Genomic DNA, 142,172 nt, shown 5'->3' with positions numbered 1-142,172 from the left:
AAAATGTCAAAATTTAAAAGAAGTAAAAGTGTGCTAAGTTCGGCCGGGCCGAATCTTGGGAACCCACCACTATGGATTCTGCTAAAAATGTATACAAACTAAATTCGGTTGAAGAGCATAATTTTATGCTACATACCAAACTTCCGTCAAACCAGCAAAAATTAAAGCTTCTAGGAACAGAACAAGGATGTTCAAGAGATCGGTTTACATGGGAGCTATATCAGGTACTAGACCGATTCGGACCGTACTAAACACAGTTATTGGAGGTCATGACAGAACACTACATGCAAAATTTTAGCCTTATCGGGCAAAAATTGTGTCTCATAGGGGCTCAAAAAGTTAAATCGCGAGATCGGGTTCTAGACTGATTTGAACCGTATTTGCCACAGTTCTAGGTAGTCGTAACAAAACACAAAAATTGCGGCTTGTAAGGATTCAAGAAGTCAAATCGGGAGATCATTTTACATGGGTGCTATAGAATATAGTATATAGACCGATTTGAACCTTACTCGGCACAGTAGTTTAAAGTCGTAATAGAACACCATATGCAAAATTTCAGCTAATTCTGACAAAAGTGAGGCTTGTAAAGGCTCAAGAAGTCAAATCGGGAGATCGGTTTATATGGGAGCTATATCAGGTTGTAGACTGATTTGGACCGTATTTGGCACAGTGGTAGGAAGTCATAATAGAACACCGCAAGCAAAATTTCAGCCTAATCGGGCAAAAATTGTGGCTCATAGAGGCTCAAGAAGTCAAATCGCGAGATCGGTTTATATGGGAGCTATATCAGGTTATAGACCGATTTGGAACGTACTTCACACAGTTGTTGGAAGTCATAACGGAACACTATGTGCGTAATTTGAGCCAAATCAGACACAAATTGCGACTTGTAAGGGCTCAAGAAGTCAAATCGGGAGATCGGTTTATTTGGGAGCTATATCAGGTTATGGACCAATTTGGAGCGTACTTGGCACAGTGGTTGAAAGTTATAACAGAACACTACATGCAAAATTTCAGCCAAATCGGGCAAAAACTGCGGCTTCTAAGGGCTCAAGAAGTCAAATCGGGAGGTCGGTTTATATAGGAGCTATATCAGGTTATAGACCGATTCTGACCGTACTTGGCACAGTGGTTGAAAGTCATAACGGAACACTATGTGCGAAATTTGAGCCAAATCAGACACAAATTGCGACTTATAAGGGCTCAAGAAGTCAAATCGGGCGATCGGTTTATATGGGAGCTATATCAGGTTTTTGACCGATTTAAACCGTACTTGGCACAGTTGTAGGAAGTCATAACAAAACACCGCAAGCAAAATTTCAGCCTAATCGGGCAAAAATTGTGGCTCATAGGGGCTCAAGAAGTCAAATCGCGAGATCGGTTTATATGGGAGCTATATCAGGTTATAGACCGATTTGGACCGTACTTCACACAGTTGTTGGAAGTCATAACGAAACACTATGTGCGAAATTTGAGCCAAATCAGACACAAATTGCGACTTATAAGGGCTCAAGAAGTCAAATCGGGCGATCGGTTTATATGGGAGCTATATCAGGTTGTAGACTGATTTGGACCGTATTTGGCACAGTGGTAGGAAGTCGTAATAGAACACCGCATGCAAAATTTCAGCCTAATCGGGCAAAAATTGTGGCTCATAGGGGCTCAAGAAGTCAAATCGGGAGATCGGTTTATATGGGAGCTATATCAGTTTATGGACCAATATGGAGCGTACTTGGCACAGTGGTTGAAAGTTATAACAGAACATTACATGCAAAATTTCAGCCAAATCGGACAAAAACTGCGGCTTCTAAGGGCTCAAGAAGTCAAATCGGGAGGTCGGTTTATATAGGAGCTATATCAGGTTATAGACCGATTCTGACCGTACTTGGCACAGTGGTTGAAAGTTATAACAAAACACTATATGCACAGTTTAAGCCAAATCGGATAAAAATTGCGGCTTGTATGGGCTCAAGAAGTCAAATCGGGAGATGGATTTATAGGGGAGTTATATCAGGTTATAGACCGATTTGGACCGTACTTGGCACGGTTATTGAAAGTCATAGCAGAACACCACATGCAAAATTTTAGCCAAATCGGATACAAATTACGGCTTGTAAGAGCTCAAGAAGTCAAATCGGGAGGTCGGTTTACATAGGAGCTGTACCAGGTTATAGACCGATTTGGACGGTACTAGGCACAGTCGTTGGAAGTCATAACAGAACATTACATGCAAAATTTCAGCCAAATCGGACAAAAATTGCGGCTTCTAAGGGCTCAAGAAGTCAAATCGGAAGATCGGTTTATATAGGAGCTATACCAGGTTATAGACCGATTTGGACCGTTCTTCACACAGTTGTTGGAAGTCATAACAGAACACAACATGTGATATTTCAGCCAAATCGGACACAATTTGCGGCTAGTAAGAGGTCAAGAAGTCAAATCGTGAGATCGGTTTATATGGGAGCAATATCCGGTTATAGACCGACCGATCGGCCGATTTGACATCTTGAGCCTCTAAAATATCTTGAGCCTTATCCGATTTGGCTGAAATTTTGCACAATGACTTCGGCTTTGACCTCCAACATCCATTCGAAGTGTGGTCTCATTCGATATAGCCTCATATAGCTCCCATATAAACCGATCTCCTGATTTTAATTCTTGAATCCTTGAGTCCTTAGAGGTGGCAGTTTTTATATGATTTGGAATTTTTCACAAAGACTTCTGCTATTACTTCTAACATAGTATGATGTGGGTCGGCTCTTAGTCTAATGTGGCCGTCATAATAACCAATCTCCCGATTTTCCTTTTTGGGCCTTCAGAGGTCGTAGTCTTATCCGATTTGGCTAAAGTTTTTCAGAAAGACCTAAAAAAAATGGATGCATAACGAGTTATATAGCTCTTATATAAACCTATCTCTTGATTTGAATTCTTGAGTACCTACACAAGGCAATGCTTCAAATGTCATGCAAATCGGTTAAAAATTACTTCCTCTAGATGCTCATGAAGTAAAATCGGGCAATCGATTTATATGGGAGCTAAATCACATTATGGACCATACTTGACACGGCTAGGGGAAGTCATAGTAAAACTTTTCGTGCAAAACTTCAGCCAAGTCGGCTGGTAATTGTGTCTTCTAGTGGCCCAAGAAGTCAAATCGGGCGATCGGTTTATATAGGAGCTACATCAGGTAATGGACCGATTTGGACCGTTCTTTGCACAGTTGTTAGAAAAAACAAAATACAAAACAAAACCAATCCCAAGGCAGCCGATTGTAAGTACCGGATTGACCCGATGCAGTCCTTCATCGGCAAAGGCTGCTGCCTCAGTGTACAACACACTGCTACAACAACAACAACAAAACACCGTATGCAATATTGCAGGCAAATCGGATAAGAACTGCACCCTCTTGAAGCTTAAGAAGCCAAGATCCAAGATTGGTTTTTATGACAGCCATATCAAAACATGGACCGATGTGGCCCATTTAAAACTCCAACCAATTTACATCAATAGGAGATATAGCTAGCTTTGCTCCTTTGCTTTCGACAGACAGACGGACACGTCTGCAATATATGTATACTTTGTTGGGTCTCAGAACCGGAGGCCACCGTTGCGCAGCGGTCATCATGTCCGCCCATGAGGCTGAACGCCTGGTTTTGAATCCTGGCGAGAATATCCGAAAAAATTTTTCAGCGATGATTATCTCCTGCTAAAGTTGGCGACTTATGTGAGATACTAGGCCACATAAAAACTTCCCCCCAAAAAGGGGATAACCCTGCGCCATGGAATCGGCTATAACAGAAGGTCCTTTATCTTGTGACCTTAAACTTGATTAGGACAGCTCTCATTGATATGAGAGAAGTTTGGCCCTGTTCCTTACAGAAATGTTCATGGACAAATTTTCATTTGTGAAATATCATCACCAATGGTCAAAGAAATGGGGCAAATTTTTTATATCCTTGATTTTTATTTTTTTTAAACAGTGCCTTATTCAATGTTCCACGATACTCGCTGTTGGTTTTTTTTTTTTGAAAGAGTGAAGTATATATGAAGTTAAGTAAATAATTTGATTATACTAAAGGTGCGGGGTTAACTGGTTGTGGCACGCTGGGTGGTGCCACAGTAGGTGTCCAATACCATAGTGCCGAAGGCACACAAGCTCTTGCTGGCTGCAAAAATCTTTGAGCCGGAGGACATACTTCCAATGTGGCAGCTACTCCCAAAACGGAACATCTCCAAAAGGCCGATCTAAGGCGAAAATGTGGATAAACACCAACTGTTATTTCATTCTCCGTCAAGCATCCTGGTTGTCCAGCATACGCTGGGCCGCTAAAGCCTTGAGCTTGACATGCCACAGCAAGGGCAAACAGAAGGAAGCAAACGGCATATAACTTCATGGTGTTTTCAAGAGGGGTTTTTTTTCGGTTTGAGAACTTTTGTGCTTGCAAATTGTAACTGATCTCTGGTCAAAATTGAAGCCACTTATATACGCGTAAGGGCCTGTTGTGATATTCTGTTGATGACCTTATGTTGTGCAATGTTTGTATTACGAAAGTAAATATCCTCCTACACTTGTTTATATCATAAATTCTAGAAGCTAATAATAAAATTTTATATGCATCAGTTATGGTAAAAGAGTGCGTAAATAAAGTTGTTAGAGCAAAGACTTCCCCATTGCCTGTCCACTTAGTTTGCATTTGAGTATAAAGATAATCGTTAGATTTGTTGCAATATTCATAAAGTCTGAACCATATGACAAGTTAGATAGGCTTGGAAGATCATCAAACTTTAAAATTATCTCCCATGTAATGTAAATATTAAAATTATACTCAAGACGGAGTATAAAGCATTAATGTAGTCAATATTAGTTTTAACAAGTAAAAGCGTCTAAGTTCGGCCGAACTGAATCTTATATACCCTCCACCATGGAACGCATTTCTCAAGTTCTTTAAATCACATTTTCAAATAGAAAAACACCAATCATAGAAAAACACTACCTTCAAAATTTCAGGCAAAACGAGTAATAAATGCCCTCTCCAAAGGCTCAAAAAGTCAAACTGGGAAGCCGCTTTATATGGCAGCTATATCAGGCTATATACCGATTTAGACCATACTTGGAAAAGTTGTTGGAAGTCATGCCAAAACGACATATGCAAAATTTCAACCATATTGGATAAGAATTGGGCCCTCTAGAAGCCAATGAAGTCTAATCGGGAGATCGGTTTATATGGCGGCTATATCAGGATATCTACTGATTTAGACCATACTTGACAAAGTTATTGGAAATCAAACTAAAACACCTCATGCAAAATTTCGGCCAAATCGGATGAGAATTGCGCCCTCTAGAAGCTGAAGAAGTCATGGCAGTCGGTTGTACGTACCGGATTGACCCGATGGAGTTATTCATCGGCAACGGCTGCTCTCTCAGTGTACAACACACTGCTACAACAACAATCAAACCCAACACCAAACAATTTTTGCGGTGTAACCTACACCCCCGGTCTTTTTAACAACCATCAGCTATGAAATATAATTAGCAACAATAACATAAGCTTTGCTTACAAACCAAACTCAACACTTAACACAATATTCACAAATACTTAGGCGCGAATAGAAAAACAACAACTAAACAAGGTGGTCTATCAAATAAAATGTAAAGGAAACAAAAACAACGACTTCAATGAGATGTGTATGTAATGCAACAACAAAGAGAGCATTGAGCATAAGAATAGGAGAACACAAGACAGACATTGAACAACAGAAAGAAACAACAACACTTGCACAATACTCTCTTAGCACAGGCCACCACCTACCAGACTTTGACAACGTAAAAATATAAGATAAAGAGCGGAAAGAGATAAAAAGACATGATAGAGAGCTTACGTATACAACAAAACATTGGACGAACGATGAACCACTACTAAGCCACTGACAATAGATGTGTTCGCGAACTCAAAAATGTGTGCAAATTTGTAAAAATTTTCACTGGAAGTCGTTCTTATTTGCCAGCAGAAGAGAGCGCGAGAGATAGCAAATTTTTGACAGAAAATAGAGAACCTGCAAATTTCTACTGAGAATTTTTTAGCCAGCCGACATTTGCAACTTTGAACAGATGTTTTGTATAGGTCAGCTGTTTTCTGAAAAGCAGCCGTTACATGAAAATACAAAAGCTAACGCTAAAATGGATCAAAAAGGAAGAGGTAAGTAAAAAATTAAAATATTGTTTATTGGTAATTATTAAATTTGTTTCATTTTTATTTACTTTTAACGAGGATTCATAGCAGGAGCCAGAGTTGAGCTACAGATAACTCAACAAATTAAGTTGTAATTTTACCTCAAGTCGGTTGTTCTATATTAGAAGGTAAGTGCAAAATTTGCAGAATTAATTGGAATATCTTGAAAAATTCTAACATTGTATCCTTCCAGACACCAAGAAAAGAGTAATTATCGGTTTCTTAAGTGTTTGGATGGAATTGCCCTCATCGGGAAGCTAAGATGAAACCAACACCGTTCCTTTGAATTTGTTAAGAAGGAAAGATTAAGCGGATCTAGCTGGTGGGATTAGAAAAAATTGGCGCAAATTAGTCTGCCAATTGTGAACGGATACAGATATCTTCAATGATAATAAAGTGTCCGTATCCACCACATGACCATATAGAAAGCTCCCTTAGCCTCACATCAGTGATTGTAGCAATTTGTCTAGCCACAATATCCAGAAGCATTAGATGATTAGTCCAAGGTTTCTTTGTCAGCACAACAAGTGTACTTTTGTATATGGTGATGGAATGTAAAACAGTTGTAGTCCTATGCAGCCTTCAAACTGCATGCTGATGCTCGACGAGTGGAAATTGTTCAACGAGAGGAGAAGAGTAGTCCCTCATGCATCTTGGCTACTGATGAGAGAAGGGAGATCGGTCTGTACGACTCCCTTTTGCCCGTGTCTTTTCCAGGTTTCAGCATCATCAGAGGATCAGACTGCCCATCTTCCAAACATCGGGTACTATAATAGTGTTCGGATAGGCTGAGGACAGTTGTAAGGTACTCGACTCCAGGCAGATCCAGATTCTTCAGCATCAGTGTAGAGATTCTGTCTAGGACCAGGGACTTGGCGCCATGGATGACTTTCGTAGCTTCGTGCACGGTTGTTGTAGTTGTTGTAGCAGTGTGTTGTACACTGAGGCGGTAGCCCTTGCCGATGAGCGGGCCAATGCGGTACTTACAACCTGCTGCCATGGAATTGCACGCTAATTTGTGATGGCTGTCCAGCGGCACGGAAATCACAGATACAAAGAATGGCTCCCCCTTCTTGCCTTTTCACTCTCGGGTCAATAAATTGACGTTAATCTAAGCAAAATACCTCAAAAGTATCGCCAGCATTTTTTTATTTAAAAAAATGTTTTCCAAGCTAGCAAATAAAAAACCAACCAAAACAAAAATCAGCTGTGTTTGTGCAAATTTTCACTGGAAGTCGTACCGAATCTTGGGAATCCACCACCAGGGATTCTGCTACAAATGTATACAAAAAAAAATTTAGTTGAGGGGCATTATTTTATTCTACATATCAAACTTCTGTCAAATCAGCAAAAAATAAAGCTTTTACGAAGCGAACAAGGATCATTGAAAGACCAGTTTACATGAGAGCTATATCATGTTTTAGACTGATTTGGACCGTATTTTGCACAGTTTTTGAAAGTCGCATGCTCAATTTTAGCCAAATCGGACAAAAATTGCGGCTTGTTAGGACTCAAGAAGTCAAATCGGAAGATCGGTTTATGTGGGAGCTATATCAGGTTATAGACCGATTTGGACCGTACTTGGCACAATTTTATTTTATAACGGAACACCGCGTGCAAAATCTCAGCCAAATCGGCTTGTAAGGGCTAAATAAGTCAAATCAGGAGATCGGTTTATATGGGAGCTATATCAAGTTATAGACCGATTTGGACCGTACAAGGCACAGATGTTAGAAGCCATAACAGAACACTATCTGCCAAATCTGAGCCAATTCGGAAAACAATTTCTGCTTCCAGGGGCTCAAGAAGTCAAATCGGGACATTGGTTTATATGGGAGCTATATCTAAATCTGTACCGATATGGCCCATTTGCAATCCCCAACGATCTACTTCAATATTAAGTATCTGTGCACAATTTCAAGCGGCTAGCTTTACGCGTTTGACCGCTATCATGATATCGACAGGCGGACGGACGGACGCACATGGCTAGATCGAATCAGAACGTCGAGATGATCAAGAATATATATACTTTATAGGGTCTTAGACGAATATTTCCAGGTGTTACATATTCTCTCTCCATAGTTTCAAAAGCCATAATTTGAAGAATTTAGCTGGACTCTATACAAAGAAAATTTCAAACATAACTTCTCGGTTATTTTAGATTAGAGTGGCAGCCTATTTTCTGAACAGACTCACTTAGACAATTTAAGTCCATTATGACACTACAATACCATATAATGATAATCGAACCCACTACCCCCGTTCGTACTGGCCTCATAACAAGTCAATCATAAATGGAGCAGCAGACATTTTCAGCGAAAAAAAAACCTCAACAGGCCGACTGCTGTTCCAAAATGGAAAGCATTTTGCTATAATAGCAAGACTATTGCTTAAATATTGGGTTGCCCAAAAAGTAATTGCGGATTTTTTAAAAGAAAGTAAATGCATTTTTAATAAAACTTAGAATAAACTTTAATCAAATATACTTTTTTACACTTTTTTTCTAAAGCAAACTAAAAGTAACAGCTGATAATTGACAGAAGAAAGAATGCAATTACAGACTCACAAGCTGTGAAAAAATATGTCAACGCCGACTATATGAAAAATCTGCAATTACTTTTTGGGCAAGCAATAGTATCAACGTTAACTATGAACGTCAGCAAATAGTTTTTTTAATCAGCATATGTTTTCTCTTATGTCTAGCAATTGTCTTAAAACAAACTAAATGTCATCTTCACTCACCTTTCACGAACGTTAGCTGTGAAAGCTTCTAATTTGATTTGATTTCACGTCTCCCAGTCCCAGCAAATTTACATTTGTCCCTTTGAAAATTAATTTCCACCACCGGATAAGATAAATTTTTAAATGCTCTTTTAATCTCTGGCAAAATAACTACCAAACCCACATTAATTACCTTAAATATGTCCGTTGCTCGTTTATCGTCACTTTTACTGTTAATGCATATATCTCAACATAATTAAAGTCTACCTTTAACAGCTCTCTCTCTCTCTCTCTCTCTCTCTCTCCCTCCTCTGCTCAGCTCTCTACTTAGCTCACAATCCCGGTGTGTCATTTGTTATGGCTGTTAATAATGTAAAGTGGCCTAATTACTGCTACTACGTTTCACACACACACACAAACTCATAGGTAGGGGACATATGTACATACAATAGCACAAGGCTAAACTAACCATTCCCATCCATTGGAGAGTACATAGTTGAGTTTGTTTTATATCTTATTTGCATAGATTTTAATCTCTCCATAAACTTCAAATATGTTTTGCCATCAACTTCATCACAGATAAGGGAAGTGACAGCAACAGTGACTAATGTCTTTCTCTCTAACCGTAAAATATCAAGTACATATATGAAGTAGCAAATACAAGTAATGGAAATGTCTTGTTTATGAGAACAAATACATGGAAGGACAATTAAATAGCAGCATATTTATACCCATCATCAAAGGATGGGGGGTATACTAATCCAGTCATTCTGTTTGTAGCTCATCAAAATAATGGTCTAAGACCCATATATAAACGCGTGATTGATAGACTGACTGATGACTGGCTCACAACTACCCAGCCCAAGTAGCTAATGCTAGAATCAAGAAATTTTGCACGAATGTTGTTCTTGGGTCGTAGGCACGAGATAAGATGGGAATTTGTGATATTCTTACGGTGGGGTAATAAAAAGTACGAAATGGTGAATGTTTGACCAGCGTTTCGTAAAAATAAGTTTTGGTGAAAAACATTTTCCAAAATAGTACCGGTAGTCAGAGAAATAGTACGTTTAGTGCCGCAATTGGTACTATTTGGTACTTTTTTTGAAATTGAGCTAGAGCTTTGTATTTTGGTTCTAAGGTACACTATAGCAACCAAAATTGAACGAGTAAATGAGTTTTTGAGCTTTTGGACATTTGGGTACTAAAAAGGACCAAAAAAGGTACGAAATAGGTAAACTTGTCACAGGGCGAACGGGTAAAGCTAGAACTTCTAAATCTTGGGGCTAGAAAGAAAATCTTTAAAAAATAGTCCCCGAAACCTGAGAAACCGAACATTTAATACCGAAATTGGTACCATTTCGTACTTTCTTTACGGATTAAGCTACTTAAAACAAAATTTCCCATGAACATTCCATTAAGGAACAGGGGACACTTCTCTCATATCAATGAGTACAATCCGATTAATGTTTCAGCTCAATGATAAGGGGCCTTCTTTTTATTGCCGATCCCGAAAGGCGTGCAGCATGGCGAGAGAGAAGTTTTAATATGGCAGGATACCTCACAAATGTAGTCAGCATTTGTAAGTGGAAAACCACCACTGAAAAATTTTCTGATGTTCACTCCGGGATTTGAACCCAGCCGTTTGGCCTCATAGGCGGACATGCTAACCTCTGCGCTAGTGTATATCGGATTGAGCTAGAGTTTTGAAATTTGGCATGTAGGTACAACAAGTAAATACATGATGGGTGACTAAATTATTTTTTCACAAATCGTACATTTTGGTACCAAAAAGTATCAAATGGTACGAAATAGCTTATATTCGCCTACAGCGAACAGCGACAGCAAGAAATAAACATTTTGGTAAAAATGATCGTAGTCTTGAAAAAAAAGAACAGTTGACGAAATTTTGCAATTGTACCAGAATTGATAGAAAACGTAATTATAGAGCTGTTGTTGGTACCATTTTGGTACTTTTCGTTACATATTGCGCTAAGACTCTGAAATTTAGGATAATGGTACACCTTGATAACATATATTGGGCGACAAGAAGATTTTTTTAAAATTCGTACATTTTGGTACTAAAACGTACTTTCTTTACCGATTGAGCTAAAGCGCTCAAAGTTGGAATACGGGTACAACTTGGCAGTATATAAAGGGTGATTTTTTTGAGGTTAGGATTTTCATGCATTAGTATTTGACAGATCACGTGGGATTTCAGACATGGTGTCAAAGAGAAAGATGCTCAGTATGCTTTGACATTTCATCATGAATAGACTTACTAACGAGCAACGCTTGCAAATCATTTTCAGTGAATGGGCCCTAGAAAAGTTGGCAGAAAATCCGCTTTTTTATCGACAAATTTTGTTCAGCGATGAGGCTCATTTCTGGTTGAATGGCTACGTAAATAAGCAAAATTGCCGCATTTGGAGTGAAGAGCAACCAGAAGCCGTTCAAGAACTGCCCATGCATCCCGAAAAATGCACTGTTTGGTGTGGTTTGTACGCTGGTGGAATCATTGGACCGTATTTTTTCAAAGATGCTGTTGGACGCAACGTTACGGTGAATGAACACATTTCGAACCGAACACTGATTTTGGTAATAAAATTCAATGATTTGCAAGCGTTGCTCGTTAGTAAGTCTATTCATGATGAAATGTCAAAGCATACTGAGCATCTTTCTCTTTGACACCATGTCTGAAATCCCACGTGATCTGTCAAATACTAATGCATGAAAATCCTAACCTCAAAAAAATCACCCTTTATAAGGCGAAGACTTTTTTTAATTCGTACATTTTGGTACTCACACATACAATGGGGTATCTTCCTTACGTATTGAGCAATTGCTTTGGAATTTGGGATACATTGGGTAGTTATACCAATCAAAAAGATGCATTTTTTGAAGTTCGTACACGAAGGCACTAAAACGTGCAAAACAGAATTTTCTATACAGATTGAGCTACAGCTCTCAAAACTGGTATACATTTACCCCTTTATGGTATATATCGGACGACTGAAAGATTATTTTGAATATCTTACATTAAGGTACTGAAGACGTGCAAAATTTTACTTCATTTATAGATTGAGCTACAGCTCTCAAAATTGCAATACAGTTACACCTTGACATTGGGTGTAGCATCGGGGGTAGCGAAGCGAACCGGAGGTTTGCAAGTACACATATATTCTTGATCCTCCTGACATTCCAAGTCATTCCGTCTTTCGAAAGACGATAGCTTTTTGAAGGAGTAAAGCTAGGAGCTTAAAATTTTGCTCCAACACTTCCTATTAGAGTGGGTCCGTTGGAATTGTAAATGGGCTATATGGGCTCACCTATTAATATAGCTCACATATACATCCATCGCCCGATTATATTTCTTGAGCCTCTAGAGGGCGCAATTCAGCTCCGACTGGCCTGAAATTTTGCACGTGGTGTTTTGATATGACTTCCAACAACTGTGGCAAGTACAGATCAAATCGGTCAATAACCTGATATAGCTCCCACCTAAACCGGTCTCCCGATTTGACTTCTTTTCAACTCCTAGAAATCGCTATTGCAATGCGATTGAGCTGAAATTTTGCACTCAGTGTATTGTTATGCCTTCCAACAACTGTGTCAAGTAAGATGCAAATCGGTCAATACCCTGATATAGCCTCCATATAAAACGATCTCGGATCTTGACTTCTTGAGCTGCTAGAGGACTTTTTGAGCTCCTAGAAATCGCAATTATTATGATTTATGATTTCCAACAACTGAGCCAAGTACGCACCAAATCGGTCTATAACCATATATAGCTCCCATAAAAAAGAATCTCCCGATTTTACTCCTTGAGCCCCTAGAAACCGAAATTGTTATGACTTCCAACTACAGGTCAAATCGGTATAACCTGATATAGCTTCCATATAAACCGATCTCGGATCTCGACTTCTTGAGCCTCTAGAAACCGAAATTGTAATCCGATTGAGCTGAAATTTTGCACTTAGTGTATTGTTATGACTTCCAACTACTGTGGTATGTATGGGCCAAATCGGCCAATAACCTGATTTAGCTTCCATATAAACCGGTCTCGGATTTTGACTTCTTGAGCCGCAAGAAGACGTAATTGTTACCCGATTGAGCTGGAATTTTGCACGTAGTCTTTTGTTATGACTTCCAACAACTGTGGTAAGTATGATGGAAATCGGTTCATAATCTGATATAGCTCCCATATATACCGATCGCAGATTTTGACTTCTTGACCCGCTAGAGGACGCAATTATTATCCGATTTTGCGGAAATTTTGCATGAAGTGTTCTATTTTAACTTTCAACAACTATGGCAATTTTAATACCAATCGGTTCATAACCTGATATAGCTCCCATATATACCGATCGCAGATTTTGACTTCTTGACCTGCTAGAGGACGCAATTATTATCCGATTTAGCGGAAATTTTGCATGAAGTGTTCTATTTTAACTTTCAACAACTATGGCAATTTTAGTACCAATCGGTTCATAACCTGATATAGCTCCCATATATACCGATCGCAGATTTTGACTTCTTGACCCACTAGAGGATGCAATTATTATCCGATTTAGCCGAAATTTTGCATGAAGTATTCTATTTTGACTTTCAACATATATGGCAATTTTGGTCCCAATCGGTTCATAACCTGATATAGCTCCCATATAAACCGATCTCCCGATTACACTTCTTGAGCCTCTAGAGTGCACAATTCTTATTTGATTTGAGTGAAGTTTTGTAGAACGACTTCTTTTGTGGCCTTTAACGTACGTGCCATATATGGCCTGAATCGGTCCATAACCTGATATAGCTCCCAGATACACCGATCTCCCTATTTTACTTCTTGGGCCCCTATAGGGCGCAATTTTTTCCGATGAAATCTTGCACAATGACTTCCCATTATGATCTCCAACATCCAATCCAAGTATGTCTACAACCTGATATATCTCCAATGGCATATACCTTTCTACAAAAATTAACTTAAAGTATAGAGGAACATATAAGTCCTGCCTTATATGCGTTTGGAATATTCAAAAGGCGAAATATTCAAACATTAAAGCCCTAAAATAGATAACAAATTTTCATCAGTTTAACCCAATTTTTTTTTAGAAATGTGATACAGTTCTTTTTTCGTATATTCTTGCTTGACATCCTTTGCCACAACTTAACCCATTTGCATATTCTTCTTCCATTATATGCTACAGAATGCAATTACTTTTATTTTTAATCTTTTCAAATATTTTCAACTCATGAAATGTTATTAGGCGAAAATGGCACTTGGAGTTAAAGGAGAGCTGCAGCAGCATCATCACCACACAGCATCTAAACTTTCAAATTGGGTATGCATTCCGCTTCAAAATCAGGACAACTTGGTGGCATTTTCTGTGTCTCCCATTGCCATGAGGCGAACGATACACATGAGCCCAATTGCGGTTGGAAGCCATAACCGTTGGGACAACGAATGGGTATGGCATCAACGCCAACAGCAAGACACCGCCAATAACGTGTCGAATCAAAGAAATTGGCATAGACTTGACCAACTTCTGTCTGTGTCTTGCAGCCAGGACGTCCATTAAAGCTGGTGCTTTCAATATTTCCTGTATCAGCCAATGCGAGTAGTTGGCAGTCAGCAAGGACGAGGACAAACAGAATGGCAACTGCAACAGCAGGAAAGTGAAATATTATTTGTGCTAAAGCGACAAAACCATCTACGCCGACAGTGCATAGCAAAGAGACTTACATAAATATTTCATGATGTCTTGTTGTGGTTGTTGTTGTTGTTAGAGTTTGAGTTGGTGCAGTTGCCCGATGTTTGGTTAGAACTTGATTGGTTTTTTAAATGAATCTACCATGGCTTTATATACCATTGGCGATTTCATTTAATACTCGTCCTCATATGTCGATATCGATATCATTCAATGGCCAAGATAAGATGCTTTGCATTTACTTTTCTCTGTTTATCGTGCAGAGCAAAATTCTTGGGAATCCCACAAAATACACATACATCGATTTATGATAAATCTTTAATAAGAGTATTTGCAATATCTTCAAGCTATGGATTTTGATAAGCAATATGAGCATGAGACTGTGAGTGCGACTATAGTCCATAAGTATTTATGTTGCTGCACAAACATTTGAGTTTTATATAATTTATTACTGACTTCTAGGGGATATGTTTAGTCAACTATGAATGATAGACAAGCTTATGGGATATCAAATTTAATAAAAAAAAAAATAAAATCGTACATTTATTAATATTTTATATGTCATTTATAATGAAAATAAAATACAGTTGAACCTCGATTATCCGGCTCACTCGGCACCGAGCTTACCACGGAAAATCGATAAACACGGTTATTAGAGTTTTTTTAATGTCATTAGTTATGTATTTATATTGATTTCTTTCAATAACATACATAGTTCAATCATTTGCAAGCGTGTTTCGTTTCTAAAACGACACTACTTTCTATCGGGTCATGAGTCGCTCCCTGCACTATCTCTAACTTCCCGCGGAAACTTTTCTTTTCTTCTCCGTACCAGATCAGACACCTATATACGATATGAATCTTGTCAGCCTTAACTACGTTCTGCTGGCTCATGAGTCTATCCCTACACCTACTCTACTTTTCTGCAAAGACTTTCTCTTTCCAGTGTCTCATGTCAGGCATGACATTCATAGATGGGAACCTACTCAGCCCTAACTCCTTTTCATCGAGTTACGTTAGGTGGAGAGCTAATTTAATCCCTTCACCACGCTCTCTCGAATGTCCTTATCTAATTTACCTGCAACAACGTTTTCCCATATACGACTAAACTTCATTGATTGGAGACCACCGTAGCGCAAAGGTTAACATGTCCGCCCATGAGGCCCGCTCCGCTGCGCCTGCTTCAACTCTCTAATATCTTTTTAGGGTGGGGACACTTCGCCCTGAATCCGGATATCGAATTCGTGCCATTGAAGCCTATGACGCTTAAAGCGTTCGAATCCTTGCGAGAACATCGGACAAAGCGGTGTTTATCCCCTCCTAACGTTGGCGAAATTTGCGAGGTGCAATGCCATGCATGGTCATTTAAAAAAAATTTTCCCAAAGAGTTGTCGCACGACTATAAAAAAAGGTTCCTTATCATTGAGTTGAAACATGAATCGGAAAGCACACATTGATGTGTGAGAATTTGCCTCTTCTCGATTCCTGGTGGTAATGTTCTCATTAGGGGAGGAATGGCACCTCAGACATATGGACTCAAATATGGATATCATATTCGTGCTGCACTTCCAAATCCCTTTAATTTGAGCCCCATATTGCCATGGCCGGTAAATATGAACAGTTTGGAGAGTGTTTTGGGGTTGGGGCGGCCACCGGCACTTTGCACTGAAAAAAGATATCAAATATTTCTTTATTCCCAACGGAAATGAAATTTAGTTTAGGGGGTGCTTTAGGACGCACCCCAAAACCCTTGGCCCCAAAATTTGATATCAAATTCGTTTTCTACTCTCAAACACCTTTCATTTGAGTCCCATATTGTTATAATGGGTCGAATAAACCATTTGACGTATCTTTAGGAGGAAATGCGCCACCCAGACTTGAACGCAAATTTTAATGTCATATTCGTAATCTACTCCTAAATACCTTTCATTTGAGTCTCATATAGCCATGGTCGGCTAATAGGGCCATTTGGGGTTATTTAGGGATGGGGCGACCTCCCATTACTTGGACCTAATGTTTTATGTCATATTTGTAATCTACTGCCTAATAATTTTCATTTGAGTCCCATATTGACATGAACTTCGAATATATCTGTTTAGAGGAGTTTTGGGGTTGGGGGGCCCGCTGGGTATTTGGACCCAAATTTGAATACCATATTCGTGTTCTGGTCTCCAATACCTTTCATTTGATACCCTTATTGAGCCCATCGTACCACTTTCAGATATGGGTGGCGTTTTGGGGTAAGGGGGAGGGTCCGCCTCCACCCGATATCTAAAACTTATCTAGCCTATGTTTCCTTCCAACCAAACGTACACAATCTATGAAAATTTTAAGAAAATCTGTTCAGTCAAGTATCATATAGTCATAATGGGTCTAATGGCGCAACCTCCTATACTTTGATCTGATTTTGTATGCCAGATTCAAAATCTACTCCCGAATACCTTTCATTTGAGCCCCATATTGAAATGAGCACCCAATATGTCTGTTTGGGAGAGTTTTGGGGTTGGGGCGTCCCGATGGTTACTTAGACTCAAATTTTAATACCATATTCGTATTCTACTCTCCAATACCTTTCATTTGATACCTATATTGTACCGATCGGTCCACTTTTGATTTTGGGTGGTGTTTTCGACATAAGGGGAGGGTCCCTCCCCCTATGCATATGCCTAGCCTATGTTTCCTTCCAGACCAACCGACACAATATGCGAAAATTTCGAGATAATCGGTTCAGCCGTTTTTCAGTCTATACGGAACAAACAAACCGAGTCCCATATATCCGTGATTGGCTAATGTGCCCATTTTGGGCGTTTTTTTATTTTTGGGGTAACGGTGGAGGGTCCGACCCCGTTTGTTATCAATAAATTATTAAGCCTAATCCTACTTCCTGATCATATTCGTAATCTACTCTCGAATACCTTTCATTCGAGTCCCATATTGTCATGATCGTCAAAAAAAACCTTCATTAAGGGGTTTTGGGGCTGGGGCCGCACCCCAGTTACTTGGACCCAACTTTTATTATGAAATTCGACTTTACTCTAGAATACCTTTCATTTGAATGAGCGCATTGTCCCGATTGGTCCACTTATATTTTTGGGTAGTACTTTTGGGATAAGGGGGAGGGTCCGCGCCCCTACCGATATCAATAAATTATAAATCCTATTGCTCCTTCCGGAACATTCCCCACAATCTGTGAAAATTTTAAAGAAATCGGTTCAGTCGTTTTTGAGTCTATACGGAACAAACTAATTTACAAACCCACAAACAAACAAACACAAATTAATTTTTATATATATAGATATCAGATTATGGACCGATTGGTTCAAATCGGCTAAGCACATCTATTAAATGTCATAGAAAATGTCATAGTACAAAATTTTAGCCAAATCGGATAAGAATTACGGCCTCTAGAGGCTGAAGAAGTCAATACGCAAGATCGGATTATATGGCAGCTTCATCTATGACTTTCAATATACCTTCCAAATATGGTCTGAATCGGACTATAACCTAATAAAGTTCCCATATAAACCAATCTCGCGATATATAAGATTTGGCCCGGCCGACCTTAGTTATTCCTACCCATTCCCAACTGGCTGATTTTTTACTATTTTTTTCCGATTTGGCTGAAATTTTGCATTTGATGTTCCGTTATGACTTCCAACAACTGTACTTAGTACGGTCCAAATCGGGAAGGATATAGCTCCCATGTAAACCGATCTCCCGATTTGACTTCTTGAGCCTCCGAAAACCGAAAATTTAGTCCGAATTGGCTAAAATTTTACACATGGTGTTCTGTTTTGACTTCCAACAACTGTGCCAAGTACGGTCCAAATGGGTTTTAACTTGATATAGCTCCCATATAAACCGATCCCCCGATTTGATTTCTCGAGCCCCTGGAAACTGCAATTTTTGTCCGATTTGGCTAAAATTTTGCATATGGGGTTCTGTTATGACTTCCAACAACTGTGATAGGTACGGTCCAAATCGGTCAAGAACTTGGTATAGCTCCCATATAAACCGATCTCCCGATTTGACTTCTCGAGCCCCTGGAAACTGCAAATTTTGTCCGATTTGGCTAAAATTTTGCACATGGTGTTCTGTTTGGACTTCCAACAACTGTGCCAAGTAAGGTCCAAATGGGTCTATAACTTGATATAGCTCCCATATAAACCGATCGCCCGATTTGAGTTATTGGGCCGCAATTTTTGTCCGTTTTTATACCCTATATAATATTATATATACCCTATATAATTTCGTCATTCTGTTTGTAACTACTCGAAATATTCGTCGGAGACCCCATAAAGTATATATATTCTTGATCGTCGCGACATTTTATGTCGATCTAGCCATGTCCGTCCGTCCGTCTGTCGAAAGCACGCTAACTTCCGAAGGAGTAAAGCCAGCCGCTTGAAATTTTGCACAAATACTTCTTATTAGTGTAGGTCGGTTGGTATTGTAAATGGGCCATATCGGTCCATGTTTTGATATAGCTGCCATATAAACCGATCTTGGGTCTTGACTTCTTGACCCTCTAGAGTGCGCAATTCTTATCCGATTGGAATGAAATTTTGAACGACGTGTTTTGCTATGATATCCAACAACTGTGCCAAGTATAGTTCAAATCGGTCCATAACCTGATATAGCTGCCATATAAACCGATCTTGGGTCATGACTTCTTGAGCCTCTAGCGTGCGCAATTCTTATCCGATCAGAATGAAATTTTGCACGACGTGTTTTGTTATGATATCCAACAACTGTGCCGAGTATGGTTCAAATCGGTCCATAACCTGATATAGCTGCCATATAAACCGATCTTGGGTCTTGACTTCTTGACCCTATAGAGTGCGCAATTCTTATCCAATTGAAATGAAATTTTGAACGACGTGTTTTGTTATTATATCCAACAACTGTGCCAAGTATGGTTCAATTCGGTTCATAACCTGATATAGCTGCCATATAAACCGATCTTGGGTCTTGACTTCTTGAGCCTCTAGAGGGCGCAATTCTTATCCGATTGGAATGGAATTTTTTGTACGACGTGTTTTGTTATGATACCCAACAACTGTGACAAGTATGGTTTAAATCGGTCCATAACCTGATATAGCTGCCATATAAACCGATCTTGGGTCTTGACTTCTTAAGCCTCTAGAGGGCACAATTCTTATCCGATTTGAATGAATTTTTGCACGATGTATTTCGTTATGATATCCAACAACTGTGCCAAGTATGGTTGAAATCGGTTCATAACATGATATAGCTGTCATATAAACAGATCTGGGGATTTGACTTCTTGAGCTACTAGAGGGCGCAATTCCTATCCGATTTGGCTGAAATTTTGCATGACGTATTTTATTTTTACTTTTAACAACTGTGTCAAACAAGGTTCAAATCGGTTCATAACCTGATATAGCTGCCATATAAACCGATCTGGGATCTTGACTTCTTGACCCCTAGAGGTCGCAATTATTATCCGATATGCCTGAATGATGGATCCTCTCATGACCATCAACAAACTTGTTTCTTATAGTCTGAATCGGTCTATAGCCCGATACAGATCCCATATAAATCGTTCTCTCTATTTTACTTCGTGAGCCCAAAAGGGCGCAATTCTTATACGAATTGGCGGAAATTTTACACAGGTCTCCAACATATAATTTAATTGTGGTCCGAACCGGACCATATCTTGATATCGTTTTAATAGCAGAGCAACTCTTTTCTTATATCCTTTTTTGCCTAAGAAGAGATGCTGGGAAAATAACTCGACAAATGCGATCCATGGTGGAGGGTATATAAGATTCGGCCCGGCCGAACTTAGCACGCTTTTACGTGTTCTCCTTTTTATTGTCAGCATAGTAGTAGAGCGAATTCAATACCTTCTGGTCCCTTTCCACGACATTCCTTCTTCAGTCCAACTCGCCCATGGTACTACTGTTGAGGTTTATCTTTTTAAATCATTCACTGCCAAATACTTCAAACCATTTTGTGTTAAATTTTCCCATTTTCACATTATTATTATTTCCTCGAAGCTTATTTTCTCAATTTTGGTACAACTACAAATCTCCCCCACTATCATCAACCAATTCGCTTGATGTTCTAATATCTCGACAACCAATCCCTAAATGACCAATTTGTAGATAACGAACAAGAGTCACTTTCACATTCCCTCTTGCCAGTCTTTACTTCAGCTTGCATTTATTTATTCGCCTGACTGCTCTTGAACTTTGTTGAGTTGGAGTTAATCAACTTCATTTTTTTTTTCTTGTTGGTAATTTCCTTCCTCTTTATCAGATCGGTTTATTTGTTTGTTTGCGTTTTGTTTTATTCGATTCATTCGTTGTAAGCATATCTCAGCCAATTTGTAAGGCAATGATAAGGAAAAGAATAATAAAAACCTCTGCCCCACACTCTGGAGTGATGCATTCGAACAAGTTGTGTAAAGGAAGCTGAAATGCAGCGACAGTGTTGCCACTATTGACCAAATATTGTTTATATAATTCAAATACATTTAAGAAATCCTGATTTCAGACTTCGACCTAGGTAATAACACCCGAGAAAGATTTTTCTGCTATTAATTAAGGTAGCTGGAAGTAGATAATAATAGCGTTTTGTAACGGTGGCAACACTGTCAAACTGTAGAAAGACACGTAGATCGTTATACGTAAAAGCGTTGCCTGACTGACTGATTGCTGACTAACTGATCATCGCCCAGCCCAAACGACTAAAAATAGAATGCAATTTTGTATGAATGTTGGTCTTGGATCGTAGCCACGGGATAAGGCTGGATTTGATGATATTCGTACGTATAGGTACTATAAAGTACCAAAAAGTACGAAATGGTACATATTTGTCAGCGCGAATGGAAAGGGCTAGAATTATGTTCTTGGGCTCAAATGAAAGAGAATCTTGAAAAATAAGGTTAGGTATAAAAAATTGGAAAAATCGTGGAAGAAATTTAGTACCGCAATTGGTACTATTTGGTACTTTCTTTGTAAATTGGACTAGAGCTCTGAATTTTCGAACTTAGGTAGATTATGACAACTTCAATTGGGTGACTATAAGAGTTTTTGGGCATTTGTACGTTTAGGTACTGAAAAAAGTACCAAAAAGGTACGAAATGGGGGAACTTTGTACAGGGCGGATGGATAGAGAAAGAATTTTAAAATTTGACTTTCAAGAAATGGCAAAAAAGATGAGGGTGAAAAGAGGAAATGAAAAATTAGTACCGGTAGCGGGAAAAAACGTACATTTAGTACCGCAATTGGTACCATTTGGTACTTTCTTTACATACGGAGATAGAGGTCTGAAAAATGGCATGTAGGTACAACAAGGAAATATATGTGATGGGTGACTAAATGATCTATTCAAAATTCGTACATTTTGGTACCATAATTGGTACCATTTGATACTGATGGAGCTAGAGGTCCGAAATTTGGCATAGAGGTACAACTACGAAAAATATAATGGGCGATGGGACGACTTTTTACAACTTGTACATTTTAGTACCAATATTGGTACCATTTGGTACTTTCTCTACAGATAGAGCTAGAGGTGTGAAAATTGGCATGTAGGTACAACAAGGAAAACTATGATGGGTGACTACATGATCTATTCATAATTCGTACATTTTGATACCATTTGATACTGATGGAGCTAGAAGTCTGAAATTTGGCATGTAGGTACAACTAGGAAAAATATAATGGGCATTGGGACGACTTTTTACAATTTGTACATTTTGGTACCATTTGGTACTTTCTTTACAGATTGAGCTAGAGGTGTGAAAATTGGCATGTAGGTACATCAAGGAAATATATGATAAGTGACTAAATGATCTATTCATAATTCGTACAATTTGATACCAATATTGGTACCATTTGGTACTTTCTGTGCAGATGGAGCTCTAGATCTGAAATTTGGCATACAGGTAAAACTTAGAAATATATGATGGGTGACTAAATGGTTTTTTCACAATTCGAACATTTTGGTACCAAAATTGATACTATTTAGTACTTTCTTTACAGATGGAGCTATAGGTACGAAAAAGTGAAATGTAGCTACAACAAAGATATAATTTATATATCTATATATATCAGGTTATCAGAGCTATATCAGGTTATAGACCGATTTGGGCCGTACTAAAAACATTTGTTGGAAGTCATAACAGAACACTATGTTCCAAATTTCAGCCAAATCTGACAAAACTTGTGGCTTCCGGGGGCTCAAGAAATAAAATCGGGAGATCGGTTTATATGGGAGCTATATCAGGTTATAGACCGATTTGGACAATGAACATTCCATTAAGGAACAAGGGCAACCTTTTCACAATTCAATGAGTGCTGTCCAATTCAAGTTTTAAGCTCTATGATAAGCGACCTCCATTTTATAGCCGAGTGCGAACGGCGTGCTGCAGTGTGACAACTCTTTGTGGAGAAGTTTTTACATGGCTGCCATACCCAACTGTACAGTACCTCCCAAATGTCGTCAGCAAGAAAATTTTCATGATGTTCTCGCCAGGCGTTCAGCGTCATAGGCGGACATGCTAACCTCTCCGCTACGGTGGACCGTACTTGGCACAGTTGTTAAAAGACATACCAGAGCGCTACGTGCGAAACTTCAGCCAAATCGGACCCAAATTGCGAGTTGTAAAGGCTCAAGAAGTCAAATCGGGAGATCGGTTTATATGGGAGCTATATCCGGTTGCAGACCATTTTGAACCATACTTGGCACATTTATTGGAAGTCATAACAGAATACCACGTTCAAAGTTTCAGCCAAATCGGATAAAAAATTGCGACTTCCAGAGGCACATGAAGTCAAATCGTGATATCGGTTTATATGGGAGCTATATCAGGTTATAGACCGATTTGGACCGTACTTAGCACTGATGTAGCTTCCATATAAACCGATCTCCCGATTTGATTTCTTGAGCCCCTGAAAGCCTCAATTTTCATCCGATTTGCTGAAATTTTGCATGCATTGTTCTGTTATGACTTCTAACAACTGTGTCAAGTACGGTTCAAATCGGTCTATAACCTTATATAGCTCCTATATAAACCAATCTACAGATTTGACTTCTTGAGCCCCTGGAAGCCGCAATTTTCATCCGATTTGGCTGAAACTTTGCATGCAATGTTCCGTTAAAACTTTTAAAAACTGTGTCAAGTACGGTCCAAATCGGTCTATAACCAGATATAGCTCCCACATATACCGATCTCTCGATTTGACTTCCTAAGCCCCTGAAAGCCGCAATTTTTGTCCGATTTGGCTTTTAAGTACTGTGTCAAGTACGGTCGAAATCGGTCTATAACCAGATATTTAAGCAACCGTGTCAAGTACGGTCTGAATCGGTATATAACCTGATATAGATCCTATATTTTAGCAGAATCCATGGTGGTGGCTTCCCAAGATTCGGCCCGGCTGAACATAGCACGCTTTTACTTGTTATACAAGGGGTGTATATTAATTTAGTCATTCCGTTTGCAACACATCGAAATATCAATTTCCGACCCTACAAGGTATATATATTTCCGATCGTCGTAAAATTCTAAGACGATTTAACGAAGTCCGTGTGTCTATCCGCCCGTATGTTGTAATCACTCTACAGCCTTCAAACATTGAGATATTGAGCTGAAATTTGGCACTGATACGTCTAGTTGCAAGCTGGTTTAAGTCCTGCTATATAGACCGATCTGCCCATGAAGGGTCTAATGCCCATAGAAACTAAACTACAAGGTATATATATTTCCGATCGTCGTAAAATTCTAAGACGATTTAACGAAGTCCGTGTGTCTATCCGCCCGTATGTTGTAATCACTCTACAGCCTTCAAACATTGAGATATTGAGCTGAAATTTGGCACTGATACGTCTAGTTGCAAGCTGGTTTAAGTCCTGCTATATAGACCGATCTGCCCATGAAGGGTCTAATGCCCATAGAAACTTAATTTTTCATCCAATTTTGCTGAAATTTTAAACAGTGAGTAGTTTTAGGCCTCCCGATATCTGACTTAAACATGGTCCATATCGAACTATATTTAGATATAGCTGCTATATAGACCGATCTGCCGATAAAGGGTCTGAAGCCCATAAAAGCTTTATTTTTTAACCGATTTCGCTGAAATTTGAAACATTGAGTAGTTTTATGCCTACCGACATCTGATTTAAATATGGTTCAGATCGGACTATTATTTAGATATAGCTGCCATATAGACCGATCTCCGGATAAAGGGTCTGAAGCCCATAAAAACCTTATTTTTTAACCGATTTCGCTGAAATTTGAAACAGTGAGTAGTTTTAAGCCTCTCAGCTTCGAACCTTAGATCGGACTATATTTAGATATAGCTGCCATATAGACCGATCTGCCGATAAAGGGTCTGAAGCCCATAAAATCATTATTTATAGCTCAATTTCGCTGAAATTTGAAACAGTGGGTTAATTTAAGCCTCCCGACATCTGACTTAAATACGGTTCAGATCGGACCATATTTAGATATAGCTGCCATATAGACCGATCTACCGATAAGGGGTCTGAAGCCCATAAAAGCTTTATATTTTAACCGATTTCGCTAAAATTTGAAACAGTGAGAAGTTTTAGGCCTCTCAGCTTCCAACCTTAATATGGTTCAGATCGGACTATATTTAGATATAACTGCAATATAGACCGATCTCCCGATAAAGAGTCTAAAGCCCATAAAAGCTTTATTTTTTATCCGATTTCGCTGAAATTTGAAGCAGTGAGTAGTTTTAGGTCTCCCGACATCCGCCCCAAATATGGTTTGGATGGGACTATATTTAGATATAACTGCCATATAGACCGATCTCCCGATAAAGGGTCTAAAGCCCATAAAAGCTTTATTTAATACCCGATTTCGCTGAAATTTGAAACAGTGGGTTATTTTAATCCTCCCGACATCTCACCTAAATAAGGTTCAGATCGGACTATATATAGATATAGCTGCCATATAGACCGATCTGCCGATAAAGGGTCTGAAGCCTATAAAAGCTTTATTTATTGCTCAATTTCGCTGAAATTGGAAACAGTGGGTTATTTTAAGCCTCCCGACATCTGACTTAAGTATGGCCAGATCGGACTATATTTATATATAGCTGCCATATAGACCGATCTGCCGATAAAGGGTCGGGAGGCCATAAAGGCTTTATTTTTCATCCGATTTCGCTGAAATTTGAAACAGTGAGAAGTTTTAGGCCTCCCGACATCTGACTCAAATATGATCCATATCGAACTATATTTATATATAGCTACCATATATACTGATCTGCCGATAAAGGGTCTGAAGCCCATAAAAACTTTATTTTTTAACCGATTTCGCTGAAATTTGAAACATTGAGTAGTTTTAAGCCTCTCAGCTTCGAACCTTAGATCGGACTATATTTAAATATAGCTGCCATATAGACCGATCTGCCGATAAAGGGTCTTAAGCCCATAAAAGGATTATTTATAGCTCAATTTCGCTGAAATTTGAAACAGTGGGTTATTTCAAGCCTCCCGATATTTGACTTAAGTATGGTTCAGATTGGACTATATTTAGATATAGCTGTCATATAGACCGATCTCCCGATAAGGGGTCTGAAGCCCATAAAAGCTTTATTTTTTAACCGATTTCGCTGAAATTTGAAACAGTGAGTAGTTTTAGGCCTCTCAGCTTCGAACCTTAATATGGTTCAGATCGGACTATATTTAGATATAACTACTATATAGACCGATCTCCCGATAAAGGGTCTAAAGCCCATAAAAGCTTTATTTTTTAACCGATTTCGCTGAAATTTGAAACAATGAGTAGTTTTAAGCCTCTCAGCTTCGAACGTTACATCGGACTATATTTAGATATATCTGTCATATAGGCCGATCTGCCGATAAAGGGTATGAAGCCCATAAAATCATTATTTATAGCTCGATTTCGCTGAAATTTGAAACAGTGGGTTATTTTAAGCCTCCCGATATCTGAATTAAGTATGGTTCAGATTGGACTATATTTAGATATAGCTGTCATATAGACCGATCTCCCGATAAAGGGTTTGAAGCCCATTAAAGCTTTATTTTTTAACTGATTTCATTGAAATTTTAAAGTTATCCAATTTTCACTGGATTGTGACGATAGGGGGTTTGCATATATACCCGAGGTGGTGGATTCCCAAGAATCGGCCCATCCGTACTTAATGCCTTTTTACTTGTTTTCTCTTAATTCGGTAATTTTCCCATAAAATTCTCGTAAGGGGACCGCAGGGAGACTCCTCTCATTCCCTCGGATTTAGCTCAAAGAGTAGTCGGTGTGATGATACCAAAGTTCGGCGTCCTAGACGAAAAATTTTTTTTTGGTAAGCCCGGTGGCTGTCTTGTTTTCTTTCCCTTTGTTATATATCTTGTTTAGGTCTATATTTTGTTATGAGTCGTTCTTTAATTTAGCCCAGCCCAGCTAAACTTAAAGCCATTTTCCTCTGGTCTTTACTTTAAATATCTGTTACTTAAACAGAATCAAAATTAAGTTTTCTTTTTTGCTGCCCATAAGCAGTGTTAGTCAATCGTTGTGAGACCAAAAGAAATTCTTTCCCAAATGAATCAATGCTGCTGCATGTTTCTCTAAAGTAAGTCTTGTATATGAAGCAGTTACAATAAAGACTATAAGAAATGGAAAAAATTCACCTACGCCATGTGATAAAGTGTAATAGGAGTTATCATAAGGTTTGTACATGCACGGATATAAAACAAGTAAAAACGTGCTTAGTTCGGCCGGGACGAATCTTGGGAACCCCTTACCATGGATTCTGCTAAAAATTTCCGCAAATGAAAATGGTTTATGGGCATGTGTGTACTGTATGTGGCAAACTTCTGTCAAATCAGGCAAAACGCTTCTAATCGGTAGATCGGCTTATATGATAACTAAATCAGGTTATAGACCCATTTGGACTAACGTTGGAGGCACGAACGTTGGAGGTCATAGTAAAAGTCATTGTGCAAATGGGGTAAAAATTGCGTCATCTAGGGTCTCAAGAAGTACAATCGGAATATCGGTTTATATGGGAGCAATATCAGGTTATGGACCGATTCTGCCCATACTTGGCACGAACGTTGGAGGTCATTGTAAAAGTTATTTTGCAAAATTTCAGCCAAATGGGCGAAGAATTATGCCATCTTACAGCTCAAGAAGTACATTGGGGATATCGGTTTATATGGGAGTAATACCAGGTTATTGACCGATATCCCCCAAACTAGACACAAATCTTAGAGGTCGGACCATTTTCCCTTAAAGCTGCAATAGGTTCATAGATAGTTCATTATTCACCGCATTTTGAAGAAATTTGATTACTGTACTAAACCGTGGTGGTGGATATTCAAAATTCGGCCCGGCTGAAGCCTTTAAGGAGTCCATTCATGATTTGAAACATGAAAGTAAGGTCCCAAATGTTGCCATAGGGGGCAGTATAATCGCAAGCATGTTGAAAAATAAGGTCGTCACAATGGGTCTCTGGAAGTAAGAAAAAATTTCCCAAAAATACGTTTTTGGAAAAAAGTTGACAGGGCGAAATTGTAGTTATTGGAATATTTCATTGCTTATACTATGAAATTAAATCGGTGCTTTACAATAGCAAAATGTAATCATATCGAAACCATGTCCTCCTCATTTACTTGTTGGCTAGTCGGTTCTTCAAGTGAACCTCCTTCTCAGAGTTCTCGTATTGCTTGGCAAAACAGAAAACAAGTACAACTAACAATGGAATAGAACAATTGCATTCGAGTGGGGTTTTGCTGAACTATAGAACATTTTTCATTTTCTTTATTTGTTGACGAGGGAGGTGACATAAGTAGACGTGGTCTTACGCTAAGAGAAGGTACTATAATAGGGCACAGGGAGTCGCGAAACAATACAAGATTGAGGGCCTCATGGGTCAGTTTTTGCGTGTCGATATAGGAAGTGAAGATTTCGCAGATTGCTCTCCGAAGATCTGAAAACCATTCTAAGAGATGCCGTAACCTGGGCGGAGTCTTGCTCTAAGACGCACTTGCTACTGGCAGCTACATATGAATTCAGCGCCGAGTAACTCTCCGTGTTTGAGGATATTATAGGGGAGAGAAAGATAGTATGAAAGCTTAATTTGTTTGAACTTTATAATGCGACGGGATGGGATGGTGTACAATTTGTTATGCTGTGAAGGGCAGGACCATTTACCATGCAACTCCTTGAGATGATTTTCAGATGCGGTGTTTTGCTGGACTATGTACCTACTGGGGTGACAGGAGGTTGGGTTGATTTTTATGGCGAAGACGGTGTAACCAAGCCATTTTCTTCTCAAGGGCTAGAGGATAATCAGTATCTCATCCTTCATTTGGAAGACCCTGGAAAGCCTTATTGACACATGTATTAAACATGGTCCGAAACCTTCACTTGTAAGAGGCTATCAACCTACATACCCTAAGGGTCGGTCAGTTGACAGTGTTCTTAATGATGTTATTGGCTACATCGAGGGGAAATTTGGGCATGGGTGTCTTCAATTTGGCGGCCTTTTTGGACATACATGACGCTCTGGTGGACATAAGAGTCCCCCTCTTTTGGAGAATTGGATTGATACGATGCCGAAAAGATGGATTACCAATGCATCACTGGCAGAGGACTCAATAAGGATATTTATGACCAGAGGAACTCCGGAAGAAGGGGTTTTATCACATCTATTATCGCTTATCCATTGTGGCTTATCTTTTGTGTCTTAGCTAATGTGGCTTATCTATTTTGGCTCATCTATTATGGCTTATCTATTATGGCTTATCTTTTGTGGCTTATCTATTGTGGCTTATCTGTTGTGGCTTATCCATTGTGGCTTATCTATTTTGGCTTATCTATTGTGACTTATCTTTTGTGGCTTATCTATTGTTGCTTATCCATTGTGACAAATCTATTGTGGCTTACCCATTGTAACTTATCCTTTGTGGCTTATCTATTGTGGCTTATCTATTGCGGCTTACCCATTGTGGCTTACCTATTGTGGCTTATCTATTGTGGCTTATCTATTGTGGCTTACCCATTGTAACTTATCCTTTGTGGCTTATCTATTGTGGCTTATCTATTGCGGCTTATCCATTGTGGCTTACCCATTGTAACTTATCCTTTGTGGCTTATCTATTGTGGCTTATCTATTGCGGCTTATCCATTGTGGCTTATCTATTGTGGCTTATGTATTGTGGTTTATCCATTGTTGCTTATCTATTGTGGCTTATCCATTGTGGCTTATCTATTGTGGCTTATCTATTGTGGCTTATTTTTTGTGGCTTATCTATTTTGGCTTATCTATTGTGGCTTATCCATTGTGGGTTGTCCATTGTGGGTTATCTATTGTGGCTTATCTATTGTGGCTTATCTATTGTGGCTTATCTATTGTGGCTTATCTATTGTGGCTTATCTATTGTGGCTTATCTATTATGGCTTATCTATAATGGCTTATCTATTGTGGCTTATCTATTTTGGCTTATCTATTGTGGCTTATCTATTGTGACTTATCCCATGTGGCTAATCTATTTCGGCTTATCCATTGTGGCTTACCCATTGGGGCTTATCCTTTGTGGCTTATCTATTGTGGCTTATCTATTTTGGCCTATGTATTGCGGCTTATCTATTATGGCTTATCTATTGTGGCTTATCTATTAGGGCTTATCTATTGTGGCAAATCTATTATGTCTTATCTGTTGTCACTTATCTATTGTAGTCTATCTATTGTGGCTTATCTATTGTGGCTTATCTATTGTGGCTTATCAATGGGATTCCGAGGAAGAGGCTGAAGGTCGTTGGACTACGCGTCGTCATCATGGTGGGTAATCTTTTCCTCTCTGCTTTTACATATTTCATTCAGGGGACGTTTAAGAAGCTGTCTGGATGGGCAAAGGCCAACGGGCGTTGCATAAACCCCAGACTACGCGGCTACTTTTCATCAGGAGGAGAAAGCTGGGTGTTTTCAGGGGACCTTATCGCAATGGGATAGAACTTTTGCTCTCTTCAGAACTCCAGTAACATGATTCATGACCATAAACTAGGTGGGAGAAGGAACTCCGAAGATATGGTCAAAAGTAAATGCTCACTACTTCTGTCCCAACTTGATAGGAAGCATATTGGTGCTTAGGACAGGAACGGATGACTGGTCCGATATAAGGCTCTGGTCCTCCGCAAAATGATCGAGAAGGTACTGGGTACCGTGACAGTGCTGATCTGTGGGGCAGAGGCGCCCAGAGAGAAGGAGATGTGCGGAATACTATTCGTAGTACCTGTTTTTTAGGTGTGTGGCAACAAAGATCGCCATTAGACAAAAGGAATCAAGTACATGGAGCTCCACTCAAATTGTGGACATTCTGCTAGGGGATGGAGGTATATACGGTACGACTAATTGTGTACCAGGGGTGTTTTTCCTGGATCCATGGATGTCTGATGTGACATTAGGCAGTGGACGATTGTGCCCTTGAATGATTTGATACTATGCTGACGGCCAAAGGGCGAAATTCTTGACCTGAAACTAAGTTGTCTAAGGAACTTCGAAGATAGACCAAAAGTGAATGCTCTCTACTTCTGTCGCAATTTGAAAAGAAGGACCGCGCCTAGGCCAGGAACGGCGCACTGGACGTTTACAGAGGGTTTTCCGCCATCCTCACCCTATGGATATCTAGTGCGATATAAGGCTCTCGCCATAAGACTGAGTGAATCAAATTCCCTCCTTTCTGCTGGGGGATGGAGGTGTGGCGTGGCAGCATGCTATATGCGGCGTAACTAATTATATACGTGAGGTGTCTTTCCTTGTTGTCGTGTTGGAACATGGATGTGTGATGTGACATGAGGCTCTGGACAACTGTGCCCTTCACTAGTTATAAAGAAGCTTCAGGGTACCGCGGCAGTGCTGGTCTCTGGGCCAAGAAGAGAAACTGAACAGAGAAGGACCCTCCTCCTCGATTTTAGGCCTCTACACCTTATATTGAGTGTGTGGCAACACAGATTGCCATAAGACTGAGCGTGTCAGGTAAATGGTGCTCCCTAAACTTTGGGTATTCTTCTTTTTCTGGGGATGGATGCGGCCTGGCGGCAGGCTATATGTCCTCCCTTGTAGACGGGTTAGACCTATGGGTGTCTGATGTAACATAAGGCTCTAAACAACTGTGCACTTCGCAAGTTATCAGAAGCTACAGGCTACCGCGGCAGTGCTGATCCTTCGTCCAAAAAATAGAAGCTAAACAGGGAAGGACTCTCTTTCATCTCGACGTTAGGTCTTTCCATAAGACTGAGGATGTCAGGGTAAATGGTGCTCCTTAGTCTTTGAGCATTCTTCTTTTCTTCGGGGGATGGAAATGTGGCCTTGCGGCATTCTATATGCGGCGCAACGGATTGTATGCCAAAGCAGTCCTTCCTTTTTGACCGGTTTAACGCCGTTTTCCCTAAAAAGAATCTCTGAGCTGGGGTACTCTGGATGGGGGTCTAAATTGGAAGGGGGCAATGAACCGGGAGTTTTCATTGGATTCCTTGGAATCAGGGAATCTTATAGACCTCTGGGCGGATGCAGTGTTTTTCTGACGGAGGTCTTCTTGGTCCTGAAGGCACTCGAGACAATGTCGATGCGAAAGCGGCGGCCCGATCGTACAGTCACGATACAGGTGGACACTCAGACTATGAAGGATCTGGCGACGGGCTATTTAGGTTAGTTTGGAAAAGATGAAAAGAGGTTCTTTAAACCATGGGATAAACTGACGAGTTTTGCTGGTTCCCAACTCTGGGAGTTGGCAAGGTTGTCAAAGATATTGACAAAGCTGTTGACTGGCCACAAAAAAGTTTAATCACTGCCGCTCTGGACGCAGGGAAAGAGTCATATGTAGGGTTTGGGGAAAGGAGTGAGTTTGACGCAAAGAGAGAGAGAAAGAGAGGCTGGTTTTTGGAGTCGCGCACGTTGTACGCCAATGCTCTGAGGAAGAGGCTTTATTTACGAGGCTATGCAGGATGGTCGACCCGCTATGGCCCGGTTTATCAGAAGGGAGTTTATAACTCTTTCTTGGCGTTGGAAAGGTTGTTCAAGTTATTGATGAGGCTGTTGACTGGCCACAAAAACGTTTGATTGCTGCCGGCATGGACACAGGGAGAGAGTGATATACAGGATTTGTGGAGAGCAGTAAGTTTGTGAGGCAGAATTGGATACGATATGCCACGCCAATGCTCTAAAGGGGGATAAAAAGGGGATAAAACCCCTGGGTCAACCCCTGCCGACAGGTCTGCAGGCACTCCACCATTTTCTGACACTCGAAAAACACGAACGGTTCCCGGCTGGGCGGCGCACAGTTGGCGGGAGTCACAGTTAGATGGCATTAAAAAAACAAAAGCGTATTTAGTTCGGCCGGGCCGAATCTTATATACCCTCCACCATGGATCGCATTTGTCGAGTTTTTTCCCGGTATCTCTTTTTAGGCAAACAAAGGATAAAAGATAAGAATTGCTATGCTATTGGAGCTATATTAAGTTATGATCCGATTCGGACCATAATTGAATTGAATCTTGGAGACTATAGTAGAAGTCATTGTGTAAAATTTCAGCCAATTCGAATGAGAATTGCGCCTTTTAGGGGCTCACGAAGTAAACTCGGGAGATCGATTTATATGGGAGCTGTATCAGGCTATAGACCCATTCAGACCATATTTGACACGTATGTTGAAGGTCATGGGAGAAGCCGTTGTACAAAATTTCGACCTAATCGGATGATAAATACGCCCTCTAGAGGCTCAAGAAGTCAAGATCCTAGATCGGTTTATATGACAGCTATATCAGGTTATGAACCGATTTGAACCATACTTCGCACAGTTGTTGGAAGTCATAACGAAGCACGTCATGCCAAATTTCAGCCAAATCGGATAGGATTTTCACCCTCTAGAGCCTCAAGAAATCAAGACCCCAGATCAGGTCATAGACCGATTTGAACCATACTTAGCACAGTTGTTGAAAGTCATAACGAAATACGTCATGCCAAAAGAAGTCTAGAGGCTCAAGACGTCAAGATCCCAGATCGGTTTATTTGACAGCTATATCAGGTTATGAACCGATTTCAACCATATTTCGCACAGTTGTTGGAAGTCATAACGAAATACGTCATGCCAAATTTGTGACAAATCGGATGAGATTTTGCGCCCTCTAGAGGCTCTAGAAGTCAAGACCCCAGATCAGGTCATAGACCGATTTGAACTATACTTAGCATAGTAGTTGAAAGTCATAACGAAATACGTCATGCCAAATTTCAGTCAAATCGACCCTTTAGAGTCGCAAAAAATCAAGATCCCAGATCGATTTATAACAGTTATACCAGGTTATGAACCGATTTCAACCATACTTCGCACAGTTGTTGAAAGTCATAAAGAAACAGGTCATGCCAAATTTGTGACAAATCGGATGAGATTTTGCGCCCTCTAGAGGCTCAAGAAGTCAAGACCCCAGATCAGGTCATAGACCGATTTGAACCATACTTTGCACAGTTGTTGAAAGTCATAACGAAATACATCATGCCAAATTTCAGTCAAATCGGATGGAAATTGCGCCCTCTAGAGGCTCAAGAAGTCAAGACCCCATTTCATTTTATATGACAGCTATATCAGGTTATGGGCCGATTTGAACCATACTTAGCACAGTTATTGGTAATCATAATGAAATTCGTCATGCCAGATTTCAGTCAAATCGGATGATCATAACGAAACACGTCATGCCAAATTTCAGCAAAATCGGATAGGAATTGCGCCCTCGAGAGCCTCAAGAAGTCAAGACTCCAGATCGGTTTATATGACAGCTATATCAGGTTATGGACCCATTTATGCGGAGGCACAGTTGTTGAAAGTCATAAAGAAACACGTCATGCCAAATTTTAGTGAAATCGGATAGGAATTGCGCCCTCTAGTGGCTCAAGAAGTCAAGACCAAGTTAAGTAATTTGAGTATTCCGAATTCATCAGAGTGGGACAAGAAGGGCTTTTGGGTCTACTGGTGCCGTACCCCTAAAACCGACTTCATATTCCGGTTTTTCGGGGTTATTTAAACAAAAAATGATTTTTTTTCCATTTTCCTGGCAAAATTTCCACTTTTCCCCTCATTATCACTTGACCCTCGTAGCACTTCGCACAATCACTCGCTCTTGCAAAACATAATAGAAAAAGAGGAAACTTGTCACATCAGAGAATTGAAATTTTGTTTATTTGCCTTTGGTGCAGCACAAGCAGTTCTGGAAAATTGTTTACTTCTTTCCGTTTCTTAAAAAGGATGGCCAACACAACACAACTTCAATTTCATTCTTTATTTTCTTCGTGATTCCTCTTCGATTTTCTCCATGGCCCTTCAGTCATAGCTAAATAATGTCAAAAGGATATAAGTGAAATGTATAACATTGAGTGCTCCTTACCCTAAGAAGAAGGCGAAGAAGCCGAAGAAGAAGAGGAACCTGAAAGAAAAGAATTCAAGAAATAAAATCCATAGCCTACACACACACACAAACACTCACCCACAATTGCAGAGATGCTGGAATAGCTGACCGGTCAGCCAAACAAGAAACCAATGGTTCCACAACAATGCTCAGATAGGTCAAGTGGTAATGGTGTTTATCAAGGGTCCGTCCACATGCAACAAATGCAATTGTGTTTTGTTGTCCAGAGTGCAGGATTAGGTTCAAACAAAATGAGGTAACCCAAGGACGAAAAAATAAACCAAAGGGTAAAATGTCCAAACCATTGAGGAAATGTTGTTTACCAAAGATTTCTTAAGGGAAAGCAAAGCTTTAAATCTCAGAGGATATAATTTCTTGCAATGTCTGATTGTTGCACAAATTGAAGGGAAGGTGACACACGTCATGGAAACCACCAACACTCGATTCAAGTATGAACATAAAATATGAAATGAAAAGTTAGTCCATATGCTTCTAAAAAGTACTGACGAATAAAGCAATCTGATCCAAATTCTGAAAAAAATGTTGATGCAGGTCACTTGGGATTGTAATGAGCGCAAATTGGACTATGTTCACATATAGAGGGTGATTTTTTATGAGTTATGTTTTTCGCTGTAGCAGCTCCGGTTGAAGCTGTGTAATCTGTGGAAGTGAAAAGTGTTCAATATACTCTGCCATTTCATTATGAAAAAACTCCGAAACGAGCAACAACTATAAATTATTGATATTTTTTATGAAAATTGGTGCTCTGTGGCAACAGCTTGATTGTGTTCAGCGATGTGGCTCATTTCTGGGTACGAAAGTTACCGATTCATGCCGAAAAAAACGACAGTTTAATGTGGCTTGCGAGCTGGTGGCATAAACGGTCACTTTTTCTTCAAAGACGAAGCTATTTCTAACAAATAGAAGCGTGCTAAGTTCGGCCTGACCGACTCTTATATACCCACCACCATGGATCGCATTTGTCGAGTTCTTTTCCGGGTGTCTCTTTTAAGGTAAACAAAGGAAAGAAAAGAATTTCTATGCTATTGGACCTATATCAAGTTATGGTCCAATTCGGACCATAATGCAGTGAATGTTGGAGACCATAGCAGAAGTCATTGGGAACAAGTAAAAGCGTGCAAAGTTCGGCCGGGCCGAATCTTATATACCCTTCACCATGGATTGCATTTGTCGAGTTCTTTTCCCGGCACCTCTTCTTAGCCAAAAAAGGATATAAGAAAAGATTTGCTCTGCTATTAGAGCGATATCAAGATATGGTCCGGTTTGGACCACAATTATATTATATGTTGGAGACCTGTGTAAAATGTCAGTCAATTCGAATAAGTTGCGCCCTTTGGGGGCTCAAGAAGTAAAATAGAGAGATTGTTTATATGGGAGCAGTATCGGGCTATAGACCGATTCAGACCATAATAAACACGTATGTTGATGGTCATGAGAGGATCCGTCGTACAAATTTTCAGGCAAATCGGATTAAAATTGCTACATCTAGTGGCTAAAGAAGTCAAGATCCTAGATCAGTTTATATGACAGCTATATCAGGTTACAGACCGATTTGAACTTTTCGTAACACAGTTGTTGGAAGTCATAACAAAACACATCATACAATATTTCAGCCAAATCGGATAGGAATTGTGCCACCTAGCGGCTGAAAAATCAAGACCCCAGATCGGTTTATATGGCAGCTTTATCAAAACATGGACCGATATGGTCCATTTACAATCCCAACCGAGCAACACAAATTAGAAGTATTTGTACAAAATTTTAAGCGGCTAGCTTTACTCCTTGAAAAGTTAGCGTGCTTTCGACAGATAGACGGACGGACTGACCGACGGACTAACTGATGGACGAACGGACATGGCTATCGACATAAAATGCCATGACGATCAAGAATGTATATACTTTATGGGGTCTGAGATGAATATTTCGAGGAGTTACAAACAGAATGGCGAAATTAGTATACCCCCATCCTATGGTGGAGGGTATAAAAACTAAATGACAGAGACCAATTTATCGATTTCAATAAAATTTTGAATTTAAGATGCAAACTTGAGTGCTTTATTATCTTAAAACAAGTAAAAGCGTGCTAAGCTCAGCAATTTGGGCAGTACTTGGCACAGTTGTTGGAAGACGTAACGGAACACCACATCCAAAATTTCAGCCAAATGGGATAAAAATAGCGGGTTATAAGGGCTCAAGAAGTCAAATCGGGAGATCGGTTTATATGGGAGCTATATCAAGTTATGGACCAATTTGGACTGTACTAGACACAGTTGTTGGAAGCCGTAACGGAACACCACATGCAAAATTTCAGCCAAATCAGACAAAATTTGCGGCTGGTAAGGGCTCAGGAAGTCAAATCGGAAGATCGGTTTATATGGGAGTTATAACTAAATCTGAACCGATATGACCCATTTGCAATTCCCAATGACCTACATCAATACTAAGTACCTGTGCAAAATTTCAAGCGGCTAGCTTTACGCGTTCGACTGGACATTCACATGCTATCACTTGCCGCACCGATTTTACATAAGTGAGCACGTAGTCCTATGTGTCCCGTTATGATGCCAATAGCTATACTGACCTCCTTCTTAATTCCTCGTATTCTCACGAGCTGTATTCTTTAATAGAATTTTCGCCGTCCTACCAACCGTTTCGCTGTTCCACAGTGTTGCATGCGCATTCGTCGCCCACGCTCTTAACTCGGACTGCGTCGACCCTAAAGGGTTCGGGTTAACCAAGTATATTGACGGCAGTCCTCTGGCCTTTACCGTCAAATCATCTGCCTTTTCATTCTCCCTTATTCTGTTATGGCCCGGCAACCAAACGATGCGGATTTTGCCATCCTCAGAGAAGCCGTTTATCTCCTCCTTACACTGCAAGACTGTTTGTGACCTTACAGTCCTGGTTGTTATTGACCTTATGGCAATTTTAGCGTCCTTAAAGATGTTCAAACCCGACGTCCTAGCGTTAGCACCACATCACTTCACGCATTCCATGATCGCCCGGATCCCCACCTGCAGGACCGTATTATGGTCAGGCAGTCTAAAACAGATCTCAGTCCCTAGGTTTTCAATGTAGACTCCCAGGCCCACTCTGTCCTCTAGCTTTGATCCATCCGTGTAACATGATCTTCCAGATGACAATACTAGGGTTCCGTCAATCCAAGACTGTGCCGCTGGCAGCAGTGCCTCGCATTCGACCTCAAGTGTTGTGTCAGATATCCGATCGGAAAAATTCTTCCCTTCCTTCCAGTTTTCCTATCGTCGCCTCGATTATACCGCGATGGTATGAATTTAACCCATCCTCAATCTATTCTCCCATCGCCTTAAGTCTCATAACCGCAGTGGCGGCCTCACACTTAATCTGCATGTCAATGGATCGGATATAGCCTCCAGTGCCCTAGTGGGCTTGGTCTTCATCGCTCCGCCTAAGTCAAGACAACTTGTTCTCTGAACCTGTTGTATGGTCCTTATGTGGCACTTTTTCTCCATAGCAGTCCACCGCGTAAGTAAATATTGATCTAATCACGCTCCTGTAGAGCCAGTGAACTATCCTCGGATTCAGGCCCCATTTCGAGCCTACGGCCCGTCTACATAGTGCCCAACATCTGTGAGCCTTCACAGTATGCTACTGAATGTAACACTTCCAATTCAGTTTCCTGTCCAAGATCATACCTAAGTATTTGGCCTTGTCATATATCAAAATCGTCTTATTGAGGAAACGTTGTGCGTTAAATTGGCCCACCTTAGTCTTCCTCATGAACAGGCATATTTCATTCTTCTCTGGGTTAACATTGAGACCTCTGGGTCTAGCCCAGCCAAGAGCAAGACCCTTTCGGCCCTTCTACATAGCTCGTTCGAATCCTTACCCCTTAGAAGTATTACAACATCGTCTGCGTGGCAGACGGGTTCAAATCCCTCCTCAGTCAGCATCCGTAATAGGTCATTTATGGTGGTCACCCATAGGAGTGGTGATATAATGTCCCCCTATGCCGTGCCTTGTGCCACTTTCTCCCTTGTTGTTGTTGTTGTTGTAGCAGTGTATTATACACTGAGGCGGCAGCCCTTGCCGATGAAGAATTCCTTCGGGTCAATCCGGTACGTACAACCGGCTGCCATGAGATTTTTCTCCCTTGTATTTATGCCATGGGACACATAATTTATCCACCTGCATATGGTTTATCCAGTCTCTAAGGACGGGGTCCACCTTTTCTAACACTGATCCAATCCTGGTCTTAGGATTGGATCAGCGTGTTGGTCCGCACATAGTTCAAAGCCCCCTCGATGTCAATGCATACCGCCAGGGGGTATGTTTTGGCATCGTGGCAACTTCGTGCAGGGCAGTCTTCGCCGACCTTCCCTTGACATAGGCATGCTGTTTGTATTTGAGCAGCTCGCTGGAAGTCATACTCTTTATCATGGTGTCCACAGTACGTTCCATGGTTTTGAGTAGAAATGACGTAAGGCTTATAGGTCTGTAGGCCTTTGATGTCGCAAAACTTGCGTTGCCAGGGTTGGGTACAAACACCACCCTTACCTCCTGCCAGGCTTTCGGAGTATATGAAAGTCCTACGCAAAATGCAAATTTTGCCCATGAACATTCCACTAGGGAACAGGGGCAAACTTCTCACATATCAATGAGTGCAGTCAGCAGTCAGTTTAGGCTCAATGATAAGGGGAATTGGAGGCCACCGTGGCGCAGAGGTTAGCATGTCCGCCTATGATGTTGAACGCCTGGGTTCAAAACCTGGCGAGACCATCAGAAAAATATTCAGCGGTGGTTTTCCCCTCTTAATGCTGGCAACATTTGTGAGGTACTATGCCATGTAAAACTTCGTTCGGATTCGGCGGTAAAAAAAGAGGACCCTTATCATTGAGCAAGTCCTAGGCACACTGTGAAAATTTGGCCTGATGAGGCGCCAGATAGTCTGCCTCTTTCTGTAGTAACACCGGAAATATTCCATCAGGTCCGGGTGACTTAAATGGTTTGAAGCACCTCAAGGCTTCCTGAACCATAAATTCCGTTATGATAAGCCTTCGATGAACCTCATTATTCCACGATTCCGGTGTCTCCGTGAGTCCCATCGTATCCTTTGGAAAATGGGGTTTCAACAAAAGCCTCAACATGTCCTCCGTTGTTTCTGCTCTCACTCCCATGTCGTCTACTAAAGTTTCTGTTTGGACATGGGTTTTTGAGAGATATTTTTTTATCTTGGCGGCGTCATTAACTCTATCGATCTGTTCGCAGAAAAGCTTCCAGGAGGCACGTTTTGCCGCTCTGGCAAACATATTGTATTCCTTGAGCCGTGTGTAATACACATCCCAATAAACTTCCGCCTTTTTACGACGTGCTCTGTTGAAAAGTCTCCGGACCTCTTTCCCAATATTGCTAATCTCCCCGGTCATCCAAGGTTTTTCTTAGGCCCGAAGAGAAAAACTATCTTCGAAGGACCCCACCAGTGCAGTCGTAATACTGTGGACATTTTCGTCAATGTCTTCCATGCTTGGACAATCTAAATTGTCTTTCCCAAGCTTGGTTCTGAGTAGCCTTCCGAATTTTGTCCATTTGGTTTTCAACTTTACCGGTAGCTTATCGAGTTATACAAATAACAGTTTCAGCGAAATCAGGCAATAAATCCGCTTTTCATGGCATAAAGACTCTAAATTGGAAGTTCGGTCTGTATGTCAGTCATTCGCGAAGCCAGTGGCAGCTTTGTGGAGTGGGCTAAAAATCTTGAAATGGCAATAAAATTAGCACACTTTGCCAAAAACAATGAAATTTTTCAAATCCTGTGGGGCTAAAACTTTTCTGGGAGATGCTTAGGCCACCGCCAGAGATCTTTCTAAACAGTTCACTATTTCAAGTTTCAGCAAAATCCGATAATAAATCCAGCTTTTATGGGCTTCAAGCCCTTAACCGTCAAAACGGTTTATATGGCAGCTTTATCTGAATATAGCCCGATTTGAGTTTTTTATAGGCCTAAGGACTTAAATCGGGAGATAGGTATATATATGTGGCAGCTCTTTCCAAATATAGACTAGAGCCCGACACAGCCCACTGCGTCAAATTTCAACGAATTTCACACTTAAATCGGGAGATCGGTATATATGGCAGCTATATCCAAAAAAATAGCCCTATCTTAACCATACTCGGCACGAATGTCGAAGGGCCTAAAAAAACCCATTGTGCTAAATTTCAGCGAAATTGGTTAACAGATTCACCTTTTAATGGTCTAAAACCTTAAATCAGGGGATCGGTTTATACTGCAGTTAAATTCGAACCTAACCCGATCTGGGTCATATGGAACAGGGATGTGGAGAAACCTAACCCAACTGGCTATATCAAATTTCAGCGAAATCGGACAATAAATACGCCCATTAAGCGCCAAGACCTTAGAATGGGAGATCGATCTTATATAGCCCGATCTTAGCCATACTCGCTACGAATGTCGAGATGCCTAACGCAACTCATTGTGCCTAATTTCACCAAAAACGTTAATAAATTCACCTTTTATTAGCCTAAAACCTAAAATCGGGAATCGGTATATATGGCAGCTATATCCAAATCTTGACCGGTCTGAGCCGTATTGTACAATGATGTCGAGAGGCCTAACACAGCTCACTATCCCAAATATCAGCGAAATTTTGCCTGCAAGAGACTATCAGCCACTAAATATTCAGCCACTACAAATACATGATGATGAAAGTGATGGTCGATGGAAAATTGATTCCGACCTTCAAGTGTCCCAAAATTCTTGGCGGCACATTTGACAGCTCTTACACATTCTTTCCATTGCGATCAGCTTAAAATAAAAACAAGATCCTCAAGTCACTTGCCGGCAGCACTTGAGGTGCTCACAAAGAAACCTTGTTGACCATGCAAAAAGCAATTGACCGGTCTCTGGTAAGTTATGAATCCCCGGTGTGGTCTCGTCAGCTCTGGCACACGCAGTGGAATAATATTCTGATCTCTCAGAATGCCCAACTTCGAATTGCAACGGGATGTCTCCTCAGTTCTTATGTGGACCACCTCCATCGGAAGTCAAAGATCCTACCCGTGCGTAGACATATCTACATGGTGTCTAAGCAATACCTTCTGAGCTATTTTTTGGCAGAGACCATCAAAATCATCATCTTATGTATCCACATCCACCGTGCAGAAGCCTCGGTAGATGTAGAGCGTAAAGTTCAAGGCTACATGAGAGAACCTCTAGATCAAGCGGGTCTAAACAACACGGTAACAGAATTGGTAAATAGCTACCAATGTGGTCCTTGGAAAACTACTGTCTACCATTGCATCAGAAGAAATTGACCTCCTCTGGCAAATAACAAACCGGCAAATGCAACCGCCTCATCTCCTACAGAGCAAGGATTGATGCCGACGTGCAGGATGTATGTCCCGAGTGTGAACACGGACCACAGAACACACGTCATCTGTTTAATTGCCCAGCCAGACTCACTCGAATCAGACCCATCCATAGATTCGAAAGGGTAAACCTCCCAAGACTAACCGGAGTACATCTCAATACATATCACACATGCTTAGTCAACAGCAACACAAGCTGGAATTTTGAACTTTAATCTGTGTGAAGCTCTTAGGTATCACGAGAAGCAATCTCATGACAGCCGGTTGTACGTACCGGATTGATCCGATGGATTGCTGACGCCTCAGTGTACAACACACTGCTGGAACAACGACAAGGAGAACCCTAGCTGGGAGCTATTGGACCCATCCACAGGTTTGCGGATAGTGGAATGCTCCTTACAGAGTAGCTGCTGCTGCTGTCGCGGACAATCAGCGGCATCGAGTGGAGAGTCTGAGGGCCTATGATGCTCGATATGACAAGGCGAGTTATTGGCGCCTTTATATAACCAATGGCCAACATGTTCCCGCGGCGAGCGATCGTATAGGCGGGAACAAGCTTGCTCGCTTATAAGAGTTTAACGAGGATCGCCAACTCCATATGCAATTGTGGCTACAACACAACAGGGACTTACAAGAAAAACCTGTTATCACAGAGACCACCATCATCTTGTGGATACATATCCACCGCCTTAAGAAGCCTTAAGGTAGATCTACATGATCTAGAGCGTGAGGTTCAGCGCTACAAGATATAACCTCTAGATCAAGCGGCATATCAAGCAGGTCTAGGCGACATTCATGCAGACAGGGTAGCAGATGCGGTAAATGGCTACCCGGTGAAGTAGTAGTCCTTGGAGAACGACCGCTTCCCATTGCACCTACAGAAATTGACCTCCCCCGGCAAACCAAAGTAGTTCTGGCTCAATTACGTTTCGGCAGGTACAACCGCTTCAACTCCTACAGAGCAAGGATTGATGCCGACGTGCAAAATGTATGTCCCGATTGTGACCACACACGACACACGTCACCTGTTTAACTGCCCAGCCAGACCCAGATCCCTGTGGACGCACCCCATCTTAGTCGCAGAGTTCCTGGGTCTTGACACTCAACAGAATCAAGCAGACGAAAGATAGAACACAACAAACTGCTACAACAACAACAAAAAAAGCCTGAGGGCGACAGAATCTGGATTTTAAAAGATCTTCACAATTTGGAGACTTCATGTAGGTTTTATTAAACTATCGGCTCAAAAGCCCACCAATGTTTCTGAGCCCCTAGAACTAGTTACATACAGACAGACACTTACCGGATTAAGGCAGGCACTTAATGGATTAACACACAACACAGCATCCACAGAAGTGTTGTCGGGCACTAAGTTACGAACGGACTGACATATATAGCAATGTAATTGCAACATTTTCTATCACTTTAAAGATACATACATATTTAACACTTTTACAAAATTCACTTTAAAATATTTTCTGTGGAATAATTTACAAGCAATAAGAAACAAACAAGTCAGCACAAAACTCACGTCAAAAATTTGAATTTTTTTTTCATTGTTTTTTCATGTACACACTCCGTTAGACCAATACATACACTCAAACATATGGTTTGACGACAAATCTTCCGGTTGCATTCAAAAACATTAGGCCACGAACGCTTTTTGTTTTAAATATCATAGCAACATTGTGGCAACTCTTTCCTTCTCTCATTATCTCTCTCTCGCTCTCTCTCTTTGGCTGTCAGTTTAATCAAAACAAATTGCTTTCATGGCAAACGTCATTCTCTTTGTTGTCATTTGTGCTGTCTTGCTGCAAGTAAAAATAGAGAAAATTTGTTGTGGTCGGAAAAAAGTAGTAGGAAATTGTTGTGCAAGAACATCTGAAAAAAAATAAACAATGTTTTGTTAATGCATTAAAAACGTGAACAAGTTAGAAAGAAAATCAAGCAACGAAATGGAAGTGTTTCAAACAGATAATTATTATATATTCGTTAAACGAGAGAAAAGTCTTTGGTGGTCTCGAACAACATCGGAATTTAGTATTAAATCAGGTAAGCGTAGAGAAAAATGCAATGCCTATAAAAGTTTCGGAAACAGGCAATGGCTATAACAATTCCAAAAAGGACAACATTGTTCAATCGAACAATTTTATTTCCTGCCTTAGAATTGTAGATTAAAAGTCATTGTTGTTGACTTTGCTGCCTTTTAGAGGGGCCAAACGCTAAGCATTGATTTTACATGGAATCCATTAATAATTTGTGTGCTTGCATTGCCAATGAGTCACGAAATGCGAGAAAATAAGGCAAAACAAAAAATGCCTTGTTTTTGTTTGTGTGTAGTCAGTCCGTATGTCTCTTGTTGTGGCACAAGTTGAATCGTTGACAAACAAGACTTTCAAAGCGGGGGCTGGCTGGTGTTTGACTTTTATAACATAAATAAAATTTTCAAAAATGAGTTTTTATTGGAATAGCTGTATATACGAGAAAAAGAAGAAATAAATTGATTTGAAAGGCGTTAACCTCCTTGCCAAAAAACAAAAAATGTATAAAAGCGCATATGCTTTGTCTTTGTTGTCATTCTGATTATCAATTTAATATTATTTACATGTATGTATGTTTTTTTATGGGCAATAATGAACCCACATACATATATATGTATGTATGTATGTATGTATACCCTATATACCAGATGAAAGCGGTGTGTGAATATATGTGGTTAAAGTGTGGTTTCTGGTGAGCCACTTTTTATAACAGACTCAGAATGCAGAACAGCATCAACGTCAACCGCCCGGCCTCTCACTGAGAGTCTCAATTAGATCGCAGATTGTCCGCGACTGCAATTGCAGCTGCTCCACTATCCGCAACCTATGGGCGCCCCAGGTAGCACTCAGCTGAGTCACATGCAAATGTGGCTACTACAACAACAACAACCATTATCATTGAGATTAAACATTAGTCCGACTGCATCCCTTGATATGGATGAGTATCCCTTGTTCCTTAGTGGAATGTACATGGGAAATTTAGTTGTTGTTGTTGTAGCAGTTTATTTGTTCTATCTTTCATGGGCTTGATTCTGTTGAGTGTCAAGACCCAGGAACTCTGGGACTAAGATGGGTTGCGTCCACAGGGATCTGGGTCTGAGTCGAGTGGACCTGGCCGGGCAGTTAAACAGGTGACGTGTATCGTGCGGTCCCTGGATACAATCGGGGCATACATCTAGCACGTCGGCATCAATCCTTGCTCTGTAGGAGTTGAGGCGGCTGCATCTGCCGGAACGTAATTAAGCCAGAACCACTCTGGTTTGCCGGGGGAGGTCGATTTCTTCGGGTGCAATGGGTGGCGGTCGTTCTCCAAGGACTACATTCACCCGGTAGCCAATTACCGCATCTGCTACCGTGTCTGCATGAATGTTGTTCATACCCGCTAGATCTAGAGGTTCTCTCTTGTAGCGCTGAACCTCACGCTCTAGATCATGTAGATCTACCTTAAGGCTTCTGGGCGGTGGATATCTATCCACAAGATGATGATTTGGATGGTTTCTGCGATAACAGCCCAAAAGGTATTGATTGGACAGCATGTAGTTATGTCTTCGCACTGGTAGGATCTTTGTCTCCTGATGGAGGTAGTCGACATAAGAACTGAGGAGACAGCCCGTCGCAGTTCGGAGGGCGGCATTCTGACAGATCTGAATATTATTCCACTGCGTCTCACAAAGTCGACGAGACCACACTAGCGCTGCATAACTTACCACGGACCGGCCAATTGCTTTGTACGTGGTTAACAAGGTTTCTTTGTCTGCACCCCAAGGGCTGCCAGCAAGTGATTTGAGGACCTTGTTTTTACTTTTGACTTTATCGCAGATTGCTGTGGCATGTGAGGAGAATGTGTAAGAGCTGTCAAATGTGACGCCAAGTATTTTGAGACACCTGATGGTCGGAATCATTTCTCCATCGACCATCACAGTCAGCTCAGTATTCACCTCACGCGTATTTGTAGTGAACAATGTGGCTGAAGATTTTGTGGCAGATATCTTCAGATTTCTTGCAGCGAAATATGAGGCAAGCTCGTTGAGGTAGACGTTCAACCTATCGCAGATGTCATCAATGGGTGGGGGCCTGATGCCATGATCGTACAATCGTCCGCATATGATACGATCTCTATGCCGTCTGGAGTGGGTGGTGACTAGAGGACAGTGCCGGAGATATCACCCCACCTTGGGGAACTCCCTGTTTCACTCTAAGGTGTTTCGACTTCTTGTTCCTAAATTCCACAAATGACTGGCAACCACACAGATAATTCGCGACCCATCGTTTCAGGCCTAGCTGGAGGGACGTGTTGGCGATGTCCTCAAATAATTTGACATGGCTGACCGTGTCGAATGCCTTCGATGGGTCCAGTGCCACGGAACCGTCCTATCACATGGCCTGGGCTGATTGAAGCCACGGCAAATGTGTGCGGTGATGGCATGCCAAGCTGTTGTTGTGCCGCGCAGTCTCCGAAATCCATGTTGATGCTCGGCGAATGGAAATTCTGCTACGAGTCTCGGGAGGAGTAATGCATCAAGCGTCTTTGCCACTGGTGAGAGAAGGGATATCGGTCTGTACGACTCCCCCAAACTCGGGTCTTTTCCAGGCTTCAGTAGCGGGATCACTCTGCCCGTTTTCCAGACATCGGGAACTATAAGAGTGTTCAATGACAGGTTGAGGACAGTGGTAAGGCACTCAACACAAGGTGAATCCAGATTCTTCGATATCAATGTAGAGATTCCGTCGGGGCCCAACGCCTTAGATGATTTGGCGCCACGGATGACATTTGTAACTTCGCCCACGGTAATTTGTGATGGCTGTTCATCGGCTCGGAGACCACGAATACGGCGAATGGCTCTCCTCCTTGTCCTTTCTCTCTCGGGATGCACAATAAATTGACGGTTGATTGTCTTGGCGCATCTCTTCGGATCAGTCACGATTATTTTGTTAGTAGCACAGACCTTCTGACTAGATTTTTTCAAGCTTACTCTTTAGTACATAAAGCCTACAACAATCCTATAACTGGCTTAGATTAAGATCAGCACCATCTTTTGAAACTAACCTAAACTAATCTAAGTCGGTACAACTTTTTTTTGTTCTTTACGCCGGTTTTTCGTTTATCTCTCTATTGCTCTAAATACTTTCGTCTGTCTCTCCCTTTTCTACCTACTTTCGTCTGCCTCTCTTATATCATTTTTTCTAGGACAAACACAATGGACCAGAGGTCTTCGAGTGAAGCGGTTGGCAACTGCAGTGTCCTTAAGCATAACTTAACTACAGCGGTCAAAAAAAGTATTCATCATTCAATGTTTTTTTTTTTAATAAGTCTACAAAAGACAATTGGAATAAAAACATATTAAACTAATGATGCAGTAGTGCTTGTGTGATATATATGTACACAATTTCATTGGTTTTAAAGAAAAAAATAGTATTTATTGGAACAAAAAGGGCCATTTTACAGCTGAACACAAAAAATTAAACAAAAAAAGTATTCATCATTGCAAAAAAACAAAAAAATAAATAACATAATTTAAAAAAATTAATACTTTGTTATTCGACCACCGCGTCTTATAACTTCTTTTAAACGGTTTGACATCGATTGGACTAATTTAGCGGTTATATTTTGGTCTATATTAGTCCATTCCTCCATTATCACCTGTTGCATTTGACTCTTGCTCGAAAAATTGCGCGTTCTCAATTTGCGTTCGAGATGTTCCCAAAGATGTTCAATTGGGTTCAAGTCGGGACTTTGAGGAGGAGTTTTAATGACTTTGGGGCAGTTATACAGCATCCACATCTTGGTATTTAAAGCAGAATGTTTGGGGTCATTATCTTGATAATATTGAAAGTTATTACCAAGCCCAAGTTTTACAGCACTATCTTTTAAATTCCTCTTTAAAATGTCAATGTAATACTTATGATCCATTACTCCATCAATAATTTCAAGATTTCCCGCTCCTGAAGCCGCCATACACCCCCAAACCATTAAACCACCTCCACCATGTTTTACAGTAGCAACTGTGTTTCGTTCTTCAAGCTCTGTATTTGGTTTTCTGTACACTATGACCTTTCCATCGCACCCAAAAAGATTAAACTTGCTCTCGTCTGCAAAAATGACTTTTCCAAAATGATTCGGGCTGTTTTACATACATTTTTGCGAAGTTTAGCCTTTTCACTCGGTTTATTTTATTTATAAAGGGCTTCTTACGTGCAGTTCTTCCTCTGTAACTATGCCTTTTGAGTGTATTTCGAATTGTTTGTGTAGTAACTTCCTTCCCTAAATATTCCATAGTGTTTTTACGAAGAATGGTCGCATTTGTCTTCGGAGTTTTCTGAACTTGCCGCACTAGCCAACGCACATCTCCAACTGAAAGTGCTTTTGGTCGACCAGATCTTGGTTTATTGTCAACAGTTTTCGTTTCTGTCCACTTTCTGATGATGGATTGTATAGTAGATCGTGGTCTATTTAATATTTCACTGATAGTTTTTTGAGTTAAACCATTCCTGTGGTGTTTTATTGTCAAAACTTTTACCTCATCAGAAACCTCGTTTTGCTTACGACCCATTTTGACAAAAACTATATTTTCAATGAAATTAAATATTTGCTGTCAAGGGCAAAGCCTCCTTTACTAAATAAAACAGAAAAGGGGGATTCCCAAATAATATTTGAATTTGACTTTGATGATAGCACATAAATGATGAATACTTTTTTTGTTCTGTTTTTGGTGTTATTATATAAAATTGCATTTTTTGCGCTAATTAAATTTATTTTTTGAATTTATTTTAAAACATATTACGAAAAATAAACTATTGCATAAAACTGCATTATTTGTTTACTTTAAATTTTCTTCAATTACCCAAAATAAGTGAATTTATTATCAATTTTGCTAATGATGAATACTTTTTTTGACCGCTGTAAATATAACACCCTGTTCCAATTTCATGAATGCCCATTCTCTTAATTTTGCTTAGGTATCCATTTTTACGCATTCTATTTTTAGTCCTCTACTTGAGAGAAAACAAACATGACCATGCTTATTGGTTGCAATCTGGTTTTGTTTTTTTTTTTTATTTTCTTAGATTAATTCTGTTTAGTGCCTTCTTTTGATTGATTTGTATCTTATACCCCGAATATCTAGGTCATTTCCATTTTTTTTCAATCACTTAAAATCCTACTCATTGTCCTTTGGCTACTAGTAGACAACATTCAATCACGCTCACATACACACCCACATAAACAATTTTCTTGATGGATAACTACAAGCATATATTTTCTGATAAAGGTTAGGCAAAAAATTAAACTAATCATTGATTAGAGAAAAGAATTCTTCATTCATCACTCGGGATGTTTATATTGGCATATGTACATATACACATACATACATAAAGCAACATTTTAAGAAAGAGAGTGTGAGAGAGAGATAGGGAGAGAAAGAGGTCGGTAAGAGATATGGAATTTTGACTAAAACTTTCTCTAGTTAAAATGCTCATGAAATTTTGACAAAAAAATATTTTTTATCCAACCTCATGGTCTAACCTAGTGTCATATTTTTTCTACATAGGTATTTGTGCTACACAAAAACTCCTGTTATTAAATACAATTGTTTAGCTATTAACACGTCCATCAAGTACTCAACACACATCCACATGTTCACATAGAAATTCTCCTCTTACTCTTATGCGGCTAAACTTGCCACAAGGTTATTGCTTCTGACAACCATAGCGTTGAATAAGGGCGAAGAACTCTGTTTCACGCCACTGCGACACCCACTCATCATTTTGATCGTAAAATTGGAAATCCTGAGTAATTACTAAGGTTTACAGATAACAGCAATTAAGTAATTAAATAAAAACAAATATTTCGCCTAAATTTTTCTCATCCAATGTTTTTTATGACTATAAACAATGATTAGATTAATAATGTTAATTTTTATATATTCCATATAAACTCGACGTGAGTAATACTAGAAATTAACAATAATTTTATTGAATTGCTGTGTCATCACATGCTGTGGTAGTTAGAGCATATATGAGTAAGCCAGATCTATTATTCATTTTTAATTTTCATTACATATATATGATACTAGCCGAACCGGGCCCGCTCCGCTGCGCCTTCTTTAACTCTCTAATATCATTTTAGGGTGGGAACACTTCGCCCTAAATGCGGATATCGAATTCGTGTAACTGTAGCCTGTCCGCCTTTTAACGCTGAACGCCTGCTTTCGAGTCCTGGCGAGAACATTGGACAAAATTAAAAGCAGTTGTTATCCCCTTTTAATACTGGCGATATTTGCGAGATGCCATGCTATGCATGGTCATGTACAAATTTCTACCCAAAGAGGTGTCGCACTGAGGCACGCCTTTCGAACTCGGCTATAAAAAAAAGTCCCTTATCAACGAGTTTAAGCTTAAATCGGAAAACACTCATTGATGTGTAAGAAGTTTGCCCCTGGGTGCCTTCCTTTTGAGTCCTATAATACCGTATTGTTAAATATTTCCGGTTTAGGGGGTATTTCGGGGGTGGGTGGATACCCAGACACTTGGCCCTTAAAGTAAATAAAAATTGTTTATGATCATTCAAATATATTTTAAATAAGCCCCATAATGGCATGATCGGTAAATAAGTTCTGTTTGAGGGTGGGGTGGACCTCAGGGTATTTTTCCCAAAAAAGAGTACAAATTTCCCGAAAATCAATAAATTTCCTCCCCAAATAGCTTTTTTATAATTGGGAGGTATTTTGGAATGAAGTGGCTCCCAAAACACATGGCTCTTCAATTGGATATCAAATTCGTTTTTTCTCTCAAGCTCCTTTTGTTTTGAGCTCTAATTTGTCGTGATTGGTATATATATCCATTTGGCGGGATTTGGGTGGCCCCCAGACACCCGACCCCAACAATAGAAACCATGTCTTGTTTTTGTGACTGTGAGAGTGCAAAAAGATTTCGAACGAATCACATTACCAATCTCCGAGATCTGGTGTTTTTGAAAATTAAGGTAATGAAAAGGGTTTTTTAAGAGAGGAATGGCACCTCAGACATTTCGACTCAAGTATGGATGTTAAATTCGTGATTCCACTCCCAAATCCCTTTAATTTGAGGCCCATATTGTCATGGTCGGCAAATATAAAGCGTTTTGGGGATGGCGCGGGCACCGGCACTTTGCTTTGAAAATAAATATCAAATTCGTTATTTACTCCCAAATACCGTTGATGTGAGCTCCATATTGCCATAGTCGGAAAACCAGTTCAGTTTGCTTTAGCATGGGGTGGACCCCAGGGTCTTTTTCTCGAAAAGAGTACTAAGGTACGGGCCGATGGATTCTTAGACTCAAATGTTAATACCATATTTGTATTCTTCTCTCCGATACCTATCATTTGATATCCATATTGGCCTTATCGGTTCACTATTGATTTTGGGTGGTGTTTTTGGGGTAACGGGGGAGGATCCGTCACCTGCCGATATCAACACATTTTAAAACCTATTCATCCTTCCTGACCGTATTCGTAATCTACTCCCCAATACCTTTCATTTAAGTCCCATATTGTCATTATTGTCCAATAAGTCTATTTTAGAGTGTTTTGACGTTGGGCGGCCCCCCAGTTACATGGACCTAATTTTAAATATAAAATTCATAGTCTACTTTCATTTGAGTCCCCTATTGTTTCGATCGGTCCACTTTTATTTTTGGGTAGTACTTTTGGGATAAGGGGGAGGGTACGCCCCCATCCGATATCAAAAAATTTAAACTATTTATTTTCATTAACTTCCAACTTGCATACGTCTTGTGTATGTGGTTTTCGACGAGTGAATTATAATTAACTCTCCCATTTTCCTGTTCTTCCCTATTTGACAATTTTTGAATGGACTCTTTTTTTTCGTATAAACAATGTATAAATGTTATAAAAGCATGCACTTACCAGTCTCAATTGTTCATTAAGTTGAGTTATACCTGTTGTTGTTATTGTCTTTTAAGAACATGAACTTCAAGTCATCAAGTTTTTGAATCTCTGCTTCTCTTCGTTTTTGCTAACCAGGTGGAGAGAATGTATGCACTGAAAGCATAATTGCTCAGAATTACTCTCAGCCAGGGCTGCCAGATTTGCCGATTTTTTCTTCAAAAATAGCAGAGTGCTTATTAAATGCAGATTTTTTCAAATTTTGAAAAAATAATTTTTTTTCTTTTTCATTTAACAAAGAACATAGTTTTATAAGAAATGCTTGTGTAAAAACGTAATGCTGAGTTGACATGGCACATCTGATGTATTGGTGAAAACAAAGGTGTATGCATCACATGTACACATAACCATAAGTACGATCATGATGTGCAGTCTAAAAGGACCATAAGTCTAGTCTGTATTTTGTCTCTTGAAATCATATAACAGTATCTAAAATTTAATGTATGCAGCTGAAATTTGACGCAAATTATGTTTTTACAATAAGCAGGCTAAGGTCGACGATGGGCTATATTAGATTAGGTCTTGATAAAGACCCCAAGCTAAGTTGTTGCTCATTTAAGTTGTATTTTTACCCGGATTCAAAGTATTTTCTTGGTGGTCGGTATGTAAAGTTCGGCCGTAATTAGCGCTCTTTTATTTTCAGTGCAAACACTTTGCGTTTTATCGTTCAAAACATTTTCCGATTTTGCCACTTTTCTAAACTTGGAGTGCCGAAATTGCCGATTTTTTTCTTCAAAAGTGCTGATTTTACTTCAAAATAATCCGGCAGCCCTGCTCTCAGCACATCTCCTATGAATGACAGTAGTACATATAACGGTATTTTGGCATGAATGTTGTTATGCGTTTTAATTTCTCTTCGACGACTTTCTCTGTTAATCGATCTATTGTTGTTAATTGCCCTTTGGTTGATGTTTGTGTGTGTGCGTGTGCCTAATGTTTACGAAAAAAATCAAAGTGGCATTTGTCGTTAATTAGTTGGATTGTTCTGCGAAGGTTTGCTGCTTCCTGATAAATCTAATATTCCTTTGCTTACCCCTTCAATTAAACTCATATTTACTCAATACACTATTTAATTGTTGAAGTCACGCAATTGTTCAATTTAGAGGTGAGGTTTACCAAAGGTGAATGCCATCACTGGCCGTATTAAATTTCGGCCAAATGTTGTACTATGTATTTTTGTTTCCAACTTTGACACTTAATTGCACATATATACCTACTATTTATTATTCATACAAAGGTTGTACATTTTAGGATATGGTTAAGTAATTTGTTATAATTTTTTATTAAATCCATAATCATAGGAAGGTGGAACCAATTCTTAATGCTCTTTGAATAAGTCTAAGAAAATGCATGACCGTAGGCTTACCTCCAGAATTTACAAAATAACTAATTCTGTCTGCCTTTTTATTTCTCTTTCAGGATGGGATCTCTCTTCCGTGGATGACATCGAATGCATTGGCATAACACATGGCATTGTGGGTGTTATATCGCTGCCCAATGTCTATGAATCTCATCTTGTGATAATTAAGGAGGCTACACCAGTCGGTGTACTATATCCGCCACATTTAGTGTACAAAATTAAGTCAATATGTATTTTAAGTGCCGATGAACCTGATACTACTTTAACACCTTGCACCCGACACTCGAGGAGTTCGAATACCACACCCACTCATTCACGCAACTCCTCTGCGGGATCATCGTCATTGAATAATGTCAATGCCAATTCGACAACGTCTTCGCGAAGCAAACTCTTCGAAGGCAACCAGTTGATGAATAAGACATGGGGTGCCGTAAAAAGTGCTGGAACGACCATTAAAAATACCACACAGCAAGCGGCTGCCTTGGCTTCAAATCAGGTCAAATCATCGGTAGGCATACGTGATCCGTCGCGTATTGAGAAACGCATTACCGAAGAATTGCACAAAATATTCGATGAGACGGATAGTTTTTATTTTTGTTTCGAACATGACATTACCAATAATCTTCAGAGGCATTTGCAAGCTGACTCCACGGATCAACAGACACCGGATGAGAGATTCTTTTGGAATATGCACATGATTGATGATCTGCTGAAATTGAATGTAAGTAAAAATGTGATATTCTAAGAAAGGAAATCCAATCGACAAACAACAACAAAGCAATGTTGTTTACGAAATAGAATGTAAGGGAACTGACGAAAAAAGCTGTGACTTTGTATATGTAGAAACAACAAAACAGAACACAGAAAACAACTTTGGCGTAACATATTTTGAAAAGTGGACATAGGGCAGACTTAGAAAATGGCAAAATATTAGATAAAGAAAACAAAGAGAGAAAGAGATACACTTTAGGAAGCTTAAGAATAGAACCAAAAATAGATATTGGGTTTCCCAAAAAGTAATTGCGGATTTTTCATATAGTCGGCGTTGACAAATTTTTTCACAGCTTGTGACTCTGTAATTGCATTCTTTCTTCTGTCAATTATCAGCTGTTACTTTTAGCTTGCTTTAGAAAAAAAGTGTATTTGATTAAAGTTCATTCTAAGTTTTATTGCAATTTACTTTCTTTTAAAAAATCCGCAATTACTTTTTGGGCAACCCAATAGGACCACGAATTTGAAAGAGGACACAAACAATATTAGTATAAGTTACCGTGTTGCAATATAAAGATCTGTGATATTAAAATTTGAGTCGTCTCCAATACAATTAATGTCGTCTTGTTAATGAAGGTGCTTTTGACGAAAAATTCATGTGAATATATGTATCCCAATTTACTATAAGTTAATTATATTTTCATGAAGATTTGAAATAAATGTAATGTTTTAATTAAATAGACGTATCCCATGAAGATGTCAACAAAAATTGACGAAACGCTAGGACAAATGAAATAAAAAGGAATTTTCATTTAAGGAACTTAGGTCTAAAGAGCTTAAGATAAAATTTTGAAAGATATTTAAAAAATAATTTTGTACGAGACTCGTATTTCTTCTATACGAAAGTTAAGTTCTTGAATGGGCCACATCGGACTTTATTTGAATATAGCTGCCATATAGACTTATCTGGAGATTTTGGGTCTTAGACCTATAACAGGCGCATTTATTACCCAACTTCGCTGAAATTTGGAACAGGGAGTAGTATCAAGGCCTCCAACATCTGCCCCAAATTTGGTCCAGATCGGGTTATATTTAGATAAAGCTGCCATCTTCAGATTTAGGGTCTAAAGACCATACATGACAGTGAGCAAGACTATTAAGACTCCCAACAGCTTTCCCCAAAATAGTTTCTGTTTCATTTGAGCCCTATATTATGGTAATTTGACGGAGAGTGCCTTTTGGGGCTGAAATGACACTTCAGACATTTCGCATTTAACAAATTTGGGCTCTACACCCAAATACCTTTCATTAACACCCAAAATTGCCATGGTCGATAAATATGTAGTTTGGTGGGCGTTTTATGGCTGGGGCGGGGCTAGCACTCCGCCACTTTGCCCTAAAATTACCTATCAAATTCGTTCTTTACTCCCAAAAACCCATATTGATATGTTCGGGAAATTAGTTCAGTTTAGGGGTGCTTTAGGGCTTATCTGCATACACTTGGGCCCAAAACTGTATTTCTTTTCTACTCTGCATACACTTGGCTCTAAAACTGTATTCATTTTCTACTCTCAAATACCTTTCATTTGAGTCCCATAGTGGCATGATGGGTCAAATAACCTATTTGAGATGATATAAGAAGGTTATGCGCCACTTAACACAATTTTTAATTTCATTTCACTATATACTCCCAAAATTTTATTTTTTCCCCATTTTCGTAATTTATTTCCGAATACCTTTCATTTGAGTCCCAAATCACCCCAGTCACCCCACACTACCTACCGAACATCCTCCTGCAGGAGTAAAAACCCACAGTGTTCCTCGGTGTTCCTCTTCCAGGACAGTTTCGAATTGAGGACTATGCCAAGGTAGTTCGCCTCCTTCCACTGCCGCAGGGTGACCCCGTCCAAGGACGGGAGTCATAATGATACTTAATATTGATGTAGGTCGTTGGGGATTACAAACGGGCCATATCGGTTCAGATTTGGATATACCTCCCATATAAACCGATTTCTCGATTTGACTTCTTGAGCCCCTGGAAGCCGCAATTTTTGTCCCATTTGGCAACAACTATGTCAAGTACGATTCCAATCAGTCCAAAACCTGATATAGCTACCATATGAACCGATCTACCGATTGGATTTCTTGAGCCCCTGAAAGCCACAATTTTCATCCGATTTGGCTGAAATTTTTCACATAGCTTTCTGTTATGACCTCCAACAACTGTATCGAGTACAGTCCAAATCGGTTTATAACCTGGTATAGCTTCCATATAAACCGATCTCCCGATTTGACTTCTTGAGCCCCTGGAAACCACAATTTTTATTCGATTTGGCTTCAATTTTTCACATGGTATTCTCTTATGACCTCCAACAACTGTGTTAAGTGCGGGCTAAATCGGTCAAAATCTGACATAGCTCCCATATAAACCGATCTCCCGATTTGACTTTTTGGGCTACTGGAAGCAACAATTTGACTGAAATTTGGCATGCGGTGTTCTGTTTTAACTTTCAACATCTGTACCAAGTACAGTCCAAATCGGTCTATAACCTGATATAGCTCCTATATAAACCGATCTCTCCGGTCTTACCCTTGTAAGGTTCCTAGAAGCTTTAATTTTGTTGGTTTGACAGAAGTTTAGTATGTAAATTTAGTTTGCATTCATTTTTGGCAGAATATATGGTGGTGGGTTCCCAAGATTCGGCTCGGCCGAACTTAGCACCCTTTTACTTGTTTTTTTTTTTTACTTTTTCTCATTCCTTTATATTTTTAGGATAAAACCTGGACTTTGCCCATCATTCAAGGATTCGTTCAAGTTGAGCCCTGTGTCATTGGCAATGAATGCTTCACCTTGGCTTTGGTTTCAAGACGCTCCCGACATCGTGCTGGCACTCGTTACAAGCGTCGTGGTGTCGATGAACATGGGTATTGTGCAAATTATGTGGAAACCGAGCAAATACTCTCCTTTCGTCATCATCAGCTGGCTTTTACACAGATTAGAGGTTCAGTGCCAATTTATTGGTCACAGCCGGGTTATAAATATAGGCCTCCTCCAAGATTGGATAGAGGTAAGTTTAAGAAAATGTTAACCATAGAACTTTCATTGATTTTGAAAATCCCTTATTACAGGCGAACAAGAAACCCAAGAAGCCTTTGAAGCCCATTTCACCAAGGAACTTGATACCTATGATGGCGTTTGTATTGTCAATTTAGTGGAACAAAGCGGCAAGGAGAAGCTTATAGGCGATGCCTATGCTAAGCATGTTCTGAAATACAATAATGAACGCATTGTCTATATAACCTTTGATTTTCATGATTATTGTCGAGGCATGCGTTTTGAAAATGTTTCGGCCTTGGTCGAAGCTTTGGCACCCGAAGCTGGTGCCATGGGTTTCCATTGGCGTGATCAGCGGGGTGTTATATGCAATCAGAAATCCGTATTTCGTGTCAATTGCATGGATTGTCTGGATCGTACGAATGTGGTACAAACTGCCTTGGGCAAAGCCGTATTAGAATCACAATTAGTGAAATTGGGTATGGCACCGCCATATACTCCCATACCGGAGGCATTGAAGTCGCCTTTCATGGTGCTATGGGCCAACAATGGAGATGTCATAAGTCGTCAATATGCGGGAACCAATGCCTTGAAGGTAATGCTAACCTCCTCAAAATTGTGCTGGCAATAATTCTTGCAATTTTTTTCAGGGCGATTATACTCGCACTGGAGAACGTAAAATAAGTGGCATGATGAAGGATGGCATGAATTCGGCAAATCGGTAAGTTCACCACTCACTTTTTTTTTTGTTTTGTAGTATAAATTAGCCTTGTTTTCATGTGTGTGTTTATTTTTTAATTTTTTCGAAAATAAAATTGTTGAAAATATTTTGCCATTGCTTAAGGTTTTTAACCATTCCTGGGGATCTCTAAATTTTACTAATATATCCCACCTATTTATTCGGCATGCTTTTTTACGCATTTGAAAACCTACTGTACTAAACTAATGTTTTCAAAAGCAAAGTTATTCAAGTTAACCATCATTTTCCAAAAAAAAAGTCTGTATGGACTTTTGTAGTATCATTTAGTTCAAGTTCATGGTTTTTTGTATGTGTATATATTTAACTTCATCAAGGAACAATGTAAAATTCTAAGGTTATAAGCACTTTGGGAAGCGGAGAGTCTCAGTGAGAGGCCAGGCGGCATGGACTCTTGCACAAATACTGAGTGCCTATGATGCTCGATATGGCAAGGCGGGTTATTGGCGCCTTTCAATAACCAATGGCCACACTGTTTCCGCGGCGATCGGTCCTTTGGACCAGAACAAGCTTGCTCAGCTACAGTAGCTAGATGAGGATCGCCACCGTCACATGAAAGAGTGGCTATAACAACAAGGAAACTCTACAATAGGGCGGGATAGCTGCATGCATCACACAAATTGGAACATTGAGGTCCGATCTGTGTGGTGTTCATTGATGTCACGAGAAGATAAGCTGCGAGTTATCCGGCGCGTCCACAGGTAGCGGATAGTGGAATGCTCCATATGGAGTAGCTATAACTACAGTCGCGGACAATCAGTGGTATCGAGCGGAAAGTCGCAGTAAGTGGTCGCTTGGCACCGGCTCTTGCACAAATACTGAGCGCCTACGATGCTTGATATGACAAGGCGGGTTATTGGCGCCTTTCAATAACCAATGGCCACCCTGTTTCCGCGGCGATCGGTCCCTTGGACCAGAACTAGCTTGCTCATCTACAGTAGCTAGATGAGGATCGCCACCTCCACATGAAAATGTGGTTACAATAACAACAACGTACAATAGAGCGATTATAACCAAGTGGCGTGCGAACTATAAAAGGAAGCTAAACCAAACATCGAGGAGACTATAATAGGGCGAATAGAGCCAAGTGGCATGAGAACTGGGACCTATACAAGGAATTAGGTTGCTGTACAAAGAATATCAAGTGAAGATGCCCAAAATGGAGTCATGAATCCGAAAACCCTTGGGATCCAAGGAATTAGGTGCTGTACAAGGAATATCAAGTGAAGATGCCCAAAATGAAGTCATGGATCCGAAAACCCTTGGGAGCATACTGAAGGATGACGGAACCTGGACGAAGTCTAACTCAATACGGCCCTGCAGCTCAGTTTGTGTCAAGATTAAATTGGCCATGATTTTTTTTCATCACTTGAATGCATTTGGATGTTGGGAGCATATGGGAGCGAATAATAATGCGGAAAATAACTTCTATAATATTTTCTTTTGGTTTTGCCTCCGGTTCCAAGTCATTTTTTTTTCTACCCACCAACGAAGGATGGCGGTATACTAATTTTTTCATTCCGTTTGCAACACATCGAAATATCCATTCCTGACCCTATAAAGAATATATATTCTGGATCAGCGTAAAAAATCTAAGACGATCTAGACATGTCTGTCCGTCTGTCTGTTGAAATCACGCTACAGTCTTCAAAGATAGAGATATTGAGCTGAAACTTTGCACAGATTCTTTTTTGCCCATAAGCAGGTTAAGTTCGAAGATCGGACTATATCTTGATATAGCCCCCATATAGATCGATCCGCCAATTTAGGGTCTTGGGCCAATAAAAGCCACATTTATTATCCGATTTTGCTGAAATTTGTGTTGTGTTATGCCCTTCGACATCCCTCGTCAATTTAGCCCAGATCGGTCCAGATTTGGATATAGCTGTCTTATAGATCGATCCTTCGATTTAGGGTCATAGGCCCATTAAAACCACATTTATTATCCGATTTTGCTGAAATTTGGGACAGTGAGTTGTGTTAGGCTCCTCGACATCATTCGTCAATTTGGCTCAGATCGGTGCAGATTTGGATATAGCTGCCATATAGACCGATTCTCAGATTTAGGGCCTTAGGCCCATAAAAGCCACATTTATTATCCGATTTTGCTGAAATTTGGTACAGTGAGTTGTGTTAGGCCCCTCGACATTCTTCGTCAATTTGGCCGAGATCGGTCCAGATTTGTATATAGCTGCCATATAGACCGATCCTCCGATTTAGGATCTTAGGCAGTGAGTTGTATTAGGCCCTTCGACATCCTTCTTCAATTTGCCTCAGATTGGTCCCGATTTGCAAATTGCAAATTTTGCCCATGAACATTCCACTAAGGAACAGGGGCAAACTTCTCACATATTTATGAGTGCAGTCCGATCCAAGTTAAAGCTCAATGATAAGGGGCCTCCTTTTTATAGCCGACTCACCGCGACACCTCTTTGAAGAGAAGTTTTCCATGGCATAGTACCTCACAAATGTTGCCAGCATTAGGAGGGGAAAACCACCGCTAGCGGTATTTGTGAGGTATTTTCCACCGGTAAACGTCAATTTATTGGCCGAGAGTGACAAATGTAGAAGTGGAGCGATTGGTAGTATATGTAATCTCCATGCTGCTGCCTGGAGGGGAGTACCTTACAACTGTCCTTAGCCTGTCTGGAACACTATTATAGTACCCGATGGTTGGAAGATGGGCAGTGTGATTCCGCTACTCAAAACCTGGAAAGGACACGAGCAAGGGGAAGTCGTACAGACCGATCTGTCTTCTTTCATCAGTAGCCAAGACGCATGAGGGACTACTCCTCCCGTTCCTTCCCTTTGGACAATTTCCATTCGCCGAGCATCAGCATGCATTTCGAAGGCTGCATAGGACTAAAACTGATTTACATGCCATAACCGTACACAAAAATAGAAACAACGTTCTCAATTCCCTTGTCGGCAGCACTTGGTGTGCTGACAAAGAAACTTTGGATTAACCAACTAATACTTTTAGAATTGTGTCTAGACAAATTGCAGCGACCACTGATGTGAGGCTAAGTGAGCTTTCTATTTGGTCATGTGGCGGCTAGGCACACTGCGCTATCATTGAAAATATCTGTATCCGATCACAATTGGCAGACTAATTGAACTATTTTTTCCTAATCCCACTGTGCGTCACTTGTTTAACTGCCCAGCCAGACCCACTCAATCCCATGGCAGCATCTTCCCTCCTCAACAAATTTAAAGGAACGCTGTTGGTTCCATCGTAGCTCTCCGGTGAGGATGGTTTCATCAAAACACTTAAGAAACCAATAATTGCACTTACCTTCTAATGTCGAACAACCGACTTGAGGTAAAATTACAACTTCATTTGGCGAGTTTTCTGTATCTGAACAATAGCTGCCTTGAATCTTCATTAAAAGTAAATAAAAATGAAACAAATTTAATAATTAACATTAAACAATATTTTTATTGGTAACTTACCTCTGCCTTTTTGATCCATTTTGGTGTTAGCTTTTGTATTTTCATGTAATGGCTGTTTTTCATAAAACAGCTGCCTTTTACAAAACATCTGTTCAAAGTTGCAAATGTCGGCTGGCAAAAAAGTCCCAGTAGAAATATGCAGGTTCTCTTTTTTCGAACTGCCAAAATTTGCTCTCGTGCTCTCTTCTGCTGGCAAATAAAGTACCCAAACGACTTCCAGTAAAAATTTGTGCAAATTTTGCAAAAAATTTTGAGTTCCCGAACACAGCTTTTACTTTTCATTTTATAACTTTATTTAGCGTATTTATCAATATCTGTCAATTAATGATTACACATTTCTTTGTAAACGGTTATCGATAGACCCCATTCATCGAAAAAATCCAATGATTTTGATTTTTCAGCCATGACTGATGGTTATTTGAACATGTGACGCATACACCTTTGTTTTCACCAATACTATTACAGTGACCAATCATCGAAAAATCGAATGATTTTGATTTTTCAGCCATGACCGATAACTAAATACTATTACAATGACCACACATCAGATGCGCCATGTAAACTCTGCATTAGGGTTAACAAAACACGTGCAATTGTACGTTCATTGCTTTTGGCCCCTACCAAGGCGGATTGAAAAAGGTGGTCTCAAACGAACAGCTGTTAACAGCAGGCCAGGTTTAACGGTATTAAGATGACAGCTTTTTGTTTACATTCTCTTTGTTGTTATCTTCTTTCTCGCATATTCTCCACTCATGCACGCATACGTATACACACACGCAGATAAATTTTTTTGCGTGTGTTGGCAAAACGAGGATCGGCTAGATGGCGTATTGCACCATATAAATTGTGGTTGTTGTACAAATAAGACCATCTTTAATTGTTTCACCATTGGCCCCTACATTGATGATATATGAGAAAGGTAAATAAAATGCATAGAATATATCCCCTAATAAATCTTAAATTAGATAGTTCACTTCGTTAAGAGTGGAATTATGTCAGCAGAATTTCATTAGATGTAGAAATAATTTTGTGGTATTTTCATATTTTTTCTCATTAAAAACAAAAATGATTGCCTTACGACTATCAGGGTAAGGTTTATAGAAAGTTGAACTATGACTCCGAGAAACTGTCATACTTTGCTAGCGAAACTCAAGCTTTTGAAAACAAATCTTCCAAAGTGTATTCATTCATTATAGATTCTACTAACTTTTCCTTCCATTCCTCACTCTTTCTAATAAATGTACCATATTTGACGTATAACACAAGAAAACTTTCGGCTTTTCCTATTTTTCTCAAGATACTAAATGTTGTTCAAAATTGTTTTTTTTTTTTGTGCTTTACTTTTTACACGCCCTCAAACAAAATCTTGGTATCTCTTCTCTTCTCTATCTATTCGTAGTTTTTTCATACAAAATTTTGCCGATACATTTCGTCAATGCATGATCGATTTAATGCAGGGCCAACTAAATGATGCCCAACAATTGAGGGAGGATGAGGTGTTGACAACCATACTCCATATATTGTGCCCCTCAACGCCAGCCCCGACGAGGGGTTACTTCTATGCGGGTGTATTGCAACCGGAATTGCAATTATTGGAACATGTCATCTATACCAGGTGTGGCAATGATACAATTGCCCCTTCGCCTAGCAGCAGCAATAAGTTGCAATTGACCACAATAGATATTTTCAACAATTCCTTTTTTCGAAATTATTATTTTATGCCTTTTATTACGTTATGTCTTATGTTGTCATTGCAAAAGGTATTTTGTTTTTTTACATACATATATAATTTTGTTTTTAGTTGCTTTAGTATTTTTTTGCACAAAGCATGAATTCATTTCTATTTCTACTTTTAAATGCACCACCACTGTGGGATACAAGTATGGCTGACTTCCAAAATGCATTAATGCAATGTTTCGTTATCGTTCTACAGCGTTGGTAAATTTCGTACACATGCAAAGTGCCGAAACAAAGCAACTATGGGCTTTGTTTACATGTACGATATAAAACATACGAAATGCAATGCATAGCCTATTTTTATTAAATGTGATGAAAACTATTAAATAAGTGTTAAATATATTAATAATGTTACAAAAACATGCTTAAATTAGTTACCACGCCATTTTGTCTTCGTTTTTTTGTTATCCATTGTATGTGTAAAACGCAAAAAATGGTAAAACATCAAGAATAACGCAACTGCTTTTTTTTTGCTGTGTTACATACAGCGGTCAAAAAAAGTATTCATCATTCAATGTTTTTTTTTTAATAAGTCTACAAAAGACAATTGGAATAAAAACATATTAAACTAATGATGCAGTAGTGCTTGTGTGATATATATGTACACAATTTCATTGTTTTTAAAGAAAAAAATAGTATTTATTGGAACAAAAAGGGCCATTTTACAGCTGAACACAAAAAATTAAACAAAAAAAGTATTCATCATTGCAAAAAAACAAAAAAATAAATAACATAATTTAAAAAAATTAATACTTTGTTATTCGACCACCGCGTCTTATAACTTCTTTTAAACGGTTTGACATCGATTGGACTAATTTAGCGGTTATATTTTGGTCTATATTAGTCCATTCCTCCATTATCACCTGTTGCATTTGACTCTTGCTCGAAAAATTGCGCGTTCTCAATTTGCGTTCGAGATGTTCCCAAAGATGTTCAATTGGGTTAAAGTCGGGACTTTGAGGAGGAGTTTTAATGACTTTGGGGCAGTTATACAGCATCCACATCTTGGTATTTAAAGCAGAATGTTTGGGGTCATTATCTTGATAATATTGAAAGTTATTACCAAGCCCAAGTTTTACAGCACTATATTTTAAATTCCTCTTTAAAATGTCAATGTAATACTTATGGTCCATTACTCCATTAATAATTTCAAGATTTCCCGCTCCTGAAGCCGCCATACACCCCCAAACCATTAAACCACCTCCACCATGTTTTACAGTAGCAACTGTGTTTCGTTCTTCAAGCTCTGTATTTGGTTTTCTGTACACTATGACCTTTCCATCGCACCCAAAAAGATTAAACTTGCTCTCGTCTGCAAAAATGACTGTTTTCCAAAATGATTCGGGCTGTTTTACATACATTTTTGCGAAGTTTAGCCTTTTCACTCGGTTTATTTTATTTATAAAGGGCTTCTTACGTGCAGTTCTTCCTCTGTAACTATGCCTTTTGAGTGTATTTCGAATTGTTTGTGTAGTAACTTCCTTCCCTAAATATTCCATAGTGTTTTTACGAAGAATGGTCGCATTTGTCTTCGGAGTTTTCTGAACTTGCCGCACTAGCCAACGCACATCTCCAACTGAAAGTGCTTTTGGTCGACCAGATCTTGGTTTATTGTCAACAGTTTTCGTTTCTGTCCACTTTCTGATGATGGATTGTATAGTAGATCGTGGTCTATTTAATATTTCACTGATAGTTTTTTGAGTTAAACCATTCCTGTGGTGTTTTATTATCAAAACTTTTACCTCATCAGAAACCTCGTTTTGCTTACGACCCATTTTGACAAAAACTATATTTTCAATGAAATTAAATATTTGCTGTCAAGGGCAAAGCCTCCTTTACTAAATAAAACAGAAAAGGGGGATTCCCAAATAATATTTGAATTTGACTTTGATGATAGCACATCAATGATGAATACTTTTTTTGTTCTGTTTTTGGTGTTATTATATAAAATTGCATTTTTTGCGCTAATTAAATTTATTTTTTGAATTTATTTTAAAACATATTACGAAAAATAAACTATTGCATAAAACTCCATTATTTGTTTACTTTAAATTTTCTTCAATTACCCAAAATAAGTGAATTTATTATCAATTTTGCTAATGATGAATACTTTTTTTGACCGCTGTATACGATTTAGAGCCGCGGCATTTTAAAACATGATGCATAAAACAACTAACATTTTGGAAGTCAGCCGTTTTTTTACCCTCCACCATAGGATGGAAGTATAATTTCTAAGTCAATTTAGTTATGTCCGTCCGGGTTTGCCGTCCCTTTGTCGAATGCACAAATCCGCCCCATGCCACTACGGCCATACATCAATCACATGGCAGCCGGTTGTACGCACCGGATTGACCCGATGGAACCCCTCATCGCTTCTGGTCCGTGCCGGGATTGAAAAGAGCCCCGGACCCTGGCTTTGTCGGATTTTCCAGAACCGGCTCCATCATCTGTCGGCGAGGTGTAACCGGTGCATGGAGTGGTTACATTTCCGATCTAGCTCTGACCTTACTTCACTACGGGAGTATAGTCATACTGGATATATAGCAAGTTGCTGTGCGAACATAGCAGTGGGTCATAATCATCATCGTCGGACTATATGACCCCTCCCGTGCGGCAATATACGCAACGGCAGCATCCCAGGCTCAATATTGCCAGGCCAGTGCCGGGAAGTGTATCATTTTTGCACCTAAACTGCAACGGTCTCCGTGGCAAGAATGGAGGTGGGGGATTGGCCTTCGTGATACACCATCGATGAAATGGTGGATTTCATGAGTCGGAAGAATATGTTGTTCGCAGCGATTCAGGAGACAAAGCTGGCCAACACTTGCAGCTTGCACAGTTGTCACGGCTACAATGTGCTACGTAAGAATCGCTCAAGGAATGAAAGTGGTGGACTGGCCTTCGTGATACACCATTCCGTGGAATATAGAACCATCTCGCCTGCGCCTGGCGCTAGTGACCCCTACATGGAATGCATGGGGATAGCAGTAAGGTCCGGTAGTGCCCAGATAGAGCTATACAACGAGTGCATAACGCCGTTTGGTAGCTGTTTCCCAATTAATTTCCAAGCTTACAACCCCGACATAAGTGGGTTACTATCTGGCCATAATCGTCTGATTCTAGGGGACTTTAGTGCGCATCACACTTCATGGCATTTTGAAGGATTGAAGGCTCCACATTTTGCATGGTGAATGAGGATGCCACCACTAGAATTAAAAGGAGGTGCAAAATCAGCGAGCTGAATATGGAAATAGACAGGGTAGTCAACGAACATAAGCGGAATTTGTGGCTTGAACACTTGGAGCAATGTAACTTAGGCAGCGGTTTAGGCAAGCTGTGGTCTACTGTTAAATAACTCTCAAACCCCGATAGACGGAATGACAGGACCTCAGTCACTTTTCGTCGAAGTAACCGAGACTGATCCGAAGAGATGCGCCGGGTTGTTCAACCGTCAATTTATTGTGCATCCCGAGAGTGACGGGGCAAGAAGGGCCATTCGTCGTATCCGTGGTCTCCGAGCCGATGGACAGCCATCAAAATTTACCGTGGGCGAAGTTACGAATGTCATCCATGGCGCCAAATCATCCAAGGCGATGGGGCCCCGATGGATTCTCTGCATTGATGTTGAAGAATCTGGATTTACCTGAAGTTGAGTACCTTACTGCTGTACTCAACCTGTCTTTGAGCACACTTATAGTACCCGATGTCTGGAAGATGGGCAGAGTAATCCCGCTACCGAAGTCTGGAAAGGACCCGAGTAAGGGGGAGTCTTACAGACCAATCGCCCTTCTCTCATCAGTAGCCAAGATGTTTGAGGGACAACTCCTCCCGAGGTTCGTTAGAGAATTTCCGTTCACCGAGCATCAGGAAGGGCTTCGTGGAATGCATAACACAACAACTGCTTTGCATGCCATCACCGCACACATTTGCCTTGGCTTCAATATGCCCAGGCCATGTGTAAAGAGGGTTCATATGCGGACGATTGAACGACCAGGGCCTAAGGCCCGTCCAACACCACACAGATCGTAACTCAAAGTTCCTGCCTGTGTAGTGCTCATAGTTATCCTGTGCCGGGAGGCTTAAAGGTCTACTATTGTAGTAGCCACATTTTCGTGTGGACTCCTATAGATGAGCAAGCTTGTTCTGCCGCATATGCCGATCCCCGCGAGAACATTTGCCCATATGTTATTTAAAGGCGCCTATAAGTCGTCTTTACATATCGAACATCATAGGCACTCAGAATTTTTGCAACAGCCAGGGTCTCCCGGCCTTTCACAGATACTCTCCGCTCGATACCGCCGATTGTTCGCCAATGCAGTTGCAATTACTCCGTATTGAGTATTCCAATATCCGCTACCCGTGGGCGTACCCGATAGCTTCCAACTATGCTTCTCGTGATAACGATGAACACCACACATTTTTGAAATCAAAGTTCAAGCCTTTGTGGTGCTGAGAGTAAACCCGTGCCGGAGGCTTAGATCTTTAGGCCTTTGGTCACAGACTGGCCTTACCGGGCTTGGGTAGAAGTACCACCCTTGGCGCCTGCTAGGCCTTCGGAGTATATGCAAGACTTAGGCACGCCGTAAAAATTAAAAATAGAGGTCAAATGAGGTGCCAAATAGTCGGCCACCTTCTGCAGCAATGCCGGAAATATGCCGTTAGTTGGTTGGAAGCACCTGAAGGCTTCCTTTACTATAAAAAAAGCCTTTGATTAAAATCATTATCCAAGTTATCCGTGTCTTCGTAAGCCCCGTCGAATCCTGTGGAAAATACATTTTCATCAAAAGCCTCAGATTATTGTAGCGGTTTGTTGTACACTGAGGCGGCAGCCCTTCGGGTCTATCCGTCATGTGCAACCGGCTGCCATGGGATTGCCTCAGATTGCCCTGCGTTGCCCTCACTCCCGTGTATCAGCTTAAAAAAAAAAATTATCAGTTATTAGTAGAGTTCGAATACCGAAACGAATCTAATTTGCAATAGCTCGACAATGATTCCTTGGTGGTGGATGTATAAAGTTCGGCCTTGTCGAACTTAAACCTTTGACATCTATCAAAGTTGATTTCTGGGATTTCATTTTCATTGAACTTTTTCACTTTCAGCTACTATCTGGCTCGTTTTAAAGATAGCTATCGTCAAGCCACCATAGATCTAATGTTAGGAAACCCTGTAACCTCGGAGTCTTTAAACGCGTTAGGGGGTCAAACGGCCCCAGACGACACCGATGCTTCGGAAGGCGCCGAACACGCAAAATTGCTTGTGGAGGATTGTCGTAAACTACTATTGGGGTCAGCCCAATATCCAGTGGGTGCTTGGGGCCTAATAGATGCCGATCCAGGGTAAATTTAACCCAATAAGCTTTGAGATTTAGTAGCTCTCTAATGACTTGTATTTTGTTTTCCTACAGTTCTGGTGACATAAATGAAACTGAAGTTGACACCATTCTATTGTTGACCGATGAAAGCTATATAGTGGCCGAATATGATTCCCATTTGGATAAGATTGTTCGTTTCGAAAAGGTCTCTTTGGAAAATATCATCATGATCGAATTGGGCATGTATCAGCAGTCGAAAATGTTCCAAGGCTCTTCGCCAGCCATGTTGTGTTTGAGAATCAATTATACCGTAGATGGAGTCGATGGCTATTTCCATATGTTTCGTTCGGCCAATATAAGATTTTTCAATAACATGGCCTATCCCATAAAGACTCAAGAGGAAATATCTGGTAAGAGAATTTAGCCGTAAGAAAAAAGAATTCCATAAGATTTTCTAATGTGTTTTCATGCCGTTACAGAATCTATGCAATCCATAGTGGAAATGTTTCGCATAGCTTTGGACACCGTGGGCAATGATGCCAAATTCATAACTGGTGGTGTGCTACAAAGACGTAAAAGCAAAAATCCTTTACTGGAAGTTCCCAAGGTAAGAAAGGGATTTGGTGGCGTGAAAGGTTTCTTCTATAATAGCATAGCAAATGCCGAAATAATTAGGGTTATTATTAGGATTAATCTTAATAACAGTTGATGGTATATCCCTGATTTTATGTTTATGGGCATAAAAAATGGATCAGCCTCTGCATCCACTAGGGTCACATAATTTTGCATCTTTTCGGAAAACACCTCGATATGAACTGTGTGGTATTTCGTGTACATGTCTCTATCTCTTCAAACGTTCTAGAATTATTGCCACGATTTTTGATTTGGCAACACTGTGCAGCATGAGCAATGCGACACCTTTTTAGGGAGAAGCTTTTACATGGCTGCCGTACCTCTGTCCACTGTCTTGGATTGATGGATCAAAACTAGAGAACAGCTTGGGTTTGGGGACTACATTTAGGTCTTAAGGGCTGAGATCTGTTTACGACTGCCTGACCAAACTAAGGTCCTGCAGGCGGACGACAACAACAACAGAACTCTGATATTGACATCTGAAAGTTCATGCTACACAGATGGATCACAGCTAGACGACAGAGGTGGCTTGGGGGTCTACATTGAAGTCCCAGAGACTTAGGCCTGATCGGACACCTGAAACAAAAATTGAGGTCGGGTGCAAGGTGCTGCTGCCGATGGCTTGGTGTTGGATTGAAGGAACTCGGATAAAAGCTAGAGAACAATAGTGCGTCTGGGGAGTCTACATTGAGGTCTCAAGGGCTAATATCTGTTTCCGTCATCCTGACCGCGGGAGGACGTGGGGTGCTAACATCTTTACGGACAGTAGACTAGCCATCAACGGAACGAAAGGGCAGCGAATTACTCGCATTTGAGAACTGCTATCAGTAAATTGTGCGAATGCGAAGTCTTTCGGCACGACGCAGTCACAACTAAGAGCGTGAGCAACGAACGTGCAAATAGCAGTGAAATACTCGGCCGGAGGACTAAAATCCTATGGGGGCAGACGAGGCATCGGAGGACGAAAACCTATGGGAGAAGACGAGGCTATGGCTTTCGGTATCATTACGAGTCAAATTGGACTATGGGCACACTTATGTAGAATAGGTGACAGCGTGCCCAGGGCATGTAGGGATGACGATGAGACGTTGGAACATATCCTATGTCAATGCTCAGCTTTCACAGCTAACGGGCCCTGGCACTTTTTCTGATTTAGAGCGCACAAGAAGCCGATTACTGGCTTAGGTCTATGTCCAAGGTGTCATGAAGCGGATAAGAATCCGGTCCCTATTTTAAAGCTTACATAAACAAGCCAATAACACTTTGCAATATACCGCCTTGCAGTGCACTTTAAAATATACCACTTTAAGATGTACGACTTTGCAATATAGAACATTGCAAATATACCATCGTGCAATGTACCACTTTGCATCATACCACTGTGCAATGGACCACTTTGGAATACACCACTTTGCAACATAACAATTTGCAATATGCCACTTCGCGATATACCACTTGGCAATTTGCAATATACCACTTTGCAATATACCACTTTGCAAAAAACTCCTATGTAATATAACACTTTAAAATACACTACTTTGCAATATAACACTTTACAAATGTGAAATATAACATTTTACAAAATAGCACTTACAATATACCACTTTGCAAAATATCACTTAGCAAAATATCATTGTGGAATATACCACTTTGCAAAATATCACTTAGCAAAGTATCATTGTGGAATATACCACTTTGCAAAATATCATTGTGGAGTGGTATATTCCAATAGCAATATACTACTTTTCATATACAACTTTGCAATGATACACTTTGCAATATAACACAGCAATATAGCACTTACCAATATACAACTTTGCAATATGCCACTTGCCAATATACAGCTTTGTAATACACAACTTTGCATTATACCACTTTGCAATATACCACTTTGCAATATACCACTTAACAATATACCGCCTTGCAATATACCACTTTGCCTATACCACTTTGCAATGTACCACTAAGCAATATACCAATTTGCAATATACCATTTTGCATTATAACACTTTACAAATGTGAAATATAACACTTTACAATATACCACATCACTTGGCAAAATGTCATTTTGGAATATACCACCTTTTATATACCACTTTGCAATGTACCACTTTGCATTGTACCACTTTGCAATATAACACTGCAATATAGCACTTGCAACATCAACTTTGCAACATACCACTTGCCAATATACAGCTTTGTAATAAACAACTTTGCAATATACCACTTTGCAATGTACTACTTAGCAATATACCACTTTACAATATACCATTTTGCAACATAACACTTTACAAAATACCACTGTACAATATACCACTTTGCATAATATCACTTGGCAAAATATCGTTTTTGAATATACCACTTTGCGTATACCACTTTACACACTTTACAATATACTACTTTGCATATACCAATTTGCAATAATACACTATGCAATATAACTCTGCAATATAGAACTTTGGAATATACAACTTTGCAATATACCACTTAACAATATACCACCTAACCATATACCACCTTGCATTATATCACTGCAATATACCACTTTGCAATATACCACTTAACAATATACCACCTAACCATATACCACCTTGCATTATATCACTACAATATACCACTTTGCAATATACCACTTTGCGTATACCACTTTGTAATATACCACTTAGTAATATACTACTTCGGATATACCACATTGCTGCATATGTCTTTGAAGTATACCACTTAACAATATACCCCTATGCACTATACCACTTAGTATAACACTTTGCAAAGCACGACTTTGCGATATACCACTTTGCAATATACGACTTTGCAATATACGACTTTGTAATATACCACATTGCAATGTACCACTTTGCATATACCATTATGCGTATAGCACTTAAAAATATACCCCTATGCAATATACCACTTAGTATAACACTTTGCAATATACCACTTTAAATAATATCACTTAGCAAAATACCATTTTGCAATATACCACTTTGCAATAACCACTTTGCATATACCACTTTGCAATATACCACTTAGCAATATACTACTTCGGATATACCACATTGCTGCATATGTCTTTGAAGTATACCACTTTGCAATATACCACTTAACAATATAGCCCCATGCACTATACCACTTAGTATAACACTTTGCAAAGTACGACTTTGCGATATACCACTTTGCACTATACGACTTTTTAATATACCACATTGCAATGTACCACTTTTCATATACCATTAAGCGTATACCACTTAAAAATATACCCCTATGCAAAATACCACTTAGTATAACACTTTGCAATATACCACTTTAAATAATATCACTTGGCAAAATACCATTTTGCAATATACCACTTTGCGTATACCACTTTGCAATATAACACTTTGCGTTACCACTTTGCAATATACCACTTTGCATATACCAATTTGCAATAATACACTATGCAATATAACACTGCAATATAGCACTTTGGAATATATTACTTTGCAATATACCACTTAACAATGTACCCCAAAGCACTATACCACTTAGTATAACACTTTGTAAAGTACGATTTTGCGATATACCACTTTGCAATATACCACTTTGCATATACCATTATGCGTATACCGCTTAAAAATATACCCCTATGCAATATATCACTTAGTATAACACTTTGCAATACACCACTTTGCAATATACCACTTTGCAATATACCACTTAGTAATATACCACTTCGAAAAATATTACTTTGCAACATACCACTTTCTTATATACCACTTTTCAACATACGACTTGCAATATAGCACTTTACCGTATGTTAACTATTTGATAGTATACCACTTTGCAGCATACCAGTTTGTTATCAATGCTATATACCAGTCTAAAGACCAAATTATTTTAATTTCCTTTTATTAATTTTGTTTGCCTTTTTATTTTACAGGGTATGCCAAGAAATCTTTCCGAATCTCAATTACTACAATTAAGTTCAAAAGCCTTCTCAAATGTCGCCGGTCAATTCTCAAAACTGGGCCAATCACTCAATCCCAATAAGAACAAGTCAACAACGAATAATGCCGCCACAGCAGCATCCTTTACAAATCAAACCGCTCAAATCAATCCCCAGGTAATGCGTCAATCACAATCTTCCATAGACAAGTGTATGGAGGCAACGGAGAAGCCCCTATTCACCGTAGGCAAATCCAAACTATCCACAAGCGGCTCAGATTCCGAAGAAAACGATAGCAGTTTATTTGAACCCGATGTGGATTCCGATACGGAATTAGCCATTTCGGCCAAGACAAATTTCAATTTCAACAACGACAACAATTTTCTACCTTCGGTGGGTATTGTCATGGGCAATGCACAAGAGGCAGTGGAAATTCAATCGCCCAATTCCGATATGAATATGCAACAGCTTATGGACAAAGATAATGCCATGAAGCATACGGAAAATGTCAATTCGATATCAATTTCCTCGGTGGCGAATAATGTCACCCTGCCCACGGGTCTATTGGAAAATGCACCACCCATACGACCTATTACACCCAATCCACAGATATGTGTGCAAGAAGATGTGAGTGCCTCGGGTTCGACGCCAGAGAATCAATCAAGGTCGGTATTTTATATGTGATTTCAGTACCAAAAGCAAAAAAAGCGAGACAATTGTTATGTGGTGGCTTGCGTGTTAAATGATAAATGTTACAATTTTCGCCCCTTATTTTACAATTATTTAATTATTTAACTTTCATACATATATACCTCATGTTTTTTTTCTCTTTATGTTTGTGTCTTAAAGCGTTGTGTAGTAGTAAGAAATTTATTTTGTTTTATATAACTTTTCATACACGCATATTCCTTTATATATGAAGAGTAGTATAGCAGCCGTTTGTACTTGTGAATTGTGAAGAAACAAAAGCAACATTTAAATGTGATTTGTTTTGTGCTATTTGTAGTATATTATTTATGTTTAATATTTATGATATGAGATTTATTACACATTTCCCTCAAATGATGATAATCCATAAAACAACTAAAAAGGAGCCTGGACGGGCCGAATTGAATCTTAGTTTTCTACCACTTTACCTTACCTAGCATTATGCCTAACCTAGTACTTTACCTTATCTACCACTTTACCATTCGTACTTTCTTTAAAATATCAAATCAGACTGTAGTTTCTTAGAGAGCTGTTGATGACCCAACTGAATTTTACGGTCCAAGTACCCTATAACTCTAGGGTCCAAGTACCATATAACTCTAGGGCTCTAAGCTTTGCCTAACATAGTACTTTAGCTTACCTGCCACTTTACCATATCAACTGTTTATGTAGAAAACGCTACATTGGCAGTACTTCTGCATAAACGTCGCTGTACCCCGCATTTGACGGCGATCGTTTCGGTCTTTCCTCCTTTGGGTTCTGGATGCCCTTTTTCTTTTTTTCGTTTTCCTTTTGGATACTCACTTATATTTCCGTACTTGACCGACTTGCAGCACTCGCGCAACGAAAAAGTGCTCCCGGAACACAAGTGGTGACATTCTAATGTTATATTTTTTTTATATATAAGCAAGGAGCCTTGTTTTCACAGAAGTTGAATAGAAATGAAATCATTGAAGATACAAAATCAAGTGAAATCATTAACAAAAAAAGGTAAATCTTGCTCAAAAGGCGCTGTGTATGCGTGTGCTCTTTGTTTTTACTCAACTGGTGGTGCCACGGACAGAGACGGTGCGTCGTCATTACTGAAAGGCAAAAGAACCGTGCACGCGAGGTAGTCGGAGATTGCGTTCAAGACTATAATCTGGAAAGGTTGGCTGTTCGCGCCAACACCAACCTTCCATCTAAATTGCAAATTTTTGCCCATGAAAATTCCACTAAGGAACAGGGGCAAACTTCTCACATATCATTAAGTGCAGTCCGATTCAAGTTTAAGCTCAATTAAAAGGGGCCTCCTTTTTATAGCCGAGTCCGAACGGCGTGCAGCAGTGCAACACCTCTTTGGAGAGAAGTTTTTCATGGCATAGTACCTCACAAATGTTGCCAGCATTAGGAGGGGAAAACCACCGCCGAAAATGTTTTTCTGATGGTCTCGCCAGGATTCGAACCCAGGCGTTCAGCGTCATAGACGGACGTGCTAACCTCTGCGCTACGGCTACGCCTCCACCTTTCATCTACCTTCTTTAAAATGTCAAATCAGAGGGTAGTTTCATAAGAGAGCTATTGATGACCCAACTAAATTTAAAGTTATAAGTACCCTATAACGGTCCAAGTACCCTATGACTCCACTCTCATTCACATAAAATTGTAAGGTACAAGTACCCTATGACTCATTCACATAAAATTGCAAGGTCCAACATACCTGCAACATCTATCATTTCAAGGTTCAAGCACCTGGAAGCCAACAACCACACACAAACTGAGCGTCCTGGATTCAAGTGCCTTGACGGCAAATAACACAACCTCAGCCTCCTAGGTTGAAGTGCCTGGACGCCAAATTACACATTCGTGACCTCGACAAAACCAAGTCATTGCTCACAGACGCAGTGAAGTGCCGCAGTTGCATCATTGGCGACAAACGCAGTACAGCACTTCCATCCTAATACAAGTCGTGCCCGGCATACACAGTCAAGGACAACAGTTCAATCTTGATAAAAGCCGTTCCCGGCATAGTCAAGGACGGCAGTTCAATCCTGGTTGTTGTTGTTGTTGTAGCAGTGTGTTGTACACCGAGGCGGCATCCCTTGCTGATGAAAGACTTCATCAGGTCAATCCGGTACGTACAACCGGCTGCGATGGGATTGTTCAATCCTGGTAAAAGCCGTTTCCGGCATACACAGTCAAGGACAGCAGTTTTATCCTGATACAAGTCTTTTCCGACTCATACAATGGATATTACCACGTTAGTGTTGTAGCAAGAGAAAGCCATTGTTGAGCTGAAGAAGGCTCCACTCGAAAGACGAACACGGGAGTTTTATCGCAAAAAGTTTGCTGAGATGGAAGCACTCTAGCAAAATATTGAACGAAACGATATCAAAACGCGATTAGTATCGGGATCTGAGTTACATCCTCATATTATATCTACGTTGCGATTTCCGCGGAGTACTGAGCAAAAGCCGATTAATGCGAGTCTCTCCTTCAAAAGGTATTACTGAAGCAAGGGAGAAGATTTTAATCAGTTATTAACAGGCGTAAAAGATCTGCCTCAGGAGTCTTCTACAAAGCCCTTCAATGAACGAAGCCCAATGTCAATCCATAACCGCAATGGAGAGGTAGTGGCCTATTATTTGGTTGTTGGAAGTCATAACAGGACACTATGTGCAAAATTTCAGCTAAATCGTACAAAAATTGTGGCTTACAGGGGCTTAAGAAGTCAAATCGGGAGATCGGTTTATGCAGGGGCTATATCGGATTTTTGACCGATTTGGACCGTACATGGCACAGTTGTCGGAAATCATAACAGGTCACTATTTGCTAAATTTTAGCCAAATCGGATAAAAATCGCGGCTTGTAAGGGCTCAAGATGTCATATCTGGAGATCGGTTTATGTGGGAGCCGTATGGTAGGGTTTAAAGTTTTTGAAGGAAAAATTGAATTTTTTGGGTTTTTCATCAAAATTTTGGAAGTGATCACCAATGAACCATACTTTTGTTCTACGGAGCTGAGTAAACGGAATGTAGCCTTTCAACTTTTCCAAGGGAAATATCTACGGCTGGAGGATATCATAAAAAAGAGGATATCATACTTAAGGCTATTGCGAAGTTGTTCACTAAGGAAGCCCGTGGTCCATCAGATTATAAACCGGTACAGAATTTAAAATCACCACAGTTATTGATCGTCGTCGTAGCCACATTTTCATGTGGAGGTGGCGATCCACGTCAAGCTCCTGTAGGTGAGCAATCTCGTTCCGGTCCAAACGACCGATGGCCATTTGTTATATAAAGACGCCAATAACTCGCCTTGCCATATCGATCATCATAGGCACTCAGTATTTGTGCAAGAGCCGGTGCCGCCCGTCCTCTCACTGAGACTCTCCGCTCGCTACCGCTGATTATCCGTGCCTGCCATTGCAGTTACTCCTTTTGGAGCATTTCACTATCCGCAACCTGTGGACGCGCCCGGTAGCACGCAGCTAAGCTTCACGCGACAGCAATGAACACCACACAGATTAGACCTCAAAGTTCCAGCCTTTGTGGTGCTCACAACTATCCCGTGCCGAGATAGTTTGAGGCTATCTCCATATTCGAAGGAGATATTCTCAAATGGCAACCGTTTGCTGATATATTTGATGAAATGATTCACTATCAAGGTAAACGTCTTCAGGATGCAGAACGATTTATTCGTCATCCGGAATTAACCTAAAAGGCACGGGCCAAACGAGGCATACAAAAGCAATCTTGCTTCTGGTATACAAAACCTTTATTCTGCATTACGATTGTAACGACAAGTTCTCCCTCTTGCGCTAGGGTAACCTCTCGGGACAGTCTGCCACAGAAATTTATATTTACGTCACCAGAGTAGAAAAAGACCCTGTTCTGATATAGTTACGACCTTTTTATTCAAAATTAGGTGTTAAGATTAGGATCTAGTCACAAAGTTACGGTTTCATGCGGGTCGTGTCCAATAAGGGGGACGTTGGCTGGTACGCCGTCACGTCTTAGTGTTCCCAGGACAACAAGAGGCAGGGGACGCAATTGGGTACGGTACTGGGCCGTCAGCCCCTGCAAGAAGTGATTGGAGAAGACGATACCTCATACGGCACTGCATCTCAGACTTTCTGTCTCCTACAGCGGACTCGTCGGTGGTGACATGTGTTTATTTTAATGTTTAATTTTTGATTCAAAGTATTGTTTAAGGAGGAAATCGACCGCATCTTCTTTTTATTTCCACATGACGATCCTGCCAACTTTGCGTATCTAAAAGTCACAATTGATCCTGATTTGCTCCAATCAGCAAAACATCCTTGCGTTGTTATCCGCAAAATATTAGAAGATACTGCCAAGACTGTCCGGGCATTCCGGTCCAAACCGAGGACCCTGGATAAAAAATCGGAATACTAAAGGCTGAACCCTTGTGAAAATTTGATTAAATGACCGAGCCAGCTCCAAAACCTCTGACGGTAGCTAAATATTGGAAGCGGACAAAAAAAGGCAGTCAAAGTCGATAAGGAACCGGTGGTGCCCGCAGTTCAACCGCCAAAAAGACGAGGAGAATTCCCTGGCGACTCAAAAGAGAAAAGTGATATGGTGGTGAGAGGTGTGGGATGTGGTGGTGACATGTGTGGAAAAAAGAAGAAGAAGAATTTTTTAAAGAGGATATCGATCTCATATTTTTATTTCCACATGGCGATCCTGCTAACTTTGCGTATCTAAAAGTGGCAATTGATCCAGATTTGCTTCAATCAGCAAAACATCCTTGCGTTGTTATCCGCAAAATATTAGAGGATACTGCCAAAACTGAATATTGAAAGCGGACAAAAAAGGCAGTCAAAGTCGATAAAGAACCGGTGGTGCCCGCAGTTCAACCGCCAAAAAGACGAGGAGAATACACCTGACGCCTCAGAAGAGAAAAGGCGATACTCATCAGATCGGTAAATAGTTCTCCCCCACCAAGCTGGAAAAACGCTTCGGCATATTGGAAAAGAATCGATGAGATCTATTTCCTCCTTAAACATCAAAATGAAATCAAAACTTTACATCAAATCAAACATTAAAATAAACTTCTTTTTATTTCCACAATAAAGTAATGTCATCAGGCATATATCTGCTTAATCCAACTACTCCCTTTGTGAAGACTTCTTTCTTGATCAGATGCAGCGCTGCGTCAGGTTTTCCCGGAACCCGGACGTGTTCTGCTTGCTTGGTCGAGCGATGTCGGAACGAGTCTGAACGCTTAAGTCTGCCACTCGTAAAGTCGGGGTCGGTAGAGTAGAGCGGTATAAGAAAGGAGTGAGAGATACTTCAACTACCGACGTGGCTACCGGGTTCGCCACCACGGATGTTTGGTGAAAGTCCGCGGGAAACGGGGTACGTCACCATGCTGGGTCGTAGACGTGACTACCGGTTGCGGGATCAATGAAGATTATGCACTGAAAACAGCGACAAGCTGGATACGTCTTCACGCCTGGGTCGAGGGCACGGCTAAGGGTGCAACTACCAGTTCGGTACCACGGACGATTATTCACCGAAGACTACGACAGGCGGTGTTCGTCTCCAACGCCTCTTTAATATCTCCTATGCATATTTATCAGAGGCGTAAAAGTTGACATGTCTGTCCATTACGCTGAAAGCATGGTTTCGAAGCTGGTAAAAAAGGAAAGAAAAAAATTTTACATCCTCTTATAATGGTAGAAGACCCTACCAGTTAAAGCTATGAAAAAGCTAGCTGTGTAAAACTTCTCTAAGGGAAGGTGTCTCTCAGCGACACGCCGACCGGACTCGGATATAAAATGGAGATCACTCATCGAAGAATGAGGGGATATACTATCTACTAAGTTATCTTTGGTCGTATTCCCTTAAGTTTAGATCAAGTCTGTATTGTATATCTTCTCTAAAGTCCCGGTAACTGTAAATCTGTGAAAGCCGGGTATTAGGATGTGGAAATCCTTCAACATCTCGTCGCCTTCCCAACATGCCCTTGTTGAAGACAAACTTACCTGGCTCGTTTTGCGCAACAGAGCATAGCAACCTAAACAAACAATTTTCAAATGTAACGGCTAAAGAGAGTGCGTGGCCAACCCAAGTTGTGGAGCGATAAATATGGCAACAATACATTATTTGCTATGGACGGCAACGCTGTCGACAGCTGACTACGTCTGTGAGCCTCACCTGGCTAGCGAGTGCAGAGCACAGCAAGGAGCTATTTTCGTTGATGATCGATTAACAAATGATTCCTGATGTTCAAAAAATGTAGTACCTAAAGACGAATGTTTCTGGCGGAGCAATTATCCTCATAAAGTCATCTGACAGCTGACTACGTCTGTGAGCCTCACCTGGTTAGCGAGTGCAGAGCACAGCAAGGAGCTATTTTCGTTGATGATCGATAAACAAATGATTCCTGATGTTCAAAAAATGTGGTACCTAAAGACGAATGTTTCTGGCGAAGCAATCATCCTCATAAAGTCATCTGACTTTGACAGAAGAAAACCACAACACTATTTGGTTAATTCTACAGGAGCGCTACAACAATAAAAGAGTGCAAGTGGCTACATTAGTGGAGAAGATCCTGAATCAACCAACCTGAACATCCTCTGGGGCTACAATCAAAGGCTTACATGACACATCGAGAGAATGTCGAGATAATGTCAGTTGTCATTAAATAACCTGGGCATTGAAACTTCTTCCTGGAATGCCATACTCCTGCCACTATTGATTAAAAAGACTGATTGTAACCTCCACATAAGATTTATACAATCACTAGGTAAACCCAAAGAGGTACCAACTATTGATGCATTTTTATAGTTTCTACACTACAGTTTCAATTAATGGAATCCATTGGACACAAAGATAAATCAGCCGGACAACAGAGCTCAAGCCATGCAGTCTCATCTGGGGCAGTATCTTGAAATGAAGCCTACAGATTGTGTGGCAATGTCAATCACCCGCTTTATCACTGCAAACAGTTCTTAGACATGGTGGAATCTGTCAGGCTAAAGTGGGTGCGTCAATTGTTTTAGGGTTAACCATTCACTAAGGGCCTGTCCAGCGAGCAGTTGCAGAAAATGCAGTAACAAACACAATACTTTGCTGCATCTGGAAACAAGGAACCAAAATTTATCTAAAAATCAAAATCCATCAACTTAACATTCCAACACACAAAACAGCGCAGGCCCAATCAACGCAGTGGCAATCTGTAAGGCATTTTTACTGTTTTTCCCCCATTTTCTTCTAGTTTCAAGTGCTGGAAGAAAAAACCCAAGAATAGAAAATAGTGACAGTTCTGACGTATCGTTTGAACTAACAACCACAAGATCTTCGAACTCAACACCATATATAAAACGTTTGCGAGCTTTGAATAACACGTCAAGCTGCCTAGGTTGGACAGACGAAGCTTGTAACGTTCCTCGGCCAATGTAACTGTTTCGCCCGGAAAAATTTGATCTGATGGTCGGTATTGGACCAGCTGGAATAAAACAGGTAACTGCTGTTATCGTGATGATTGAACTGAGAACCCTTGCTGTGCTGTGAACGTCCAAAGAGGACGGTTGTCATCGGATTGCGTCTTCAGTATGTTGCCTGAAACCTGATCAGTTTACCTTCTTCTGTTTAACATATGTTCGGTGCTCGGAGACTTTGAAGTCATTTGGTCAACGAAGCTCTAAGACAATAGGAACGTGGTCTGAGGCAAGTGTGACAATCATAAGCCATGGCGTGAGATCTATCAAATTAGAGCAATTTGCCGCAATCCCGGTTTGAGCGTCGTCGTCTATGGTGCAGAACTGAGAGTTGTCTAAACATTCCGCCGGATCCATACATTTCTGGTCTTTCACATAGCCTGAGTGACGGGGTCTATGGTGAGCATTAGGTTAGGTTGAAAAGAAGGGGTAGATATTAATCCGCCCCATGCCACTATTGAGATACACTTAAGCCAGTAATCGGTTTGTTGTGCGCTCTAAAAACTATAAAGTAACATCTAAAAAGAAAATTTTAAGTCAGGAATTAATTGTTTTCAATACCACTCCCCTAAGTTGGTTCATACCACTCCCCTAAAGTTGGTTCATGTCTGGTATTGTGTCTCCACCTAAGTGCCGGTATCTGTTAGACGCGAAAGCCGGGCAATGATAAAGGAAATGCTCCAACGTCTCATCATCTTCCTCGTATGCCCTTCACACTCGACGTCCTCGCGCACGGGTTAAGTTCTTGAACGGGCCATATCGGACCATATTTGGATATTGCTGCTATATAGACCGATTTTCCGATTGCCCATTAAAACTATATATTGTAGATCGATCTCCCGATAAAGGGTATGAAGACCATAAAAGCTTTATTTATTATTTGATTTTGCTGAAATTAACAACACTGGGTTATTTTAAGCCTCCCGACAGATGACCTTAATATGGATTAGATCGGTCCATATTTAGATATAGCTGCCATATAGACCGGTCTCCCGATAAAGGGTCTGAAGACCATAAAAGCTTTTTTTATTACCCGATTTCGCTGAAATTACCAACAGTGGATTATTTTAAGACTCCCGACATTTGCCGTAAATATGGTTCAGATAGGACAATATTTAGATATAGCTGTCATATAGATCGATCTCCCGATAATGGGTCTGAAGGCCACAAAAGCTTTATTTATTACCCGATTTCGATGAAATTTGCATCAATGGGTTATTTTAAGGCTCCCGAAATCTGAACTAAATATGGCTGAGATCGGAATATATTTAGATATAGCTGTCATATAAACCGATCTCCCGATAAAGAGTCTGAAGGCCATAAAAGATTTATTTTTTCCGATGCCTATGAAGGGTCTGAAGCCCATGAAAGCTCTATTTTTTAACCGATTTCGCTAAAATTTGAAACAGTGAGTTATTTTTAGCCTCCTGATATCCGACCTAAATATTGTTCAGGTCGGACTATATTTAGATATAGCTGCCATATAGACCGATCTGCCGATAAAGGGTCTGAAGCCCATAAAAGCTTTATTTATTACCCGATTTCCCTGAAATTCGAAACAGTGAGTAGGTTAAGACCTCTTAACATCCGACCTGAATATGGTTCAGATCGGACTATATTAAGATATAGCTGCCATATAAACCGATCTGCCGATGAGGGGTCTGAATCCCATAAATGCTTCATTTATTACCCGATTTCGTTGAAATTTAAAACAGTGAGTTTTTCTGAGCCTCACGATATCCGACCTTAATTTGGTTCAGATTGGTTTATAATTGGATATATCTGCCAAAAAACCAATATTTTGGTCTACAAAATTGACATTATCTACAAAGTTAACATTATGTATTACACGACCCAATATCCGTGCCGAGTTTGGTTGCTTAAGTTATCCAATTTTTACCGGATTGTGACGAAATAGGATTTACATATATATACCCGAGGTGGTGGGTATCCAAAGTTCGGCCTGGCCGAACTTAAAGCCTTTTTACTTTTTTATCTTGGCGGCGTCTATAACTCTATCGACCTGTTCACAGAAAAGCTTTCCGTTTTGCGCCCTCTAGTAATCTTATTGTATTCCTTCAGCCGTGTGTAATACACATCCCAATAAACTTCTGTAGAGCAGAGGTTAGCATGTCCGCCTATGACGCTGAACGCCTGGGTTCGAATTTTGGCGAGACCAACAGAAATAATTTTCAGCGGTGGTTATCCTCTCCTAATGTTGGCAACATTTGTGAGGTACTATGCCATGTAAAACTTCTCTCTGTCTACGGACCTATATCCCAATATTTCGAATCTCGCCGGTCACACAGGGGTTTTTTGGGCTGATTTGCTTTCCCGAAGAAGGCAACTATCTTGTTGCCATACGTGAAGTGTGTTTTTAGGCGTCAAAGTAAAAAAATTTTTAACTTTTGCACTTTGCTTCTGTGGGGTTTGTTGGCAGAGTTGCATTTTTAATGCGTTTTTAATATGCGTGCATAGTATGTAACTGCACCTTTATGGCTTTGCGTGTGGCATTTGCATTTTTGTTGTTGTCCGAGCCTGCATAACAAGACAAATATCTATAGTTACACTACGGGTCATATGCAAAACGTAAAGGGGAAGATGGGTGCATGTAACTTTTTGTATTTAAACCAGTGTCGGGCACATGTGCTAGTTTCTATTTAATTTCCACTTCATAACCTTGACTATCAATAATAACAATTGGTTGTTGATTATGAATCTCAAAACTTAAGCTTGCCAAGATTTAATTTCAGATAATTTATTACATAAACTTTGTAAACGGATTATCATCATTAGTATTATTTTACCATAGTTTTACAATAATCGGTTGTACTATTTTATGAATGTATTATATATATATATATATATATATATATATATATATAGTCGTTGTCAACATTATTCCTTTTATTATTTATGCACTCAAAGCTTTAAATGCACAAATATTTTATGTATGTATGTGTTCGTTCCATGATATAGGACATTCAAGAAATATTAAGAAAAACTATGACCCTAGAACAATAAAGATATGAAATATGAAACAAAAAAAAACCACAACAACTTTCAATTTGATTCTCTTTTATTCATGAACAACAAACAATTATGGGATTTTTGATAAAAATTTAAAAAAAAAAAAAAACACAGATCTACATCACCCAAAGATCTAAAGTTGCCAATAGAAGCGGGCAAATTGAAACAACTCAAACAAATGACCAGTCCATTATCCAAGATAGCCAAGGGAGTACAAAGTATTGGCATGAATTTGGATCCCAGGAAAATAGCCACCAAGGTGGGATATGAAAATGTTATAAAAATTAAAAACAAAAAATCTAAAACTTTTAAACTTTCTTTTTCCTAGTCTGGCGTCTTAACTCCAACCTCCACCAGTTCAGCTGATAATACACCACCCGAAAGAAGCACCAACAACAAATTGCAATTGGAGGAAATGTGGCAGGAGCATAAATGCAAATCGAAATTGATAGCCTTGTAAATGCTGAATAGCCTTGTAAATGCTGAAAAAAGCAGGGGAGGAACCAAAGAAAAATAACTCCTTACTTGTTGACATTGTATTGCTAGCATAACGGTTAAATCCAAACATGTATTATTAATCACCATGTACTTATAGCAATTACAAATGTGTTAGTACACACTCACTGCAACGCCCCCCATAATGCAAAAAATACTATGCATACTAATACTTGAAACTCAGCAAACCCAACAACAACAACAAATAACACTAAGAATTAATGCAATTACCTACATACAACTATAACCTACTCTATACTTATGATGATAAGATTACTTCAAATATTTTAGTACAAACAGTCGGTGTTGAGAAAGCAAATCCTTGTGATTGTAAAGAAGAAAAACAAAGAGTACGATGGCATTGCATTTTGTTAAAGTTCAAAGATAGGCTTTATAAGTTTTATAAGTATCAATCGCATATGGGACATTCCATGATAAAATATTACTTTATTTTAATTGGACGTAGAATAATGTTCCAAGCGCTTCGAGCTTCTGCGTTCATTCTAAAATCTCTGACACCAGTTTCAAGGTGTCTCCCAATCACATATGGGGCATTCCATGATAAAATATTACTTTATTTTAATTGGACGTAAAATAATGTTCCAAGCGCTTCGAGCTTCTGCGTTCATTCTAAAATCTCTGACACCAAGTTCCAAGGTGTCTTCCACCACTTGATCTTTTCATCGGGCTTTTGGTCGTCTCGGTTTGCATTAACACAAACAGGTCCATATATTTTACGAAGAATTTCTCTCTCTCTCTCAAACACTCCAAGTACTGCCTCGTCTGATTTCACAAGTACCCAGGCCTCAAAACCATATAACAACACCGGTTGTTGTTGTAGCAGTTTGTGTTCTATCTTTCGTCTGCTTAATTCTGTTGAGTGTCCAGATCCAGGAACTCTGCGACTAAGATCGGGTGCGTCTACAGGGATCTGGGTCTGAGTCAAGTGGGTCTGGCTGGGCAGTTAAACAGGTGACGTGTATCGTGCAGTCCCTGGTTACAATCGGGGCAAACATCTTGCACGTCGGCATCAATCTTTGCTCTGTAGGAGTTGAGGTGGCTGCATCTGCCGGAACGTAATTGAGCCAAAAAAGAATGTTTGCCGGGGGAGGTCAATTTCTCCAGGTACAGTGGAAGGCGGTCTCCAAGAACTACATTCACCCGGTAGCAATTCACCGCATCGCTACCGTGCCTGCATGAATGACCTGCTTGATCTAGAGGTTCTCTATTGTAGCGCCGGACCTCACATTCTAGATCATATAAACCTACCTTAAGGCCACTGGGCGGTGAATACCTATCCATAAGATGATGATTTGGATGGTCTCTGCGATAACAGTCCACAAGGTCTTGTTTAGACAGCAACTAGTTGTAGGATCTTTGTCCCATGATGGAGGTGGTCGACATGAGAACTGAGCAGACAGCCCGTCGCAGTTCGAAGGGTGGCATTATCACATATCTGTATTACAATGCGTGTCACAAAGCTGACGGGACCACATTGGCGCTGCATAACATATCACCGACCGGCCAATTGCTTTGTATATTGTCAACAAGGTTTCTTTGTCAGCATCCCAAGAGCTGCCGGCAAGTGACTTGGGGATCTTGTTTCTGTTGTGTTGATGTAGACACATTTTCATGTGGAGGTGGCGATCCTTGTCAAAATCCTGTATGTGAGCAAGTCCGTTCCGATCTATATGACCGATCGCCGCGGGAACATGGTGGCCATTGGTTATTTAAAGGCGCCAATAACTCGCCTTGTCATATCGAACATTATAGGCACCCAGTATTTGTGCAAGCGCAGGTGACGCCCGGCCTCTCACTGAGGAGACTCTCCGCTGGATACCGCTGATTGTCCGCGACTGCCGTTACAGTCGTATGGAGCATTCTACTATCCGCAACCTGTGGACTCGCCCGGTAGCTCACAGCTAAGCTTTTCGTGACAGCCATGAACACCACACAAAAATCGGAGCTCAATGTTCCAGCCTGTGTGGTGCTCGCAGCTATCCCGTGCCGGGCAAGCGTGTATGTAGTGAACAATGTGGCTGAAGATTTGCTGGCAGATATCTTAAAATTTTTTGCAGCGAAATAAGAGGAAGTTGTGGAGGTAGATGTTTAACCTATCGCAGATGTCATCAATGGATCAATGATCGTACAATCGTCCGCATATGACGATAGGTGCAATGCCACAAGGGCCATCCTATCACATGGCCTGGGCTGATTGAAGCCATGGCAAATGTGTGCGATGATGGCATGTAGAGCAGTTGTTGTGCTATGCAGTATTCGAAATCCATACTGATGCTCGCGAATGGAAATTCTCCAACTAGACTCGGGAGGACTAGTCCCTCAAGCGTCTGGCTGCTGGTAAGAGTGGGGAGATCGGTCTATACGACTCCCCCTTAATCAGATTTTTCCAGGCTTCAGTGGTCCTCAGGTTTAGGTCTGTCCCTCGTCCAGACATCGGGTACTATAAGAGTGTTCATAGACAGGTTGAGCACAGTCGTAAGGCATTCCATGATGTTGTAGCGGTGTGCTATACAATGAGGCGGCAGCCCTTGGCAATGAAGAACTCCATCGGGTCAATCCGGTACGTACAAACGGCTGCCATAGGATTGCTGCCCATCTTCCAGACATCGGGTACTATAAGAGTGTTCAAAGACAGGTTTTGAGGGCAGTCGTGAGGCATTACATAGGATTGCTGCCCATATTCCAGACATCGGGTACTATAAGAGTGTTCAAAGACAGGTTGAGGGCATTCGTGAGGCATTCCATCTAGTGGTTCAAGAAGTCAAAATCCAAGATCGGTATTTATGGCACCTATATCAGGTTATGGACCAATTTGAAACATACTTAGCACAGTTGTTGGAAGTTATAACACAACACTTCACGCACAATTTCAGCCAATTCGGATGAGAATTGCGCCCTCTATTGGCTAAAGAAGTCAGGATCCAAGACCGGTTTATATGGCACCAATATCAGGTTATGGATCGATTTGAACCATACTTAGCATATTTGTTGGAAGTCATAATGGAACACTTTATGCCAAATTTCAGCTAAATCGGATGAGAATTTCGCCCTCTATTGGCTAAAGAAGTCAAGATCCAAGATCAGTTTATATGGCAACTATATGAGGTTAGGGACCGATTTGAACCATATTTAGCACAGTTGCTGGAAATCATAACAAAACACTTCATACAAAATTTCAGCCAAATCGGATGACAATTGCGCTCTCTATTGCCTAAAGAAGTCAAAATCCAAGATCGGTTTATATGGCAGCTATATCAAGTTATGGACCGATTTGAACCATACTTAGAACAGTTGTTGAAAGTCACAACGGAACACTTAATGCCAAATTTCAGCCAAATCGAATGACAATTGCGCCCTCTAGAGGCTCAAGAAGTCAAGACCCCAGATCGGTTTATATGGCAGCTATATCAGGTTATAAAGCGATTTGGAGCATACTTAGCACAGTTGTTGGAAGTGATACCAAAACACCACGAGCAAAATTTCAGCCAAATCGGATAACAATTGCGCCCTCTAAATGCTCAAGAAGTCAAAATCCAAGATCGGTTTATATAGCAGCTATATCAAAACATGGACCGATTTGGCCCATTCACAATCCCAACTGACCTACACATATAAGATATATTTGTGCATAATTTCAAGCGGCTAGCTTTACTCTATCGAAAGTTAGCGTGCTTTCGACAGACGGACGGACGGACATGGCTAGATCGATTTAAAATGTCATGACGACCTAGAATATATATATACCTTTTGGGGTCTTAGACGCATGTTTCGAGGTGTTACAAGCGGAATGACAAAATTAGTATAACCCCATCCTATGGTGGAGAGTATAAAAATGATAAAATATAGAAAGGATTTTTCTGCATATAAGATCAAAATTTCAAAGGAGTCTTTGTTCCATACATAACCTATATACGGAGATTTGGACTTTGCTTAAGAGATTGTTGGTTATCAATGAGCTAGAGCTTGAATCGGAGGGCTCTAATTCATATAAGAGGAATATTCCTGCTTTACTTTTCTGGAACTTACAATCAACCAAAACTTTTGATTAGTTCAATTTTGTGTGGAGTGCCCCATATGCTTTGTATATTTTTAATTTATATATTTTAGTTAGCATAAGTTTTAGTTATACATGAAAAAAAAGCTTCTATAGATTGTAATTTTGTGTTTAATTCAAAAAACACCTCGCTTGTTTTCTCATTCCCCAAACTACTATCCCTAGAGCGTGTGATCCATAAGATATTAAGAATATTTGCTATATATTTTCTCACTGACTGTCCGCCGCCGCCCATATCGTCGATTATTACGATATGTGTGGTTATTAGAATGGATTATGATAAATCATAATCGTACATTGTGCTTTACAGTTTAACATTTTTGTTTTTGTGTAATAGTATATTATTCAACCAATAAAATTATGCATGATTGTAGGGAATTTACAAAAACAAAATCTTAAAAAAGAAAAACACGAAAACTAAACCAACTACCATTAAATGTTTATTATAGCATGCAATATTTTCAATTTGATTAATTTTAATTTATTATTATTATTATTATTATTATTAGAGTTAAATATTATATTTTTGTATTATTAAATGCCGCGCAAAAAGTTTTTATTAAAAAATATATGTTAAATAATTTAAAATTTCATAATAATCTTTAAAAGTGTTATACACTGTTATAAAGGGACGTTTTGGATCCTTAATAAGAATACAGGCCAACTCTATATATTTTATAGTGAACGATCAGTATCCTGTATCCTTTCCCAACAAACTGCTCATTCATATAGTGATTTAATGAGCTCTGCATCTTGGGTAGTTGTCAGTCAGTCAGTCTCTGAGGGATGTTTGCAATTTTCAGATAGTAGTTGAGCAAAAACTTCTCTAGTGAGCGCTGGTCACTGCCCCGGCTACTGAGAAAACCGAGTCGTGATTCCCTCTCGATGTGTGTGAAGCATTCGGGGAAACGAGACTTAGTTGTGGGCGGAGGGAACACACACATAAGCCGAGGCTCAAGTATTTAAGGGATACTAGACGAAACGCTTACTGCTGAGGTTACCTAAACATGATTCACTCACGGCGTGATCCAGGTACTTGGTTACCGAGAGTAGGCAATTGAAATGAACGCGTGATAGGTTAGGTGGTTGTTGTAGCAGTTTGTTGTGTTCTATCTTTCGTCTGCTTGATTCTATTGAGTGTCTAGATCGAGGAACTCTGCGACTAAGATGGGTCTGAGTCGAGTGGGTGTGGCTGGGCAGTTAAACAGGTGACGTTTGGTTCCTGGTCACAATCGGGACATGCATCATGCACATCAGCATCAATCCTTGCTCTGTAGTAGTTGAGGCGGCTGCATCTGCCGGATCGTAATTGAGTCAAAACCACTCTGGTTTGCCGAGGGAGGTCAATTTCTTCAGGTGCAACATAAGACGATCGTTCTGGAAGGACTACATTCACCCAATATTATCGTTTATTTCAAAATGCAAGTCTAATGATTAACCGAACAAGATCGATAGAGGTTGACGGTTGACCGATTAATCGTTCAATATGTCTAATAAAACAAAACGGGACATTTTTTGAGATTTTATCTTTGAGATATTTCTCATATATGTATGTCGATTTGAATTGGGAAAAGGGACCCTATTTATATGATCTTCCTTTTTGGATTAAAGTAAAATATTCCCATCCCAATTGAATGAAATTTTAGACAAATTTTACAAGTAAAAGCGTGCTAAGTTCGGCCGGGCTGAATCTTGGGAACCCACCACCACAGATTTTGCTAATATATGGTTAGAGGTTAGCATGTCCGCCTTTGACGCTAAACGCCTGGATTCGAATCCTGGCGAGACCATCAAAAATAAAAAATTTCAGCGGTGGTTTTCCCCTCCTAATGCTGGCAAAATTTGTGAGATATTATACCATGGAAAACTTCTCTCCAAAGAGGTGTAGCACTGCGGCACTCCGTTCGGACTCGGCCATAAAAAGGAGCCCCTTATCATTGAGCTTAGACTTAAATCGGACTGCACTCATTGATATGTGAAAAGTTTGCCCCTGTTCCTTAGTGGAATGTTTATGGGCAAAATTTTCAAATTTGAATATTTAGTTATAGACAGATTTGGACCGTATTTGGCTCAGTTGTTCAAAATTTCGGCCGAATTGTACAATAATTGCGGTTTCCATAAGCTTAAAAAGTCAAAGTTGTTGGAAGTCATAACAGAACACTATATGCAAAAGTTCAGCCAAATCGGACAAAAATTGCGGCTTTCAGGCGCTCAAGAAGTCAAATCGGGAGATCGGTTTATATAGGAGCTATATCAGGTTCTTGACCGATTTATACCGTACTTGGCACAGTTGTTGGAAGTCATAACAAAACACCACGTGCAAAATTTCTGCCAAATCGGACAAAAATTGCGGCTTTCAGGGTCTCAAGAAGTCAAATCGGGGGATCGGTTTTTATGAGAGCTATATCATGTTATAGGCTCAGGGGTTACCAGGGGCTCAAGAAGTGAAATCGGGAGATCTGTTTAAATGGGAGCTATATCAGGTCATAGAACGATTTAGACCGTACTTGGCACAGTTGTGAGAAGTCATAACGGAACACTATGTGTAAAATTTCAGCCAAATCGGATGAAAATTAAGGCTTTCAGGGGCTCAAGAAGTAAAATCGGGAGATCGGTTTATATGGGAGCTATATCAGGTTCTTGACCGATTCAAACCGTATTTGATACAGTTGTTGGAAGTCATAACGGAACACTATGCATATTTTACTCGTAAATACCTTTCATTTGAGTCCCATATTGCCATGGTCGGTAAATATATCCGATTTAGGGGTGTTTTGGGGGTTGGGGTGGTCCCCCAAACACTTGGTCCGACAATTGGATATCAAATACGTTTTGTAATCTAAAATACCTTTCATATGAGTCCCATATTGTCGTGATTGGTGTATTTATATAGTTGGTAAGTTTTGGGGGTGGGGCGCCCCCCTAGGTACCCCATACGAAATTTGGATACTAAATTTTTGTTTGTAGGTTATATATATATAAGCTTGACTCCTTCGAAAGTTAGCGTGCTTTCGACAGACAGACGGACGGACGGACATGGCTAGATCGACTTAAAAGGACATGACGATCAAGAATATCTATACCTTATGGGGTCTTAGACGCATATTTCTAGGTGTTACCAACAGAATGACGAAATTAGTATATCCCCACCCTATGGTGGAGGGTATAAAAATTTTCAGCGATGGTTTTCTCCTCCTAATGCTGGCAACATCTGTGAAGTACTATGCCGTGTAAAATTTCTCTCCAAAGAGGTGTCGCACTGAATCACTTTCTGATTCGATTTAGATATGTCCGTCTGTCTGTCTGTCCGTGCGTCTGTCCATGTTAATTTGTGTACAAACTACTGGTCGAAATTTTCATCCGATCGTCTGCAAATTTTTTAATGGGCATGTTTTTCGCCCCAGAGACGAAGCCTATAGAAATTGGAAAAAATCGGTTCAGGTTTGGATATGACTCCCATATATATGTTCGACCGATTTCCAGTAATACAGCAATAAAATGGTAATTTGTTAACCGATTCTCTTGAAATTTGGTAGTAATGATTTTCTTATGACTCTCAATAGTATTGGTGAACTTCATAAAAATCGGTTCAGATTTGGATATAGCTCCCATATATATGTTCGTCCGATTTCCAGTAATACAGCAATAAAATGGTCATTTGTTAATGGATTCTCTTGAAATTTGGTAGGAAGGATTTTCTTATGACACTCAATATTACTGGTAAATTTCATAGAAATCGGTTCAGATTTGGATATAGCTCCCATATATATGTTCGTCCGATTTCCAGTAATACAGCCATAAAATTGTCATTTGTTAACCGATTCTCTCGAAGTTTGGCATGAAGGATTTTCTTATGACTCTCGATATTACAGGTCAATTTCATAGAAATCGGTTCAGATTTGGATATAGCTCCCATATATATGATCGTCCGATTTGCAGTAATACAGCAATAAAATGGTGATTTGTTGACCGATTCTCTTGAAATTTGGTAGCAACGATTTTCATATGACTCTCAATAGTATTGGTGAACTTCATAAAAATCGGTTCAGATTTGGATATAGCTCCCATATATATGTACGTCCTATTTCCAGTAATACAGCAATATAATGGTCATTTGTTAACCGATTCTCTCAAAATTTGGCAGGAAGGATTTTCTTATGACTCTCGATATTACTGGTAAATTTCATAGAAATCGGTTCAGTTTTGGATATAGCTCCCATATACAGGGTGGCTGATGAAAGCCGCTACCAAAAAAAAATGTAATAACTTTTTTTCTATTTAATAATAATAATTTAATAATTAATTTAATTAATTAATTAATTAATTTAATTAATAATAATTTAATAATGAATTTAATAATTTAATTTAACATGAATAAAAGAAAAATGTATTCCATACACCGAAAAAAAAATGTAGCAATATTCATCATTGTAGCAATATTCATCAGCCACCCTGTATATGTTCGTCCGATTTGCAGTAATACAGCAATAAATGGTGATTTGTTGACCTATTCTCTCGAAATTTGGCAGGAAGGATTTTCTAATGACTTTCAAAAGTATTGGTAAATTTCATAAAAATCGGTTCAGATTTGGATATAGCTCCCATATATGTGTTCGTCCGATTTCCAGTAATACAGCCCTAAAATGGTCATTTGATAACCGATTCTCTCGAAATTTGTCAGGAAGGATTTTCTAATGACTTTCAAAAGTATTGGTAAATTTCATAGAAATCGGTTCAGATTTGGATATAGCTCCCATATATATGTTCGTCCGATTTGCAGTAATACAGCAATAAAATGGTGATTTGCTGACCGATTCTCTTGAAATTTGGCAGGAAGGATTTTCTTATGACTCTCAATAGTATTGGTAAATTTCATAAAAATCGGTTCAGATTTGGATATAGTTCCCATATATATGTTCGTCCGATTTGCAGTAATACAGCAATAAAATGGTGATTTGCTGACCGATTCTCTTGAAATTTGGCAGGAAGGATTTTCATATGACTCTCAATAGTATTGGTAAATTTCATAAAAATCGGTTCAGATTTGGATATAGCTCCCATATATATGTTCGTCCGATTTCCAGTAATACAGCCCTAAAATGGTCATTTGTTAACCGATTCTCTCGAAATTTGTCAGGAAGGATTTTCTAATGACTTTCAAAAGTATTGGTAAATTTCATAGAAATCGGTTCAGATTTGGATATAGCTCCCATATATATGTTCGCCCGATTTCCAGTAATACAGCAATAAATGGTGATTTGTCGACCTATTCTCTCGAAATTTGGCAGGAAGGATTTTCTTATGACACTCGATATTACTGGTAAATTTCATAGAAATCGGTTCAGATTTGGATATAGCTCCCATATATATGTTCGTCCGATTTCCAGTAATACAGCCATAAAATTGTCATTTGTTAACCGATTCTCTCGAAATTTGGCAGGAAGGATTTTCTTATGACTCTCGATATTACAGCTAAATTTCATAGAAATCGGTTCAGATTTGGATATAGTTCCCATATATATGTTCGTCCGATTTGCAGTAATACAGCAATAAAATGGTGATTTGTTGACCGATTCTCTTGAAATTTGGTAGGAATGATTTTCTTATGACTCTCAATAGTATTGGTGAATTTCATAAAAATCGGTTTAGATTGGGATATAGCTCCCATATATATGTTCGTCCGATTTGCAGTAATATAGCAATAAAATGGTCAATTGTAAACCGATTCTCTCAAAATTTGGCAGGAAGGATTTTCTTATGACTCTCGATATTACTGGTAAATTTCATAGAAATCGGTTCAGTTTTGGATATAGCTCCCATATATATGTTCGCCAGATTTTGGGTAATTTGCATTAATGTTGTCAAACTTAGTTGTTTCAGTTTGAACATATTTGCTCGCCGAGGTCCATCATAATTGGTTCAGAATTGGATATAGCTCCCACATTCTTCTTATAGGTTAGATGTAGGGTATTATACAGCGGCACCGCCCGACTTTTTCCCTTCCTTACTGGTTTGAGTTGTATTTATAAGGTCATTCGACATCCATGCCAATTATGGTATGGATATTGCTTTCATGTAGAACGATGTCCCTATTTATTTAAAAAAAATTCTTTAACAAATTTATTTGCATGAATTTTATTTTAGATCTTTCTATTCTAGAGTTTTTTCTAAAAAAAAAATATTTTATGTGATTGTTAGTAAATACGTAATTACTTTATTTTTTGTGATCATGAAAATTTTAATATTTTTGAAAAAAAAAAAATTTTTTTTAAATAAAAATAAATAAATCGAAAAAAATTTAAAAATATTATTAAAAACAAAAATAGATATTATAACACTGCAGCAATTTTATTTCAAATAATTTGCATTTGAAATGCTTACGAGTTATACGACACGATATTATTATTATTATTATTAATGCAATATTTGCCAACTTTATACATTAATACTGAAGAACAACAATAAACAAACATACAAAAGATTTAATTAAAGAGGAACATTTGGAACACTTTTAAAGTTTATTGACACCAAAACCAATAAAAACCTACAAAAAACAAAACACTATTAAGACTTGCCACAAAGATATATACTAACGAAACATACACACATTGGACTTAGGACACTTCATTTATGATATATGCGACAAAAGGTATTGTATCCCAAATATTTATATGGACATCTATATATTATATGCATTACATTTATAAATTATTACTATCAACGAATTATTAAGAGACACTAAATGATATCATACCAATACTTACAAATTGTTATGTAGTGGTAATATAATGGATTTAATGAAAAAAATATATCCCCTATATTGAACAACAAACCAACCAACCAACCAGCCAAACCAATAAATGAAAGCTACAACCGCTATAAGTCCACCGATTCCAGGCTGAGAATATCAATGGGGAAATTGTCTTTATTTTTGTGGGAAATTCAACGGAAACAATTGAGAAGATATTTGGGTCTATTCATTGAAATTAAATGGACAGGCAAGATTTAAAACAAGTAAAAGCGTGCTAAGTTCGGCCGGGCCAAATCTTATATACCCTCCACCATGGATCGCATTTGTCCAGTTCTTTTCCCGGCATCTCTTCTTAGGCAAAAAAGGAAATAAGAAAAGATTTGCTCTGCTATTAGAGCGATATCAAGATATGGTCCGGTTTGGATCACAATTAAATTATATGTTGGAGACCTGTGTAAAATGTCAGCCAATTCGAATAAGAATTGCGCCCTCTAGAGGCTCAAGAAGTAAAATAGAGAGAACGATTTTTATGGGAGCTATATCAGGCTATAGATCGATTCAGACCATAATAAATACGTATATTGATGGCCATGAGAGGATCCGTTGGACAAAATTTCATTTCAATCAGATAAGAATTGCGCACTCTAGGGCTCAAGAAGTCAAGACCCCAGATCGGTTTATATGGCAGCTATATCAGGTTATAAGCCGATTTGAACCATACTTGGCACAGTTGTTGGGAATCATAACAAAACGCGTCATGCAAAATTTCATTCCAATCGGATAAGAATTGCGCCCTCTAGAGACCCAAGAAGTCAAGATCCCACATCGGTTTATATGGCAGCTATATCAGGTTAGTAACCAATTTGAACATTATTTGGCACAGTTGTTGAAAGTAAGAATAAAATACGTCTTGCAAAATTTCAGCCAAATCGGATAATAATTGCGACCTCTAGAGGCTCAAAAAGTCAAGGCTCAAGATCGGTTTATATGACAGCTATATCGGGTTATGAACCGATTTGAACCATTCTCGGCACAGCTGTTGGAGATCATAGCAAAACACGTCGTGCAAAATTTCATTCCAATCGGATAAGAATTGCGCCCTCTAGAGGCTCAAGAAGTCAAGACCCAAAGTCGGTTTATATGGCAGATAAATCAGGTTATAAGCCGATTTGAACCATTCTCGGCACAGTTGTTGGAGATCATAGCAAAACACGTCGTGCAAAATTTCATTCCAATCGGATAAGAATTGCGCCCTCTAGAGACCCAAGAAGTCAAGACCCGAGATCGGTTTATGTGGCAGCTATATCAGGTTATAAACCGATTTGAACCATACCTAACACAGTTGTTGAAAATTATAACAAAACACGTCGTGCAAAATTTCAGGCAAATCGGATAATAATTGCGACCTCTAGAGGCTCAGGAAGTCAAGACCCAAGATCGGTTTATGTGGCAGCTATATCAGGTTATGAACCGATTTGAACCATACTTGGCACAGTTGCTGGATATCATAACAAAACACGTCGTGAAAAATTTTCTTCCAATCTGATAAGAATTGCGCACTCTAGAGGCTCAAGAAGTCAAGACCCAATATTGGTTTATATGGCAGTTATATCAAAACATGGACGGATATGGCCCATTTACAATCCCAACCGACCTACACTGATAAGAAGTATTTGTGCAAAATTTCAAGCGGCTAGCTTTACTCCTTCGAAAGTTAGCGTTCTTTCGACAGACGGACGAACGGACGGACATGGCTAGATCGACATGAAATGTTACGATGATCAAGAATATATACACTTTATGGGGTCTCAGACGCCTATTTGGAGGTGTTACAAACAGAATGACGAAATTAGTATACCCCCATCCTATGGTGAAGGGTATACAAATTTTCAGCGTTGGTTTTCCCCTCCTAATGCTAGCAACGTCTGTGAAGTACTATGCCGTGTAAATTTCTCTCCAAAGAGGTGTCGCACTGCCGCGCGCCGTCCGGACTAGGCTATAAAAAGAGGCCCCTTATCATTGAGCTTAAAACTTAAATCGGACTGCACTCATTGATATGTGAGAAGTTTGCCCCTGTTCCTTAGTGGAATGTTTATGGGCAAAATTTGCATTTTTATACCCTACACCACTACTGTGGTACACGGTAGTATAATTTAGTGCATTTGTTTGTAACACCCAAAAGGAAGAGAGATAGACCCATTGATAAGTGTACCGATCGACTCAGAATCACTTTCTGATTCGATTTACATAGCTATGTCCGTCTGTCTGCCTATATAAACTACAGGTCGCAATTTTCATCCGATCGTCTTCATTTGTTAACCGATTCTCTCGAAATTTAGCAGGAAGGATTTTCTTATGACTATCGACATTATAGGTGAATTTCATAGAAATCGGTTTAGATTTAGATATAGCTCTGCCACAGTATATGAGGAGTTTGCTCGAAATCGGTTCAGATTTAGGTATAGCTCTCATATTCGATCGTTCGTCCGATTTTGAGAAATATTGCAAACAAATGCTCACTTGTTAACCGTTTCTGTCGAAATTTTGCAGGAAGGATTTTCTTGTACCTTACTGGTGAATTTCATAGAAATCGGCTTAGATTTAGATATAGCTGTCATATATGTATATAGCCAGATTTTCACCCCAAGAGTCACTGTAAGCGCAGCCCACTGCGGCATCCATGGGCTCAAGAAGTCAAGCTTAGCTATACGCGTTGGACCGCTATCGTGATTTCGACAGACGGAGGGACGGACATGGCTAGATCGACTCACAACGTCGAGACGATACTTTATGAGGACTTAGACGAATATTTGGAGGTGTTACAAACGGAATGACTATATTAGTATACCCCTATCCTATGGTGGTGGGTATAAAAGCAAGCAAAAACGGAAATCGGTCCATAGCTGCTATAAAAACCGATCTGCCGATTTGACTTTTTGAGCCCCTGGAAGCTGCAGTTCGACTTGGCTGAAATTTTGCATGCGGTGTCGTGGTTCCGACTGCGCCGCACTGCCTCCTATCCTATGGTGGTGGATATAAAAATACTTTCCTCCTTTATGGCGTGGCTTAGTTTATTGTTTGTCGGAGAATTTATATCGTAAATGGTGTAATGTTCATATTCTCCAAAAAAAAGGAAGGAAAGAGAGAGAATATCGTTAATTACTGTCAAATTGGTTTATGTCTGCACTATCACTATTTTTAAATCTCCAAAATAGTGTTTTAAATCTAGCGTGGACATTTACCAAAAAACATTATTGTTAGTGTAGTTGGACGCCGTAGGGCGGCGCTAACAGTTGCCTATAATGAAACTGTGAAAAAAATGCAATTATTTTATACCAACCACCATATGGGGTTATAATAACCTAGTCAATCCTTTTGTAGCACTTCGAAATATTGATCTGCGACCCTTTATGGTATATATATTCTTGATCGACTTGACATTTTAAGTCGACCCAGCCTTGTCCGTCCATCTGTGGAAATCACAATAACGGTTGTGTTAATTTTTAGCAGAAACCATGGAGGTGGGCTGCCAGGATTCGGCCCTGCCTGCACGTTTTTTCTATCATTATTTATATTTGGTCCTACGAGTGTATTGGATAGGTGGTCCACTGCAATATTGCCTGATAATAATATATTCTTTAGCATGTATCCTGACTTTCGATTCCAGTTTTTAGATTCTCATAAACTGTCCGAATAGGATAATAGTTTGAACAGTGTTTGCTTGTGCTTTCCATGAATGGGTAAGAAGTCCCTAAGAATTCGTTACATGAGCGCTGTTATGCAGCCATAATAAATGGCACAGAATCATATTCCACACATAATCCAAGTCATTTGGTACTAATCAAGTTGTAATAATGCCTTTACGCATATCAGGACTGACATAAATCAGCGGCAATGTCATTGCACGCCTCAAAATCGTAGCAGACACTCTAGGACCCAAGCAGACAACAAGTCATCGCACCCGCCCTCAAAGGGATTGAAAGTAGAACAAATTGTTGAATGGTATGGTAAGGAAGGGGACTCTCTATGGCATTGACACACAAAGCATACAAGTGATAGAACTTCACACTTTGTTAGAGCAACACACACCATAATGGTAGATTCGAGTAGAAAGGATGTGAGTGTGTGTTGGATGTCATGTAATGTACACCTCATGTCATTCATGGTGTGACGAAAGTTAGCGCCCAACATTTTCAAAGGCATCAAATTACAAATTAAAAAGTATGTTACTCCCCAAACAGTTCTAGTTCGATGAAAATAAGACAAAGGTGCCTCTTCAGCTCTTCTTATTGACAGCCAATGAACTCTTAATGAAATGGAAAAAAAAATTCCATTGCAATGGGCAATGCCAGTGACAGTGCTATGACTGAATAGCTACGTCGAGGGTTACTAACTGATTTCACAAACAATGGATATGGATTTGGTTTTGTGATTTTTAGATAATTTTTGCTTCAGAATCCTTGACTTGAGGCAGTATTTTTGGTAAAAGGTGAAGAAACACTACTTGAGGTCATTTGCTGCGGTTAGGGTTTTCATGGGTCAGTGACTTGGTGGGAAATGTGATGTCAGTGAGATGTTAGAGAATATTTCATTGGGAACAAATCAAATACAAAATCAAAGAAAAGGAGCAATGGAAAAGGGTAAAGTTTGCCTTAAAGAAGGAAAAGAAGAAGAAGAAAAAGTTGTAAAGGAATTTGATATAAAATAAAATAAAATAAAAAAAAATAAATAAAATAAAATAAAATAAAATAAAAAAAATTAAATAAAATAAAATAAAATAAAATAAAACAAATTAAAATAAAATAAAATAAAATAAAATAAAATAAAATAAAATAAAATAAAATAAAATAAAATAAAATAAAATAAAATAAAATAAAATAAAATAAAATAGAATAAAATAAAATAAAATAAAATAAAATAAAATAAAATAAAATAAAATAAAATAAAATAAAATAAAATAAAATAAAATAAAATAAAATAAAATAAAATAAAATAAAATAAAATAAAATAAAATAAAATAAAATAAAATAAAATAAAATAAAATAAAATAAAATAAAATAAAATAAAATAAAATAAAATAAAATAAAATAAAATAAAATAGAATACAAATAAAAGCGTAGTAAGTTCGGCCGGGCCGAATCTTATATACCCTCCACCATGGATCGCATTTGTCGAGTTCTTTTCCCGGCATCTCTTCTTAGGCAAAAAAGGATTTTCTCTGCTATTAGAGCGATATCAAGATATGGTCCGGTTTGGACCACAATTAATATTATATGTTGGGGACCTGTGTAAAATGTCAGCCAATTCGAATAAGAATTGCGCCCTCTAGTGGCTCAAAAAGTAAAATATAGAGATCGATTTGTATGGGAGCTGTATCAGGCTATAGACCGATTCAGACCATAATAAACACGTATGTTGATGGCCATGAGAGGATCCGTTGGACAAAATTGCAGGCAAATCGGATAACAATTGCGCCTTCTAGAGGCTCAAGAAGTCAAGATCCCTGATCGGTTTATATGGCAGCTATATCAGGTTATGGACCGATTTGAACCATACTTGGCACAGTTGTTGGATATCATAATAAAATACTTCGTGCAAAAATTCATTCAAATCGGATAAAAATTGCGCCTTCTAGAGGCACAAGAAGTCATGACCCAAGATCGGTTTATATGACAGCTATATCAAAACATGGACCGATTTGAACCTTACTTGAAACAGTTATTGGATATCATATCAAAACACGTGGTGCAAAATTTCATTCTAATCGGATAGGAATTGCGCACTCTAGAGGCTCAAGAAGTCAAGACCCAAGATCGGTTTATATTGAAGCTATATCAGGCTATGGACCGATGTGAACCATACTTGGCACAGTTGTTGGATATCATAACAAAACACATCGTGCAAAATTTCATTCCAATCGGATAAGAATTGCGCACTCTAGAGGCTCAAGAAGTCAAGACCCAAGATCGGTTTATATGGCAGCTATATCAGGTTATGGACCGATTTGAACCATACTTGGCACAGTTGTTGGATGTCATAACGAAACACGTCGTGCAAAATTTCATCCCAATCGGATAGGAATTGCGCACTCTAGAGGCTCAAGAAGTCAAGACCCAAGATCGGTTTATATTGAAGCTATATCAGGCTATGGACCGATGTGAACCATACTTGGCACAGTTGTTTTATATCATAGCAAAACACGTCGTGCAAAATTTCATTCCAATCGGACAAGAATTGCGTACTCTAGAGGCTCAAGAAGTCAAGACCCAAGATCGGTTTATATGGCAGCTATATCAAAACATGGACCGATATGGCCCATTTACAATACCAACCGACCTACACTAATAAGAAGTATTTGTGCAAAATTTCAAGCGGCTAGCTTTACTCCTTCGGAAGTTAGCGTGCTTTCGACAGACATTCGGACGGACGGACATGGTTAGATCGGCATAAAATGTCGCGACGATCAAGAATATATATACTTTATGGGGTCTCAGACGATTATTTCGAGTAGTTACAAAAAGAATGACGAAATTAGTATACCCCCCATCCTATGGTGGAGGGTATAAAAAAATCCATAGTTTCATGCACAAATTCAGGTGATCAACCATGTCGAAAGCTTTGGAGTGATCCAAAAGAACCAGAAAGCCAATTTTGTTCTCATCAGTGTCATTTCTGATCGATTCAGCCACTTCAACCAATGCAGTAATGGAACTATGATCAGAACGGAAGCCGGACTGTCTTTCTGACAACAGGGACTTTTGGTGAAGATAGACCGACATGTGTCCATGAAGAATTCAAGTTTTAAGCTCAATGATAAGAGGCCTCCTTTTCATAGCCGAGTCCGAACGGCGGAGAGAAGTTTTACATGGCATAGTATCTCTCAAATGTTGCCAGCATTAGCCCGTACTTAGCACTGAAAAAATATCAGCATCGCGCTTTACTCGCAAATTTCTTTAATTTGAGCCCCAATTGCCATTGGTTTAGGGGGAGTTTATGGGTTGGCACAACCCCCAAAAATTTGGTCTCAAACTTGGATATCATATGCGTTTACTACTATCAAATACCTATTATGTATCACCATAGTAGGCAATCATGACTGGTTTGAAGGGAGTTTAGATGCAGACCCTGAAGTAATATCAGCATTGTGCTAGAGCACGATTTTGTTTGAGACCCATAATGTCAAGCATATTGAAGGAGGCTATAAATATATTCAGGGCTACGGGTCTCGTTCAGATTCACACTAATACATTTTTGTGTTGGTTATCTATATTCAAGAGTATTTAGTGGGTGGGCCGGTCACAGACTCTGTCCTAATTGTGCATGACAGATTTGTAGTCAAGTCCCAAAGACCTTTCATTCGATACCCATTTTGTGATGTTGGACATTTATGCCCATTTTGGAGGTTTTTGGGTTGCTGACGCCCCCTAGACACTTTGGACCAAATTCTTATAACAGATGTGTACTCAGTTTCCAAATATCTTTCGTTTGATACCCATATTCTACCAATCTTTAAATATGTCCTCTTGAGCGGTTTTGGGGGGTGGGGAGGTACCTCAGACACCAAGGAATAAATTTTTATATCAGCATTGGACTCTACCTTTAAAGAGCTTTTATTTGATATCCATATTTTCCCAATCGGTAAATTTGTCCTGCCGGGGGGTTTTGGGTGGTGGGGAGGGCCCTCAGATACCAAAAAATAGTTCTACTTTTAAATAACTTTTATTTGATACCAATATTACTCAAAGCGATTAAAGTGTCCTGTTAGGTGGTGTTTTTGGGGGGTGGGGGCCCCCCGACTCTTAGGGTAACATTTTAATGCCAAATTCGTACTCTACTCTCGAATACCTTTCAATTGATACCCATATTGCCCAAAGCGGTAAAAGTGTCCTCTTGGGGATTTTTTGAGGGGTTGGGGGACCCATTCCAAAACTAAAGAGTAAAATTTGTATACCAAATTCGTACTCTACTCTTAAATACCTTTTATTTGATACCCATATTGTCCCAATCGGTAAACATGTCCGTCCGGGTGGGTTTTGGGATGGGGCGTCCCCCCATATTATTTGACCCCAATTTTTATACCATTCTGTTTGTAACTACTCGAAATATTCGTCTGAGACCCCATAAAGTATATATATTCTTGATCGTCGCGACATTTTATGTCGATCTAGCCATGTCCGTCCGTCTGTCTGTCGAAAGCACGCTAACTTTCGAAGGAGTAAAGCTATCCGCTTGAAATTTTGCACAAATACTTCATATTAGTGTAGGTCGGTTGGTATTGTAAATGGGCCATATCGGTCCATGTTTTGATATAGCTGCCATATGAAATGAAATTTTCCACGACGTGTTTTGCTATGATATCGAACAACTGTGCCAAGTATGGTTCAAATCGGTTCATAACCTGATATAGCTGCTATATAAACCGATCTGGGGTCTTGACTTCTTGAGCCTCTAGAGTGTGCAATTCTTATCCGATTGGAATGAAATTTTGCACGACGTGTTTTGCTATGATATCCAATAACTTTGCAAAGTATAGTTGAAATCGGTTAATAACCTGATATTGCTGCCATATAAACCGATCTTGGGTCTTGACTTCTTGAGCCTCTAGAGGGCGCAATTCTTATCCGATTGGAATGAAATTTTGCACGACGTGTTTTGCTATAATATCCAATAACTTTGCCAAGTATGGTTTAAATCGGTTTATAACCTGATATAGCTTCCATATAAACCGATCTTGGGTCTTGACTTCTTAAGCCTCTAGAGGGCGCAATTCTTATCCGATTGGAATGAAATTTTGCACGACGTGTTTTGCTATAATATCCAATAACTTTGCCAAGTATGGTTTAAATCGGTTTATAACCTGATATAGCTTCCATATAAACCGATCTTGGGTCTTGACTTCTTGAGCCTCTAGAGGGCGCAATTCTTATCCGATTGGAATGAAATTTTGCACGACGTGTTTTGCTATGATATCCAACAACTGTGCCAAGTATGGTTTAAATCGGTTCATACCCTGATATAGCTGCCATATAAACTGATCTTGGGTCTTGACTTCTTGAGCCTCTAGAGTGCGCAATTCTTATCCGATTAGAATGAAATTTTGCATGACTTATTTTATTCTTAATTTCAACAACTGTGTCAAATAAGGTTCAAATTGGTGTATAACCTGATACAGCTGTCATATAAACCGATCTGGGGTCTTGATTTCTTGAGCTTCTAGAGGGCGCAATTCTTATCCGATTGGAATGAAATTTTGCACAACGTGTTTTGTTATGATATCCAACAACTGTGCCAAGTATGGTTTAAATCGGTTCATAACCTGATATTGCTGCCATATAAATCGATCTGGGGTCTTGACTTCTTGAGCCTCTAGAGTGCACAATTCTTATCCGATTGGAATGAAATTTTGCACAACGTGTTTTGTTATGATATCCAACAACTGTGCCAAGTATGGTTCAAATCAGTTCATAACCCGATATAGCTGCCATATAAACGGATCTGGGATCTTGACTTCTTGAGCCTCTAGAGGTCGCAATTATTATCCGATTTGAATGAAATTTTGCACGAAGGATCCTCTCATGATCATCCACATACGTGTTTATTATGGTCTGAATCGGTCTATAGCCCGATACAGCTCCCATATAAATCGATCTCTCTATTTTACTTCTTGAGCCCCCAAAGGGCGCAATTCTTATTCGAATTGGCTGACATTTTACACAGGTCTCCAACATATAATTTAATTGTGGTCCAAACCGGACCATATCTTGATATCGCTCTAATAGCAGAGCAAATTCTTTCTTATATGCTTTTTTGCCTAAGAAGAGATGCCGGGAAAAGAACTCGACAAATGCGATCCATGGTGGAGGGTATATAAGATTCGGTCCGGCCGAACTTTTTACACGCTTTTACTTGTTTTTACAAATTTCGTGTGTTTGGAGTACCATAAGGTGGCATACCAAATTTCGCTTAAATCGGTGCACGCATCTCCGAAGGAAGGAAGAGGTGTAACAAACGGAATGACTAGATTAGCATACCCCCTCTAAATTTATATCAAATTTAAACGCAATTTCCCTGAATTTTTTATTTAGTTGAATTGCTTTTGATATAACTTTTCCTTCTTGGTACATACTCGCAGTACTCTTATAAAAGAACTTAATTTCTCTAAACATTGCTAAGTGAATTACAATTTTCTCTGTTGTGTATGGACACACCCTAAACACATTGAGTTCTTTAGGGGTTGACATGATTTATTTCTTTAAATTAGTATTTTAAGTTTTTTTTTTTCTGCTGTATTCGAATAATTTTAAAATATGTATTTTTGAAATATGGCCTTTAGGCGTGTATGGTATTTGTCTCATAAAGTGTCACTACGTGTGTGGATGATGTCACACCATCACGCAGAATGTGACTTAGTCTACTCTTCGTATCCTTATGGGGAGTAGTCCAAAATGAAAACGAAAAACTTCCTTCAAATGATTAATCACATGTAATTAATATGATTAATTGCCATGAAATGTCTTTTCAATAAAAATCTGATGGAAGACGTGTGTTTGGGATTAGCAATGTCAAGATTTTTTTTAAAATGATTTAAGGTCTAAACTGAAGTTTTATGGATTTGCTACTACTAAAAAGTAACAACTAAAAAGGCATTAAGTTAGGCCGGGCAGAACTTTGGATACCCACCACCTCGGGTATATATAAAACCCCAATTTATCCAAATCTAGACCGATCTGGTCCAAATTGAAGAAGGACGAAAAAGAGCCCAACACAACAAAATGTCTAAAATTTCAGCGACATCGGACAATAAATGCGCCCTTTATGGTCCCAAAACCTAAAACCGAGAGATCGGTCTATATGGCAGCTATATCCAAATCTGGGCGGATCTGAGCCAAATTGACGGAGGATGTCGAAGAGCCTAACGCAACTCACTGTCCCAAATTTCAGCAAAATTGGATAATAAATGTGGTTTTTATGGGCCTAAGACCCTAAATCTGAGGATCGGTCTATATGGAAGCTATATCACAATTCTGGACCGATCTAAGCCAAATTAACGGAGGATGTCGAAGTGTCTAACCCAACTCACTGTCCCAAATTTCAGCAAAATCGAATAATAAATGTGGCTTTTATGGGCCTAAGACCCTAAATCGGAGGATCGGTCTATATGGCAGCTATATCCAAATATGAACCGATCTGGGCCAAATTGACGAAAGATGTCGCAAGGCCCAACACAACTCATAGTCCCAAATTTCAACGAAATCGGATAATAAATGTGTCTTTTATGGGCCTAAGACCCTAAATCGGAGGATCGGTCTATATGGCAGCTATATCCAAATATGAACCGATCTGGGCCAAATTGACGAAGGATGTCGGAGGGCCTAGCACAACTCACTATCCCAATTTTCAGCAAAATCGGATAATAAATGTGGCTTTTATAGGCCTAAAACCCTAAATCGGCGGATCGGTCTATATGGCAGCTATATCCAAATATGAACCGATCTGGGCCAAATTGACGAAAGATGTCGCAAGGCCCAACACAACTCATAGTCCCAAATTTCAACGAAATCGGATAATAAATGTGTCTTTTATGGGCCTAAGACCCTAAATCGGAGGATCGGTCTATATGGCAGCTATATCCAAATATGAACCAATCTGGGCCAAATTGACGAAAGATGTCGCAAGGCCCAACACAACTCATAGTCCCAAATTTCAACGAAATCGGATAATAAATGTGTCTTTTATGGGCCTAAGACCCTAAATCGGAGGATCGGTCTATATGGCAGCTATATCCAAATATGAACCGATCTGGGCCAAATTGACGAAAGATGTCGCAAGGCCCAACACAACTCATAGTCCCAAATTTCAACGAAATCGGATAATAAATGTGGCTTTTATGGGCCTAAGACCCTAAATCGGAGGATCGATCTATATGGGGGCTATATCAAGATATAGTCCGATATAGCCCATCTTCGAACTTAACCTGCTTACAAAAACCTGGACAAAAAAAGAATCTGTGCAAAGTTTCAGCTCAATATCTCTATTTTTAAAGACTGTAGCGTGATTTCAACAGACAGACGGACAGACGGACCAACATGTCTAGATCGTCTTAGAATTTTACGGTGATCAGGAATATATATACTTTATGGGGTCGGAAATGGATACTTCGATGTGTTGCAAACGGAATGACAAAATGAATATACCCCCATCCTTCGGTGGTGGGTATAATAATCAATCTGAGAATGAATGTATCCTTTAAGATACATTGCGCCTATAGAGGGCGCAGTTTTCATCCGATTCGGCTAACATATTGTACAATGATTTCTCATGACTTCCAACTAACGTTATCAAACTTGGTTTTATTTGGTCTGTGCATTGATATTTGCTTTCATATAAATCGATCTCCTGTTTTTGATACCCTTCACCATAGGATGGGGGTATACTAATTTCGTCATTATGTTTGTAACACCTCGAAATATGCGTCTGAGACCCCATAGCGCAATTCTCATCCGATTTGAGTGAAATTTTGCACTTAGTATTTTGTTACCAGTTTCAACAACTGCGTTAAGTATGGTTAAAATCGGTCGATGTTTTAATATAGCTGCCATATAAACCGATCTTGGGTCTTGACTTCTTGAGCCTCTAGAGGGCGCAATTCTCATCCGATTTGACTGAAATTTTGCACTTGGTATTGTAGTACCACTTCCAATAACCGCGCTAAGTATGATTCAAATCGGTCGATGTTTCGATATAGCTGCTATATAAACCGATCTTGGGTCTTGACTTCTTGAGCCTCTAGAGGACACAATTCTCAACCGATTTGACTGAAATTTTGAACACGGTATTTTGGTACTACTTCCAACAACTGTGTTTAGTATGGTTCAAATCCGTCCATGTTTTGATATAGCTGCCATATAAACCGATCTTGGATCTTGACTTCTTAAACCTCTAGAGCGCGCAATTCTCATCCGATTTGAGTGAAATTTTGAACGTGGTATTTTGGTACTACTTCCAACAACTGTGTTAAGTATGGTTCAAATCGGTCGATGTTTTAATATAGCTGCCATATAAACCGATCTTGGGTCTTGACTTCTTGAGCCTCTAGAGGGCGCAATTCTCATCCGATTTGACTGAAATGTTGCACATAGTGTTTTGATACCACTTCCAACAACTGTGCGAAGTATGGTTCAAATCGGTCCATAACCTGTTATAGCTGCCATATAAACCGATCTTGGGTCTTGACTTCTTGAGCCTCTATAGGGCGCAATTCTCATCCGATTTGGCTGAAATTTTGCACGTAGTTCTTGGGTGTCACTTCCAACAACTGTGTTAAGTATGATACAAATCGGTATTGAATCTGATATAGCTGCCATATTAACCGATCTGGGATCTTGACTTCTTGAGCCTCTAGAGCGCGCAATTCTCATTTGATTTGACAGAAATTGTGTACAACGGCTCCTCTCATGATCTTCAACATACGTGTCTAATATGATCTGAATCGATCAATAGCTTGATACCGCTCCTATATAAACCGATCTCCCGACTTAGCTTCTTGAGCCCCCACAAGGTGCAATTCTTATCCGAATGAATTGAAATATTACACAATGACTTTTACAATGTTCAGCATTTATTTATGGTCCGAATCGGACTATAACTTGATATAGCTCCAATAGCATAACAGTTCTTATTCAATATTCTTTGTTTGCCTACAAAGAGATACTGCGCATAGAACTCGACAAATGCGATCCATGGTGGAGGGTATATAAGATTCGGCCCGGCCGAACTTAGCACGCTCTTACTTGTTACTTCTCACTTTCGTTTGAAATACAGGTGATGGGAAATTAACTAAAGTATCGATGCTATCGATATTTATTATTAAAACTATCGAAAATATCGAATTTTGCGATTATCGATAGTTTGCCAGCTCAACCAAGAAGAGCATCTGAGTTTGTTATGACCCTATAAGAGACTTGAAAATTGGAAAATATTGTGAAGGAATTGTACCTCCTGCCTTTGGTGCGCAAAGTTATTGAGTTCAAGCGGCACAAAGGACCAACAGCCATATACACCTATATTGAAGTTTTAATTTATACACAATTTTCTATTATTTAAAAAATTGTTTATGGTTTACAACCCAATTCAGCCGGAGCTAACGAAGCAATCAATTCCTCTTTGGGGTATTGTCTTGAAATTGACCATTAAAATGCAATTATTCAAAAAATATGAATGTGAGAGACCATACACCCACACACACACACACACACAAGTCGGTCTCTTATTGAATGTCAATAACATGTGGTTGGTCTGCATTGTCCTTTGCAGCTCCAGCAGGGTGATGGCAATACACATGATGACGATGATGATTGGCAGTGTTTACACAAGTGATAAAACGGAAACTCATCGCCTCACACACACTACGATGAGCAGTCCACAACAACTCAAAATACACCAACACTTGTGGTGGATATCATGCAAAGGCATATTTACATATTGTGAAGCGTGAATGAAGAAGGAATCACAGAGATAAAGCGAAAAAGGACCAATAATGGCAATACTCATCAAAAATCCATTAACCACAGTAACGCATAAGCTCCAAACATACAATCTCACACACACACACACACACACACACAGAATCCCCCTTTAGAGCAAAAATCGACCAAATGATGGACATCACATGTGCTGGCTTGCTCTCTGTTTTCTCCCCCCATTACTGTTGTTAAGCATGTGTGCCGAAACAACCAATCACCGAATAAGGACTTTTGATACGAATTTAATCATTTTTGAACTTTTGCCAATAGTGCCCAAAATGAACAACTCTTCGCCACCCCCCCCTAAGTGGGGTAGTGATTTTGTGACTTTTTTTTTTGATTTTTGTTGACTGCTGTTGCCCGCCGCCATCAAGAGTGATGTGGGTTTATTGACAAAATAATGAATGGCCATAACACCAAATCGATTGTTTTGTCATCAGGATTATATCGAAGGAGAACGAGTGAGAGAGAGAGAGTGGGAAGGAGAATAAAGGATACAGGAATAATCAAAGATTACACAACACACAACACCAAGGTTAATCAATCAAATTAAGTGGAAAAGTTTTTTGCCTTGTCTTCAACTATTTTATCGGTGACCAAATAATCGATTCAAGCTTTTTCTATGTCACATGACCCTAAAATATTTCAAAGTTTTTACATTGACATAAGGGACAAGAACTATGTCGCAACAAATGTGGGGAAAACTTTTAGATTGCGGTAGAAAATGTAACACAAACTTTGGGTACGCACCAGAAACTGAACAAGGCTGATCGAGAGACCGGTATACATGGGAGCTATACCAAGTTATTGACTGATTTGAATCGTATCTGGCACAGTTGTTAGAGGTCGTAACAGAACACCGCATGTAAAGTTTAAGCCAAATTCGACAAAAATGTGGCTTGTAAGGGCTTAGGAAGTCAAATCGGGAGATCGGTTTATATGGGAGCTATATAAGGTTGTAGACCGAATTGGACCGTACTAGGTGCAGATGTTGGAAGTCATAACAGGACACTACATGCAAAATTTCTGCCAAATCCGATAAAAATTGCGGCTTGTAGGGGCTCATGAAGTCAAATCGGGCCATAGGTTTATATGGGAGCTATATCAGGTTATATACCGATTTGGACCGTACTAGGCACAGTTATTGAAAGCCGTAACAGAACACCGCATGCAAAATTTCAGCCAAATCCGACGAAAATTGTGGCTTGTAAAGGCTTAGGAAGTCAAATCGGGAGATCGATGTATATGGGAGCTATATCTGGTTATAGACCGATTTGGACCGTACTAGGTGCAGTTGTTGGAAGGCATAACTGAACACTACGTGCAAAATTTCAGCCAAATCGTACAAAAATTGCGGCTTCCAGGGGCTCAAGAAGTCAAATCGGGAGATCGGTTTATATGGTAGCTACATCAGGTTATTGACCGATTTTGACCGTACTAGTTGTAGTTGTTGGAAGTCATAACAGAAGACTTTGTGCAAAATTTCAGCCAAAACGGGCAAAAATTGGGGCTTGTAAAGGCTTAGGAAGCCAAATCGGGAGATCGGTTTATATGGGAGCTATATCTGATTATAAACCGATTTGGACCGTACTAGGTGCAGTTGTTGGAAGTCATAACAGGACACTACATGCAAAATTTAAGCCACATCGGACAAAAATTGCGGCTTGTAGAGGCTCAAGAAGTCAAATCGGGAGATCGGTTTATATGGGAGCTATATCAGGCTATAGACCGATTTGGACCCGACTAGGCACAGTAGTTGGAAGTCGTACTAGAACACCGCATGCAAAATTTCAGCCAAATCCGACAAAAATTGCGGCTTGTTAGGGCTTAGGAAGCCAAATCTGGATATCGGTTTATATGGGAGCTATATCTGGTTATAGACCGATTTGAACCGTACTAGTTGTAGATGTTGGGAGTCATAACAGAAGACTTTGTGCAAAATTTCAGCCAAATCGGGCAAAAATTTCGGCTTGTAAAGGCTTAGGAAGCCAAATCGGGAGATCGGTTTATATGGGAGCAATATCTGATTATAGACTGATTTGGACCGTACTAGGTGCAGTTGTTGGAAGTCATAACAGGACACTACATGCAAAATTTCAGAGACATCGGACAAAAATTGCGGCTTCCAGGGGCTCAAGAAGTAAAATCGGGATATCGGTATATATGGGAGCTATATCAGGTTCTTGACAAATTTGTATCGTACATGACACATTAGTTGGAAGTCATAACTGAACACTACATGCAAAATCTCAGCCAAATGGGACAAAAATTGCAGCTTCCTGGGGCTCAAGAAGTCAAATCGGAAGATCGGTTTATATGTTAGCGATATGTCTGAACCGATATGGCCCATTTGCAATCCCCAAAGACCTACGTCAATACTAAGTATTTGTGCAAAATTTCAAGCGGCTAGCTTTACGCGTTCGGCCGCTATCATGATTTTGACAGATGGGCGGACGGACGGACATGGCTAGATCGACTAAGTATGTCGAGACGATCAGGAATACTTCATGAGGTCTTAGATCAATATTTCGAGGTGTTACAAACGGAATGACAAGTTAAGTATACCCATATCCTATGGTGGTGGGTGTAAAAACTCACCGTCGAGAGTACGATCCAGTCACCCAAATTCAGTCATATACTAGACAAGTAAAAGCATGCTAAGTTCGGCCGGGCCGAATCTTATATACCCTCTACCATGGTTAGCATTTGACACGTTCTTTGCCCGTGACTCATTATAGGCAAACAAAGGATAATGGATAAAAATTGCCATACTATTGGAGCCATATCAGGTTATGGACCAATTCAGATCATACTTGGTTTGGATGATGGATACCATAGTAGAATTCATTGTGCAAAATTTCGCTAAAATCGGATGAGAATTGCGCCCTATAGAGACTCAAAAAGTCATGACCGAAGATCAGATTATATGGCAGCTATATCAGGTTATTAACCGATTATATTAAAACCGATAGACCATACTTGGTACATTTGTCGGAAGTAGTGTCAAAACGCTTCGTGCAAAATTTTAGCCAAATCCGATAGGAATTACGCCCTCTAGAGGCTCAAGAAGTCTAATCGGGAGATCGGTTTATATGGTGGCTATATCAGGTTATGGACTGATTTAGACTATACTTTGTACAGTTGTTGAGAGTCATACTAGAACACGTCTTGCAAAATTTCAGCCATACTGGATAAGAATTGAGCCCTCTAGAACCTCTAGAAATCAAGACCCAGGGTCGGTTTATATGGTAGCTATATCAGGTTATGAACCGATTATATAAGAACCGATAGACCATATTTGGCACAGTTATCGGAAGTAGTGTCAAAACGCTTCGTGCAAAATTTCAGCCAAAAAAGGATAAGAATTGCGCCCTCTGGAAGTTCAAGAAGTCAAGTCCCAAGATCGGTTTATATGGCCCATTTACAATCCCAACCGACCTACACAAATAAGAATTGAACCCTCTAGAAGCTGTAGAAGTTAAGACCCAGGGTCAGTTTATATGGAAGCTATATCGGGTTATGAACCGATTTAGACCAAATCGGATAAGAATTGCGCCCTCTGGTAGTTCAAGAAGTCAAATCCCAAGATCGGTTTATATGGTAGCTTTATCAAAGCGTGGACCGATTTGGCTAATTTACAATCCCAACCGACCTACACTAATAAGATATATTTGTGCAAAATTTCAAGAGCTTCGCTTTACTCCTTCGAAAGTTAGCGTGCTTTCGACAGACGGACGGACAGACGGGCGAACATGGGTAGATCGACTTAAAATGTCATGACGATCAAGAATATATATACTTTATGGGGTCCTAGATCCATATTTCGAGGTGTTACAAACGGACTGACGAAATTAGTTTATACCCATCCTATGAAGGATATAATAAAACAACGAAACTTACGCATAAGATAAGTCAGTCAAATTCAAGCCTCTGCAGAACAATAGGTTCGGTGGGGAATCCAGGCTCGGAAAATGCTTTGCACCCATTATCCTGTGTCTTCTCTTCGCAATTGCAGGGCAGTGACACAACAAGTTCTCGACAGTCTTCAACTCCTCCTCGTCATTGCACATTCTGAAAAAGTCTGCCTCTCCTGCGACCAGCGCGACGCCAAAGACTTGACGTTGCAATGACCAGTCAGGACTCCTATTACCAGTCCTAGGTCATGCTTTCTCAATGCCAGGATAAGTGACGTTATGTTTCCCACGTCGGGAACATTGTAGAAGGCGTCCTCCCTACCAAGAAAGTCGCACAGAGGAGGTCTCACTGATTCCATAGTAAGATCTGCGGCAATCAGTAACCCATTTCTGGCCAGCTTGTCGGGCGCTTCGTTCCCCGCCACACCTTGTTGGCCAGGGACCCAGCAGAGCCTGACAGCATTTCCGATGGTTCAAAGAAGTTCCTGGCATCTTTTTGCAAGGTCCGACGCCAGATCTTTTAGCACCGCTTGACTGTCCTCGTATATGGTGACAGTCTGATCAAGCCACCGCCACCGCATCAACATCGTCTCCAGCGCCTTCAGGATCACTAAGGCCTCTCTCTGGACACTGCACCTGTCCAGAAGTCTATAAGACTTCCTGATTCTAAGGAATTCAAGGAAAACTCCTGATCCAGTGCCTGGGAACGGCGGGTTGTCCCCAACCCCCAGAGATCCTCTTGCGGGGAAACCAACTTCCAACTTATCCACAAAGAAGGTCCCTTCTGGTATATAATCGATCGCGCACATATAGCATGGGGCCACGCGGCACCAGCATCTCCCGGCACAACAAAAGAATGGCCTAAGTCCGTGAAGCGTGGAGTTCCCTACTCCCTGAATCTTATAGCGATCTTTGTTGCCACACACCCAACTTATAGGTGTCAAGCTTAAGATCGAGAATGATATTCAACGCCTCGTAAGGTGAAGTGCCCTCTTTGCCCCGCACTCTAACTCTGCTCTTATATTTTCAGTAACTGGCCGAAGTAATGTAGCTATCCAAGGTACACGTCTAAGTCAAATCCAAGCCCCAAATTTGCCCACGAGCAGAACATTACTGAGTTTCAGCGGAAAGCACAACTGCCAGAAAACCCAATAAACCCTGCCTGTCCGAATACAGAAGAAATCTACCGAATCTACCCGACCGAGTTGCTCTGCTCCTGCAAACCAGCAAGGTTTGAGGGTCCTTAAAGGTAAGCTTTGGAGATTACTGGCATACTTTAGCCGAAGATAAGACCCCATGACAAAACCACGTCAGGATTATGTAAAGAGTATAGCGGAGGATATTGAGATCGAAGTATGTGGCGGAGTGTTTGTAATCTCTGAATAAACTCAGGGCTCAGACATAGCGCTAAATTGTGTTCCCCGATACCTTGGTATTCTAGGAAATTAGAAGGCGAACCAATATTTCAGAGGGAGTCCTTCACTGCGAGCAAACCATTCGCCGATTGAACTATTGAAGATCGAAAAGGCGATGGTCAGTGCGAAGGCGGTGGAGTGGTGAAAATCTGTATATGGATACCGAGGTGGACTCTGGCCTACCGTCGACCGAAGAGGGGCGAGGAACTGCTAGCCGGCCTTTGGTAAGAGGTCACTGTGTACTAAATTCAGAATTTTAGGCGAGCACTGTGTTATGCACCCTCTGCATACTATGAAACATGTCTCGATGAGGATGAGGCGATCGAAATCTTATTATGTTCAAGTTTGGGCCTAAAGGGTGCCAGGTTTTTTCATCTTAGTTAGGCGATTTGTCTCCGAACTAGGCCATCTTGCAAATGTGTCTCAGATAAGTCTGCTCAGACACGGGAACTCGATGCAATGGTTTTCACAGGGGGCGCGATGAAATTCTACAAGCGTCCTCATGTATGCCTTCATACATAGGACCCTGATCGAAATATCCATTTCCGACCCTATAAAGTATATATATATATATATATTCTTGATCGTCGTAGTAATCTTCGACGATCTAGCCATGTTCGTCCGTCTGTTTGTCTGTCTGTTGAAATTACGCTACAATTTTTAAAACTACAGATATTGAGCTGAAAATTTGTAGAGTTTCTTTTTATGTCTTTAGGCAGGTTAAGTTCGAAGATGGGCTATATCGGACTATATCTTGATATAGCTCCCATATAGACCGATCCGCCGATTTAGGGTCTTAGGTCCATAAAAGCCACATTTGTTATCAGATTTTGCTGAAATTTGTGACAGCGAGTTGTGTGAGGTCCTTCGACGTCCTTCTTCAATTTGGCCCAGATCGGTCCAGATTTGGATATAGTTGCCATATATACCGATTTCTCGGTTTAAGGTCTTGGGCCCATAAAAGGCGCATTTATTATCCGATTTTGCTGAAATTTGGGACAGTGAGTTGTGCAAGGTCCTTCGTTATCTTTCTTCAATTTGGCCCAGATAGGTCCAGATTTGAATATAGATGCTATATAGACCGATCTCTCGATTTGGGGTTTTGGGCCCATAAAAGGCGCATTAATTATCCGATTTTGCAAAAATTTGGAACAGTGAGTTGTGAAAGGTCCTTCGACGTCCTTCTTCAATTTGGCCCAGATCGGTCCAGATTAGGATATAGTTGCCATATAGACCGATCTCTTGATTTTAGATTTTGAGCCCATATAAGGCGCATTTATTGTCCGATGTCGCCGAAATTTGGGACAGTGAGTTAAGTTGAGCCCCTCGATATATTTCTGCAATATGGCACAGATCGGTTCAGATTTGGATATAGCTGCCATATTAACCGATAAATCGATTTAAGGTTTTGGGACCATAAAAGATTCTTCTTCAATTTGGCTCAGATCGGTCCAGATTTGAATATAGCTGCCATGTAGACCGATCTCTCGATTTTAAGTTTTGGGCCCATAAAAGGCGCATTTATTGTCCGATTTCGCCGAAATTTGGGACAGTGAGTTGTGTTAAGCTGTTTGACATTTTTCTTAAAATTGGCTCAAATTGGTCCATATTTGGATATAGCTGCCATATAGACCGATATCTCGATGTTAAGTCTTGGCCCCATAAAAGGTGCATTTATTATCCGATTTCGTCGAAATTTGGGACAATGAGTTGTGTAAAAACCTTCGACATCCTTCTTTAATTTGGCCCAGATAGGTCCAGATATGGGTATAGCTGCCATATAGACCGATCTGTCGACTATCTCTTGGACCCATAAAAGGCGCATTTATTGTCCGATTTTGCCGACATTTGGGACAATGGGTTGTATTAGGCTGTTTGATATCGTCTTTCAATTTTGCCCAGATCAGTCCAGATTTGGATATAGCTGCCATAAAGACCGATCCATCGATTTAAGGTCTTGGGCCCATAAAAAGCGCATTTATTGTCCGATTTTGAAGAAATTTGGGACCGCGAGTTGCGTTAAGCCCTTCGATAACCTGCCGCAATTTGGTTCAGATCGGCCCAGATTTGGATATAGCTGCCATATAGACCGATCTCTCGATTTAGGGTCTTGGCCGTGTAAAAAGCGCATTTATTATCCGATTTCGTTGAAATTTGGCCCAGTGACTTATGTTAGGTTTTTCGACATCCGTGTCCTATACGGTTCAGATCGGTTTATATTTGGATATAGCTGCCAAAAGACAAATATTTTGTTCAAAAAAATTGAGTAGTGACTTATATCCAAAGTTCGACCCGGCCGAACTTATTGCCATTTTACTTGCTGACATTACAAATTTCCTAAATATTTGTACTTGAAAAAAATCCTTTCCGAATTGTTATTTAAAAATCAATTTGAGCATTTCATTCTTACATTTCTAATTTATTTCTATCCCCCAGAATAAGGAGTCATAAATTTGGAGACAAATTGTTCAATCGTTTCGATCTTTATGACCTCCAATTATTGTTTCCCTATGGCAGTGACATGTATTTGTCATTTAATCGAGTAAAACCGGAACACTTACAAACACTCAAACACACACACACACATATACTCTCTCTCAATGTAATCCTGGTTGGCAATATATACCAAAACACGAAGGATACTTAATGCCTGATTGGTTATTGCCATTGCTAATGCCAAGGACCCAAGCATAACATAGAACTTCTGAGACTGCCATGTTGGAAGTTCTTTCATCGATACGATTTTTCTGTTAACTACCCAACTCACACCAAAGGACTAAATGGCAAAGCACAATACCGTAGAGGCCATTATATTATCATCCTCATCATCACCATCGCCAACACCAACACCAACACCATCGTCATCAGTTCTGCTGATTTTGATTGTGTATTGGGGATAAAGAATCCTCTTTCACTATTTAGTTGGTATTCGTTTCGTTTCTTTTTCTTTTCGTCTTTTTGAATAGACTACAGAGAGCAGAGGACCATAACTTTTATGTTCATTATGTGTGTCTGTGCTAAGACTTGGAAATTGTCTTTTGAATGTTTCAATTACACGCCTTCTTAAGCACTGCCCCCCTTGCAATTCAGAGTGGGGCAAAGTGAAGAGCATAAATAGACTTACAGGTAGGGGAAACCTTGTCCATACTCCGAGTGATTAAAAGAAAATATATTACACTGGAAAATATATTATCCTCTCTTAATGTTGGCGACATTTGCGAAGTACAATGCCATGCATGGTCATTTAAAAAATTTCCTCAAGGAGGTGTCGCAGTGCTGGACGCCGTTCGGACTCGGCTGAGTTTAAACTTGAAGTAAAGTTCTCATTAGTGGAGGGATGGTACCTCAGACATTTCGACTCAAATATGAGTATCAAATTCGTGCTGCACTTCCAAATCCCTTTAATTTGAGCCCCATATTGCCATGGCCGGTAAATATGAACCTTTTGGAGGGTGTTTTGGGGCTAGGGCGGCCATCGGCACTTTGCACTGAAAATAAATATCAAATTCGTTCTTTATTCCCAACGGAAATTAAGTTAATTTTAGGGGGTGCTTTAGGGCGTACCCCAAATACTTGGCTCCAAAATTGGATATCAAATTCTTTTTCTACTCTCAAATACTTTTCATTTGAGTCCCATATTGTCATAATGGGTGAAATAACCCATTTGACTGGGTACTTGGATCCAAATTTTAATACCACATTCGTTTTCTGGTCTCCAAAACCTTTCATTTGATACCCTTATTATGCCCATCGGACAACTTTCGGATATGGGTGGCTTTTAGGTGGTAAGGAGGAGGGTCCGCCTCCACCCGATATCTTAAAATTATATAGCCTATGTTTCCTTCCAGACAAACCTACTTAATCTATGAAAATTTTATGAAAATCGGTCCAGCGAAGTATCATATAGTCATAACGGGTCTAATGGCGTTTTTGAGGGGTGGCGGGCCCACTATACTTCGATCGGTTTTTGTATGCCAGATTCGAAATCTACTCTACCATATTGAAATGAACGTCCAATATGTCTGTTTGGGGGATTTTTTGGGGTTGGGTCGGCCCGACGGGTACTTAGTCTCAAATTTTGATACCATATTCGTATTCTACTCTCCAATACCTTTCATTTGATACCTATATTGCACCGATCGGTCCACTTTTAACTTTGGGTTGTGTTTTTGGCATATGGGGAAGGGTCCGTCCACCTTCCGATACCGAAAAATTATATAGCCTATGTTTCCTTCCAGACCAACCTACACAATATGCGAAAATTTCGAGAAAATCTGTTCTGCCGTTTTTCAGTCTATACGGAACAAACAAATCGAGTCCCATATATCCGTGATTGGCGAATGTGCCCCTTTTGGGCTTTATTATGGGGATGGGGTGACCCCCTATACTGCGACATGAATTTGTATCCAGAATCGTTATCTACTCCCTCATACTTTTCATTTGATACCCATAATCGTAATCTACTCCCGAATACCTTTCATTTGAATCCCATATTCTCATGATCGTCAAATAAACCTATTTTAAGGGGTTTTGGGGCTGAGGCGGCCCCCCAGGTACTTGGACCCAACTTTTATTATGAAATTCGTCCTCCTCTCTTGAAAACCTTTCATTTAAATCTCATATTGTCCCGATCGGTTCACTTTTATATTTAGGTAGTACTTTTTGAGTAAGGGGGAGGGTCCGCCCCCCTCCCGATATCAAAAAATTATATAGCCTGTGTTCCTTCCAGACCAACCTACACAATCTGTGAAAAATCAAGGTAATCGGTTCAGCCGTTTATGAATCTATACGGAGCAGACAAACAAATAAAAAAAAATGACAGAAATTCTCGTCTAAATTTCATTTTCGATTTCTCCAAAATCTCTAATCTTCATCGTAATTTGCATGAAAATGTTACCAAGAGTTTGGACACTCCTGAGTGAGCGCATACAAACCCTCTTATTAACTTACAATAGATGCGAGTTCAACAGATTTATATCTTCTCAATAATATGCCAGCATGCTCAATTATATGTATACATACATGTGTTCAACGTAAGACATACACACATGTACAATATATGCTTCACTACCATTACAACTATGACTATCTATGTGTTTCTCTTGAAAGACTTTCTTGTCCTGCATAATCTTAACATCTTTATGGAGTCTCTTAGTTTCGGTTCCTTATTTCTATTTCTTGTACGTAGTCTTTCTACTGCTTGTTTATTACAACTACATTTGCATTGCTACTTACTAGGTTTGCAGTATGGGTACAACTGAGCATATCTCAATGTGTGCGTGTGTGTGTGTGTGCATGTTTATGGAAGAACTTTTACAAAGACATTTATTGGATAATAGTACAAATTACCAACATAAAAGCCAGATAATTTACTGTTTTTCCGATTTCTATGTGTATTTTCCTCAACTTGTATGGAAAATTATATGCATGATGAAGAAAATTGTTTAAACGAAGTTGGATCTTATATGAAGGGAAATAGAAACTTATGTTAAATAAGCTATCCGCGCGAAATTTTGTAAAACAATATCATATTGATGTAGGTCAATTGGCCAGAAAAAATTTTCAATGGTGGTTTTCCCCTCCTAATGTTGGCAACATTTGTGAGGTACTATGCCATGTAAAACTTCTTTCCGAAGAGGTGTCGCACTGCGGCACGCCGTTCGGACTTGGCTATAAAAGGGAGGCCCCTTATCATTGATCTTAAACTTGAATCGGACTGCACTCATTGATATGTGAGAAATTTGTCCCTGTTCCTAAGTGGAATGTTCATGGGCAAAATTTGCATTTGCAATGTATATATATTCTTGATCAGGATAAGACGATCTAGCCATGTCCGTCCGTCTGTCTGTTGAAATTAGGCTACAGTCTTAAAAAATAGAGACATTGAGCTGAAACTTTGCACAAATTCTTTTTTTTGTCCATAAGCAGGTTATGTTCGAAGATGGGCTATATCCGACTTTATCTTGATATAGCCCCCATATAGACCGATCCGCCGATTTAGGGTTTTAAGCCCATAAAAGCCATTTTTATTATTCGATTTTGCTGAAATTTGGAACAGTGAGTTGTATTCGGACAGTCGACATCCCACTTCAATTTGGCCCAGATCGGTGCAGATTTGGATATTGCTTTCATATAGACCGATCCGCCGATTTAGGCCCATAAAAGCCACATTTATTATCTGATATTGCTGCTGATTTTGGAACAATGAGTTGTGTTAGGCTCTTCGACATCTTTCTTTAATTTGGTCCAGATTTGGATATAGCTGCCATATTGACTGATCTTTTGATTTAAGGTCTTGGGCCCATAAAATGTGCATTTATTGTCCGATTTTGTGAAAGTGAGTTGTGTTAGACCCTTCAATATCCTGCTTCAAATTGGTTTAAATCGGTCCAGATTTGGTTTTGGGCCCATAAAAGGGGCAGTTATTGTCCGATTTCGCCGAAATTTGGGACAGTGAGTTGCGTTAGGCCCTTCAATATTCTTCTTAAATTTGGACCAGATCGGTCCAGATTTGGTTATAGCTGACATATAGACCAATCTCTTGATTTAAAGTCTTGGCCCCATAAAAGGCACATTTATAATCCGATTTCGCTGAAATTTGACACAGTGATTTATGTTAGGCCTTTCGACATTCGTGTCGTTTATGGTTTAGATCGATCTATATTTGGATATGGCTAACAAAAAGACCAAAATTTTTTTCTACAAATTTAAACTTTAGCATTGTAATTTCCTTCCAAAAATCTTGCTTTTGTCCCGGTCGACTCACATGTCCTTTTGAAGGTTCTTTTGGTGGCTTTTGGGCTGTCCTTGAACATTTTTTTACCAAATTAAGATATCAGATTCGTGCTCTACTCTTAAAAGTCTTTCATTATACCCTCCGAATCGGTTTATAACTTGATATAGCTTCCTAATAAACCGATCTCCCGATTTTACTTTTTGAGCCCTTAAATGGCGGAATTCTTATACGATTTGATTGATATGATGCACAATGGCTTCTATTATAGCCTCCAACATCCAAGAATGGGGCGAATCGATTCATTACCTGATATAGCTGTAATAGCAAAGCAATTTTTATCCATTTGTCTTTAAAGACTTACCGGCCAAAGATCTTGACAAATGCAATCCATGGTGGAGGGTATATAAGATTCGGCCCAGCCAAACTTACCATGGTTTTATTTGTTTGAGTCTCATAATATGCAGATCGACTTACATGTCCTATGGGAGTTAAAATGCGCCCCATACACTAAGCCCCAAAGCTAAATAACGGATTCGTAGTTTACCAACAAAGATCTTTCATTTGATTCCCATATTGTTCCGATCAACTCAAATTTCTGTTTTGGGGTCTTTTTTGGAGTGGGTTGGCCCCCAGACACTTGGAGAAAAATGTCAATAAAAGATTCGTTGTCTACTCCCAAAGACCATTTATTTCACACCTTTATCGACTTGATCGTATTGCTTGTCAATTTGGGGTGGTGTTGTGGGTGGGGTATTTCCCCAAGAAGAACAGACAAAGCGCAACACCAAATTTTATATAAAGGATCAAAATCTATTTTGATATCTTGATCTATTCATATGCCGAGAACTTCAAATGAAAAACATATCAAAATAAGCCTAAGGGGTCTTTAAAGGCACTAGAGTTTCAAAAAATTCTAATTTCTTATCCTCATTAACTGAAAACCAAAACATTGCGAAACAACAAACGTTGTCTCTTTCTTGAAACCTTTAAACAAATCCAACAAAAATGTCTAAAATATGTATACAACCAAAGCTCTCAAAATTGCCGTTGTCTTGTCTCTCACCACCACTTTCCTTCGCACTCTGTTTACCACTTGTTGCTCACCTTCTTCTTCTTTTTCTCAGTTTCATTAACATTTTTCAATCGTTCGCACGCTAAATTAGGCCCTCATAAAAGATTTAGTTAAATAGTTGTCAAAACCCGTGGAAACTATCAAAAAATGTGATAAATGTAAAGAAAAGTGAAGTGCAATTAATATATCAATCAATTTATTTGGAAATTCTTTAAAAATGCATTGGAATTTGCCAAAAAAAAAAGGATCGGTAAAAAATTTTATGTTGGGCTGCGGTTTTTTTTGCGTTTGTGCTTCGCCGTGTGTGTGTATCCATAATAATGTTTGTTGTTTTTGTGCAAAGAGAGTGTGAGAGAGGTGGTGCAAATTTCAATGTTGTTGCAATTTAAGTGTTGTTGTTGTTGTTTGCCCAAGATGAAGCTTCACTTAGTCAAGTGCTTTACCAATGAAACATAGTGGTGACCGTGTTGTATTAGCAAAAAAAAAGGGTTTAAAAAGTAGAAAAAAAATGTTTTTTGTAAACAAAGTGCTATTATTACCTATTCATCAATATACGAATTTCCTGCTAAACATTGTACAGGTAAGTTGGGTTATATTGAGTGCAAAGATTGTGGTGATCATTAAATCGGTATTTCTTTAGTTTATGAAGTTTTACAAAAAAATTTAATGTTTTCAAACAATCCCCCTAAAATTAAATTTCAATGAATTATCTCTAAAGAAAAAAATGTAGGGAAATTTTCTCTCAAGCCTAGCACGGACTTCATTCACAGCGAGAATGCCTATTAAATTATTGCGAAATTCGACGGACTCTTTTCTTTGTCAGAACACAAACCCATAAAAGTCAAATTTATTATCCGATTTTGCTGAAATTTAGGACAGTGAGTTGCATTAGGCCCTTCGACATCCTTCTTTAATTTGGCCCAGATCGGTCGAGATTTGGATATAGCTGCCATATAGACCAATCTCTCGATTTGAGGTTTTGGGCCCATAAAAGGCGCATTTATTATCCGATTTTGCTGAAATTTGGGACAGTGAGTTGTGTTAGGCTCTTCGACATCCTTCTTCAATTTGGCCCAGATCGGTCCAGATATGGATATAGCTGCCATATAGACCGATCTGATGATTTAGGGTCTTAGGGCCATAAAAGCCGCAATCATTATCCGATGTCGCCGAAATTTGGGACAGTGAGTTGTGTTAGGCCTTTCGACATCCTTCTTCGATTTGGCTCAGTTAGGTCCAGATTTTAATTTAGCTGCCATATAGACCGATCCGACGATTTAGGGTCTTAGGACCATAAAAGCCACATTTATTATCCGATTTTGCTGAAATTTGGGGCAGTGAGTTGCATTAGGCCCTTCGATATCCTTCCTTAATTTGGCCCAGATCGGTCCAGATTTGGATATAGCTGCCATATAGACCGATCTCTCGATTTGAGGTTTTGGGCCCATAAAAGCCACATTTATAATCCGATTTTGCTGAAATTTGGGACAGTGAGTTGTGTTAGGCCCTTCGACATCCTTCTTCAATTTGGCCCAGATCGGTCCAGATATGGATATAGCTGCCATATAGACCGATCTGATGATTTAGGGTCTTAGGGCCATAAAAGCCGCAATCATTATCCGATGTCGCCGAAATTTGGGACAGTGAGTTGTGTTAGGCCTTTCGACATCCTTCTTCAATTTGGCTCAGTTAGGTCCAGATTTTAATTTAGCTGCCATATAGACCGATCCGACGATTTAGGGTCTTAGGACCATAAAAGCCACATTTATTATCCGATTTTGCTGAAATTTGGGACAGTGAGTTGTGTTAGGCCCTTCGATATCCTTCTTCAATTTGGCCCAGATCGGTCCAGATTTGGATATAGCTGCCATATAGACCGATCTCTCGATTTCAGGTTTTGGGCCCATAAAAGGCGCATTTATTATCCGATTTTGCCAAAATTTGGGACAGTGAGTTGTGCTAGGCCCTTCGATATCCTTCTTCAATTTGGCCTAGATCGGCCCAGATTTGGATATAGTAGCCATATAGACCGATCTCTCGATTTGAGGTTTTGGGCCTATAAAAGGCGCATTTATTGTCCGATGTCCGAAATTTGGGACAGTGAGTTAGGTTAAGTCTTTCGACTTCATTGTTTAATTTGGCTCAGATCGGTCCAGATTTGAATATAGGTGCCATATAGACCGATCTCTCGATATATGAACAATGACTTGTATTCATAAGTATTTGGTCCATATCGGAACATATTTCGATATAGGTGCTATGGGGCATATGCATTTTTTACCAGATTTTGACGAAAGGTGGTTAGCATATATACCCAAGGTGGTGGGTATCCCAAGTTCGGCTCGCCCGAACTTAACGCCTTTTTACTTGTTTTATAGTGCGTTTTGACAGTTGTTCGGGTGAAAAGCCGTAGTCTGTACTAGGCTTAAAGAAACAAGTAAAAGTGTGAAAAGTATAAGATCGGCCGGGCCGAATCTTGGAATCCAACCATCATGGATTCTGCAAAAAATTTATACAAAATAAATTAAGTTGTATGGCATAATTTTATTCTACATACCAAACTTCTGTCCGACCAGCAAAAATTAAAGCTTCTAGGAACCGAGTAAGGATAATCGAGAGACCGGTTTACATGGGAGCTATATTAGGTTATAGACTGATTTTGGCCGTACTTGGCACAGTTGTTGGATGTCTTAGCAAAACACTGCATGCAAAATTTCAGTCAAATCGGACAGAAATTGCGGCTTGTAAGGGCGCAAGAAGTCAAATCTGGAGATCGGCAAATATGGGAGTAACATCAGTTTATAGACCAATTTAGACCGTACTAGGCACAGTTATTGGAAGTCATTAAAAAACACCACGTGCAAAATTTCAGCCAAATCGAACAAAAATTGCACCTTCCAGGGGTTTAAGAAATCAAATTGGAAGATCGATTTATATGGGAGCTATATTAGGTTATAGACCGATTTGGAACATATTTGGCACAATTATTGAAAGTTTTTGGATAATATCACGTGCAAAATTTCAGCGAAAGAAAGCCCCTTCTAGGGGCTCAAGAAGTCAAACCGGGAGATCGGTTTATATGGGAGCTATATCAGGTTATATTCCGATTTAGGCACACTTGTTGAAAGTCATAACAAAACATTACATGCAGACTTTTAGCCAAATCGGATGAAAATTGCGGTTTCTAGGGGCTCAAAAAGCCAAATCAAGATATCGGTTTATATGGGAGTTATATCTAAATCGGAACCGATATCGTCCATTTGCAATCCCCAATGATCTACATCGATATTAAGTATCTGTGTAAAATTTCAAGCGGCATTTCGACAGACGGACGGAAATGGCGATATCGATTCAGAACGACGAGACGATCAAGAATATATATACTTTATGAGGTCTTAGATGAATATTTCGAGGTGTTACAATCGGAATGACTAGATTAGTTTACCCCCATCCTATAGTGGTGGGTATAAAAATTTAATGAAATTTTCTCTGAAGACAAAATTTCAATGAAATTTTCTTCAAAGACGAAATTTCAACGAAATTTTCTCTAAAGACAGAATTTCAATAAATTTTTCTCTAAAGACAAAATTTTAATGAAATTTTCTCTCAAGACAAAATTTCAATTAAATTTTCTCTAAAGACAAAATTTCAATTAAATTTTCTCTAAAGACAAAATTTCAATTAAATTTTCTCTAAAGACAAAATTTCAATGAAATTTTCTCTAAAGACAAAATTTCAATGAAATTTTCTCTAAAGACAACATTTCAATGAAATTTTCTCTAAAGACAAAATTTCAATGAAATTTTCTCAAAAGACAAAATTTCAATGAAATTTTCTCTAAAGACAAAATTTCAATGAAATTTTCTCTAAAGACAAAATTTCAATGAAATTTTCTCTATAGACAAAATTTCAATGAAATTTTCTCTAAAGATAAAATTTCAATGAAATTTTCTCCAAAGGCAAAATTTCAATAAAATTTTCTCTATAGACAAAATTTCAATGAAATTTTCTCTAAAAACAACATTTCAAAAACAATCTTCTTCTTCTTCTTATATAGAAATCAACTTATGTTTGTTTGTTTGTCGGTTTGTGTTTTTGTTCAGTATAGACTCAAAGACGGCTGAACCGATTAACTTGAAATTTGAAAAATTAGGTCCAAGTAACAGGCCCCCAACCCCAAAACCACCTAAAATAGGTTAATTGGACCATTATAACAATAAAGGACTTAAATAAAAGGCATTCGGGAGTAGATAACGAATATGTAGTATGGAGTAGTGGTATTAAAAATTGGGTCCAAGTACCCAGAAAGTCAACTTTACCTCGAAGGATAATCTAGAGATCGGTTTGTATGGGACCTATATCAGGATAAAAACCGATCTGGACTGTACTTGGCGCAGTTGTTGGAAGGAATAACGTTTCATTACGTGCAAAATTTTAGCCAAAACGAACAAAAATTGGGGCTTGAAGAAGTCAAATCGGGAGATCGGTTTATATGGGAGCTTTATCCAAATCAATACCCATATGGCCCAATACCCATATGGCCAATTTGCTATCCCCAACGACCTATATCAAAAAGAGGTGTCTGTGCAAAATTCAAGCGGCTAGCTTAACGCATTCGGCCGCTATCGTGATTTCGACAGACGGGTAGACGGACGGACCAGGACTCAGAATGTCGAGACGGACAAGAATATATATACCTTATGGGGTCGCAGATCAACATTTCGAGGTTTACAAACGGAGTAGTATGCCCCCAGCCTTTGGTGGTGGTTTTAGAAATCGATTATCCGCATAGACAAGCACTTTCTGAAAGATTTTGGAAGACCTTATCTGGCTCTAAAAAAGTTAAGGTCACTCTTTATGACCAAATATCACTGCCGATGGATCAGTTCCTGAGAACGGTTGAATTTTTGTATAGTTATCGAAGTATTTTGAGTATATTTATCGAAGTATTTTGAGACACTTGATGGTCGGAATCATTTCTCCACAGACCATCACATTCAGCTCAGTATTCACATCAGGCGTAGTTGTAGCGAACAATGTGGCTGAAGATTTGGAGGCAGATATCTTCAGATCTCTTGCTGGGAAATAACAGGGAAGTGCGTTGAGCTAGACGCTCAACTTATAGCAGATGCCATCAATGGGTCGGGGACCTGATGCCATGATCGTAAAATCGTCCGCATATCATAAGATATCTATGCCGTCTGGAGGGGGTGAAATGGAGGATAGGTAGAGGTTAAACAGTGCCGTAGATATCACCCCACCTTGGGGAACTCCCTGTTTCACTCTACGGTGCTTCGACTTCTTATACCCAAATTCTACAAATGACTGGCTGGCACACAGATAATTCGCGACCCAGCATTTCAGGCCTGGCTGGAGGGACGTGTTGGCAATGTCCTCAAATAGTTTGGCATGGCTGACCGAGACGAATGTCTTTGATAGGTCCAGTGCCATGAGGACCGTCCTATCAGGTGGCCTGGGCTGATTGAAGCCACGGCAAATGTGTGCGGTAATAGCAAGCAAAGCTGTTGTTGTGCTGTGCAGTCTTAGAAATCTATGGTGATGCTCGGAGAATGGAAATTCTCCTACGAGGCTCGGGAGGAGTAATGCCTCAAGCGTCCTTCCCATTGGTGATAGAAGGGAGATCGGTCTGTACGACTCCCCCTTACTCAGGTCCTTTCCAGACTTCAGTATCGGGATCACAATGTCCACCTTCCAGACATCAGGTACTATAAGTGTGCTCAAAGACAGATTGAGGACAATCGTAACTTACTCGACTCCAGGTTGATTCAGATTCTCCAGCATGAGTGTAAAGATTCCGTCGGGGACCAATGGCTTGGATGACTTGGCTCATCTCTTCGGATCAGTCACGGTTATTTCGCTAAAAGTGATTGAGGTCCTGTCATCCCGTCTACCGGGGTTCGAGAGTGACTTAACAGTAGACCCCAGCTTGCCTAAACCTGTGCCAAAGTTACATTGCTCCAAGTGTTCCAGCCACAAGTTCCGCTTAAGTTCGTTGACTACTTTGTTTATTTCCAGATTCAGCTCGCTGATTCTTGGGTTAGTGGGGTCCATACCACGAATCCCATCACGCTCGTCTGCGAGAACTACTGCCTTGGGAGGGAAATTGGGCCGCACTTGGGGTATTCGACCGGCTGGTATAAAGCGAGCGGCTGTTGCGTTAATCATGTCTCGCAATTTTCTCTCGGCCACTAGCACATCAGAGGGGAGTGGCAGTTCACTGAAGTGACGACTGGTATACTCTCTGAAGCCAGCCCAGTCGACCTTTTTCTGATTGATAAAAGTCCGGCGCTCAGAGGTTATGAAGTCGGGTGGTCAGCCGATGGTGAGAATTATGGGGAGGTGGTCTGACCCCAAAGAGATGACGGCTTGCCAGGATACGTCACTCAGTAGATCAGGGGATGCATTGGAGATGTCTGGCGAGCTGCTGTACCTCCTCGTAATCCTAGTGGAGGCATCTTCATTCACCATGCAAAACGTGGAGCTTTCAACCTGCTTTGCCAAAGCCATGTCACGTTGATCGTTACCTAGGGGAGAATGCCATGAAATGTGGTGCGCATGAAAGTCCCCTAGAACCAGACGATTATGACCAGATAGCTACCCACTTATGCAAGGGTTGCAAGTTTGGCCATTAATTGGGTACTGGACCTGACTGCTATCCCCATGCACTCCATGTAGGGGTCACTAGCGGCATGCGCAGGCGAGATGGGTCAATATTGCACGGAATGGTGTATCACGAAGGCCAATCCCCCACCTCCATTCCTTGAGCGATCCTTACATAGTACATTATTCGTATTCGTGACAACTGTGCAAGCTGCAAGTGTTGGTCAGCTTTGTCTCCTGGATCGCTGCGACCAATTTGCTCTTCCGACTCATGAAATCCACAATCTCCTCGATCTTGCCACGGTGACAGTTGCAGTTTAGTTGCAAAAATGATACAATTCCCGGCACTGGCCTGGAAATATTGGTGCTGGGATACTGCTGTTGCGTATATTGCCGCACGGGAGAGGTCAGGGGACCAATCCCCCACCTCCATTCCTTGAGCGATCCTTATGTAGTACATTGTATTCGTGACAACTGTGCCACCTGCAAGTGTTGGTCAGCTTTGTCTCCTGGATCGCTGCGACCAACATGTTCTTCCGACTCATAAAAACCACAATCTCACCGATCTTGCCACTGTGACCGTTGCAGTTTAGTTGCAGAAATGATACACTTCCCGGCACTGGCCTGGAAATGTTTGGGATGGGAAGCTGCCGTTGCGTATATTGCTGCACGGGTCACAAAGTCCAACGACCAGGACGCAGAAGGCTACGACAACGACACTTGTGACCCACTGCTGGCTATGTTCGACAACAGCACCTTGCAACATATTCAGTATGACTACACACCCTTAGTGAAGTTAGGCCAGAGCAAGATCGGAAATGTACCCACTCCATGCACCGGTTACACCTCACCGACACCGACTGATTATTGAGGCGGTTCTGGCAAATCGGACAGAACCACGGATCTGGGGTTCTTTTCAATCCCTGCACGGACCAGAAGCATGCGGAGAAGGCACTCCGGGATGTGCCTCTCCCATGACGAAAAAAGACGAACTCGTACACTGAAGCGGCAGCCCTGGCCGATGAAGGGTTCGTCGGGTCGATCCGGTGCGTACAACTGGTCACCATGGGATTGAGGGCATATTTATTATTCGATTTGGCTGAAATTCTTTCTGCATGTTGTTATCATTTCCAACATCTATGACGATAATGTTCCAAATCTGCATTTAATCTCTCATTTTCTCATATATGATAAAATCATTAAAAATAATTTTACCAAAGCGTTGAATATTGTAAGGTATATAGAATTGGTCCGGCCAAGCTAAAAGTTCTTTTACTTATTAATTTAAGCATTTGTTTCTGTAATTCTTGTTCTGACCTCTTTACTGCCTTCCATCTCATATTAAATTGCCTTCTTGTTGCTTTCCAAAAAGTCAGCAAAAGCTGAGTTTTTGTTAGGCTCTCAAAAAGTGTAGTACAAAAATGCAACCCTTAGTTTTCCTTCGAAGAAAATAGCAGTTTATAAGATGAAATCTTCCATTGTATGTATCATGTCGAAGAGCAATAGCCTTGCTGTAGTGTAAATGTGATGATACATATCTTTATTATGCTCATCTGTGTTACAATTTAATGGTATTGATGTAGGAAGGACACTATGTATCAGATACCATGACAACATCAAACTATCGTCCTTGTTGTTACGCTTCATTTTAGATATCCCTTTTGGGAGCCATGACCATTTTTTTATTTTTAATGTAAAGGGTATTGTAGTTAATTTTATTGCTAAAAGATGGGTTAAATACTTTAGCTTATGCTTGAATTAATATTTGAAGACACATGTCTTGGGGCATTGTTCTTTAAGGAAGGAATAAAAAAAATTGTATTCGACTCGAAACAATTTTAACGGTACACTTATCTTTTCATTCCATTTGTAACAACTGGAAATATTGATATGTGATTCTATGTACATATATTCAAGACGTTCCTTAGGCTGTGCCCCTAGAACCTGGAATATTTATCCGATTTGGTTAAATCTGGTGGCAGCCATAGCGCAAAGCCTGAGTTCAAATACCGACGTGAACATCAGAAACATTATCAACGATGATTATCAACTTATTAATGCAGGCTACATTTGTTAGGTTTCCTGCCATGTTAAAACTTCTCTACCAAATGATATCGCTATGCGACAAGCTGTTCGAACTTGGCATAAAAGAGGAGGCCTCTTATCATTGAGCTTAAACTTTAATTGGACCGCACTCATTGAAATGATAAAAGTATTCTCTGTTCCTTAATGCATTTTCTCCCTACTGCTGCTTATAATGTATCTGAATGATTTGCATGACTTTCTCGGAGCAGGTATGAATATTGGCGGAACAAATGTCAGGTTACTGATGTACGCTGACGACATTGTGATCATCGCTGATGATATAAGTGTACTGCAGAAAATTATCAACCAACTAGAAATATATTGGAATAATTGGGGAATGGAGGTCAACATGGATAAGTCAAAAATATTAACTTTCAGAAAAGGGGGAAAGCTTTCAGGGCAAGAAAGCTGGAAGTATTGGGTTGCCCAAAAAGTAATTGCGGATTTTTCATATAGTCGGCGTTGACAAATTTTTCAACGGCTTGTGACTCTGTAATTGCATTCTTTCTTCTGTCAGTTATCAGCTGTTACTTTTAGCTTGCTTTAGAAAAAAAGTGTAAAAAAGTATATTTGATTAAAGTTCATTCTAAGTTTTTTAAAAAAAAAAAATACACTTTCTTTTAAAATATCCGCAATTACTTTTTGGGCAACCCATACTTGGAGTAGTAATGACCCCAAAACTATCCTTCAACAAGCACATTGAAAGAAGAAGCTAGATACGATATTCTGGGTCTAAAAAATAATAGCCACGGACATGAATATGACAAAAATGCTCCCTGTGTAATACTGAGGAGGTCCGAATCATTTTATGGCAAGGTGTCCAATTCTAGGAGAATTCACTTCGTCCCTGAATGTGGATATCGAATTTGTGCCATTGTAGCCTATGACGCTGAACGCGTTCGAATACCGGCGAGAATATCGGACAAAGCGGTGGTTATACCCTCTTGGCGACATTTGGAAGGTACAATGCCATGCATGATAATTAAAAAAAATTTCCCCAATGAGGTGTCAGACATTTCGACTCAAATATGAATATCAAATTCGTGCTGCACTTCCAAATCCCATTTGCATTTGAGCCCCATATTGCCATGGCCTGTAAATATGAACCGTTTGGAGGGTGTTTTGGGGTTGGGACGGCCACCGGAACTTTGAACTGACAATAGATATTAAATTCGTTCTTTATTACCAACGGAAATGAAGTTCAGTGTATGGGGTGCTTTAGGGCGTACCCCAAAACACTTGGCTCCAAAATTGGATGGCAAATTCGTTTTCTATTCTCAAACACCTTTCATTTGAGTCCCATATTGTCATAATGGGTCAATTACCCATGTTACGTATCTTTAGGAAGAAAAGCGCCACCAAGACTTGAACCCAAATTTTAATGTCATATTCGTAATCTACTTTCTAATACCTTTCATTTGAGTCCCATATAACCATGGTCGGCTAATATGCCCATTTGGGGGTATTTGGAGGTGGGCTACCTTCTATTACATGGACCTGATGTTTTATGCCATATTTGTAATCTACTGCCTAATTCCTTTCATTTGAGTCCCATTGAGTCATTTGAGTCCCATATTGACATGAACTTCGAATATATCTGTTTAAAGGAGTTTTGGGGTAGGGGGGCCGCTGGGTACTTGGACCCAAATTTCAATACCATATTCGACTTCTGGTCTCCAATACCTATCATTTGATACCCTTATAGTGCGTTTTGAGGGGTGGCGTTTTTGAGAGGTGGCGTTTTTGAGGCGTGGCGTTTTTGAGGGTGGCGTTTTTGAGGGGTGGCGTTTTTGAAGCGTTTTCGTATTTTACTCTTCAATACCTTTAATTTGATACCTATATTGTTGCGATAGGTCCACTATTGATTTTGGGTTGTGTTTTTGGCATAAGGGGAAGGGTTCGTCTCCCTTCCGATATCGAAAAATTATATAGCCTATGTTTTCTTCCAGACCAACATACACAATATGCGAAAATTTCGAGAAAATCAGTTCTGCCGTTTCTCAGACTTTACGCGGAACAAACAAACCGAATCTCATATCTCCGTAATTGGCTGGTATGCCCATTTTGGGCTTTTTTGAGGGGGTGGGGTGACCCCCTATACTTAGACATAAATTTGTATTCCAGATTCGTTGTCTACTCCTCCATACTTTTCATTTGATACCCATATTGTCCTTATCGGTCCACCTTTGATTCTGGGTGGTGTTTTTGCGGTAACGGTGGGGGGTTCACCCCCTTTCGTTATCAATAACTTTTAAACCCTATTCCTACTTCCTGACCATATTCGTAATCTACTCCCGAATGCCTTTCATTTGAGTGCTATATTGTCATGATCGTCAAATAAAACTACTTTAGAGGGTTTTGGGGATAGGGCGGACCCCCAGATACTTGGATCCAACTTTTATTATGAAATTGGTAATCTGCTCTTGAATACCTTTCATTTGAACCCCATATCGTTCCGATCGGTTCACTTTTATTTTTGGGCAGTACTTTTGGGGTAAGGGGGAAGGTCCGCCCCCCTCCCGATATCAAAAAATTATATAGCCTATGTTTTCTTCCAGACCAACCTACACAATCTGTGAAAATTTCAAGGTAATCGGTTCAGCGGTTTTTGAGTCTATATGGAACACACAAACAAACCGACAAACTTAAATTGAATTTTATATATAAGATTAATAGCATTTTTATACCCTCCACCATAGGATGGGGATATACTAATTTCGTCATTCTGTTTGTAACACCTCGAAATATGCGTCTGAGACCTTATAAAGTATATATATTCTTGATCGTCATGTCTTTTTAAGTCGATCTAGCCATGTTCGTCCGTCTGTCTGTCGACAGCACGCTAACTTTCGAAGGAGTAAAGCTAGCCGCTTGAAATTTTGCTCAAACACTTCTTATTAGTGTAGGTAGGTTGGAATTGAAAATGGGCCAAGTCGGTTCATGTTTTGATATAGCTGCCATATAAATCCATCTTGGGTCTTGACTTCTTGGGCCTCTAGAGGGCGCAATTCTTATCCGATTGGAATGAAATTTTGCACGACGTGTTTCGTTATGACTTCCAACAACTGTGCCTAGTATCGTTCGAAGCGGTCCATAATCTGATATAGCTGCCATATAAACCGATCTTGGGTCTTGACTTCTTGCGCCCTCTAGAGGGCGAAATTCTTGTCCGATTTGAATGAAATTTCGTCAGTAGTGTTTTGGTGCCACTTCCAACAACTGTTTTAAGTATGGTTTAAATCAGTCTATATTTTGATATAGCTGCCATATAAACCTATCTTGGGTCTTGACTTCTTGAGCCTCTAGAGGGCGCAATTCTTATCCGATTGGAATGAAATTTCGCACGAAGCATTTTGTTATGATATCCAACAACTGTGCCAAGTATGGTTCAATTTGGACCATAACCTGATATAGCTGCCATATAAACCGATCTTGGGTCTTGACTTCTTGAGCCTCTAGAGGGCGCAATTCTTATCCGATTGGAATGAAATTTTGCACGACGTGTTTCGTTATGACTTCCTACAACTGTGCCTAGTACCGTTCGAATCGGTCCATAATCTGATATAGCTGCCATATAAACCGATCTTGGGTCTTGACTTCTTGAGCCTCTAGAGGGCGCAATTCTTGCCCGATTCGGCTAAAATTTTGCACATGATGTTTCGGTATCACTACCAACAATTGCGCTGAGTATGGTTCAAATCCGTCGATGTTTTGGTATAGCTGCCATATAAACCACTCTTGGATCTTTACTTCTTGAGCCTGTAGAGGGCGCAATGCTCAACCGATTTGACTGAAATTTTGCCCGTAGTGTTTTGGTATCACTTCCAACAACTGTGTTAAGTATGGTTGAAATCGGTTCATAATCTGGTATAGCTGTCATATAAACCGATCTTGGATCTTGACTTCTTGAGCCAATAGAGGGCGCAATTCTCATCCGATTTGGCTGAAATTTTGCATGAGGTGTTTTGTTATGACTTTCAATAACTGTGCTGAGTATGGCGCAAATCGGTACATAACCTGATATAGCTGCCATATAATCCGATCTGGGATCTTGGCTTCTTGAACCTCTAGAGGGCGCAATTCTCATCCGATTTGGCAGAAATTTTGTACAACGGCTTCTCTCATGACCTTTAACATTCGTGTCTAATATGGTCTAAATCGATCAATAGCTTGATTCAGCTCCCATATAAACCGATCTCCCGATTTTCCTTCTTGAGCCCCTACAAGGCGCAATTTTTAATTCGAATGAACTGAAATATTACACAATGACTTTTACAATGTTCAGCATTCATTTACGGTCTGAATCGGACTATAACTTGATATAGCTTCAATAGCATAACAGTTCTTATTCAATATTCTATGTTTGTCTAAAAAGAGATACCGCGCATAGAACTCCACAAATGCAATCCATGGTGGAGGGTATTTAAGATTCGGCCCGGCCGAACTTGGAACGCTCTTCTTGTGATTAGTAACATGAATTGTAATAAGAAAATAAATATAATAATATACTACTACTACTATTATTGGGTTGCCCAAAAAGTAATTGCGGATTTTTTAAATGAAAGTAAATGCATTTTTAATAAAACTTAGAATGAACTTTAATCAAATATACTTTTTTTACACTTTTTTTCTAAAGCAAGCTAAAAGTAACAGCTGATAATTGACAGAAGAAAGAATGCAATTACAGAGTCACAAGCTGTGAACAAATTTGTCAACGCCGACTATATGAAAAATCCGCAATTACTTTTTGGGCAACCCAATAGTTAGCTAAATCTGTTCTAAAAACCAAAGATCATCTAAAACTTTTCATGCTCGACGTTTTTATTATTTCGCTTTAATTTGTTTTCATTTAAAATTTTTATGATTTAAATAGTTTTAATTTTAAGTTCTAACCTTTTCTGCTGGCAAACGATTTTCATTCGTATGGTTTTCCTATTTTGTTCAATTATTCCCCACTCACACATGCATTAACCGCTATTTAGAGGTTCTTTTTGTTTGCCAAAAATTTTGTGAAAATTCTAACAAAATGCATATCAAGTGTCATGCATAATTATATGTAACCACTTTAAAATAAATTGCAGTTATTCTTTTTCCTATGTTTCACATTGATGGGCAATGAAATAAATCACTTGCATAAGCCGCAATTAGCAAATGACCCATGACATTGTTTTGTAATAAAATTCCATATAAATTTTTGCCAAATAAAAGGTCAATCTATAAAATTCTACAACAATGACTATGGCTATGAAGTATTTCGTGTGCATGGAGTTGTTTTCAAGATGTCCGAAATGAAATTTAACCACTAAAATAGGACGCAGAAGCCACAGAAACTCATGTGCAGGCAATCATGCGTTGACTGGCAGTACATACGACAGTCTTTAGGTGATATTAAAAGTGACCAAAACATTTGAATCAATTAAAAGGAAATATTCTTAGAGTGTTATGCTGTGGTTGAAAATCAAGTGTTCCTTTCAAAACAACATAAAAACCACTAAGCAAAGTAAAACGTCGGGCGGAGCCGACTATATAATACCCTACACCACCGAGTATACGTAACAACTTTAATAGATAGCTCTTAAATCCAAATTTAGTAAGACTTTAATTTTCCATACCTATTGAAATATCGAATAGACCCTTCCTTATACGATTTTCTTACGATGGTACGAAAATTGTGGCTTCTGCAGCCTTAAAGTCGAAACGCATAAAAGATATTTAGGAAAGTTTGATACAACTACGATTCAATTTTGATCGATATTGATGAAATTTTGCACACGTATTGGGATGTCAATTAAACCATCTCTTTAAAAAATTTTGTAGAGATCGGACCAAAATTGTGGCTTCTACAGCCTTAAAACCCCATATCGGATGAAAAATTTATATGGGAGCTATATCTAAATCTGGACCAATTGTTAAGAAACTTTGCACACATATGAGGACGTTGAATAAAACGGCCCATGCCAAATTTTGTAAAGATCGGACCAAAATTGTGGCTTCTACAGCCTTAAAGGGCCATATCGGATGAAAAATATATATGGGAGCTGTATCTAAATCTGGACCGATTGTTATGAAACTTTGCACACATATTAGGACGTCACAAAAAGCACTTCGTGCCAAATTTTGTAAAGATCGGATCAGGATCAAAATTGTGCCTTCTACAGCCTTAATAGGTCAAATCGGATGGAAGATATATATGGGAGCTATATCTAAATCTGGACCGATTTCAATAACATTTTGCAAGCTTTTTGGGTCGTTAAAAAAAAAACACTTCGTGCCAAATTTTGTAAGGATCGAACCAAAATTGTGGCTTCTACAGCTTTGAAAGGGCACAACGGATGAGAGACAAATCTGGACCGATTTTTTTCAAAATCAATAGCGTTTGTCCTTGAACCAAAAAAGACACTTATGGAAAATGTTGTGAAAATCGGACAACAAATGCGACCTGTACCTTGATTACAAGAATACATGGACTGACAGACACACGGACATAGCTAAATCGAATCAGGAAGTGATTCTAAGCCGATCCGTGTACTTTATATGGGCTGAAGACCTTTAATGGAAAGATCCGTCTATATAACGGCTTTATTCAAAGCTGTCATTTTGAACATATTCGGCAATGATGCGTATGGCTCTAATACAACTAAACCTTCCAAATTTCAGCAAAATCCCAAGAAAAGTGTGACCCTTATCAGATCAAGATCCCATGTCTGAAGATCGGTCTATATGACAGTTATGTCTCAATATGATCCGATTTGAATCAGTCCAAATTCGGGAGATCGGTCTATAAGCAAATTGCAAATTTTGCCCAAGAACATTCTACTAAGGAACAGGCGCAAACTTCTCACATACCAATGAGTGCAGTCCGATTCGAGTTTAAGCTCAATGATAAGGGGCCTCCTTTTCATAGCCGAGTTCGAACGGCGTGACGCAGGGCGACACATCTTTGCGGGGAAGATTTTTCATGGAAAAGTACCTCACAAATGATGATGCCAGCATTAGTGGGAGAAAACCACCGCTGGAAATTTTTTCTGATGATCTCGTGAGGATTCGAACCCAGGCGTTCAGCGTCATAGACATACATGCTAACCTCTGCGCTACGGTATATATCTATATCCAAATACTACCGATTTGGCCGGTTCAAAAATTTAACCTGCCAATGGAGAAATATGGATATGTACAAAATTTGTGATCAATATCTCAATTTTTGAGGCCTGTAGTATGATTGCAATTGACGGACCGCCGGATATGGAAGTAGAGAACGAATCTCATACCCAAATGTGTCTCTGGGCCATTGAACCCCAAATGGACTTGTATGCCTAACGGGATAAAATAGGACTCAAACATAATTTGTTTGACAGTAGAGTTCATATTTTGCAAAATTTTATGTAAAGTTGACTCAGATAAGACTTGCGTCTTAAAAATTTTCTATATGATGTGGAACGTTTATGGAAGTGGATTAGTAGAATCATAGAATAACCCATGATGCTGGACTTCTTCGGACATTTTCAATATAAATAAGATGGAAAGAAACTGGCAAATTTCATTGAAGAGCAACTTCAAATGTCTTAAAGCTGGAAGAGAGCCAAAATGAACAGGAATTGGCCATATAAAGGGTGATTTTATAGTTATTATCTTTTTGGTAGCACTGGTTTAAACAGCTCACGCACGTTTCATATTTTGTTTCACTGTCAAACGTCTTGAATCTGTTCTAAATATAATTTATCCATGAATCATCTTACAAATGAACAATCCTTACAAATTTTATTATCAAAATGCGTGCTTTGTAAAGTTCATTGCGCGCTTTTTCCATTTTACGACGAAGCTCATTTTTGTCGGAATGGGTACGTAAAAAAGCAGAATTGTCGATTTTGTAGTAAAGATCAACCAGAAGCTATGCAAGAGCTACCAGAGCATCCAGAAAACGTCACAGTTTGGTGCGGTTTATGGGCTGGTGGCATCATTAGACCGTACTTCCTTATATATGATGCGAATCGTAACGTAACTGTGAATGGGGAGCGCTACCGTGAGATAATATGCAAACATTTTTTTGCCTAAAATGCAAGAGCTTGACTTGCATGACATGTGGTTTCAACAAGACGGTGTCACATGCCACACAGCACGCGTAAGAATGGACTTATTGAGAGGCGAGTTCGGTGAATATTTTATTTCAGGCTCGGGACCGGTCAATTGCCCGCCTAAACCATGCGATTTAACGCCTTTCGACTTTTTTTGTGGGGCTATGTTAAAGCTCATATCTATACAGACAAGCCCGCTTTAATTGACGCATTAGAAGACAACATTGAAACATTTGTTCGTGAGATACCGGCCGAAATGTTGGAAAGAGTATGCCAAAATTGGACTAAACGGATGCACCATTTGAGGCGCACGGTCAACATTTGCATGAAAAAATCTTCTTACATTAAATTATATGGACCGCACTATCGATTCAAATAAAAAATTTCATGCATTTTTTCTGAAATTTATGTCTCCTAAAAACTCACCCTATATATTTCTATTACTGACTTTTTTGTTTCGGAAGTTACAGTGCTGCATAGGTTGGGACATTCGCCTATGACGCAAATGCCCTGGATTATGGCTACATTTATGAGGCCTTCAGTTATGTATAACTTCTTCAATAGGCTAGAATATGCATCATGCATCTCTCATTAGTATTTCGCCTTAATGGAGTGTTTGTGCCAGAAATGTATACCAACATTTTGTTTACTTTGAGATGTTGGAGTTCGCCAACAAAAGCTGATTGTGAAATAAACTCAGAAGCATAAACTTTTGGTGACATGTAAACGATATAATGAACTGTCAATAAAACAAATAACATTTAGCTGTCATTTTTAGTTTGACAGATATACCATTCTTGTCAGCTTTCTTGCATTATCCTCAAGTTGGTCTTATTCCTACACTGAAAAAAACTTATGTTTTAATTTCAAAGATTCAAGCCATAGATAATTTTTATAACTTTTTAAGGAAACAGTCTCTTTGAAGAAAAATATTTTCCTTCATATTAAGGACTTTTTATTTTAAATGGTAGACAAAGACAAAAATCTAAATTGCAGGTCAAAATATCGTTGAAAGTTAGTAAATTGAACTTGGGACAAGGCAACAGTGAACCATAGTTCAAGACACAAAATGGCCTTACTAATGGGAGCGTCTTAAAATGTTTAATTTTCATACCCACCACCGATGGATGGTTAATTATTTTCCATCCTGTAAAGGTCTTAGATTTCTACGGCCATCAAGAATACATATTCTCGATTATTGTTAAAATCTAAGACCATCTAGCAATGTCCGTCCGTCTGTCTGTTGAATTCACGCTATAGTCTTTAAAAATAGAGATATTGAGCTGAAAATTTGCACACATTCTTTTTTTGTCCATAGATAGGTTAAATTTTAAGATGGGCTATAACGAACTATATATTGATATAGCCCCCATATTGACCGATTTGCGGATTGAAGGTCTTAGGTAAGTAAAATCGACGTTTATTATCCAATTTTGGTGAAATTTGTGACAGTGAGTTGTATTAGGCCATTCGGTATCCTTCTTCAATTTGGCCCAGATCAGTCCAGATTTGGATATAGTTGTGATATAGACCGATCTCGCGATTTAAGGTCTTGGGCTCATAAAACTAGCATTTATTGTCCGGTTTCGCTGAAATTTGGCACAGTGAGTTGTGTTAGGCCATACGACATATTTTTGCAATTTGGTCCAGATCGATCGGTCCAGTTTTAGATATAGCTGCCATATAAACCGATCTCTCGATTTAAAGTCTTGGCCCCACAAAAGACGCATTTAATATCCGATTTTGCTGTAATTTGACATAGTGACTTATGTTAGGCTTTTCGACATCCGGGTCCTATATGGTTCAAATCGGTCTATATCGAATTTGGTCCAAATCGGAACATATAT

General features: G+C 39.6%; 2 protein-coding genes across 3 annotated transcripts; one reads left to right on the top strand and one right to left on the bottom strand.

Annotated features, from left to right (window-relative positions):
• Positions 1-14,246: 14,246 nt before the first annotated feature.
• Positions 14,247-15,098, bottom strand: LOC106087735 (uncharacterized). Its single transcript, XM_013252876.2, has 2 exons — positions 14,689-15,098; positions 14,247-14,605 (listed from the first exon to the last, which is right to left on the bottom strand). The coding sequence occupies exons 1-2, from the start codon at positions 14,699-14,701 to the stop codon at positions 14,271-14,273; spliced, it is 348 nt and encodes a 115-aa protein (XP_013108330.2). The 5' UTR covers positions 14,702-15,098; the 3' UTR covers positions 14,247-14,270.
• Positions 15,099-44,244: 29,146 nt separating this feature from the next.
• On the top strand, positions 44,245-85,029 carry LOC106087737 (phosphatidylinositide phosphatase SAC2). Of its 2 annotated transcripts, XM_013252879.2 has the most exons (12): positions 44,250-44,510; positions 53,860-54,521; positions 57,285-57,579; positions 57,641-58,161; positions 58,217-58,287; positions 63,176-63,391; positions 68,613-68,849; positions 68,918-69,234; positions 69,304-69,431; positions 73,374-74,044; positions 84,682-84,826; positions 84,896-85,029. In XM_013252879.2, exons 1-12 carry the CDS (start codon positions 44,414-44,416, stop codon positions 85,025-85,027), a joined length of 3,492 nt encoding a protein of 1,163 aa, XP_013108333.2. In that variant the 5' UTR covers positions 44,250-44,413; the 3' UTR covers positions 85,028-85,029. The 2 variants fall into 2 exon arrangements, with proteins under 2 accessions (XP_013108332.1, XP_013108333.2); XM_013252878.2 differs by lacking the exons at positions 68,918-69,234; positions 69,304-69,431; positions 73,374-74,044; positions 84,682-84,826; positions 84,896-85,029 and having other exon boundaries at positions 44,245-44,510; positions 63,176-63,536; positions 68,613-68,731.
• Positions 85,030-142,172: the final 57,143 nt, after the last annotated feature.

This window comes from Stomoxys calcitrans, chromosome 2, assembly GCF_963082655.1.
Source record: "Stomoxys calcitrans chromosome 2, idStoCalc2.1, whole genome shotgun sequence".
NCBI lineage: Eukaryota > Metazoa > Arthropoda > Insecta > Diptera > Muscidae > Stomoxys > Stomoxys calcitrans.
This window is presented reverse-complemented; position numbering and strand designations above follow the sequence as displayed.

Excerpts from the sequence above, each read along its gene's own strand:
- LOC106087737 (XM_013252879.2), top strand. The coding sequence starts at position 44,414 with ATGGAAGTGTTTCAAACAGATAATTATTATATATTCGTTAAACGAGAG. Across the intron at positions 57,580-57,640 it reads TCCTCCAAGATTGGATAGAG|GCGAACAAGAAACCCAAGAA; the intron begins GTAAGTTTAAGA and ends CCCTTATTACAG. Across the intron at positions 58,162-58,216 it reads CGGGAACCAATGCCTTGAAG|GGCGATTATACTCGCACTGG; the intron begins GTAATGCTAACC and ends AATTTTTTTCAG.